The sequence below is a fragment of the Myodes glareolus genome, chromosome 2 (assembly GCF_982192425.1).
Source record: "Myodes glareolus chromosome 2, mMyoGla1.1, whole genome shotgun sequence".
Classification (NCBI taxonomy): Eukaryota; Metazoa; Chordata; class Mammalia; order Rodentia; family Cricetidae; genus Myodes; species Myodes glareolus.
In genome coordinates, this window is record NC_142027.1 from 134358686 (window position 1) to 134501195 (window position 142510).

Here is a 142510-nt window from a genome sequence, read left to right on the forward strand (position 1 = left end):
ACGCTTGCTTTGCCGGCTTGTCCTGTGAAGGTGACCACCCTGCAGGATGCTACCTGCCGAGTGGTGAGCAGAGCAGCCTCTCACACGCTCACACCTCTCACACCGTGTGTCCCCGAGGAGCCTGGTCCATCGCCACCTTGCCCGTTAGGCTAACCAGGCCGGGCAGGAGGAAACAGGAGCCCACAGCAAGGTTACAGATCAGATCTGGGAGGCCGGAGGATCACCACACATCCCTCGCTGCTCTGTGCATCCTCGGGGTGAGCCCCCCTGCCCATCTAGAAGTTGGTGAGACTTAAAGAAAAATAAGTGAAGCCAGGAGGGTAGGAGGAGAGAGGGGAGGAGTGAGGAACCCATCTGGGCCAGGCTGCACGTTGAAATTGCCCCGTATTAAAAATTCAGCGGCCGGAGAAGTTTCCAGGGATTTGTAGTAATTAGATGACAGAATGCTGGCGAACCTCAGGCTTGCCAAAGATGTTACACAGGGGTCAAAGACTCCACACTTTCGGCGGGGTAATTTGTAAGTGTCAATCACTCGCAGCCATCAGAGAGAAGCTGATCTGAGGGCTGCATTCTAACGAAGCTGCTGCAGCCGGACCCAGGCCCAGAACACTAACTCAGTGCCACAGTGGCTGCTGCCCTACCGGCATCAGCCCCAGGCCTCCAACTTCTGTCTTGAGTTTCCCTTCTTTTCCTGCCCAGCTGGTACCACCCGAGAGGTCTCGGCGTCTGTGTCAGGGTGGCCACTTGGTGTCAAGGATGTATTAGCTCTGCACCTGTGAGCTGTGTGAGTCTGCAGGCCTCGGCGTTCCCATCTTTGAAGTGGGGACAAGAGAGACGCGATGAAGAAATATCCTCTACACACACATCCGTTCGCTCCTCCTTTGTGCACCTGGGTTGGGCACCATGGTGTCAGCAGTGACTATGAGAGCAGACCCTGTCTTTATGGAACACGAGAGATAAGGGAGAATGGGTAGGGAATTATGTGCGTGAGGTTGTAGGTGTGAGGTTGGTGCTAGGAGACAGTGACCCAGTAGAAGTGATGGGGCGTGGGGACCATGCTCCTATTCAGTGTATGCACACTGGAACGGAGGGTCTTTGACAAGGGACAGCGAGGCTAAGTGCAAACTGTGTGTGTGTGTGGGGGGGCATTGAGATGACCCAGAGGCTAGTACAGAGTGGAGAATCAGGCTGAGGTGGGACTCAGCGGCAGAGCATGCACGGGTCCATCAGCAGCGAAGCTCTGGAGAGAGAACTACCCTCAACAGGGTAGTTCTCAGGAGGCTGGAGGATGAGGGACAGGGTTGGCAGGGACAATGTGAGACTCCAGGAGACAGGATCTGGTGAAGCCTAGCTTGGATGCCCGGGCCAAAGCTATGAGCCCTGAGTGGAGCGGGGTGGGAGGGCGTGAGGAGGAGTGGCAGTACCGGGAATTACCCCCAATGCGAGTTGTGATCTGACTGGTCCAGTGGGTGTGAGCCAGCAGAGGCAGGAATGGTCTCTGCCAATACCAGTCCTCAGTGAAGCTACAGAGGGACCTGGAGAGTCTGCAGGAGAAGTCGGTGCCATCACAGCCCAGCCTCTCCCTCCCTCACCACAGCTGACACAGTATCTTCGAGAAAGAGCCTGATTGGGCCATTCCTAAGCTGGATGACCCCAGGCAAAGCTATCCACCTCTCTGAACCTATGAACCCCACTAATGAATAAAGGAGGGGCAGGTGTGAGACAGGCTGTGGGCATCAAGTCCTCTGGTCTCACAGCATAGGACAGAGGAGTCAGTCTCAGCGGGTTACCTGAATGTCCCAAACAGTGCGAGAATTAGGAGACCCCAAGTTTAGGAAAACGAACCAAAATGCTTTGAAGGATAAGGGACCAGAGCCCATGGTCTCAGCCTGTGAGACACAGGCTTTCTGTCATGGCTGTTCTCCAGCAGGTTCCATGTACTGCTGTACTGAGGGGTTTAGTGGCTTCATCCTGTCTCTGGGGATGTTCCTGTAAATTCCTCTCCCAGAACCCTCTCTGACTATTCAACCATTTGTCCTGGGGGAGGGGAGGGGCAGGGCAGGGGAGAGAGAGAGGGCTTGATTACCCCCTCCCAGGCCTGGGTCTCCATTCCAGCCTCCGCTGTGGGTCCAGCCAGGCCGAGAAACCACTCAAGGGGAAAATGAGAAACCGCGGGCTTTCACGGGTGGCAGCGGCTAGGCCTGCCGAGCAAGGCCTCTCCAGCTGCTAGCCTTAGTGGACGGACGGACAGACGTGGTGGTGGAGGGGACCAGAGGTTTTGGACTAGGGGCAGATGCTTGCCGTCCCCACCGTATTCCCAAGGCGCCAAGGCCACGGGCTCATTGCGGGTGCAGATAAAAGCAAGCCGTGGTGGCAAGCTGAGTCCTGGCTGCTGTCTTTATTGAGTGCCTACTGTATTCCTGGGGGTCCCTGAGAAACCTCGTCTTTGTCTGTACTCACAGAACCCAATGAGGTCAGTGTCGCCACTATCCTATATCAGCAGGGTCTTCGCGCATGACCTCGTGGGAAGAAGCCCTGTCACACAGTGCCCGCTCCTTGCACTGACCCAAGGCAACGCAAAGGCCACCTCCCCACACCCAATGGGACATGGTGGCGACTTTGCATTCTGTCTCCTTTATGTTGCGTCTCAGAGCTGGGTGGCTTTCAGTACATGTGGGTCACGTCAATTGATCTCCCCTGCTTTTGTTGAGCCTGCTTTGGTTCCCACCATCCTCTGGGAGGACTCACAGGTGGGACATATGTGCTACCGCTGGATACAGCACTCATCCCAGCAAAGAGGGGCCAGAGCCACTGACACAGACCGTGCCCGACAGAAGAAAGATTCGTTCAGTCATTTCAGACCAGCGTCGCCGCACCCTTCCCTGTGTGCACCGGGAAGGAAGGTTCCAGCTCTCAGAGCCTCGCTCCTGCTTTCTCAAATGGGCAGGGTGGCATTCCTAGTTCTGTAAGATGCCAGACAGAGGCTGTCTGGGGGCAGGGTGCGGGGCAGACACAGTGGAAAAACGCAGCCACCCTGTCTGCTTTCAACCCTGGCTCCCTTGCAAGCTGTGTGGTGTTGGGCGAGTCTCCGAGCCTCTCTGATTTCTGAATTTGTCACTGGAGCGGAGGATGAAGCAGTGTAGGGTGACTGCCTTATAGGGGGGTTGCTTAGGAAATGGGTGGGCGTAGATGCACCCCGTGATGACGTCACTCGAGGATGTGGAAGAGCCTTGCCTACAGTGGGAGAGGTGGAGGGGGTGGCGCCATCCGGTGCCAATGATTTTTGTGTCTGGAGCCGGCCCGACACACGGGGACTTGGCTCGAGAGGCTTGGTGACACACATAACTTGGTGGCTGACGTCATTCAGGCTCACTCTGTAGGTCTGCAGGGAGGTGTTTCTGACCCCATTTACAGCCTAAGAAACCGAGGCATGAGGTAATCCAGTAACTCCTGGGGTCAGAGCTTTGTAAGCAACAAGGTAAACCTATAGCAAATCAATCCTGGAGTCTCCCAGAGTCCAGGTTACACTGAGAACCTGGGTTTCCGGGGTCACAAGAAGTGCTCAGAGCAGTTTGAAGGTGGGTAACCTTCGGGGACCTGGATTCCGAAAGCACCATCCCAGGGCCTTGCCCTCCTCCCTTGGTGAAGGCCCTGCCTGCTGGGACGGCCTGCCCAGATAACCCATCTCTTTCTCAGGGACACAAGTGGGTGCCATAACTGTGGTCAGGGTCCTTGGAGACACTGGCCTTGGCTTTCAGTTAGGACAGAGGTGACCTGAGGGGTATCTCCCATGACTGATGTTATCTGGATGCTGGGAACATGGCCCTGGTTCAGTCTCCAACACAGATACACAGACACACAGACACACAGACACACACACACACACACACAGACACACAGACACACAGACACACACACACAGACACACACACACACAGACACACACACACACAGACACACACACACACACACAGAGACCTGGAAGCTGGAAGACCAGCCACACCCACCCCACGCTGCACAAATAAGTTCTTCGCATGTCTAGCTACGAATGCTCTTGGCTGGGGCTCCAAGCCTGCCGCCTGCGAGGGACACCCACTCCTCCAGGCTGCTTGGCGTGCCCCCTGCCTCATTGCCTGCAGCTCTGCTGTCTGGCTTTCCAATTCTGGTCACATCATGCCCACACCTGCCCACTGCTGTAGCTCTGCTTCCCCAGGCCCAGTTTGGGGTGAAAGCATTGCTTATTAGCCAATCTGGACTCCTCTTTCTGTGAATTACCCAGCCTGATTGATATTCATGAGCCCACACATCTGAGGCCTCAGCCAGCTGCCACGTGACTGCTCCCGGCCTCCGGGATGACAGGGAGGATGTGTGCAGCCCTGAAACACCGCCATGGTCCTCAGATGGGGATAGCGGTGTCTGGGGAGCAGTCCCTGGCTGACAGCATACTACCTCTGCAGAGACAAGGATCTGGGCGCAGCGGCGGGGCTTCCCGCCAGAATGACCAAGAGGGCTGGGCAGCCGTGGCCTCTCATCAGCGGACCCTCTCCCTGCGTCAGAGGCACTCATTCCTCCCACCCCATACAGGTCTTCCATTATTCTTCTCCTTTTTCTGGGGACTGGGGCTGGAATTCAGAATCACCATCTACCACTGCGCTGGCCTCTCCGATTATTCAAGCTTGCTACACTGTCCTGGCACATGCCACAAGTGTATCATTTGTCACTTAGTCCCCCAGTCTCTGGGGAGGAGGACGTGGGGACCTGGACTTCTTCCCCTGGCTTACTGTCCACTGCCTAGTACTGGGAAGTTATCAGCAAAACTCTGCAGAACGGATGGCTGCCATGTTTCCCTTGGACTCGGTACTTGGTTCTGGCTTGATAACGTCCTCTGGGTCCTTGGAACCATCTGGAAGGAGTAGTTTTCTCCCTGTCTTCAAGTGAGGGAGCGGGAGCACATGTGGGAACCTTCTGATCAGAATCTAGGCTGGGTGGGGTTTTCCAGACCGTGCTTCTGGGTCAAAAGGTGACCCTTAACCCCACCACCTGAGAATGGGGATTCTTGGGCGTGGTCTCATCTTGGGAGAGAGGATGGCTTTTGCTCCAGAAACTGACGCTCTCTGGCCAGAATAAAAGAAAACACTGGATAGAAGAACAAAAACAAACAAACCTGCAAAAACTTGCAAAAACCAACACCAACTGCCTCTGCCCCAGCATCTGCTGCCACCCTGTGATCTTTGGGGGCCGGCAGGTACAGGGCAGAGAGCAGCAGGTGGCTCACCTAGGACAGGAGATGACAGAGTGGAGACTGATTCTGAGACCCAGCCTGCTGGGGGCACAAGGGAGGTGCTGGCCCCTCCAAGAGTCCCCCGGAAACGAGGCCACAGCATTGGGGAGGCAGGCGAAGTGGGCTCCAGATTCGGGCTCCAGAGTGAGGACAGCCAGGCCTGGGGAATTGCAGAGAAAGCAGAACGCAGCGAAATGAGGCCACATCCCAAACGAGGTTTTCTAAAGTCACGGCTTTCCCTGGGGCATCTGGGTCGCAAAGGACGAGTCTGGGGGAATAAGATGAACTGGATCTGGCTGGAGGGGTCCCTGAGAACCTTCTCAACCAGGGATGGGCACCATTTGTGACCATCAACTGCTCTGGGGAGGCAAGAGCAAGGGTTTGGGTCACTGGTCACCCTGGCAGGGGTGATGGTTCCCCTTCCCATGATTCCAAGGGAAGACAGAACCCAAGACTTCTCAGAGGAGAGAATTAGCTGCAAAGTCCACCATACCCCAGGTAGGGCCACTGTGTCCCTACCAATGTTCCTGCTCCTAAAGTTGAGAGACGAGCCACTTGCCTTGCCAACACCTTCCTGGGCTGGGCAGGGCAAGCCTCAGATTTGGTAAGAAAGGAATCTGCCCCAGTGCCAGAGGAAGACAGTGCTCCCCGCCCTCCGTCCTCCCCACCCCGCCCCTCCTGCCCTCTTGTAAGAACAGGTTAAGTCTGTTATTCACACAGAGGTGGAAGGTGGAAGGCGCCCTAAAAATATGTGGGAGACTGAATGCATTCACGACCCCAATTTTCATGTCTTTCCTCCCCCATATCCACGCCCGTGTACACGGCCCCTCTCACTGACTATAAAATCTTTTCTTTTCTTTTTAAAGGAATGCTGGAGATTGACCTAGGCCTTACGTGTCTGAGGCAAGCACTTTGCCACTGAGATCTATCCTGGCCCCGTCCTGCTGTCTCCCGGTCTTCCCGTGGGACTTACGGGCAACAGCAAACTTGACCCAAGAGGCTTTAAGGCAAGCTCTCCCGCCCTTGCCCTTCCCCATGAGGAGATGCCCTGACTGGCCTGCTGGAGGGACGAGGTTACATGGAGTCACCCTGACATGGGGAGGAGGCCAGCCAAGATCTGCAGAGCCAGCTAACAAAGTCGCAGCTTAAGGCAGAGGAGCGGAAGATGAATCTGAGGTAAGAACAGGTCACCCACAGCCCTCGACTAATGCTGTGTCCTGAGCCGCTGAGCTTGGTGATCTCTATGCATTTTTGTGGCAGAGGCCAAGTGGTTTAGGAAGGGGTGCAGAGCAGATGTCACGGACTCAGATGGGACCAGACTTCTCTAGACAAAGCATTCGCGACGCATCTTCAACATCAACTTGGTAGCATTTGGACTCTCATAGGAGACACACGTTTGGGAGTATCTGGCACCGTTTCCCTCAATGTGTAACTGAGGTGGGAAGGCCCACTCTGAAGGTGGAAGGGGGACTATCCCACGGGCTGGGAGCCCAGACTGAATAAGAGGGAAAGGAGAAAGTGGGCTGAGCACCAGCATCCATCTTTCCCTGTTTCCTGATTGTGGATGTCACGTGACTGCCACCTCACACTCCTGTCACCATGCCTTTCCACCTCAACGAACTATTCCCTCAAGCCGTAAGGAAAACAAATAAACAACCCCCAAACCTTCCTTCCTTAAGCTGCTTCTGAGTCAGGCATTTTGTTACAGCAAGGAGAAAACTGAGCAATGGGCTGGACTCCTCCTCTCCTCCTTAACATCCATCCATCTGGTCCGGTCAGCATTATAATCGGAACTCGGAATGTCTTCCCCTCTCCAGATTCCTACAGGGCACTGGCAGCTCGTTGGATGAGAACTCTCTAACTTCTGTGTCTTCCCGAATGTGGGCAGAGACAGGGAAAGAGCAGTTCTCTGGCCCTTCTGCTAACAGCCTCTGACCCTGGCCAAGGCTCGTCACCTGTCTGAGCCTCAGTTTCCTCATCCATCAAGTGGGGCTACAGCCTCGTCTCTTAGGTTGTTGTGAAGGCCATTTATTGAATACCCGACACCAATGGGAACACCCACCTTCCTTCCTCCGAGGAACTATTCTGGGAAGTTGGGAAATAATGGGGCTGTGAGGGCTAGCTAGAGGAAGCGGGCCTTGGTCACCATGACAAGACTAGCAGCCTCCGACTGCTATGCTGGTCTAAAACCCCTTAAGTTGTCATAATAATGGGGACAGTCACTAATACACAGCCGCAGGGGGCCTTCCCAGTCACCAGGGAGACATCAGAGGGTGGCTTTCTGGGCAGATGGTGGCCACATTCTTTCTGAGCGGTGGCTGAACTCCACACAGGGCATGGAGAGGGAAGCAGAGAGGTGCCATGGTAGTTCCTTCCTCGGGAGCGTGTGGTCCCTGGGGAGGCACGGCACTGGGTGTCTGGGTGTTATGGCTGGGTTGAGATTGGCTCTGCCGGCAGACAGGCTACTTGTGGGCCTTCAGGGCATCCACTGATCTCATGGGCTCATGTGCTACTTGGTCCCCAGAATGTGGCACTGTTTGGGGAGGTAGTAAACCCTTTTAGAAGTGGAGCCTTGTGGGAGGAAGTGGACCATTGTGGGTGGGAGGAACTTTTGGCCCATAGCCTGGCCCTGGTTCTTGGTCTGTCAAGATGGAAGCAAGCAGTGTTTCTTTATTGACCGCCACACTTGTCAGCCACACTTGTCAGCCATTCCCTAAAATGATGGACTGCACCTTCAAGCCATGAACCAGAATAAAGCCTTCCTTCCCTAGGTCATGGTAATGAGAAAGGTAACGACGACAGACTGCTTCCCAGAATTCCTTGCAGCTAGGCTACCAAGTCCTTGCCCAAGAAATATAGCAGGAGCCATATGAGGACTCCAGGCTGTGTGCCTGAGGGGCAGGGCAGTTCTTCCTCCTCCACACTGGTGAACTGGGTATCTTCTGGGCTGAGGATGCATGCCCTCCAAACCAGGCATGCTCACCTTCCCATGGTCACTCTGGAGACTCACCTTCTTTGTATTAAAAGCCCCTGAGGCCATGGCTGGACACAGTAGCCAGAGCACACCCTCACCCGTGTTCTTTCTCAGAAACCCGGGCAGCTGGAACCTCCAAGTCTGCAATTCTTTCATGGAGCACTGAGGTACAAGATGGCCTTGCATTTTAGATACTGCGAGGTATCTCATGTTGAACCATTACCAAGAAATGCTCATATTGGGAGCAGAAGGACTTGGGGGTCTGGATCCCATCTCATCTCTGGGGAGCAGAGTCTGAGACCACATGGCAGGACAGGTATTTTCTGTCTGCTTTCTCTTGGATGGTCACGCATGTCCTCACTAAGACTTTTTCCTCCCATACCGCAAAGGGCAGAGAGAGGCCCAGTTTTTAGTCAATCATGAGATGCGACCTGAGAGGAGGGAACACCTGCCTTCCCCTTGCACCTTCCTGGAATATTCATGAGTACCTTGGCTTATCTCTCCAGCCTCAGTTTCCCCTTGTGTGATAGCCCCCCCCCATCCCAGTGAGTCACTCTGTGAACTGCAGGGGTCCAGGGTCGTCGTGGTGATGCCACCTGGAGTCCTGGGACGGGAGGACTCTCAAGTGCTCCCAGGAGGAGGCAGGAGCTCCCGCTGTGCGGGTCTGCACAGATGGATGTGTTTGTTGCTGACTCGAGCCCAGGGCAGGGACGCCACGGCCCCAGCGAACCACTGGCAGCAAAGCCGCAATTAAGGGGAAGTGGGGTCTATTAAGGAAGCCGGAGGGGAAGGCATCCTGGGTTTCTGGCAATCCTATAATGAACCTGTAGATCCCTTTTATTTTGTCACTCATGGGGATGACCTCAGCCCAGGGCTGCTGGAAAGTGGGGAGCTTGCTAGGTGTGCAGGACGAGAACACTGTTTTTGCTCTGGGGGATGGGATAGTGACAGAAGAGGTTTTAGAGTGTGTGTGTTGGGGATCTACCCTAGCTCTTGGCATGTCCGTGCTGGCTAATTTTATGTGAATGCGACACAAGCTGGAGTCACCCGAGAGGAGGGAACTCCATTTGAGAAGATGCTTCCATTAGACAGGGCTGTAGGTAAGACTGTAGGGCGTTTTCTTAATTAGTGGTCGATGGGAGAGGACCCTGCCCCTTGTGGGTGGCTCCATCCCTGGGCTGGCAGTCCTGGGTTCTGTAAGAAAGCAGGCTGAGCAAGCTATGAGGAGCAAGCCAGGGAGCAGCCCTGTCTCCAGGCTCCTGCCCTGTGACTTCCTTCGATGACGAACAATGACATGGAAGTGTAAATCCAGCAGACCCTTTCCTCCCAAGATGACTCATGGGGTCTCATCGCAGCAATAGAAACCATTGAGATGGCATCCCACCAGCCTGTGTGTCTGTCCTGCTATTGCCTGGAAGGACACCAAGGCACCAGGAGACCAAACAGCCAGTGTCGAAGCATACAATCCGTATGTGGCCGACCTGAAACCCAGCTCGGGTTGTCTATGCCGGTGATGGGGCAAGAGCGATCATAAACTCTAATGTGGTAACTCAGCTCTACCACCACAGAGCCGTGCAGATGATATGTAATCTCAGCTGGCACAGTGATGTTTGGATAAAACTTTATGTGAACACATAGTGTCTGGATCTGGCCCTTAGACTGTCACTATTTTTATTTAAAATATCATATTTAAGATTTTTTCATGTGCTGTGGGGTGGGCAGCGTCATGTGTAAATGCCACGGGACGTGTGTGAAGATCAGAGGGCAACTTGTAGGGGGTTTGTGCCTGCCTTCTACCATGTGGGTCTCAGGAACTGAACTCAGGTCGTCGGGCTTCGAGGCAAGCACCTTTACCTAACGAGCTGTCTCACTGGCCTCTGTTAGTATCCTGGAGAGCGTGGGGAAACCCGTGGGTCTGCTGTGGAAAAGTGCCCGAGAAAGAATTCATGAACTGAAAAATGATGTCTTCTCCTTGCCTCGAGCCCACACTTCCTGTTTCTGGACCTGGTTTCAGTTTGCTGTTTTTCCACCATGGAGATACTAGGGGTGAGGGCGATGGCCCTGCTTCCCAGCTTTGGCCTCAGCAACTCTCACTTTATTTGGTTTCTGTACAAGACTCATTTGAGCCGGGCAGTGGTGGCGCACACCTTTAATCCCAGCACTTGGAAGGCAGAGGTAGGCAGAATTCCGAGTTCGAGGCCAGCCTGGTCTACAGAGTGAGTACCAGGACAGCCAGGGCTACACAGAGAAACCCTGTCTCAAAAACCAAAGCAATTGAAGGAGGAGTTGGTTGACCAAGAGAGAGGGGGACTACCTTCCTGTGGCCCTGACATGAACTTGAGGAACTGGGGTGTAGCTCAGTGGTAGAGTACCTGCCAAGCAAGTATCAGATCTCAGGTTTGATATCCAGCACCCCCAAACACACTACTATAAATAGAATGACAACAAACTAAATACCACCCCATGAAGAACCCCAAGACAAAAGGCATCTGATACTTGTGAGCCACGGGTCAGGACTTTGGGCTGCGCCTCCCACGGGGGCTTATGGCTTGTCTCCTATTTGCTGACACGCGTTCCAAGGCCTCTGCCTCTTCATGGTGCCCATGCTGGGACTCACAGTCAGGATGGGGCTGACCCCAAACCCCAAATAACATGCTGCAACAGGAACAAGGAGTGGGGACAGGGGCCCTGAACTTAGAGGCTGAGGTGGGTGGGTGGGGTCACAAGAGTCCAGGAGCGGATGAGAAGTCCTGATGGGGATGATGTGTCCCAGAGGGGATGGGAATGTGGGGAGCAGCTGATGGGCCCTCGGCAGCAGGGGTGAATACATTACCAGGAAGCAAGCACCCCTCTAAGCTTTAAATGGCGATTCTGCAGGAAAAAATGCCTAGCTACTCCTGGTGAGGCAGAGAGGGAGGGAACAGGCAGATGGAGCCCCAGAGGCTTCATTCTCAGGACCCGAGTGCCGGCTCTGCTTCCTCCAGGCCTTACCCGAAGGGTTAAAGCCATTTTCATTAAAATTTAAATTCCAGCAGGCGCCTCTCTCCCCCCTTCCCCGTACTTTGAACGTTTTGACTGGCAACCATTTCATATTTCAATCTCGGCAGAACAAATTGAATTAGATGTTGAGCCCGAGCTCGGCTCTGTTGGGCAAAAGCCTGAGTGCACAGCCCCAGCTGATCCTGCCCCAGCCACCCCAGCGGCAGTGGAAGCTGCCCTAGGACGGTAGGGTGGCGGGGGTGGGGGGGGGCACGTGGGGGAAGGGCTGTCTCGCGCCTGATGTGAGCATCTCTTAAATACTTTTTACTGATGCTTATCTTTGTGTCCTGAGTACAAGCGCATGTAGAATCCGGGAGAGGGCACCGGATCCTTTGGAGCTGGAGTTGTAGGCAGTTTTGAGTGTGGCTCACTGCAGGTGGCTGCTGGGAACCGAACCTGGGTCTTCCGGAAAAAATGCACACTCTCTTAACTGCTGAAACGTCTCTCTAGCACCCCGTGTGTGCATCTCAAGACCGGGGACAGCCTCTGGAGTCCATCCAGCAAGGACTGCCATGTCTCAAGAAAGACACAGAGGCACCTGGGTTTGTCCTCAGGTCCAGGTCCAGCATGGGTTTGAGGAATGAATGTAAAAATGAAGGTCGGGTATTGCTGACTCTTACCTCCAACCTCTGGCATTTCCCCATCTGCTATAGCATGGCTGTTCTGGTATGTCTGTCTGTCCCTTATGGAGTGTGACAGCATGCTGGCACCTTCCAGAGGCAGGGTGCTTGTGTTAGAACTGCACAGGGGGCAGTGGCGTTCTCTATCTCAGGACTCCATGCTGGCTCAGACTCTACTCTGCTTCCTTCCCGATTTCCCTTCCTAGCAGAGTTCTTGGAAGGGTATTCATGTCCCAACCACCAAAGCCTTCCTGGGTGATGAGTCTAGAATCCTGCCCCAACCTGCTGGCTGGAAACCACGTCCTCCAGGCCCGTGTCTGGTGAGGCTCAGTGAGGTCCCAGGCTTGCTCTACCCTCTTCTAGGCTCCCCAGCTGTGCTGGGCACTGGCCTCCCATAGGCTCCTATTTATGTGTGTGTGTGGATGGGGGTGGGGAGGGGCACATGTGGAGGTCAGAGGGTCGCCGTGTCTTCCTCAGCTGCTTTCCACTATTTTATTATTATTATTTTTTGTAAACTTCTGACTCAGATTCTTACTCAACCTGGAGTTCACTGATTGGCTAGGCTGGCTGCCCACTGAGCCCTGAGGACCTGTTTGTCTCTCTACCCCATAAAAACCGGGATTACAGGCACACACCACCTTGTCTGGCTGTTGCATAGGTGCTGGGGACCTGAACTCAGGAGGCCAGAGGACTCAAAAGTTGCCTCTGAACTCTAGAGCTTAGAGGGTCACTGTCGCAGGGGCCAGGCTGGACAAGCATAGGTGCCCTGTGGACCCTGCTTTGGGGGAGAGTCTAGCTGCTCCTGTGTCATCCTGGGGAGTTTATGCTGGTGACAGACCGTGGCTTTCTGCCCCAGGCTCTCTGTGACATGTGGGCACACCTTGGTAGGGCAGAGAAGCGTCCCATCCTGTCCGGGCCATGGTTCCTGATGGTCCAGCCTTGGTGTGGCAGGCAGCGAGTGACCTGACCCCTCTGTGCAGGGCCACCGGTGGAGGCTGGTGTAGGGTGATATCTGAAATGAGGTAGAGGGAGCTGAGCCGCTCTTAGGTTCTGACTTTTACTGCCTAACTCTCAGCGCCCTTGGACTGTAACAAAGTGCCAATCCCACGCACAGGGTGTGGTCCCAGCTTTGGTATGGGCCACTATGAAAAGCAGGGCCTCATCCTCCCCCTCAAAAAAAAACCCACAAAGGCTAAGATTCTCCCAAAAAAGTCCGAAGGCTTGGCACCCCTGCTGAGTCCTGTCCAGCACCCACAGTCCCGGTGATGACGACTCAGAAGTGGGAGGAGTCTTCTCAGATCTTCCTGGGTTGGATGGTTGAACATGGTATGGCTAGCTGAGGCCACCATGGCCAGCCTGTTGCCTGCACTGAGCAGACATCACCGGAGCTCAAAAGCTGTACTATAGGTCTGAAGCTGTACGCTAGGGGTGGTGGAGCTGAGGCTGGACAGTGGGTGAAGGGCGGTGGCCCCGCTCCCTGCCTGATGCCATGTCCTCTTCTGCAGTTGGTCAATTGGCCCAGGGCGAGGCTTGGACAGGGCTCCTAGGGCCTCCACCTTCAGAGGCAATGGTGATAGAACGCTCAGTCTGGCCTGCGAACCTGGCATCAGGGCTTGGAACGTGACGCTCCAGGTCTGGGAAGGGCTCTGCGTCTGAGGTGGCGTCCGCAGCTCCGTCCTCTGGCCGGCAGCGCTGCAGAGGGTGAGATGGCTGCAGGAGCCTGGCTGGGTGCGGCCGGCCTGCGTGGCTGGTGAGCAGGGTTGAGGTGCGAGTCCCCGCTAGACAGCGGCTTGCTCCTCCCATGGGCTCGACCCTGGCTGTGCACTGTACCCACCAGAGTCTCTGCCCCTCACGTGGCTGCCCAGGGCAGGTGCTCACAGCTGAAGAGCTTGCTCGCTGTCATCGCCGTTGTCCCCATCTTCCAGCTGCTCCAGGATCCCGTCCAACACTGCAGATCGCTTCTTCTTCGGGGGCTCTGCGGCAGATGGCAGAGAGGAGAAAAGACCCAGAGAGGGTTAAACAGTGAGGGGGAGGCAGAGGTGTGGGGCGGGCATAAGGAGAGCGAATGGGGAATCAGAGAAGGAGGAGAGGACACACAGGCCCTGGTTAGTCCAGTTTCAGCCAGGCGCCTCTCTCTGGCCTCCCCCTGCTGCTGGTCACCTCTGTACCCTCTCCCATCCTTGCCACAGAGCAAAGGACCCACTTTAGGGAGCCAGTGGCCACCTGAGAGTTGCTTCCTTCCTGCCAACCAGAGGCCTAGCCAACTCCGGCAACAGCTGGGCGGAGAAGCAGGAGCCAGCTCTGTTTCTGTGGCAGCCAAGGACCCCCAGGGTGTGGCTGAGTGGCTGGAAGCAGATCAGTCAATGTTGGGTACGTGGCTGCAGTGCCCAAGGAATCTAGAGAGGCATGGGGATCATAGCAATGAGGGTGGCTTTGCAGGAGAGGGGTCATCTGATTTGGGCTTTGATGAGTGCAGCAGAGTTTTCTATGAGGAAGGGGTACAGGGGGATTTAGACACACAGCTGCTCTGTGTACTGATTGAGCACCCACTGTATGCTATGACACCTGTGTCTTCAACAACCCCACAGACGAGGAAACGGGGAGGCTGTCCCTCTGCCAGCCTGACCACCCATTCACTAGTGAAGGCCAAATTTATAAAAAGGCTGCCCACCCAAATCCCTGCCTTCAGGAGACTCTAACTCCTTATGTAAAGCTCCTCCACACCCAACCCTTGACCTCAGCAAATGGGGGCATCATGTCTGGCTCCTCCTGGGGTGTGGGAATGGTCCTGGAGTACCCTCCCCTCATCTCATTCTTCCAATGCTTATGAGGATATGGACCCTGCCAACCTCCTGATGGTGGTTCTCTGACCCAGCCACCTCCAACCCTCCCTGTCAACTCTGCCTTGCCCTAGGGGATCCTGCAGAGCCTACGCCCTGATCGCCCTTGCCCTGGCTCCCCACTTCCCTGGCCACAGTCTGTGCCCCCCTTTCCCACTGTGCAGCAGGCGCACTTCTGTTTGGGACACTGTCCCCAGCTGGGGCTCCCGTGAGGCATCCAAGTGGGAGAGGCATGAACGGAGGAGCCCAGGGCTGGGCTGGAGGCTGTGCTGTGGGGACAGGACTTGGCAGGGTGGAGGGGCGGGGACACTGGCTGGGAGCCAAGGTCTGGCAGCTATGCCCATCATGGCCAACTGCAGCAAGGGAGGAAGCGGGTGGGCTCCCTGCCGCGTCCACTCTTCACTCTGCGCCTCATCCTGGCTGCACAATGGCCTCAGGAAATTGAATCGTGGGCAGGTAATAGGGCTGGAAATAGACAACAACAAAGCAGGTCCCCGGCCTGTGTCTGACGCCCCTCCCGCTGCGACCTTCGAGGCCGCCAGAGAGATGGTCAAGCCAATGGGTAAACCAAAGCCAGAGCCCACCTACCACTCTGCAGCACCTCCGCTGTGCCCTGTTCCTGGGGGAGGCCGAAGCTGTCATACTGCTGGTGAATAGTTCACAGGAACTGATCATTTCCTGATCCTGGTACCCACTCCTCTTACCCCGGGGCCTTTGCACTGCCATGACCTGTCTGGAATGCTCTCTCTTGCTGGGACTGCCCTGGGACCTGGCACCCTCAGGAAATGTCTGATGAGTGACTGAATGACTCAAGATGGCCAGGGAACAGTAGGGGTCAAAGTGGTCAGGCTATGGCAGGAGGGCCAGACATTGTGAAGGATTTATGAGGCCAAGAACGTTTTCCATGAAGTTTCCCCCCGACTTCTCTCACACCAGAGACCTGGTCAACACTTGCTGTTGGCGCCACAAACAGAATCCAACTGACTCCTGAGTGGGGCCTGTGAACACTGCCCTGCTAACTGTCCTCGGACAGGAGGCCTTGGGGACATGGCATGGCACCAGACAGAGATCTCTACCTCGTCCAGGCCTTTGTCCCCTTTCTAAAGAGCTGTTCTCTCGAGCACCCAGATGCAGGGACCATCTTCTTGCCTGGGGTCATTCCCTTAGTCACCAGGTCTCCTGCCAGGGAGTGGATGCTCCACACTCTGCCTCTAGGGTGCACTAGAGGCAGTGCACATGCGACCTCTCACCTCCATAGCCCCTGGAGCCCATGGGTGCTCCTTTTGCTCGCTGGCACTCAGCACACTTAGTCACTCTGCTCACATTCAGACTTCTAGGGAGGTAGAGGAGGCAGGGAACCAGCCTCCACAGAGGCCTGGCCTCCCTGAGGAAGTGACTTGACTTCTGCTCGGCCCAGTGTGAGTGACCATCTGCCACCTGCAGAGTCAGTAAGAGGAGCCCAGGGCTTGGGGAACAACCAGCCATTCCTTTAGCTGCAGGTTAGAAAACAAGTTGTTGGGCTGGAGAGGTGACTCAGTGGTTAAGAGCACTGGCTATTCTTACAGAGGTCTTGAGTTCAACTCCCAGCACCCACATGGCGGCTCACAGCCATCTGTAATGACATCTGGTGCCCTCTTCTGGCCTGCAGGCAAACATGCAGACAGAACACTATACATAATAAATCAATCTTAAAACAAACAAACAAACAAACGAATTGTCCAGGAAAGTGCTGGAGGCCTGGGACAAAGGGGCCAGGCAGTGACCACAACTCCAGGACTCCAGACTCCTCCATCAGCAGCCAAGTCATGCTGAGCCTGCCACTGTTCTCTGCCACCTCCTGGGGCAGCTGTGAGGACGAAGGAGTCTGTGCACCTTGAGTTCACAGCCAGGGATTGGGGTTAGAACCCCCATCCCGCCACCCCCCCCCCCCAGTAGGACACACTGGGCCCTGCGTCTTCGCTGCCACCCAGCCCCCCATTGGCCTGACTCCACACGGAGTGCCGGCTTGCCTGGCAGAACAGCTGTGGAAACCCCACTTCCCCACATCGGAAGCCTCAGTGGGTCCTCACCAAACAAACACAAAGCAGAACCCAGGGAAGGTGTGAAATAAATAAACGAAACAAGCCGTGCATTTTCCCTCCACGACGCAGCTGCTCCTGAAGATAAACAAGAAGTGACTGTCACCAAACATCAATGCCGAGGAACGAACCTGACAAAAAGCTCGGCCGGCCCCCAGCAGCCCCCCAGTCCTGCCCCCTCCCCCCAACCTCCAAACACCACTTCTGCATTTCTCCAGTTCCCACCTAATGGTTTTATTTTTCAATTAATTCCTTGACAGAATGCCAGCCCGCATCTCTCCCTTCCCTGGCTGGCAATGTCGCCTGTGTGGAAGGCGCGGGTGGAGGGCCTGCGGGAGGACAAGAGAAAGCGCTTCCTGGGAGGAGAGGCGGGCAGGCTGACAGGGAGAAAGGATGCTGCAAGGGCCTGCGAAGAAGAGACAAGACCGAGACAGCCCAGGATGGGAAGTTAGCAGGCCAGGAGCAGACCTCCGTTCTGGCTGGAGGCAGCAGGCCAGGCGCTTCCCCTGTCTGGGCTCAGTTACTGAATGGAGACAGAGCTGATTAGGAACATAGTTCCCAACTTGCTGGCCATGCCTGGAACCCCAGCACCAGAGAGGCTGGCACAGGAAGATGGCCCGAGCCTGGTGGTGTGAAGCCAGCCTGCGCAATGGAGAGATCCCATTTCAAAATGCAAAATATGACTAGTCACAAGGCCTTCAAGACTGTGGCTAACACAAGGATGAACACTCAGGTGCCCGAAGGCATAAGCCAAGGAGGACAAGAAGTGTTAAATGTACTATCAGGTGTTTATGATGGCTAGCACCTGGCAACCAGGGGGTCTGGGGGGCCATGGGAAAGCTGGGACACAGGCAGGAATGGGGTTCTAGGCAGCTGGGGGCTTGCTTAACTGCGGCAGGCTGAGTGTGGATTTTTCTAGGAATCCCCCAAGTTGGATGTATGCTCCCTGGGCTCGGGGGAAGTCCTCTGGGTAGAAGCTCTGCACTCTGGGACCTTTACCTCACACCACAGCCAAGCCCAAGGTCCCATAAACACTCACCCTGCCGAGGGTCCACCCCGAGTGAGAGCAGAGCCAGCCACAGGGCAGCATTCATGCAGATGCTGACCCGAAGCCTAAAAGACCCACCTCAAGGAGAAGGGGTACACAATGGCCTGGGGTCCTCTGGGCTTGGTTTGTGTGAGTGGGAATCCTGTGCCGCCCGGGAGAGCAGCAGGTATCGAGGCAGGGAGACTTGCTGCAGAGACAGCGAGGACAGAAGGAAGGAGGCCGGCGGGAGGCTCCTGCAGCCCTGCTTGGTGACAGGAAGGAATGTGCCAGTGTCACACTGGACGTCAGAATCAACAGGGAGTGCACGGGTCACATAAACGCACAGTAGCTCTGCAGGTCTCGCTGTGGGACGTGGGACCAGGGTGGCCAGACCTGATTTCCTCAGAGTGGTTTGAAACTGATTTCCAGGTCAGATCTTCCAGTGGTCAAACAATGATGAATCCAATACTGTTTTGTGTTCACATGTCACGGGCCAGGCACCAGTGGCTCAGCTGGTGGCCTCTGGTCTTCGGGCTCCTCGCTGTCTATCACCGGCACTCGAGGCTGCCTTAGAAGCGGTTTTCCCTGACTTCCTCTGGTCGGGCCAGGCTGCATGTCAGGTACGCTGGGCGGCCTGTACTCTCTGGTTCCTGGGCCTCGGCCGGGCCTCTCCCACACCGCCCCGCAGCGCTCCCGTCAGTTTAATTCTGTGATCGATGAGAAGGAGCGGGCGAGATGGCCCGGCACAGCTGGCTTCCCCGTTAGCCCTAGCAGGGATTCGTGGGCTTGCTGGCGACGGCTGAGTGAAATGTTTGCAGAACGCACAGAACACAAGTCAATAACAATTTAGTGGGATTGGGAGCAGGTCCCTTCCTCGCACGGACAGCCGCTCCCAGGGGAGGGTGGCAGAGTGTGCAGGATATTGTCAAAGCGCTTGCAGTGGGAGGCTCGGGTGTGTGTGGGTTGAGAGGGAGGCAGGGGGTGTGGTTGGGTAACACCTGCCCCAGCTGGTCCAAAGGACCTGCAGTATCCAAGTGCATCTTCACTGGGAGATGAGGTTGCTGTCTGGAGGCTCCCTATCCATCTGCATCCTGGCCAGGGGCTGCCTGGACCACATGGTTCCACTTCATGAGTCTCGGTCTCCATTCACTTCACCAGCTGTGGCGATGGAGGTGAGCGAGAGCGCGTCTTTGTGGCACCTGACCTCTCCTGACACGAGCCATCCATGCAACCAGGTGCCAGGATGAAAGCCCTCCTCCTGGGACCCTCACTGACAGTCTGGGGTGTCCAGAGGAAGGGCTGGCACAGCCAGGTCTTATGAGGAGAGGGGCCCAGATGAGGGGTTGAGATGTGGAGCTTACACAAAACCCCCATCTCCAGGGAGCTGAAGGAAGCGCGACCAGGGGATATTTTGAATAATAAATTCTGTGACTTCACATACTTGCTTGAACTTTCCATCTGTGATTTGAAAGCCTGATGATTATGTCTTCACGGCTAAGATCAAGGAGGCCCATTTGCAGGGCCCGATGGGGGATAACGGGCTCTCGTGGTCCCTGGTCTTCTGAAGACGTGCCATTCTGCTGATGATGGAGGTGTGGAGTGGGGGTTTGTGGGAACAGCGGCAGGCTTTAAATATCATCTGTATGCTGATAACTTCAAATTTATATCACAACTCAGTCTGAGCCCCTGAGCCCTGAACCCGTCCATCTATGTGCTGGATGTGCAGGTGGCTGACGTCAGACAAACGGCCTCCTGACTCTGCACCTGCTCTTGGCCTCTCAGGTCTGCTCAAGGTGGAGGTGCCACCCTTGACTTCTAGCCAGCTCTCCCTTCTCCAGGCCACTTTCCTCCCTGCAGCCTTTGGCTGTGGCCTTCACCACCATCTCTGGATGATCACGCTATGCTCCTCAGCCCAGGTTTCAGCACTGCAATCCCACACAGCAGCAGCGAAGGAGTCTGATGAGCTCGGTCTGACATTCGCCTTCCCCTCCAGTCTTCCAGGGCTTCCCAGGCAACAAGAGGGGAAGCCACGCTTCCTGCCATGGCTGGCCAGACTCCTGCCTCTCCTGTCTGTTTTCCACACTCTACCCTGGAGCTCCAACCCTGAACACACTTCTGCCTCGGGACCTTTGCACCTGTGGCTCCCTGGGCTTGGGATGTTTCTCCCCTAAGTCTTTGGCTGGCTGGTCCCTGGCAATCACACAGGAATGCTGACTCCGTGGGAAGGCTTTCTCCAGCCGCCACATTAGACGCACCCCCTCCCTTGAGGTATACTGTACCATCCATACTAATTTTCCTCAGAGAACTGCCAGCATTTCGATCCTTCCAGTTTCTGGTAATCGCTTGTCCCTCCCACTCAAACACCACCTCTGCGAGGGAACGAAGCGAGAGACGAAGCCACATGCCTTCTCCCAGGAAAGCTTACGCTGAGGTTGCTAGCTAGGATGTGTGTGCATCGGGAGTTCGGGAACTGTGGGGAATAGAGGGTGGAAGGAAATGGTGCTCACTCTATAAGGGTCCAGAGCTGAGTGCTTTTAGCATAGCGACCAGATGGCTCTGGGCCCGTCTGCACCTCTAGCATGGGAACTGACTTTCTGAGTGTGTCAGGCTAAAGTGCCACTGGGCTTTTAAACTGTGTGTAAAACTGCTCAGTGCTGCTGCTGCACAAAGGCCTTCGACAAAGCTCTCTCTGGTTTCCCTGAGGCCGAACTCATCTTTAGAAAGAATTCACAGGGCACAGGGCCCGAGGAACAAAATGAGAATATCACGCTCCAAACAGGGTCCTTGTCTTCATGTTTCAAGTCTAAGAACTCGGGGCGGGGGTCACTGGTTGGTTGTGCTGAGTCCAGGTGCCTATGCCTAATGTGGAGGCGACTGCAATTAGGACCACCCGGGGCCCAGAACATGCTAGGTGTTCAGGTAACATCAGCCACACCCATAACTGATTTATTGGGGTTCAATCATCTACTCTGTGAACAGTTAACACAGCCAGCTTTATGCCTGATGCGAGGTAAGTTAGCGCACAGGCAGAGAGGTGTCGCTCCTGGAGGATCAAGCTTGTGGGGAAAAGGACTCAGCTGCATGTGAGGACACATGTGGGTGCGGGGAGGGTTAAGGCACCGAGAGAAAAAGTAGCACAGTGAGGAATGCCGCGTGTCTGGACGGAGGCCTGGCGGTGGACTGCTGAGACAGGGTCTGGGGCTGCCCCTGTGAGGCTAGGAGGCTGGCTCAGAGAGTCAAGCCAGCGGCTGCCTGACCAGGACTATCCCCATCTGTGCGTCGCCAGGCCCAGTGGGCAGGGTATAAGGCAGGGGTGGGGTGGGTGGAGGGAATGCATCACCAGCCATTTGCCATGCTGCTCACGCCTGTGCTCCTGCTCTGGAGGTGAAAGTTGCAGCCGCTAACCACACTAACCACAACCCATCAGGCCTCCCCAGCTGGACTAAGACAACAGAAGGAAGCCGAGCCACGCTCCCAGCCAAATAAAAGCCCACGTGCCAGGCTCCCTGGCTGTGAGTACTTAAGACAGGGCTGGGCAGCAGACTAGTTCCAGGCCATTTTATTCTGTCGCCTGTGCTCGTGGTGACCGTGGCCTGCCAAACCCTGAAAGCTTTGAGATGCCGCAACCCTGCTGGTTTGTAACATGCTCAGGAAGAAAGGGACACAGCCAGAGGCAGACTTTCTTCTTCGTCCCCCACTTGCACGCTCTTTCCACATCCCATGCGGCAGGCAGAGAAGAACAACACTTCACCTACCACAGGGCCAGGGGCTGGAGACCAGAAATTGATTCCTGACCAGGGAGGGAGGGGCTGGGAGGCTGAGAGCAAGGGAGAGACAGGAGTTGGAGGGATGGGAGTGGGGAGAGGACCAGATTGGGATAGTCCAGGAGCGTGCATGTGTGTGTGTGTGTGAAAGAGAGAGAGGGGTGTGTGTGTGTGTGTGAGAGAGAGAGAGTTGTGTGTGTGTGTGTGAGAGAGTTGTGTGTGTGTGTGTGAGAGAGAGAGGTGTGTGTATGTGTGTGTGAAAGTAGAACCCAACCCCCCCCCCCCCCCCCGCCAAGGTACCTGCTTGACTTTTTCCCCCAGTCAGGTCCAGTGACTTGCCAGGTGCCTCCCAAGCACCAGCGAGCAAGGGTCCTTGCAGTGGTCCTGCCATTACTCAGGGTCAGATGACGGCATGAAGAATGTCCCATAGGACAGACAGGGGAGTAGGGTTTAAAACAAAGCTCCTTTGAACACCAGTAAGTAAAAAGCCCGTGGGAGGCTGAGCCCTTCCTCCCATGTGCCAGGCTGTGCCCAGACTCCCACTCAACTCAATCACATCTCCCTCAGTGCACTAGCCTGGGTCTGGGAGAGTGGTAAGAAGGAGCCATTGCTATCTCCTTGGAGCCACAGGCCCTGAGGTGCTGGCACCCTGTGCCTACTGTACAGATGGCAAAGCTGAGGCCGAGACTCACCAGAGACCACAGAGTGGATAGTAGAACATGTGCACACACACTGAGTCTAAGGTGAGGGTGCTGACCCGACCAGTCACTGCAAAGGGTTGGTCTGAAGAATGGCCGAAAACCTAGGTTTGTGTTCCAGCTGCGCTACGGGTAGCTGGGTGACCATTAATTGCTGTCTGAGCCTCAGTTTTCTGATCTGTTAAATGAGTCAATGACAGCATCTACCGCCCTGAGTCCTGTACGATTAAGCACACAAAAGACTGTAGCTATGTCTGGGTCCTGGCAAGGCCTATCAGAAGAGAAGCACAGGGATGACAATGGGAGCTACGTCAGGTAGCCTGAGCTACAGTGCAACTGTCTGCTTTAACCCAGGACTGCGTGTCTTCACCATCCCTTCCATGTCAGCAGCGGGGCTGTGGGCAAGGCATAACCCAGGGCCGGAGCTGTACTAGAAACTCCAGTGTAGCGGCTCTGGGTACCCATCTCTAGCCCTAAGAATGGCTCAGGCCGTGGCGTCATGAGCAGGCTTGTTCCTGAGCTTTGCCTTTGAAGGCATGGCCTGCAGCCTCAGGGAGCCTTTGTGGTGGCCAGTACTTCAAGGCTTCCACCTGAGGTCTGAGTGCCTTCCTGGCAGAGCCCAAGGGCAGTGGGACTTGTGCCCAGCTCTGTCCTGGACCCTGGATGCTCAGAACAATGCAGAGTCTGACACAAATGAGTCTGTGCTTTTCGCGGCAGGGAAAAGGGCAGGTACTGAGGCCTTCAGCCCTGTTCTGGGGCCTGTGGCTGCTGTGCACACGTGCAGGACAAGGTGGAGGGTGGACGGCATACTGTTTCCAGGGCACCTGCACACCTGGCAGTCTTGCACCTGCCCCAGGGCCTGCAGGGCAATACCTGATGTAAGTCACAGCCATGCTTGGAGGCCTCAGTGCTTGTGGCCACCTCAGATCTGCCGGAGAGGTATACAGGTATCTCTGTCAGTTTCATCGCTAGACCTGCCTATTGGGGCTCCACGGTTCTGCACAGAACCAAAGGCCTGGCTTCTGCCGCATCCTCTCACCTGGGAGGAGAGGATGCTGTCTTCAGAGCTCAATTTATTGAAGGGGCTTCTGTCCAGGCAGAGCAGAAGTGCTGAGCCTGCACTCTTGCAGGCCTGGGCTGGGTGGTGGGGTGACCACAGGGGAGGCAGGCCCCTGCCTTGGTCCCGGGAGAGTGCCTTTCATAAACATTTGCCGACGGGTGCATTTGGGCCTGTCGATGCCTGTCGATGCAGACAGGTTCTGTCTGCCCATCAGGACTTGGGATCTTATTGAGTTGTGAGCCTGCCACTGAGTGTGCAACCTCCCGCTTCTCCAGCTTTGCATTGGCTTGGGTTGGAATGCTCCTGGCCCTGGATGGAAAGCCTGGTGCTTCTCAGAGCCTGAACTAAACAGGGGTACCAGACAGAAACCAACCAGTCCAGATACAAGCACACGACACACCACAGTTGTCGTGGGGGGAGGGGGTAGGCGGCTGGGCCTGGCCAAAACATAAGAAGGCAAACAGCAAGAATGTACAGGGCAGGGGCACAGAGGGACAGAAGACAGGCAATGACTGACACCTGACAGCCAGAGGGAGGGAAGGGCTGCACGAAGCAGCAGCAGTCCTCTGAGCGGGTCTCCACACCACTAACAACACAAGCAGCAGCAGAGAGAATTGTACTAGATTAATGGTGGAACGGCATGGGTGAGAGCCCGAGCTGGGGGAACAATGAACCCTGTAGGACCAAGGTTCTCAACCTATGGGCTGCAACCCCTTTAGAAGGTTGAACGACCCTTTTCCGGGGGTCACATATCAGATATCCTAGATATAAGATATCTGCATTACAATTTGTAACAGCAGCAAAATTACAGTTATGAAATCGCAATAAAAATAATTTTATGGTTGGGGTTTCGTACATGAGGAGCTGTATCAAAGGGGCGCAGTGTTAGGAAGGCTGAGAACCACTGCTCTAGCAAGTGTGGTGGGTAGGTGGCATGGCTCTGGATAGAAGACCAATGGAAGGCCAGGGTCTATGTTTCAGGGCTTTGGTCTGCTGCAGTCAGTGGCCCCAGGCTGACTCTGTGGTTTTTAGCACTGGCCAGAAACAATCATGCTGGACCGCTTATAAGCCCCCAGGACAACGTCCCTTTATGGTCCTCCGACTATCCTTGGCAAGGAACAGGGACAGATGGCTCCTGATCCCAGCTCTACAGACACAGAGCTCACAGCAAACACTTTCAGGGGACAGCAGTGGTCTCTGAGTCTACTAGTTAGGAGAATACCCGAGGGTCCTGATGCTGGGACAACCAGGTAGGAAGAAACTGCCTGCCTCTTGATCACAGCATCATCAATGTCACTGCAGAAAGGGATGTTCCAGCCTAACCCAGAACCCTGCTTTGACAGTAAGTGGGAGGAGAAACGTGTTCCCGGTTGGGAGACTCATGAAACCAACAGACTTCAGGCCAGCAGACAATGGTAACTGCTCTGCTCTGCTTCCCGGGACCTCGTGAGAATGCTGTTAAGGAAGTGGGCTTCAAGTTCAAGCCTTGACATCCTAGTGAAGGGTGCACACCCTATTAGAGACGAGGCCCACTGACTCCAGCTCCCCGCGATTCCCTCTGTCCCTTAGCACTGAGTACAATGGACCCCCTGTTTCTCAACTTTGGGGACCTTTGGCATGGGCTACCCACGAAGGGAAGTGGCCAGGCCCTTTACCTGTGCCCATGGCTCTGCTTAGTCACCATGGTGTCCCAAGAATGAGAACAGCAGGGCTTAGGAGTTCCTGGTCATCAGCTCAATAGTCTCCAAGGCCCAAAGTGTCACCTAGATGAAGTCAGCTCGGGAGCACAGAGCTCAGGCAGGAAGTGGGCAGCCCTGGGCTCGAGGGAACAATTGTGGAACCTGAGTTGGGGGACCGTAATGTGGACAGAGGCGGCGACTGGCTTGCCCTTCCTGCTTGCCTGGCCCCACTGCCCTACCTGCATGCAAGACGAGGTGGCTCTGCATATGGCTGTCTTGAGACAAGAGGGCCTAGTCACAGAGGCCTGGGGGCTGTGCACAAGCGAGGGCAGCTCTCCAGACTGTCCCTGTCCCAGCTCCCAACCCCAGAGCCCCAAATCACTCAGGCAAGAGCCAGGCCACTCCTACCTTGGAAGTGTCTGGCCGTCTTCCTCCGCAGAGCCTGCACAGTCACCTCCGAGTCTGCCCACTCCAGAACCAGCCTCCGGCCATACAAGTGGGTGCTGTGGCAGAGCGCGTTGAAGGCTTTCTGGAGGGGGCAAGAGAGAGCAGTTTGTGAGCTGTGGGTCCCACGGTCTTCCTCCAGCCCTGGGACTCTGGGGGTCTGGCAAGGTACTGGGGTTGGCACAACTACCTAATTAGTAAGTTGTGTTGCAAGCGAAAGAGTTACAAGCAGTGAGCAGTCAACATATCCACCCCCAGGACAGGTGGGTCACCCGCTGCCCATGCGCCATCTTCTCTGTGGAAGGTGACTCCAATGACTGTCAGGGTCATCAGAGGACACAGTCCCTCAGGGCTACTCGATGCCACTTTCTTTTGCTGGCCCTGTGCCTATCCCCTATTTCTTCCTTGAATCTGTCCTGTCTGTTTCTGCTGTCTCCTTATTGGTCCCCTGTCCCCTCCACCACGGGCTCCCATGCCCAGTTCAGCAGCACGGGCCTCAAACAGCCTCTTCCTCCTTGCTCTGCCTAGCTCCCTGCCCTTCAAACACTAAATTGCGATATAACCAATACACGGTCTGTGTGTTTATATGCAAGCATCAGCATGTAGATTCTAGAACATTCTATCACCATCTCAAATGAAACAAGCACCTTGGTTATCACTCCTCAAGTCCCCCAATTCTTCTCCCAGCTCACGGAGACCACAAAACCACTTTCTGTTTTTTCACACGATCACCAGACAGCACTGACTGAAGCCCTCTGTACACATGGCTGCCTGTGAGGCTGAGCAGTCCTGTGCAGAAGTGGCCCCCAATTCTTCCGGAAACACCCATGTCACTAACACAGGACTTCAGAGGCCAAGAGTCTCTGAACTCCAGAGTCACCACGTCTGGAGTAAGGCAGGCCCTGTGCTTCCTTTTCTTCAAGCACTTAGGCAATTTAAGGGAACCTTCTGGGCTCAGCGTCATCAAGCAGAAGGGTGAATACACCTGGGTGTGGGGTCCTGGCGGATACGTGGGGACACAGCGTGGGGACACAGCACGGATACTCATCTCCTGTGCTCAAATTCCCTTTGCAGCTTCTAAGGTGTAGAGGCTGCTCTCGGGGCTCCTGGGAGGGACTGCAGAGCACCTGGGCTCCTCTCACCACACTGACACGTGGAAGAACTGGTTAGCCAGCACAGTGAGGCCTGGAACCAGCCACTGTCCCTTGCCTGTCATGTGACTGCTGTGGTTGGAGCCTCCCCTAGAAGATGTGTTGGGGCCTGACCTTGCACTTTGGGAGGTGACTGTGCTGGAAAACTGTGGTCGAAGGAACCAGATCACACAGGAGCGAGGTGGCCCCAGCTCAAAAGGACTACTGTCAGACACAGGCATAATATCACGTGGAGAGGTGAGTCTACAACCACCAGATACCCAGTATCACCAGCTGTGGTCAGCGAATGGGAAGGAGGCACCGGTTACACTGCACCCCACACTGCTTGGTTACACTGCAGAAGTGCCAGGCAGTGCACTTCTGTTGTGTACGCTTCAGGGTGTGGGAAATAAGGCCACGGCCCTGGGCTAGTCACTGCCCCAGTTGGGTTATGCCCCATCTTGGAAAGGCTGCAGGACTTAGACTAAGTTATAAAGGTGGCACCCAGTGTCCATTTAAGACAGAATCTGGAAGGACAGGAGGACCTGGGGATGGGTGGGGTGGGAAAAGAGGCGTTAAACAGTTGTGTGGCCACGTGCAGAGAGGGAAGGCCTCTACACTCTGTTTTCTGCACTCTTGAGAAGGGCCAGGTGCAGCACCCCACACTTCTCACACTTTTTTTTTTTTAAGTTTAATTTAGAAGCCTCTCCTGACTGCCAGCAGAACCCCTGCCATTCTTTTCCAGGCAGATATAAAAATGCATCTGGCCCCCGAGCTGAAATGGCTCATTCTGAGCTCCGAAGCGCGAGTGCTCAGCTGGCAGACAGGGAGACGGCGGGACTGGGGGAGTCAGCCCCTCAAGACCGAGAGAGGAACTGGTAGGGAGTCTGGTGCGTGTCCCTGAGGAGCGGCATCCTGGGGGCACGGCAGTCTGGGACAGCCAAGGCTGCATCTGGCGACTACTCCAACCACACTTACAAAGTAGAAAAAGATCCTGGCAGGGAGGCCCATGAGAGCTGCCCCAACCCAGTCTTCATTTTCTTTCTCAATTTTTTTTGCAATCTATTTCTTCTTTCTCGTACCCCAGAAGGCCTGGTGGTGTTTCTGCTCACGGGAGGAGCTGCTAACAGCTCTTCTTGGTTCTCCCTCTTTCTCCCCCTCTGGCACTTTATCAGCTCCTCACAGTAGAAGGGCTTTCCATACTCGGAGCCGTGGGGGCTGTGTCTCTGCAGCTGGGCTACCTCAGTTCAAATCCCTGTTGTACCACTTCCAAGCTGTGTGATGTTACTCAAGCTGCCTGAGGTCTCAGAACCTAGGCTTCATCACATCTGGATCAAGCAGCAGCAAAGATGGGGGTGGGAAGATTCAGGGAGCCGTCCAGTCGCAGCTTCGAGCACCGCCCCGCGGCAATGCTGTGCTGCAACTAGAGTGGAACAGCGGTGCCTGCATGTGAAAGCTCTTGTTTTTTCTGGAACACAATATGGGGTTCTCCAAAACAGCAGAGCCTTCCAGCTCCGATTGTCGAGGGCTGATAGAGACCAGGTCCTGAGCTGGAGTGTGGCGTGCAGAGCACATGCTGCCTGAGGAGGTGATGGACACTTGTCTGCTGGAGGTTTCTTAGCAGTGGAGTGAGGAGAGAGGAACAGGCCACTTCTGAGGGGCTTTTGGGCCGGGGCAAGGACACACCTGAGATGCATGGAAGATTCTAGACACTTGAGTGGGAAGAATGCGGACCGCTGGCAGCTTCTCCCCTATATCTGGCCCCAGAGAAACCACCTCGCTACCACCTCGCTACCTCCCCAGAGAGGCTAGGCCCAGGGAACTCACTTTCGCCAACACAGCCTGAGGGCTTGTCCCTTGTGGAACGTGCAGTCCTGTGGCTGCTTTTTGTCACCCTTGTGACCAACATTCTTCTTGGTCCCACAGGTCTCCAACCGAAATGACTCGAGTTTATCTCACTGACAGTCACTGGTCTCCCACTTCAACAAGGGACACCTGGGCCTGCTATCTGTTCCATCTCCTTTGCATTGAAGCAGTGGCCTAGTCTGGGGGGGGGGCTCTGTCACCCTGTGCCCAGCACACCCTGAACCCCAGGGGAAAGGTGCCCTGTCTCTTCCTCAGTTGGGACACTGCTCTCAGAAAACCAGAGTCCCCTTCACCGAGTGTCTTGAGAACATGTCTCCACACGGGGTGGGGAGGGGATGGTGAGCGTGGCTCTGCCTCACACTCCGTCACAGCATTTCACCCCACATTCCAGAACACAGACACAGTGAGAGCACAGCTGGGGTCACTGCACCCCTGATAATGACCTGGACTTGGTCTGGCTCTGCACCTCGCACCCATGGCTTTGGGTCCCTGCTGAATGGAAACAGCACCCACCTTTGATAGGAGACATATCAACCTTTCACCGTGGCCTGCTGGGAAGCCTATGGTCCAGAGTATAACTCAAGGGGCTCAGGGTTGACACAGGGAACGCCAGAGAAGAGCCAAAGCCTGCCATCTCCTGGTGGCCATCACCGGCTACCTCAGCTCCATCCTCTACACTTTGGGAGCCTCTTCCCGGGGCCACAGTCAGTGCTGTCTCCCTATCTCTACAGAGGAGATGCAGATGGGAAGCTGCTGGAGATGAGAGGAGGGAGATGGGAATTCCTTCCCACCCCAACCTCCAGACAACAGCACAGGCCTCACCCCTCTTCCTGAGAGTGTCTATCCTGAGTGTGCTGTGTTACCCACACCATCCGATCCCACAGAGACCACTGCTCACGGCTAGTCCCTCAGTTCCTGGGGTGTCAATCGCTTTACTTGAACCTCTGTGGGGTGGACCTGTCCTAGCTGGACTAACTCCCATTGGCGGGGCTCTGTCTCAGGCAGCTACTATCCCAAGTTGTGAGCATCTACCCCAGCCCAAGTGACCACACTCCATATCGGACGCCCTGTGATTGAGGTCTCAGTCCTCAGGTCCAAGGCCTCCTGCCTCCTCATCCTGATCTCACCTGGAAGACAGTCTGCTCAGGCAAAGTAGGGGAACCAATACAGGTTGCAATGAGGCTGGACCTGGTGGCCATCTTTTAAGACCATGGAAGGTTCTAGAACACTGCCAGTACAGTGTTGTGTTTGACCTCTATCCAGTTTCCCTGAAAACAAATATCTTCCAGCAACCAAAACCATTTAGTGCCCTTGACAGGACTCCAGTCCCATGTGGTTACAGAGAACTGGCTGATCCCCAGCTGTGGGCAGAGGCAAGGATGAACCGAATATTAGATGTCAGTAGTCTTCTGGCCCTGTCCCCCCTGCTCCTTGGGTGCCAACCCTGGCAAAGCCAGAGGGCTGTAGACACTAACACCACCAACCTGCCCTAAATACCTGTGTCCAAAACCTGAAGGGGAAGGGGAAGAGATGGCCTCGTGCAGGCAGGTGTCCAGACACTGAGCACAGGGGGAGAGGGGCCACGTCCTACCAGGCTTGCAAGAAACACTGGGCAGTGACATCCAGGAGAGAGTCTGCCTGGACGGTGCTTTGCATTGCCTCCTCGTGGCCTGTACAATGACGACAGGTCAGCAAACCTTGCCAGCAGCTTCTGGCCTGCCCAGAAGTTGCCTCTTAGATAGGAATGTGTCCTAGCTCTTCGGGAAACACGGGGTGACTTGGGTGACTTCCGCGTCCACTCTGAGAAGTGACACTGTCTTAGTCACTGCTTTGTTGCTGTAAAGGGATACCATGACCACGGCAACTCTTACAAAGGGAAACATTCACGGGGGGGGGGGGGGGCGGCTGGCTTACAGTTTCAGAGGCTTAGACCATTATCATCATGGTGGGAATCATAGTGCTGGAGCAGTGGCTGAGAGCTACATTCTGACACACTTCCTCCAACAAGACCACACCTTTTAATCCTTCCAAACAGCTCCATTCCGGGGAACCTATGGGAACTAGCCTTATTCACACCAGACACTGAGGAGCGGAGGGCGATCATTCAAGACGAACAGCCACAGGCTCACTTATAGACTGTACCCGCCTCTAAGAGACAAAGAGATGAATTTCCAGTCATTCCATCAGTTCAATCCAGTCCTCCGAGGACACTGCCCTGACTCAAATGACAAACACTACCGCAGGGCAGGGGTGAAGCAGGGAGGGCAGGTCTCAGGTGGTCAGGGTAAGAGGTGACAGGCAGGGCTGGCCAGGCTGCTCCTGACTAGCCAGTAACCCGCTACAAGTAGCACAATGCTGCACTTTTCTCAACTCAGTGTGCGGACCCATGACCCTTAGCTGGTGACCTAAGCAAGGCAGTGGCTGCTCCTTGGTCCTGTGCACACCTCATGGCCGGGTTTCTATCTTCCTGACCTACTGTACCTGACAGGTCTGAAAGGCAAGTCTTTGCTTGGGTCTACAAGGCACCTGGCAGGCCTCGGTCCCCAGAGGTCTGCAGGGTTGGAATTGGCACAGTGTGATCCTGCTTATGCCTCGGCAGTGAACTGGGCAGCACCTGATCCCAGGTTGTCAGCCCACAAGAGCTGGCGGAGCCCGAGTCCCTGCCCTGAAAGGCAAGCGTGGCTAGAATTTGCACCCATTCTAACTGTGTGGTGACAGACGCCTGGCAAAGCAGCACCGTTCACATGCCAGCGTGATCTTGCATACAACATGAATACCCACGCAAACAGAAACATGGGGTTGAGACCCGGACGCCTGGGTCAGCTCTGGCAGCATCCTGGCAGCCACAGAACCCATCAGTGGAGGCTGCCATCCTGCAGGGAACCTCAGGGCCCAGAGGACTCAGCTGCCTCCCCATCCCCAGCATGCGCACCACACCATCTGTTCTCTCATGCTCTGCCACTCCCAAAGGGCGATGTCACCAGTTCCTGCTGTGGGGCAGGGTCACCTGCGCTAAGGGGCCCACATGTGGAACAGGAAGGCAGTTGACGTCATGGGCCACCCTGATCCTACTTAGTTGGAAGAGCTGTTTCCTTGGGGGCCATCCCCACAGGCCCCTCATTCTTGCCCTGCCCACCTCATTCTTGCCCTGCCCACCTCATTCTTGCCCTGCACACCCATGCAGTTGTGTGCTACACACACGCTGCCGCGGCTGTCCCGCTGCTCATCACCAATCTCTCCGCAGGGCCCGCTGTACCACATGGCGTCACCAGCCAGCATGAGCCAGGCCATGCATCCTGTCGCTGGCTCCCTGGGCGTCCACCAACCATGGAGGAGAAGTGGAAAGGAGAAAAGAGAAGCATGAGACCCTACAATTAAAGCGGCGGTTGTTTATCACAGCAGAGCTCTGCTGCCAACGCCAGCCGCCATCGCATCTCCGGCTGCCGGCTCCCCCCGAGTGTTTATTTAAGCCAACACATTGCTCTGCTAATTGGATAACATTCTATGTGAAAATAGGCCTTTTAAAACAACAGTGTCGGTGGCTAAAACAGCTGCAACCACAAAAGTACAAAGGAGCGTGGCTCAGGAGGGAGAATTAAAGGCACCTCGTGTGGGGAACAATTAATATTCTGGGTTCTGGGCATCTGTCTGCTCCTCCCCTCCTTCCCTTTCCTTCCTCCAGGGCCAGCCTGGGCTATGCAAGAAAAGGACAGTGGGGCCTGAATGGAAACTCGGTGCCTATTGGTGGATATATCTAGCCAATGGGGGCCAAATCCACCTGCCTGGGACTCCCTACTGCCTGTCCAGGTGAGAGGGCCACACTAGGAACTGGGATGGGCTGGAGGGAGCTCAGCAGCACAGAGGTTCAAGGGCTCCTAAAAGCTGTCTGCATGGGACTTCTTCGCCTCTGCGTGTCTCCACCCAGAGAGCCCTTTCCTAGGGTGAGGTGCTAAAGCTGGGTGGCAGGGATGGCTGTGTGTGGCGGGGTAAACCAATGCTTGACAGGAGGGAGGAGCCTGGCTGTATAACACTGAGCTATTTTATTTCCCCACCTGTCAAGAAATCCACCACCAATGTCCTGGGGGCACTCCAAAGATAGGGTATCAGAAGGGCTTTACCATCAGAGGTACCTAAGAGACCCAGAGAAGGTGTGGCAGTGGTGACAGGACAGGGGGACAACACGCAGGCAGGTCAGCCCAGAGACCCCCCCATAGGTAGGAACGCTGTATGCCAGCCTGACTTCCTGCCCCATGCTACAGTCTCCTAGTTGACACTGGCGTCCCTCTTTCCTGCAGGGCTAAGCTCCCTGAGAAACATGGAGGCTGAGATAATGTGGACACTTTCAGTAGGACTGACATTCACTGCCTAGAACAAGGGGCTGATCTAACTAACGTCCTAGACAGGGAGATCACCTGCATGCCAAGTCATTTCCTGTGAGTAGGTAAGGAAGGCTCAGGTCACCAGTGCCTGTGACTAGGCAGGTAGTCCAGTCCCTCCTCCCATTTGCCTGAGCAAGTCAGTATCAACCAGGGACCGGCCCTGCAGTTGTGCAGCTGTGCAAGGTCAGGAGAGGGAGGTTCTGTGCTAATCGCCACCTTGCCTATTATTGTCGGGTGCCTGGTTCCTCTTGGTTCTGCCATGTGGCCTTTATGGAGCCTCCTGCTAGGTTTGCTCTCCAGCGTTGTTGTGTGGTCTGATGGGTCAGAGAACCCGAGCGTGTGAGGTGTGAGAACCAAACTCCCCATTCCACGATAAGGAGGGGCCCTCGTGCAGGCTCAGTGGAGCTCTGTGGGAGGGCATACCATGACTCTCAAGACAGTGGGGCCAGGACCAGAACCTGATACCAGGAGCTGAGATGGGCTGGGGTGAAGTGGGGGCTGGCTGCCCACCCCTCCAGGCAGGCACGAGCTCCTCTGGGACTTCCGGCCTCATGATCCTCCATTTAGCAATGAATGCAGCCTCCTGCCTCAGCCCTATTGGCTGCCATACTTCTCTCCCATCCCTCTTCCCTTCTTCTGGTTTTCCTTCTGTGTCTGAGGATGGCTTGAGGAGGCCTCCTAGTGTACAAGGTTGCAGGTGCCAGGGACAAGCTGCCGCTCTGCATGGAGGAGGCATTCAAGAGGGTCAGGGACCATTGGGAGACCCAGGTGCTTCTAAAGGGGCCTCCCTTCTCTCAAACATCACATGATAAAGAAGGCTCAGAAAAGCATGCTCCAAGAGGCAAGGGCCTGAGAGCCCCTTTCCAGCCTGATTGGGTTCCACTCTTTCTCCACTGAGAGTAGCCCCCACCCCCAGGCCATATATGGTGAAAGACTCCATGCTCCGATTGTGGCCACACTGTGTGCAGGGCACAGGCATCCATGGCAAGTGAAAAGTACCCATAGCGCCACTCAGCAGACAACCCAGTTTGGCCGACAGAACGAGGGGATTAGGGAGAGAGGCGCAGCTGCCCCAATAAACAAGAGCAAGGGACCACTGTGGGAGAGGTACTGTGGCTCAGCCCCACGTCCATTAAGATGATCTTACAGGCACAACGGGAAGAACGGGCATGAGTCCTGGCACAGAGGGCAGGACAGGGGGACAGCTGCAAGGATGGAGAGGCCCGAAATAGCACCTGGTGGGGGGCGGGCACAGACAGTCTCCAGGGCCGTGGGCGAGTCCTCGCTGTCCTCAGCTGCCCTTTGTATTTCAGGAACCGAGAATGGAGAGGGACGGAGGGGAGAAGCTGCCGCCTCAGGGCTGAGGGGGTCTGTGCAGGCCAACCGGGTGCCCCAGGGACTCAGGACTGCTCTGTAGTACAGAAGTGGGTGTATGGACATCCACACCGAGCCTGTCCCTCGAGCCTATGTGCCAGGCCAGCTGTGACACTGACCTTGGGCAGGGCAGTCACTGTGTAGAAAGAGGGCTTCTAATTAAGGGGCCGGCACTGAACCCCCACAAGGCAACACAAGGAGCTGGCAGGGCCAGGCCCTGGTCTAAGCGTCAGAACTGAGAGGTGTAGGAAGGGCGAGTCACTCTTCCAAGGTCACACAGAGGGGAAGAAGCCACGCTGGCCTCACAGACGGTGAGCATGCAAGTTTGGGGTCGACACTGGTCAAAGAGCTCTTTCGGGGACAGAGAGCTCTTTCTGCTTCTCCCCAGGGCTCCCCGGTCTAGGAGCCTGGACAGGAAACTGACAGTGGCGCTTCCGCCACCCCCACCCTCCTGTCCCATGCCCGGGAATCCCAGAGGTCTCGGATTGCTGCTCTGCTGACAGGTGCTCACAGGTGTGCACAGGCCAGACAGCCTGGGTTGTCATAACTCAGGGCCCCTGGGTTATGGCAATGAGAACCAAGCTGTGCTGAGTATTTGCCATGAGCCCGTGACCCGGCCTCATAGGTTCATCTGCCACAAACTTGGGCGCGGGTCACTACTGCCAATCTGTTTCAAGGTAAGGAAACCAAGGTACAGGGCAAGGCTAGGGAAAGCCACGTTGCCTTCAGTGACAGTGTTTTTCTGGTTGCCAAGGCCTAGTGCGTGCACTGTGCTGTCCCTTCTGTCACCGACGGAGGTGACAAGGGAAGGGCTGCCAGCTGAGGAGGACAAATGTCTAGGCAGTGTGGCAGGCACCTGAAGTGGGGTACCCTGTGCCCGTGGGATGCCCAGGCTGACCTGCCCGGCAGTGCTGATATCCTGAGCTGTCCCTTCTGTTCCTTGTTGCCCGTGGGGCCCCTTGCAACCCCACAGCTGGCTCTCAGAGTCACTCTGCTCCTCAGCAGGCTGCCCCTTGGGAATTGTCCTGGATGCTCTGGTTTTCAAGAAGGAAAAGCTGAGGCAATGGTGGATCAAGGCTGTACAGGCAGGGCTCAGCGTGGGGTACAGGATGGCCCAGCGGCCCTGACCTGTACAACTTAGCCTTCTGGATCTCGAGGCCATAAGAACAGTCCCTAGACGCTGGCGGGGTGCCTGAAGGAGGAGCAGCTGCTGCGCTCCCAGGTCCTGGGTGGGGGTGGTCACAGGGGTATGGCAAGACGGCTCAGTGGGGAAGTTCAATCTTCAGGACCGACGGGTGGGAGAGAGCCAGTTCCTGCAAGCTGCCCTCTCATCTCCACATCCGCACGTGCATGCACACACTGACGCACATGTGCCAAACACATATATAAACAAATCAGCGAAAGTATCCACAGTCCCCGAGGCTGCTCTGCCCTCTGAATAGAGAAAAATCTGCACAGGTGCAATATGTGCTGCAGGGGTGGCCCTTGGTGTCACCAGCACAGAATGGAACTGGCCACAAGTGGAGGGAAGAGGAGGAAGCTGGGTCCCAGCCCAGGCACTGTTTAACTGCTGTCTACAACGCTCAGCCCCAGGGTCTTTACCCTGCCATAGAGCAGCCTGAGAAATAGGTCAACCCAGGCTCCTGCACATGTATGATGGGCACATATGCAGGCCAACACATACTGCCTGGCCTTCCAGTTCTCTTCCTCCAAAGACAGTGGTAGATCAGCAGCGTCAGAGAAGAGCCAACGGCACGAGGGAGCGGCACTCACCTTCGCATCCTGCTTGGTGACGAAGTCCACGAAGCAGAAGCCCCTGTGCGCGCCTGTCCCCGTCATCTTCTTTGGTAGGCGCACGGTCTTCAGTTCCCCAAAGGTGCTAGAGACAAAAGGCCGACATCGCAGATTAGGGGCTGAGGCCTGCGAGGGAGGCAGAGGTTCTGGACTGAGACTCAGGAGTCAACCCCTGCAGGTTACGGGAGATCGCTGGTTTCAGGGACACCCACCACCCAGGCACATTCACGTGGCTTCCCACTCCCCCACTGCCAGCCCTCACTCTGCAGGCGTGGCTTCCTTCTTCCTGCTGGCCACCAAGTGGGGGAGGGAGGGCACCATCAGGCTGGAGGTACTGATGGAAAAATTTTGGTGCCTCTCCTGCCACCTGGGGGACACCTGGACACCTGTCCTTTCCCCGTGGGATGAGTCTTGTACACACTGTGCCAGGCTGGGAAGGGACTGCTTGTGTTTGCGAATCAAGGCTCGGGATGTCGGTGTGCTCCCCCCGCCCTGTCTTTCCCAGGTGGTCTCCACATAAGCTGGCTGACCCCAAGCTGTGGAATCCTTTCTGCCAACTTGACAGTTCAGCATTCTGAAGACACAAGGTTCCTTCTAACCCTGTGCCCTCCACAAGCTTCCCTTCTGATACCGCTAAAGCAGCATTCTGCAGCAGAATGATCAGGGAACTGTGGCCTGGATGACCCTTGGGGTTGCCCCTCCTCTCCACCAAACTAACCTTTCAAAGACTCTAGGACAAAAGGAATGGGCCTCTTCAGGGTCTCCTGACCACATACCCCAATCCCCATCCCTTTGTAATGTCCATTTATCTAATATATACAAGCACATTGCCAGTGAAGAGAGGTGTTATTTTTATTTGAAAAATCTACACTCTCTGGTGGCTGTTGGGTCCACACATCCACACACCATGGTCTGGGATGCTCCAGGCCAAGGACCGATTGGGTAAAGCACACAGCGCAGGCCATAAGCACTCACAAAATGATATAAGTTAAATCTGAGGCGTTAACCCGCAGCCCTGACAGCATGAGCAGGCATCTGCTGGCCCCATTTCTGAAGGCAGGACGGTGTGTAAAAGCAGCATTATGAAGCCTCAAAATGAATCAGCACGTCCAGCTCTCCCTGGCAGCCACCCCCCCCCCCCCGCCTCCTGCGCAGGCCCCTGGGAATGAAGCTGGTGACAAGGCCAGCCTCCCCGAGATGGGAAGGAGGCAGAGGGGAGCCTGGCCAGATTCTTTGCTGAGAGGGAGCTCTCAGCTGATTTGGAGGGGGTCCGGAGTCTGAGCAAGTCAGAGGAGAAGACTGGAGAGCTGACAGAGGCACGGAGCCTGCAAACCCTGCTTTATTCTGCCACCTAAAGGCCTGCACATCCCATGACATGGCCTTTGGTCCCGCTTCGCAGTTCCAATGAGCCTGTGGCGCTGCCTGGGACAGGGACAGCCGGGATGCACACAGGCTTGCTCCCAGGCTGGTCCGCAGAAATAGCTCATTGGTCACTGTTGCAGGTAATGACACCTGTGGGGACATTGAGGGCCCAGGTCCAAGGGCTTTACACCCAAGGTAAGAAGGCTAGAAGGTGTGGGGCAACTAGGCCAGCTGTCTCTGACAGAGTGGAGAATGCCAACATCTGGCTCTCCAGATGTACCACATCACCAGCACACCTATTAGCCACCTTCACAATGCCACCACTCACTGTGTCCCAACGTGGGAAAGGGAGGTTATGTTACTTCAACAGAGAAAGAAGTCACACTGATCTTGCTTATGGCAATGCCTGCAGCCTGGTGCCCAACGCTGCTCTGCATGGGGGTTGCTAGAATCACTTCCAGAATGAACAAACAGGAGACGGCCCAAGAGGTGGGGGTAACTGAGAAAGGAGCTATGAAGTTCATCACTTCAAGTTTTTCTGCCCTATTTTACAAACCAGCGGAGTCCTGGGGAAGCAGCCTGGTTCTGGGTAGGAAACAGCAGGGGTGAGCACCCTTGCTCTGCCACTGGACAGTTCAAGCCTGTTCTGTCCCCCACAGGTACCAGCCACTTCCAGAAATGGGGTTCTTTTTTTCCAAAACAGGACCAAGTCTAGGGTGAAGCAGGAAGTGTGTGTGTGTGTGTGTGTGTGTGTGTGTGTGTGTGCGCGCGCGCACGCGTGTCTTGTGTGGTGGTGGCTGGCCTGCAGAGAATCCAGGGTCCTAGCGAGCTACCCAGGATCATGGGGGAAGGGAGGGAGAACCATGCGTACCTCCTTTCTGTCTGGCTGGCTCTATGTCAGGGGGATGGGGAAGGGAGACAGAGGAGGGGTGCTGCTGAGGTTAATTCCTCCCCTCTGCAACGTGCTGTGAGCCGTGGATGCTTGGTGCATGGTAAGCAGCTGAGGGGCCGGAGGAAGCGAGGAAAATAATTAAAAGGTGGAGAAAGAAGCTGGTGAGGAGGCGGAAGGGGCTGAGCTGCTGTGGGCTGAGGACGTGCATCTGAGAGTGTGCTGAGGGAGCCGCGACAGTTCAGAGTCACTGTGGAGCTGGGCTGTGGAGGACGGGAGCTGGTGGCTTGCCTTTGGGGGAGTCCAGAACCCTGGCGTGGGGCTTCTAGACTGCCAACCTAATGGCCAAGGAAACAGGTGCCTAGAGACCAACCCCAGGAGCGCCAGGGGAACGGCTCCCATGAAAAGTGGCTTCTAAGAACAGGGCAAGAGAACCAGGCCAAGGAGGCGCTGGAGAGTGAGGGTTAGATCGTCTGAAGAACTCCCAATTATCTGCAGACATTCCCAGAAATGTACAGTGCAGGCTTCAGGGCACTGTCATTGCTGCTATAAAGGAGGGCCTCCTGGCTACCTGCCAGGTCTCTGAGGCCTGCCACTCCCAGATGTAACAATGCTGGGGTTCAAACTGTCACAGAGAAGCAAGAGGCAGAGGGCAGAAGGGAGCTCCTGTCCTTGGTGCTCAGGGACAGGGCTGGCAAGAGACTGGCTCTGGGTGCTTGTGTGATGTGGGATCGCAGGAGGCCCAGCACCAAGGACTGCTGAGAGAATTAAAGAGAAAAGAGAAGGTTGGGGGAGAAAAAAAAAAAATCAATGAAGTACCTTTCGTTCCAAGGAGATAAGCGACATATAAATGCCGGCCATTATGAAGGTTCTTATCTGCTGGCCAGGTCTGTGAGGCCAGTTTTTAAAAGAGGCCTTTGAAGGGATTTCCACGTGAACTCTGTCTCCTGGGAGCCAAGGCCATGGTGAGTGGGGAGAGGCTGGGCAGGGCCACCAGGGGCCAGGGAGGGAACGAGGGAAACTGCAGCACCCAGGGATTCATCCCCAGCCCAGCACGCTGGGGGACCGAGCTGCGCACGCTCCCCACTGTGTAGATAATAGAAACCACAAAATAGCAATTACTGTATCAGAAGCTGTGAATAAAGAGGCCAGAGCGGGCTTTTAAACACAGCCCTCCTTCCCTCCCCCACACGCTCACACTTCCCCAACAAACTCACACCTCACTTTTCCAATTATTTCAATCACCCTGGGTTCACCAATTACTCCTGCACTGCGGCCCCACCCCCTCCGCCATGCCGCCACCACCATGATTGGTGGCGAGTCTGTAGGTTTTCAATGACAACTTGAGTTTGCTGTGGGTGGGTGGTTCTGGTTTCTTCAGGTATATGGGGCGGAAGGAGACACCTACGGGCCACTTATATCTGGCTAGGTATGCAAGGCATGTTTGCATACACAGGTCAAGGCATGTGTCCCCTCCCGGCGGGTCTCCTCCATACAGGCCACATTCCCTTCCCCCAGACTCAACTCACATAGTCCTGGCCAAGAAGATGGGCTGAGGGGAAGGAACAGTGAGGGAAGGGAAGGAGAAGACCCTGAACTGATGCCGGGTTGAACGACACAGCTGCTCTAGAGCCTGCCCCTGGGCAAGGAGGGCAGGCTAGGAAGTGGGCCTCACTGTGTGCACGCTGCCTGCCCACAACGGGGTGGGTGGAGCACATCCTAATCCCAACTGTCCCTGGGGTCCACATCCTCATGCTGCTTGGAGCTCTGATTCTCCAGCTGAGTGTGGAGTCACATGGGAAATTCGCTGGCAGGTCCTCCCCCCCCCACCCGAGCTCAAGGCATTGTTGAGGAAGAGTCTGCTGCCACCCAAGGGACCCAGAGAGCAGTACTGCGGTATGAGCAAGAAGGGCAGCTTTGTGATGGGGTAAACTGCAGGCGTCCTCTTGCCACGAAGTCGTTCAGTATGTCCCCAGCACTTACGACCACGTTACACACGTGCGGCACAGCAAGTGGTGACCAGCACGTTCAGTCACGTGTGTTTTGCAGTGTGTGCGGCAGCCTGGGCTATGGACTCACAGGGCCCTAGAGAGCAAAGCAGTGTCATTTCTGCTTTACAGATGGAGGAGACCCAGGCTGGTCACCTGGAGGTGACCAGGAACAGAGCTGGGGCATGATGGGCATCTGGTCCCCAGGCCTGCGGCTTGGCTAACAGTGTCCACGGCTGAACCCAGGGTGAGCATCCAGACAGCCCACTTCTCCTGGGACGCACAAAACCTAAGACCGCGGGATGGTTTGTCCAGGCTCCCTTGTCTGATCTCTAGCCTTGCAAATAAGCTTAAGGCCATGCACAGCCCACAGCAGGATCTGGGGGCCCCACTGCCCTGGAAGTCATGTCTGTGTGCCAGACCCATGGCCTCAATGCTGCAGGACCTTCGCCTTCACCTCCCTTGTGGTCCAATCAGCTCATTCCCTGCCCCTTCTCGCCTGTTAAAGACCTACAGGGGTTTTCCCTGGAGTCGGCACCAACTGGTCCCATCACTTAAAACCCCTGACCTGGATGTTTCCTCATCCTACCCTAGCCTCTCTACTATCTTCTCAGTTCAAATTTCGCTCCTGCCACTAATGCCCCCTCTACCCTTCTGGCCACTATGAAGACTGTCACCATCTGAACAGCCGATCTCCCTCCCTCTCCTTAGCTAGAAGAAGGCACACTCCGACACGGCAGGGTCGTGCCACTCAGCTGAGTCCATGAAGTGATGCCCAACACGGAGGAACACCCCCGCCTCTCTCTAGTTGCTGAGTCAACACTGCAAGTTCTAAGTATCAAGTACAGCCCCACCCACTCCCACTTAAGCAGTCACCCGTGCAGGCAGAGCATTCAGTGTTAGGATGATGCCCCCATGTAAGGTGACCCAAGAGTTACTACAAAGGACTCACCTCTCCTCTCTGAATCTAGCAAAGTCACAGCAGGAGAGAGGGGTCTGTTCCACACTTGCTCTGGAGCTGTCCCCAGACAATCACCTTCTCAGTTATTCCCCGGTTAGCAGGAAAGAGAAGAGGCGGTCCCTCCAAAGATGACGTGGGCTGGGCGCGACACCTCAGTGGGATCTGTCCCCTCCCACAGAACCACGAACACGCAAGCGTGGACAAGCAAGTGTGCGCATGCGAATGCAGTGGTGGGCCTGCTCTGCAGAAGCGATGGCGCAGGGTTGGTTAATGGAATCTCTCCCTCTTTGTCCTCGCCTGCTCTTTAAAGAGTGCCTTTTACCCTGAGCCCTTCCAATTACCCGGCGCTTCGGCCTGGTGAGAGCCGATGTAAAAGGTTACCCAGTCGCCATCAGCCAACACTCCCTTTCATTTTTGTCTCTTGAAGGCTGAAAAATGGCCTGGTTTCTAAGCAAGCGAGAGGAGCGGAGGGCAGCATTTAGCGTCTCTCAATAGCCTTTCACAGGGCCCTTGCCAGGCAGGTGCGGCCTCTGTATTTTCTAGATGAGAGATCCAGGGCTGAGTGGTTAAACGGAGTCTCTGAATCTAAGATGAGGCTGAGTTCTAGGTGGAGCTCAGGGTCTCCCCTGAGCAGCTCCACGGAGGGGGACCCTGGGAGGTGGCCCTTGGCCCGACTGCACCTCCAGGGGTGGCTGTGGGTAAGCCACTGCCTGGCTGTGTTGATGGACAGAAGGGCTGTGAGGTTGGCCATGCCTAAATTCATGACTCCCAGGTCAGGCAGATGGCAGGTGGGACAAGTTCACCAAGAGGCCGGAGTGAGGTGCAGCCGACGGCCGAAGGTCCATCCCCACCAGGTCACTGAGCGAGCAGCCCCCAAATTCTGAGACTGTCGGAGGCATGAGCCCCTCACCATCTTTCTGAACTAGCCATGTGGGTTGCCACCAAGCTGCCGAATGAATGGGGGCTTGCACATGTCCAAGACTACCGTTCCTCCAGGGCAGGCAGGATCTACTTAGTCCAGCCCTGGCCTCCAGGTGGACACTTGGACTACAGACTGGTCATGCTTCCCTTCTAGAAAAGGAAGCTGGTGACAGAGTCCAAGAGATTTAAATGATGTCAGCAAAGCCAAAATGCCATTAACAGAGCACTGCACTGTCTCCAAGTCTGAGATCTGATCTGATTCAGTTCAAAGAATCCTGAAGAGCTGGCCCACTTCCTGAAGACTGGCTCCCACCCTTCCCTTTCACCCGAGTCTGGGTCTTCACTGCCTTACAGGAGCCCATGTTTATACAAGAGATTCACGGGGACTCCATGTTCCATGAGAATCACGGACACACAGGGTCTACCCTCAGCTGCAGATCCACGCAGTGCGTTGCCCTCACCATGCTTCAGGTTTCAGAGCTGTGTCATTCTGAGCCCTTAGGGTTGGGTCCCGTGGGCCTCAGATGCACCTGGCCTCACCTCTGTGCCCTCTAAGCAGGCTGAGCTCTGCTCTGACCCCTGCCACGTGCCGTCAATAAGTTTGTGGTTTGCGGTCTTTGCTCTCCTGGGTGAAGAGAACCTGAGTTTGGATCCCAGAACCCAAAGAAAAGCTGGCACAGAGGCATCCTCCCCAGCAGGTCCTTCGACTTGCTGACCAGCCCCTCGGTGAGCCTCATGGGAAAGTGAGAGGCCGAATCTCAAAAAATAAGGTGCAGAGCAACTGGGGGAAACTCTGGAGGTTAACCTCTGCCTGCCACGCATGCTCAGAGGTGTGCACGCGTGCAAACTAGAGACACATAAAGGGCACTGTAACTCCAAACAGAGATGAAATCTCCTCCTCTGACTATACCACCAGGTATGTTTTGTGCCACAGAGGACAAAGAGCGTACCCTGGGTACTGCCACACGAGGCCCTTGGAGGCACCGAGAGGCAGGGCGCGGGGCCTTCTAAGCCATTTAATGGATCAGACCAAACACACAAGGCTATCAGGTGATGAGGCAGGACTCAGTGGAGGCCCTGCATGACTCACTTGCTGTGCACACGCCAGAGAAAGAGGGGTTAAAAACGTGGCAGTGCCCTTTGAAACCATTGTGGTTCAAAGCTATCCCGAGGGTCTGAGTCAGTATTAGAGAGTAGTGTGGTCATTGTCTCTGCTGCAGGCCTTGCCAGTGCCTGTAACACAGGGACATGAAGAGTCTGGAGGGTAAACGGATGCGATGCTTCCCAAACTCAGCTGGCCACCAAGTCAAGGTTTTTTTCCTTTTGCGCAAATGAATAAACGCATGGGATGTGGTAGCACATCCCTGCAATCCCAGATACTCAGGAAGCTAAGCAGGAGGAGAACTCCAAGTTCCAGGCTAGCCTGGGCTACTGAGTGAGTTTAAGGCCAGCTAGCATGACATGGTGAGACTATGCGTGAGAAGCGGTAAGAAGGCTGGGCACACAGCATCTGAGCACCTAAGTAGCACGTGTGCAGCCTTGGGTTCCAATCCCTGGTACCTCTGGGCAAAATACCACTAGCATCTCTCGGGACACAGGAGCCGCAGACACGGGGTGCTGTGGTGGATGAGAGAGGGCCTCTCTCCAGCAGCTTAGGCGCGGATGGTCCTGAGATCCAGGTGACGGCTCTGAACATCCAACATCCAGGGACTACATAGTGGGTCACTCTGCAGAGGGTCCAGGTCTGATGTAAGAAGCACCTACACCTCAGGGGGAGAGCTGGAATCAAGTCCCAGCCCCGTACCAGCCGTCACACCCACCGTCCCATGAGGAGCTGAGAGCCGTGGTTACGGCCACCCACATCTGTGCTGGCACCAAGCAAGCGAGGCCTCCCTGGGGACCACGTGTGTCCTCACACCCTGACACAGGCAGAGCTCCATCTTGGCACGTACCTCACCAATGTTAAAGATACAGTGCACAAGTGTCACCGTGAAGGTGGCCCTGCACCTCGGCTTGCCCTGGGCCAGATGAGCCCATGGAGAGCAGGGATAGAGAGAAGAGTCCCCTCTGGCCCAGGGTGCACACTCAGTCAGGCCTGCCCTCCACCCGGCGCGGCCATGGAGCACACCGGCCCTCTCCCCTCTGGTCTTCAACTGCCTGGAGAACAGCTAATCCCATTACGAGAAAATAAAGTGGATAATTTAGGTTAATGAAATCGTTACAAGCACACAGCAGCCAGAGGTGGATGCCTAGAGCCAGTTCAACACCCTCTGTTGTCATTATCCTCAAGACAGGAAGGGACAGAAGGGGAGGACAGAAGCTTAAAGAGACAGCGAGAGAGAGAGAAAACAAAATCCTGCTCTTTCTTATTGGCTGAAACCAGCAAAGCCTTGTTTTTGGTCTTTTTTTGCTGTTATTTCTACCCCAACTTGCGGACACCCCAGAGGCTCGGGCGTGCTGGATGTGCTTATGGCTGTGTAGGACCCGCTCTATGCTGCTCTGCCACCTCCCATCGGCCTCTTTACAACGACCAATGACGAATGCCCCGGGCCACACCACTGTGTAGCTCTCACTGAACTGGCCCAGGGTCTTCATTAGGAGCAGGGTCTCCAGGCTTCCCTGAAAGCCATGATGGGAAGTGGAGAGGGGAAGATGGGGTGAGCAGGGGCTGGGACCCACTAGGCGAACCCAGAGCACTGTGCAGGAAGACTATCCTGCCACTGGCCCACAGCTGCTCAGATGGGCTCCCCACAGCTGCTCAGATGGGCTCCCCACAGCTTGGGTGTAGCCACCACACCTGCTGGCACCTAGCCATACCCAGTTAAGACATGGCTCGACCTATTCGCATTTGCTTGGACCAGGTCACAGTGGTCTTTGGTTGGCCATTCCACCTGAGTGCCCGAGCTTCCATCGGTGCTCTGCTTTCTGCCTCGTCCCTTTCACACACAAACCGCTCTGCCAGGCCCTGTCAGTCAGTCATTTTGAGGATCCACTCTGACACTCAAAACATAATGATGGTTGCATGCCACCAACCACACCACGTGAAGCTGCTTCTCACAGGTCCTACACTATTCTCCGGAACTAGTCACTGCCTATGCGAATGTCTTAAGGGCAAAGAGTCTTCCGGCCATCTGGATCCTGACCAGGGATGGTGGCCAGGAGGATGGGAGGGGAAAAGAAGGGAGGCAGGTCTTCCTGGGCAGGCAGAAGATGCCCCCACTGAGGGTGACAGCCAGGTCACCTCCATCAGCCAACATTTGGCAGTGAGGAAGGAGATGAGGCATGGAAGAGGTGTGTGGCTACCTGGTGCTGCCTTCTCTGCAGGGGTACAAAGTGATGTACCCCAAAGATTCAGAAAGGTCTCTATGGCCTCCTGCCTCTGTCTCTAGGAAACAGACTCTTGTGGTGGTAGGAGCCCCTGTGTGTGCAGGGAAGCAGAACCTCTGGGGAATACTCACCATGATTGCTGATGAGGTCAAGAGGGAAGGGCAGTCACCGGCTGTCACTGTGGTCTGACTGGCAGCCTTCCTTCATGGAGTACCCAGGGACTCCAGAAGAAGGGACGGATGCCCAGTCAGACCCTTCCTCCCTTCCTTCCTTCTCCCAGAGTGGCAGACAAGGGCGCAGATTCCAAACAGCTCTAGGAAGTGACAGGTGGCAGCCACTGTTACAGCGGGGCGCTCACACATTTTCTATAAAGGTCAGATCGTAACTGGCTTTGGTGTTGTGACTACTCAGCTCTCCCTGTACCTGGAAAGCAGCCAGGACTGTAAGTGTACAGACATGGGTGACTGCCGATAAAACTTTATTAAAATACTAGAAAACAGGGTAGCAAGAGGCTCTGAGGCACAGGAGCGGTGGTTCCCCTGCTCTGGACAACCTGTAGGTTCCAGGGACGTGCAGGAAAGGGCAGAGGGTGGAGTTCAGGACAGTCTCTTCCAAAGGCTGAGATTTTCAGAATCTCTGAGGGTATCAGACACGTCAGAGGAAACCTCTCCTCCCCCAGAGCCTTGAGGACAAGCTGGGCTGGGCGTGCCTGCTCTCCACGCTGGCCCCTGGAACCCTGAGCCAGACAGCTTCCCATCCACCTGAGGACTTTCTGAGCAAACACAGGACCTTTAACTCTGGCTGACAGGCTAGCCCAGGTGGCTTCCAGGAGCATATGCAGGGGCTGGCATCTGTTGGTCACCCAGACCAGCTCTCTTCCTCCATGCTCTCGCACCAGAGGAAGCCTCCCTTCTTCGTCTATGCTGGGCCTCCCTGCTGATGCCCGGATGGTGCCAACGGCACACAGCACCTTCTGGAGAAAGCATGTGCTGACAGCCGAGTAAGTCACCCATTCATATATGTTTGGCTTCCCTAACTTCTCTGTTTTGCCACCATCTTCCCCCTCCCCCAATCATGACCAGGTCCATAACAGGGGAGTTAGCCCCTCCCTTTAGGACCAGAGGATCCTCTGGGGCAGCCATGGTGATGCTGCCTGGGTCTGCTGTGAAGCCTCTGCTGACTTCCTACTTTGCCTCATCAAGCCCCGCCTTCCCAACTCTAGATATAGTTGCAACATTCTGTTCTTGAACAGCTCCTGAGTGTCTCGCTGGGGCCACTAGACCCTGGGAAGCCAGCAGGCAAACAAAGGAGGCAGTGGAAGAGGCAGTGGCTCTGGCGGACAGTCTAAAGAGCTCTGGCCGTCTGGCTGTTCCTTCTGTCTGACAACTGACCTTGGGGAAAAGCTCCAAGACCTCACCCCCACAGCACCAGAAGGCCTCAGAGCCCCCCCGCAAATACTAGAAGGCTTCCAAAACCCCACCCAACCCAGCTTAGGGTGGTAAGGAAGTCTTGATAGGAAGTCCTGGGGATGCCAGGTTGACAGCTGGGAGATGGTCACCTTTCCAGACCAATAGGGTACATACAGCCTAAGTGTGCTGCTTCAGCATTTGAGACAGCTAAGCCCAAGGTCGGGGAGGAGATGCCTTGCAAAGTCTGGAGAGCAAGCTGGGAAGAAGGCCTTGGAGGCTTCTCAGGGGCGAGGGAGCTGGCGGGCGGGGGAGCAGCAGTGATTCATGCCACCGTGCCTGCCAGCACACTGGGGAGGACAACGCGCCCAACCTGGGACAACTGTTATTTTTAAAAGTCTGGGAAAGAAAACAATAATAAACAACTGTGAGCAAGATGGCTAGTGAGTCCTGAGAGAAAGGGAGCCTGGGAGATGAATCTGTGAGCTGCACCATTTGTTTGGGGCCAAGCAAACCAACCCAGGACTCCACTCAATCCCACAGGGGAGGAGGTGGGGGCAACGGCATGGTCCATCAGTCCTGGAGAACCGAGGGACTGCGACAAAACAGGACCAGAGGGCTGTCTTCCAGCAGGCGGATCCAAGGAACGAGAGGCAAAGATTAAAAAAAAAAAAATTCAACTAGGGCCAGATAGGATTTAAGTGTGGGAAAACTCAGGGGGATCAGTGGAGAAAGGGGAGAATCCTGTGGCCATCAGTGCTAGCGGGACTCTTCAGAGAGGTGGCACAGCTGGGGACCAGGTCCTGCTGGCAGGTATTGGTGACATGGGCCTTGGGGTGGCAGTGGGGGTGTTGCCGGGGGACATAATCAATGCTTTCCCACCCTCAGGGGACAGGATGAAGATACTTAAAACAGACTTGGTTTCCCCGGCTGGACTGCAGCCCCCGTGAGACAGAAGTTCTGTCTGGACCAGATGTGGCGTTGGGGGCTCCCGTGGAGAGTGGCTAATTCAAGAGCAGTTTTCATTCCAGGCTCTGGGTCTGGGAAACTAGGAGGAGTTGGGGTGGGGGCCCAGGAGGAGGGTGGGCTGCCTCTACACAGAGCTTCCCCACCCGACTCTGCCCTAGTCCCCCGTCTATGTTAACTATGAAATGCACTAATCTATCTGATGTGTGTTGGCCCACAGTAAACAGATGGTGCTGAAGAAGAAGAGGATGAAGAAATGAACGAATGGTTGAACAAGAGCTCTCCCTGGTTGGGAATGGAGGCCCACACCTACAATGCTAGCATGTGGGAGGCTGAGGCAGGGTTGCTGAGTTTGAGGCAAACTGGGGATACTTCGCGAGTCCATCTCAAACAAAACAACACAACACAACACAATCTCAAAGCCTATGTTCTCGGAACCAGTGACAGGTACTGAGGTAACGAGTAGAGATCAGAAACCCACTTTTTGCAGAAGGAAGGAGGGGGCACTTGCCCTACCCACCTACACAGTGAAACTGGGCCCTCAACCACAGAGACCCTTCCCCCGCCTGCTTCACCTCTCCAACTCGGGACAAGGAGGCTGGGGCTGGTGTCGCGCAAGCCTGACAAGTCCAGTCACATAGTGGAACCCACGGTGGAAGAAGAGAATCGACTCCTGAGGGTGGTCCTCTGACCCCCCCCCCCCCCCCACGAACACACACTCTCTCAGTGGTACACTAAAGAGCAGATTTGCTCTTCCAGGGCCTCAAGTTCTCCTATCCCCGAGGGTGACCAGATGAACCATGTGACCAAATATGACATGCAAGCATGAGCCCGACAGGAGCCCCAAGGTTCTCCCCTCATGTTTGGAGTGAAACTGAGGACCAGTGTCTGTGTGGAGCCCACCAGTGACCCGTGGCTGGACCACAGAGGTTGGCTGGGACAGGGGCATTGTCTTAGAGCACCCGCCGGGTGGAAGCCTCTGGAGGCACAGGAAGGCAGGGCAGAAGCAGCTCTGCTTTACTGTCTCTCGGTGCCTAGACAGCGACTCGTTTTAAATGACCAGCAAAGAAGGTAAGCTGGTTGGCTCTTTCATACAGGGCCGGCAAGCTGTGATCCACAGGCCAAATCTGACCTTCTAGGGACACTGCAATCTGTGCCATCTACGGCTGCCGCGAGCCCCAGAGACCTGCGCATGGGACAGGGATTACATGACCCACACAACACTAAGACTTTACTCTGGATCCCCTCGTGGGGATCCTGGCACCCCTGGCACCCCTGCTTTACCCGGAGGCATGGTGCAGACAAGTCTCCCAGAGGCCCTGGTGTCTCTGTCTCCTCCTTCCTGCTGTCATTTGTTTTCCTTAATCAGGTACTTAGGAGGCCTGATGAGAGGCCAGGGAAGACCCAGTCAACCTGTAATTAGGGAGGTTTGCAGCAAGCCTCATTAGGCCTCCCAACCTTGCCTCCCAGATTCACCTGAGGGGCCTTAATGAGAATGTTTCCGGGTACACTGCTAAGAGGGCTGAACCAGCATCGTCCCCAGTGGACCCCAACCCAGCTCTGCTCTACGGTGACCAGAAGCAAGGGGAGGGGGTCCCCTACTCCTCAACAGACACAGAGATGGAAGGCAAGCACAGTGGTACACTCTCCACGTGGACCGTCAGGTCACAGTGCTACGTGAAAAGGAAAGAACCAGGTGCTGGAGAGCTTAAAACAGGACAAAAAAAAACACACAACCAACCAACAACAACAAAAAGAAAAAAAACCAAAAAACAAAACAAAAACAAAAACGAAGTTGAGGGTAGAGTCCTTGTCTAGAATCCCCCAGTGAGGGGCTGGGGGTGTGACTCAGAGGCAGAGTGCTTGCCTAGCATTCTGAGCTCTAAGGCCATCCCCGGCACCACCAAAACTGAGAAGAGTTCTTTGTATTTGAAAACCAGAATGAATGTACTCACAGCAGAGATTTCAACAGTCAGAAGGACAGATGTCTTTGCAAGTGTAAGGCAAGGCCACTCACTCTCAGGGAGGCTTCACCTGTCCACCAAACCACACACTGAGGTACCACCTTGTCAGGAGCCTGCGTACCCTGGCTGCTTTTGATGCCAACTGATTTACTGTCTAGCTCCCCACCTGCATGCCAGCTCTGAGACCGTAGGGTTTCACTGTCCACCTGAGGTCCCCACAGCCCCACCACATGCCAGCTCTGAGACTGTAGGGTCTCACTGTCCCCTTGAAGTCCCCACAGTCCCACCACATGCCAGCTCTGAGATTGTAGGGTCTCACTGTCCCTCTGAGGTCCCCACAGCCCCACCACGTGTCAGCTCTGTGACCGTAGGATCTCACTGTCCCCTGAGGTCCCCACAGCCCCACCACATGCTCAGTTGCTCAAGAAACAGACAAAGGTAAAGATCAAGAAAGACTGGGCCTCTCCTTCCACCTTGCTCATAAAACCACGACAGCCGCGAACATCACAAATGTCACTCAGTCTGTAGGTACCAGTGAGCATTTGGTGATCTGTATGAGCATCCCATAGACTGTAAAGGCCCCACCCATCTGGCCAACTTGTTACACGTACACACGGAGCTCTTGTTCTGCCCTCTCCCCCCCGCCCCACAGATAATGGCTTCTCTTCAGCAGGTTTCTTGCAGCTGTGGCTGCAGAGACAAGTGGCAGAAGCTGAGATGGGGACAGTTGCCATGATACGCACCGTGGTAATTTAGCCTCGGCGCTTTGGCTCCTGTGGAATAATTTAATGATCTGCTGGGGAGGGAGGGAGGAGGACAGGGGTCATGTGGCTTCATGTGCCCACCTCCAAAAACTCATCTAAGTTCCCAGAGCCCATGGAGGTGCACGGCTGGGGAAAGAAGAATGAGGTTTTCTGCCAGGACGCCGAGAGGTGTGTGTGTGTGGGGTGCCCTCCTCATCATTTTTGTGGGAGGAAAACAACAGGTGAATTAGAAAAACTGTGGAGCCTGCATCTTTCTCGTCCTGGGTCTGTTCCTTACTATCCAGCCTGGAATGTCTTCTCCTAAAGGGACAGTTTGTGGGAGCCTTTGGCTGTGCCCTGCCTTTCCCTGTGATGGTCACCTTTGTTGTTAAATGAACAGAATTTGGGATCTCCTGGGAGACACTCCTTTGCATATGTCTGCAGGGCTGTCTCCAGAGAGGCTTGACTGAGGTGGGAACATCCATCCTGTGTGTGGGCAGCATCATCCCGCAGGCTGGGTTCCTGAACACAGGCTGCCTTCCATCACCAGACTCTATCTACAGAGCCTGCCACATGCTCAGAGCTGCCCAGAGCCATGCTAGTTCCAGTTCATCATGATGGTCATTTCTGAGGGAGGAAGCTTAGGTTGGGGCACACACCCACCCAAGGTTAAAACTGGCCAGAGACAGAGCTGGTATCCAAGCAGTCTAATCCTGTTTCCAGTCTTCAACCACACACCCACCCACCCACCCCCCTCCCCCCTCCCACCCCTCCCCCTCACACACACCCACACACACTCTGTACAAAACAGGGACACTGCATTGACCCAGCCCTTTGACCACACACAGTGAATCTTTACAAAGCAGGGACGCTGCATTGGCTCAGGCTGCCAGAGGCAGGATTTGAACCTAGATTCACCCTGTCCGAGGTCTCCATCAAGGGGACATCCACAGAGCAAGTGTCGGGGTGCCTGTCACAACTGCCTGAGCTGTGAGGAACAAGTGAGGAGGAGGAGGCTGTCCTCCTGGTCTAAAGCCAACCCAGGCTGAGGACGAGAGGGGACGTGCGTGCCGCTGGGCAGGCCTGATTTCGGTAACTGTACAAACTATGGTCATTAAAAGCATCTTGTTTTGACAAGAAAGATCTCTTAAATAACTTAAGGGGGAGAATCAGCAACAAAATTCACCCCCAGTAGCCCCAGTGGGTCAGAAAAACCAGTATACATATGTAAGAACAGAGAATAGACCAAACATAGACTTTTACGGTATTCTTGTAACTTTTCTATTTCTGAACAACAACAAAAAAGCATGCCACCCTGTCCCCACAGCACTCAAACCCATCTTCAGTTTTATCATTTGACCCAGTGACAGACCCAGGCACCTATAATCAAGTCTCCTTAAAGATTAAAAAAAAGAAAAAAAAAAGTAATACTTGAGGCTGTAACTGGGTCTTTCTCCTGTGCCAGGCAGACTCTGGCGGGCTCTGTAAGGTGCTCCATCCAGCACTGGGGGCTGGGATGGAATGCATGCTTTTCTTGAGCTTTCTCTCGTCAATGATCGCCTCAGCCCTCGATGAAGGGCAGACACGTCTTTCCATGGTGGGCACCTGACAGGGCACTTCCAAGGGGCTTCAGGAGATCTGACTTTCACACCGGTGACTCAAATGGTTAATTCCAGAAAGACGAGGCAGCAGGACCCCAGGACACCCATCTTCTCTCTGCTGTCTCTTTATTCTAAAGCAAGTATCTCTGGAACTGGGGACATGGGGGCCCATCTATGAGAGGAAGCAGACACCTTCGGGGTGAGTGCCCTGAGGTGACGGCCCAGCACTGCAGAGAGAGGCTGAGTTCAGATAGAAAAGCACAGGACTAGAGAAGCTGCCCGTGTCCCCACTGTCACCTATAGTGAGGGTGGACAGTGACAGCCGCAGTAGGCCTGCTGCCCATCTCTGCCCAGCCTCAGAAAGAGCAGTGTTTGCACTGGGGAATGGTTGAAAAGAGAAACCTCACAAGAACATTGTGTGCCACAGGAGAAAGGTACGGCTTCCCGTCCCTTCACCACAACCAAAACTCCTGGCTACAGCCACACTCCCTTCCCTCCCAGTCCCCAGTGCTCTGAGCTGTGACTATTGTCACCACCTGCCCTTCACAGAAAATGCCAGACAGTCTCTGCTCTGGATGAACCCTGTTAGCCTTGGCTGTGCCTGGGAGTTACTGAGAATCAGCACCCTGAGGCTTATGTATGCTGTGACTCTATGTGTCCGATGCAGAGGGACTGAGAGTCAGCACCCTGGTGTTCACGATGAGGGCTATGGTAAGACTCGATCTGTATGGTGTACAGAGGTGGACAGAGCTGGAGACAGAAGAAGGGAGGAAGGAAGAAAGCCGGAAGGAAGGGAAGAAGGGAGGGAGGGAGCCAACACATGGCAGAAAGTGACCTTACTAGACTGAACTTAATTTTAAAGACCCAATAGTTTTAAAAGATCCTGAAATGACACTGGTGGCTCACCTGTTTATGACAGAACACAATCCCTAAGATGCAACAGCTCATCAAAGAGTATTTGATTCTGCTTAGCCACACTTTGTATTTTTTTGGCCCAAATCTAATCTGGCTTTTCAATCCTGACTTTTTAGGGGTGCCAGGGTAGACCTGGAACTATGCCACAGTGCCTTACATTCTGAGGCAGTGTCTTAGGCTTTGCAAGCAGGCCTCGAGCTTGGGATCCCCCTGCCTTGGCCTTTCAAGTGGCTGGGATAATGGGCCTGTGCTCTTAGGATGGCTTCTTGGTTTTATGTATTTATTTATTTTGAGATAAGAGCTCATGGTTATAGCCTGGTTTTAGGTCACATCTCCACGGCTGCTGACTGACTAACATTCAGGGCCTCCAACAGGCCCTCTCACTATCCTCCCAGGCACAATGGCTTCCTTCTCCATATCACAACTTTGCCAAGTTCCTTTCCAGTGCCCTCCCTCCCACTCCCCACCCCCGCTACATTGTGCTCTTGTCTTCCCATCTGCAAAGCAGAGGCAAACTCAGACTAGCAGTAGAGAGAAAATAACTGAAAGACAGCGGTTTCAATGGTGGTGTTTCCTCCAGAGGGCCTAGGAGCACCTGTGGGGCTGGTCTGTCACACTGACTATCAACACTCCCGGCAAGTCTTGGGTGGGCACCCACTCGTGCAGAACACTCCCTAGACACAGGACACGCTGTTGTCCCTCCGCGTCAGTCCCTCCTCTTGTCATCCATGACCGCTCCCCAGCAAATCCCGCCATCAACCTCAACCTCGTGTGCCCCACACCCTGGAGGATGCACACAGTACTCTGGCACGGGTACAAGTACCTCCTTCCCAGGCATGACAACACCTATGGCTCTGGACACCGCTAAACGTCACATTCTGAGACCATAGCGCTCAACTCTGCGGTACTGACAGTCAAGGGAAGGCCTGCACCAGGAGCAGGTGAAACCCGGAGGAAGTCTGAGAGAAGATGGGGTTTTGGGGAAGGGAAAAGGCGACACAGGGTCCTAGCGTCTGGCTCACCGAGATTTCGTTCTTTCACAGCACTCTATCTAGAGCACGGCCCCCGCGGGTCCTCAATGCAAGGCGGAGCGGCCTGCGTCCCATCACATCTGTCTTCTGGTGCTGCTGCTGAACAAAACAAACCCAACGGCCAAACAAACAGGGAATTTTCAACTGCTCGGGCAAAAGGCAGCGGATGCGAAGTGTTATTTATTCCCCTGCCTGGGCGCACAGCGCTCGGAGAGAAACACGCAGGATGCAGTTCCTACCATGGAGGAAGAAGGCCTGTGAGAGGCGAACAGGAAAGTGCTTGCATTCTCTCGAGCGTCACTTAAGCAGACAGAGAAGATCAACAGGAAAGTACATGCATTCTCTCGAGCTTCACTTAAGCAGACAGAGAAGATGAACAGGCTGTTTGGGGGACCGGCGGGACTCCCTCGCCATGATCACCTCCTTCCCAGGCTCCCTGATGCAGGGCTTCTGGTCGTCCTGGGTTTGACCGGCTTACAGCCCTGGCAGCTGGAAGCTAGGAGTGGAAACTTTGCTAATTCAATCAATGAGCTCTGACAAGCCTAAATGGTTGTTTGGAAGGGGCCTCTCTCATCTATCTCCCTCATTGCCCGAAACCTCAAATACAATAAATTAAATAAAACATGAGATACAATCGGGGCCTTTTTGGCCGCTGTTTCTACTGGGAGTCAGAAACATGTAAATGAAGCCTGTGTTTTCCCTCCTCCTCTGCGATGTTTGCTCTTCCTCCTCCCTGCCTCTCCTGGTGGGGTGGGGGCAGGGGGCTGGGGTATTTTTCAGTGCACTGCCATAGGTGTCTTCAGCCAATCGCAGGCGATGGCAGCCGCTTGCACCTTGCTGACAGCTGCTGTCAAAATACTCTCTCAACCAGCGGCTCGATAATAACTCGAAAATGAGATACAAATGAGTGATTCCTTGCGTGTGACTGCGCCGACGGTTCTGCAGTCCACGGGCCCTTGCTGTGGCCGGGAAAGACTACAGGGCAGCTCTGGCCTCTGAAGGGAGGGTAGCTCAAACAAACAAACACACACACAAAAAAACAAAAAACCAGAAGCCAAACGGCTAGCCCTGGATGACTGTTGGAGGAAGATGCTCTGACCCCTGAAAGGGTCTTGAGAATTGGTCCACGATTTCCCCACCCCCTTGACATGTGGCTGGAATCTTTCAGTGCAGGCAACATGTGAGGTACTTTCTGTCCACTATGAGGAGGGGTGTGTGTCTGGAACCCCAGGAAGAAAGAGGACCCCATAGCTGCTTCTCAGTACGAGTATCACCCACCTGCTTCCCCTGTCACCCACAGCCAGGCTGGCCTGCTTCTCCCTCAATAGACGTCGGCCTCTCACAGTTTGGTAAGAAAGGCAGACAAGCCCCTGGGAGGATCAAGTGTGTAGTCAGTCAGTCCTTCCCCATGGTCCCTGGGATGGTGGAGCTCAGAGCTACAGGCAGCAGGTCCTTGGGGGCAGAATTGACACCTCTTCCCCATGAGCAGGCTGCTATTGCCGGAGTCCCTCTGCTTGTCATGGGAAAGATGCATCGACGGTGCCTCTTTCCTGTTTAATAAACTGCTCTGGACTGACACGGCTGTCTGGCCACGTTAAAAGGAGCTATGGTGATGGGAGGCAAGGATGGGGAAGCCGTCAGAGAGAACCTTACTTAAAGCAGTACTGCGCCAAGGCTTCTGGAAGGGGCACCCTCGAGGTCGGCACTAAAACCTCTTCCCTCGGCCCGCTTTCTCCCCCCTCAACAAGCTTTTATTCCTGGCCTGTGCGGGGAAAACATTTTGCTTCTTCCCCACATGTGTGACTGTGTGTGTTCCCCATCAGCTGCCTGTGCCACCCATCTACTCTAAACAGTAAACGCCGGCGAAGGCGGGATCAGCCTGTGGAGCTTGTCGTGCGAGCCGAGCCACCGTACGAGGCTTTTAAGCATACACTCGGAAGGACAAGAGGCTCTCAGCAGACACGAGCAGGGGAGGTGCCGGTTTGGGGTTACGTCCATCAAACTCGCCCATGGAGTTAGGGGAGGAGTACAGACTGGAACCCGGGCCCCAGGGCCTCCATTCTGGCACTTGACAGCTATGAGACCTCAGGCGAATCACCTGACCCCTCCGCCTTGCCGGCTCCTCATCTGTGGAGCGAGGACATTAATGCCGACCCCCGCCGCAGAGGCAAGTGGGAAGAGAATGGGGAGGAGCCATGACACAAGCAGACAGTTGCATGCGGCTGTTTTTGTGGCTTTTGCTCATTTTCCCACGCTCTTTGGAACGAGATTCACTTTAGAATGGGGAGAAAGCCTTTTAAGAGCTAAGCTTTGACTTGTTGGCAGGTAATGATCCTTAAGGTGTCTAAGTTTCAACAGTGTGTGAAGGGCCAGGCAGAAACCGCAGTGGCCAGGACCATCCTGGCGACATTTATGACGAGGAAATTCAAACAAGGGGTTGGCCCAGGAGTTCAAAGGCAAAGCTATGAGAAGACGAGGTCACGGGAGAGAGAATGGGGCGGGTCTGACAGAGTCATCCATGCAATGCTCAGTCCCTCACCAGCAGCACCTCCACCAGGACGCCAACTGAGAGGAAGTGCTCTTCCCTGACTCCAAGTGGCATAGCGGCCCACAGGGAGGGCATCCAGGCCACCTGTAAGTGGACCACGCTTCTCCTGCTCGCCACTCTGCATGGGAGTGAGCACCTTCCACAGACTTCCTTTCCCTTCACCGCTGGGAGGGCTCTCCCCGCCCAGCACGGCTGAGGTCTCCCTGATGTCTTCAGCCCCTCTGCATGGAGACAGTCATAGGGAAAGGCAGGAAGGCGATGGAGAGAGGAACCCATGTGCACCGTGCCACTCCTGGCACCGGAGCACTCTCCAGGAACGCCCTGCTCCACCTCTGCCCCAGACAGACATCAAGCTTTGGGTCCAAGGCCAGTTCCCCGGAGAAGCCACACTGCACGGACGTCTGGGGCTGCCCTCGCTGGGAACAGACAGGGTGCGGGTGAGGGGCGAGAGGCATGAAAGAAAGGCGTTTCTGGAGGACGTCCTCTGGCTGCAGCCTAGCACTACTGGGCACTGTCGTGTATTTGATCTCAATTCCCAAATCCTCTGCTCCACAGCACCCCACAACGCCCTCAAAACCTCAGTGAGTTCTCATGGGATCCCTCAGCTGCCCCCTAGTCGGCAATAGCCCCCATCATAGCTGAGCCAGGCTCTCAGTGGTACGCAGGGGTCCTGGGTACACACACAGTTTTAGAACCTCGGCGTTAGTGCCAGCAACTATGCAAGTGGAGCTGTCTTACTGTGTGCTGACGAGGACTACTGCGTCCCCACAGGTCCACAGGCGTGGTCTGTGAGAGGCTGAAGGAGACGGTGGCAGGCCCAAGACTCAGAAACTCTGCTCTGGTGCGCTCCAGGGACGCCCTAGGAGGCTGTGCAGGCTGGACACTGCACAGTTCTTGAGGCGGCCCCTCCCACAACACTGTGCTCACGGCCCTGCCCTGCTCTGTGACTGCTGTGGTGACCTCCCGGCCACTTCCCACTGTCACGCACAAAGACCGATGACAAGCCACAGAGCACCAGAGGTGCCATCAGCAACTGACCAATGTTAATCGGAAAACTGCACCAAAATTAGAGGTAGCACAACCAACCACCACTGATTTGCACAGCAAAAAAGATTTGCAGGCTTAAGTGGACCCAACATGTATGTTGTACAGAACATTTGGACTAAGGTGAAGGGCCAGTGTTCTGTCATGATTCTTTGATCAAAGTCTGCTGCCTGGAGAGACCCTGTCCAACCAGGACCAGCCAGGACAGTCCTTGCCCCTCTAAGAGCTGACTACCCTGTGATGAACCCGGTGAGGGCCTGCCCTTTACAGAGGCCCATACAGCATTGCTCACTCGAAAGCTTTGTGACGTGGGAGGGGCCTGAAGATGCTCTGGGGACATCTCCCAAGTTGTTTGGCTCCCTCTGCCTTTTGCACCCAGCATGCCAGGTGACAGACAAGCAGAGCCCTGTGCTGGCTTCAACAGTTATCTGCAAGCAAGACCAAGACCAAATAGAGCGAGGGCTGGAACAGCCACTGTGTGCAAAGCAAAGGCAAGCCAACTGTCTCCTGTGGAGGGAGGAACCATCACCCAGGGTGCCCCACCGCAGTCTGAGCTCTGCATCTCCCCTGGAGAGAGTGAAAGGCTGCCTCCAGCAGCCGGCTTCCCCACGTCAGGGTGGCAGGTGAAAACACCCTTGTAGGTGAACAACATCATCACTAGTGCCAACCGTGGCTGCTCACATGTCAATGCTGCGCTCCTGCAGCCACAGCAGACATGGCTAATCAATTGCAACGCTTTCTGAGGAGCCCAGGCAGTCTCCACAATCCCAGCACAGGGTCCTAGGCAGCCATGGCCAATGACTTTTGCTGCCTTGGTTGCCATAGCTGAGGCAACCACAATGAGTTATTCGACCAACACAGGCCAAGATAGGTCAAGCAGTGGCCTGAGTTTCGCCTTCTTGGTGCCCTGCTGACTCGAAAAATCAAACTGGCTCCTTCCCAAGCTCACGGCCAACTTCTGATACCTGAGGAAGGAGATGCCAGATAAGCACCAAACTCTCCTCTTAGCAAGCGGCTGGGCCTGGTGGGGCAGCAGAGGAACCATCATTTGGTGTTGTCCTGAGTTCTGGGGTGGTCGGGGGCTCACCAGGAGAGGCGGGCTTAGAACTACGGCTACATGCACACCACAGACCCTATCCTACCTCCAGGGAGGGTACAGAGACACTCCCTGCCCCCATGGTGTTTGCTCCTTCACACCACAGACAATAAGGGTTGGTACTTCCAACTCCCCAGAATGCCAGGTTCACATCAGTTAGCATAGATTTGAGTACTAAAGTTTATGCGGCATATGGCAGTTGGGATAACTTCTCTCTCCCTGAGTCTTTCCCACTGGCTGTTGACCATGGAGGCAGATTTACTCCTGAGCAAAGACCAGACTGGCTGTGACTGACCTGGGCTTGATCCTTCTTGGGTCATAGCTGCTGCAAGACTCAGTAGTTTCTCAAGTCTTTCCAACAGAGAACCGCCATAGATGCTACTTGTTTACTCCTGTGACAGGCAGCTCACTACTGCCATCTGTCACAGCGTGGGGTATTGACTTCCTAGTTGAAATCTGAGGTTATTTCAGATTTACATGCAGCTGGCCTTGAACATATATAAAGATGTGGGGGACAGTGGCCCTGTACCCTGCTCTGCTGTGGGGCCAGCAGATTGGAAACTTCAGTTTCCCAGGGAGGCAGAGGAATCAAGGGGATCCCAGGCACAAAGTGGTTCAGGCCTGGCAGGGGCTGTGGTCAAGAGACACTGTCCAGTGTGCCCTGTCCCCTGGCAGTAAGGATCAGAAATATAACAAATGTTTACGTCACAGCCAATGCTCGCGGATTCACCAGGAATACTCACCAGGAGCCGAAACCGATGCCAATACTGGACAGAAGAACCAAAGAGCTCAACTCTGGATTGTGGCCCTGGCTAAGGTTCTCTTTGATGCACATGGAGGCCAGGGAGTGTGGAGGGACTGAGGGGCAATGCCAACCTCACTGGCTCCACCCCAGGTATAACCCACTACCCTGCTGGCCACATGGTGCTTCAGTCATTGTCCTAGTTCCCTTCTGTCCTGGCCCTCACCGTGTGTACACCCCAGAGTGGCCAGCATCTCACATTAGAACTGCTAGCTTGATACCAAGCCACAGGAACCTGAGCTACAGGGTACACAAAAGTCCCTCATGGCCACTGTGTGTGAGAGGCTATATTCTCCCCCAAAGGGCCTTAAATGGCCTTAGCCAATAAGATCCAGAGACCTGATAGAAGTACTGAGAACCGTAACACCCAGTGGGTGGGGAAAAACATTCCAGAATGTTCTGGGAGCATGTAGTAAGGTCTGCATGGACAAGCCAGGTTGCATCACCATCAGCCAGGTGGGCTAACTCAATGACGATGGGGACAAAGTCTTGACCTCAGCCAGGCATAATGGATTCCAGAGAACTGTGCCCAATGCAGGAAGCCTCACAAGAACATGGGGAGGAGCTGGAGACTGAGTGACAGCTACACATGCGTGGACACTGAACTGCCATGGGACAACAGAGACACTGTGATCATGTAACCTGGGACGCAGTTCCAGAATACACAGAATGACAGGGCCAATTAGGAAATTAATAAGAGAACTTAGTTTAAAGACCAGACAACCGGGGCTAGGGTGGCGAAGAGAGCTTGCTGCTCTTCCAGAGGATATTGTTCAGTTCCCAGTACCCATATGGCAGTTCACAATCATCGGCAACTCCCCTCCAGGAGAGCCAATGGCCTTTTCTGCCCCCCAAGGGCAAATGCTCTCCCACAAGGACATATGTGGATACATGGATACATACACACACACACACACACACACACACACACACACAGACACTTACAATAGAAAAATCAGAGAAACTAAGCCAGAGTCTCACAAATGAGATCAGTAGGCGAGCGTGGGTGCATTGGCCAGATGTGGGGTATGTGTGTGTGTGGGGGGGGTGCAAGTACTCCTACACTGGTGTTGAGTGCACCTAGACCAGAGCTACTCAGAAGCCTGCTCAGTTGTGGCACTTAAGAGCCAGTAAGCATGTGCCCCATACTCAATATACACAACAGCCAAGACCTGCAAAAGGCTGCACTGCCCCACAGTGAGATGCACTACAGCACTGCCCCATGCACCACAAAGTTAGCTGCCCTATACACTGTAGCACTGTCCTGCAGAGATGCACTCAGCGCTATTCTATGCACCACAGCACTACAGTGAGATGCACCACAGCACTGCCCCACGCGCTGCAACACTACCACACACTGCAGCACTACAGTGAGACGCACCACAGCACTGCCCCATGCACTGCCTCCTGGCAGAGTAGGACACAGCAATAAATAAGCAAGCAATGGTTCACCTGCCCAGCATGAATGCACCTTACAGCAGTATGGACACCTCCCACAGACAAACACGGAAGCCCAGGAGTGGGAAGTGGTACCTCACACAACATGTGGGCAGAGGCACAAAAGTCAGTGGAGGGGCCACTCTCGCTGGGTAGTAGCAGGACCAGGAACCATGTGGAATCACACTGGCTAGGGCATGGATATGTGGGCACCCAAGCTTGTGATCCACATGCACCTCTGCATCTGATTAGCTCTGTCAACCTCCAGCACGTCACTGGACCCAACGTCTGTCTTCAGAACCTGCAATATTATTCTGACATTCTTAGATCTCTGCAGGCGTCATCCAAGACAGAGAAGGAGCCGGCGTGAGGCCCGTGTCAAGAGGACCGTACACTATGAAGTGCAGATGGGCACAAGTGGGTCTGGCAGTGAGGCAGGGACACCACTGCCCCAGGGTGTGGCATCTTTCCAGAGAGTCAGGGGAACCCGAAGCCCCTCCCCTCATCCTACCCACTGTGTGCAGAGCAGCTCAAAGAGCTTGAAGCTTCTAGAAAACACTGGCAGGAATGGATGTGCAGCAGAGCCCCCAGCCCCGGGCAGGGGAGGGAGGCCACTGTCTGTCCTCAGCCTCCCTGCCACTGTCACGGTGACTGTGAGAAGAAATGAGCCCACAGGGACAGACTGAGCTGTCCACAAAGTCAGCACAACAGGTGTGCGGGGCTGAGGAGACCCAGGCGTGTAATTAAGGGCTCCGGACACCTGTTGTGAATTGCCCATTCACACCCTAGCAGGTGGCTCACACCTCTGAGGAGGAAATAGCAGGGGGAAAAAAAGTTGTGTTCTATCTGGAGCCAGAGCCTAGCCAATGTAGCGGACATCCCTACCCTTTAGGGACAGTTCCAGGAGGATGTGGGCTCTACAGTGGGAGCTGACTGTACCACCACAGAGCTGTGTGACCTAGGCACACCGTTAACCCTCTCTGTGCCTCCTACGCTTCAATTTTATCAGCATTCTAGGGTAAGGTTCTGTGCAGTAGGTCTACATACCCTGAGCATCTTCTGAGTACCCGCTGGGAACCAGGCTCCCATGCACACTCCCATGCACACTGTGTGATTCCAATGGCATCTGATCTTACAGTCTGGAGGGTTTTTGTTCAAGAAGCAGGTAACTGCATGGGCCGAGGTCAAAGGGGAGCTGGCAGGCAGGCTGGGAGAAAGTGGGAGAAACGAACAGACCGAGTGGGAGGGAGCCAGCCAAGGGCAAGCGGAAGGGCTCGGCCTACACAGCTGTAACTACAGAGGCACTGTCGGATGATCTGTGCCTGGTATGGGGCTATGTGGAGGCCAGCAGAGGCTGTGCCACCCACGCCTTCTCGTCCAGCTTGGACCCATGACACTGGTCTTCCCAACCTCAGGCTGTGGAATCCAGTGAGGCGAGGGGAGCCTCTGGCTCCTCTGTGTGGTTCTGCTGGGCATGCTCTCTATCTCCACCCTGAAGGGAGGGAAGCTGAGGCCTCAAGGGCACCGCAGCCACACAGGTCTTGACCCCTGGGGTGTGTGTGTCAAACAACCCTTTCACAGAGGTCGCATATCAGATGCTTATATTACGATTCATTAACAGCAGCAGAATTACAGTCATGAAGTAGCAATGAAATAACTGTACGGTTAGAGGAACTGTATTTGAGGGTCGCAGCATGAGGAAGGTTGAGAACCACTGCTCTACAGGGTGGAGGGAACTGAGCACATGGGTCCCTCAGGCATCCTTGCGGGCTGACGGCAGAGAAAATGGCAGTGTGGGAGGCAAGAACCCGGGGAAAGGAGAGACAGTGAAAAAAGCTACAGAAAACCTCCGAAGATCCTGCACTGTGGGTAGAGACACAGGCTCTCCCTGAAGCCAGGCCCTGGGTTTAAATCACACTCCTGCTGTTCTGGTGATGCTGAACCACAGTCAGTACTGGACACTTCACTACGACTGCGGCCTCTGGGTAACCTCAGAGCCTCTAGCAGCCCCTGGGGGGCAGCCACCTAGTCAGGAGGGAACTGAGGCAGCTGGAGGCACTGGACACGTGAGGGAGTGGCTGGGATCTGGGCTTGGGAGCAGCTTCTCCCTGGAAAATGGAGGCTGTTATGACTGCAGACTGTAGCAACAGGGGATCCTGACAACTGTGTTCAGCCCAGCGCCTGGTGTCTGACTATAGTAACAGTCATTACATGTTATGACAGCACAGTTATTATACGCACACCACCGGCATCAGCACAGTTATTATATGACAGGAACTGAGGCCCAGAACATGGACACCTGAGAGAGGCACCACTGTCCTCACCCACTGATGGCTCAGTCTGAAGGTGACTCCTCCTCAATCACTCCTAATGAGGTTCCCACGGGCACAGGGCCCCACAGTGCCTCCTTCCTGCTCAGGTACTGTGGGAACTGATGGATCTCCAGAAAGGGTCCAGTGAATGCTGTCCTGTCCTGGCAGGTGGTGATAAGACCTGCCCCACAGGCCCCGTGTTCTCGCATGTCTCTTCCCTGTCCCTCTGCAGACAGCAGCGGCAAAAAGGAGACTCAAACCCTCCTGATACAGCTGTGTTCCCTGGCATCTAGCACACTGCCTCATACAAACCACACAGTATATCCCCACCAACAACGTGAAGGTGACAAATCCTCCTAAACCCAGGAGGACAACAGATTCCAAAGACCAAGTTCTGGGTCAGGGCCCTGAAAGCCATATGCTGGCCCAGATATGCGGCCTTGAGTTTCCTTTGGGCACAGCAGAAGTCCTCACGCGCCCAAGGCTGCAAGCACCAAGCAGATCCAGCGTGGCAGGTATCAGGCATAGAGCCCAGCACACAGGCATGTGCCTGGAATGTGGGTTGTGATTTTGATCATATCCACCAGGAAAAGTCCCCCCAAATCCTGCCTGACATAGTAAGTCAACCAGTTCTTCCAAATCCTGACGCCTCCCCTTAGTTAGTGACCTTTTGCTGGCCAGTGGCTTTGTCTATAATCAGGCCTGAGGTGCAAGCCTTGCATCCCTGGGAAGGCTCACAGTGACCCCTGCTGTCCACCACTGCAACTGGTCTGCTGGGAGGCTAACAAAAGCAAGGCAGGGCCCGTCCTGGAGGAGCATTCCAGCTTCAGGGTTTATGACCACTCAGAGAGAACAATGGCCGACAGAAGAGACGCCACATGTAAGTACATTCGGCAGACACTAATTCCCTGCCAACTAAATAGACGTATAATATGCAGATCAAACAAAGCTCCTTCCCTTGCCTTGCCATCTTTTGTTCCCCTGGATAAATGTCATCCCCAGTACACTGTCGAACCAAGTTGACACTGTCACCTCCGAGGAATGTGGCTCCCGATTAACACGCACTGGTCTTAGCATTCCTTCTGATGCGGCAGCGGTGAGCCAGGACTCTTTGTAGAAGCAGAGTCACGGCAGACAAGCACCGAGCCAATGCTCTCACTCCCCTTTGGGCTGATGCGCTGGATGTGGGCACGTGAAAAATGCCCCCTTGCCCCCGACTGTGACCTGTCTCACCAGGCTCCACGGCTCAGACTCAGAGGGGAAGGTCTGTGGCGTCAATCCAGCTGACCGCGGCTGCGCACGCCCCCACCCCAGGGGACGGGGAAGAATACAGAGAGAAGGGAAGGGTTTTGAAGCTGATTCCCCAAACAGCATCCCACTCTCTTAACCTCACAGCAAGAGTAAAGACGCAAGTCTCACAAAGATAAATCCTTCTCCAACTCCGCACTCATTCTGCAGCCACTGTGCCTCGCAGGATGCTGACAGGTCATCCTACCAGACACACCACCTGAGAAAGTGACAAGCAGGGGCCGAGAGCTCCTCCCTGGGCTTCTGCAGCAGCGGCAGAGGAGAGGGACTCAAGGCCCCTAAGTACTCTAGGGCCCCAGCTGAGCCTCAGCAACCCGCATGGAGGGGTGAACTCACCCAACCGGTGTTCTGAGGGCACACGGCACTCCCTTCTCATGGGATCACAGGAATGTCTCCTTCAACTGCGGCTCAGCACGGAGCTATCTAAGCAACAACTTTCCAATCAAAATGCTCTACTGTGCATGGTGGAGTGGCCAGCCCGAGGCCTGTGTGTGTTGTTTTTAAAGAGTCCATAAGTCCTTCTGGGTTCCCCTGTAAGAGTTCTGACTGAAGGGGGGCCAGACAGATGGCTTGGTGTTTAAGAGCACTGTTTATTCTTCCAGAGGACCTGGGTTCTTTTCTAGTGCCCACATGGCGGCTCACACCCACCTGTAACTCCAGTTCCGGGAATCTGACGCCCTCCCCTGGTCTTTCGAGCACTATACATACAGGGGACCTGATGCCCCCCTCTGGCCTTTAGGACACTATACGTACAGGGGATCTGACGCCCTCCCCTGGCCTTTAGGGCACTATACGTACACGGTGCACAAAGGAAAACAAAATACTCCCACACGTGAAATAAAAAGGTTGTGGGGGGAGAGGATTTAAGCTTGAAAAACAACTCAAATTTGAGGGTTTGAGCAAAAACCCTCAAATCTTTGAAGCCATGAGCAGAATGGGTCTGACAAAATCTAGTTAGGTTCCTGCCTGGTGTCACTGCCAGGTGAGAGGAGCCCTGCAGCTTCCACTTCCGGCCCAGTCAGTCTGTCTCCGAGTCTCAGCACCTGCCTAGCTAGCCCCCAAGTCAGCCTCCTGTGCTAACAGAGACCATGGCCTGTGTGCTGTATGAGGGACATTCACTGTCTTCCCTAAATGGCTTTTCCCAGGGACGAACTGAGATCAATAGTCTTATTCCCATCAATTATTCCCCTACCCAGGGATGGGAGTGGGAAGCTGAGGTGACGGTCCCACTGTCTGGGGCCTTGAAGGCACTGACTCTCTGGAAAAAGAGCCCACACAAAGAAATGCCAGTAAATCCTACAGGGGAACCACAGGCTGCAGCCACTAGAACAGCTGTCCCTCAAGTTTAGTGACAGCCCTGGGGTGCAGACAGACACCTGGCCATCCTCTTGCCTCAGAGAGGCCAGGGTACTCCTGCACCACGATGAGATCAACGGCAGAGTTTGGAAAGCCCCACTGCGCTGCACAGAAACAGTCAGGACCCAGGCGGCCTCCCAGCCTCCAGGGGGCGCTGTGCCTACAGCCCAGGGCGGGACCCACCTGAAAAGCTCCCGGATTTCCCTCTGGTTGGCCTGGAAGGGGATATTCCGCACCAGAATCTTGGAGGTCGTCTGCTTCTTGGAGACCTGCTTCTTCCGAGAGGTTGTCAAGGCAGGCCTGGGGTGAGACGGCAGAAACAACGGGTTATTTGAGGTGTCAACTGTTTCCACCTAGACAAACCCTGCTACCTTCCCCGACAAAACATACCTCCCTGTCATTTCAAGTCGCCTACTGAAGGAGGCCATAATGAAAACAGAGTAAGTCAGCCTGTCCTCCACTTCGAGGTAACAGGGACTGAAGTTACTTTCTCTCCCAAACTGCTTGACTTCCTAGTCAATGCAGTTCATTGCTGCTGTCCCATAAGGAGGGCCATGAGAAGGAGCCCCACGAGAGAGGACATTGTGCACTCCGGGCTAGCACTCTGCTCCTGAGCTACACTCTAGCCCCACTTGCTCCTTTATTTTAAAAACATGTCTGCCTGTCTCAGCTCTCTACCCAGGAGATGGACGCTTATTGGTCTGGCCGGGCGGGGAAGTCGGTATCAAAGCTGGCAAGTGAAAGCTTAATTGGGAAGAACCCCAAAGGGGAGGAATTGGGTGTGAGAAGGCATTTTAATAATCAGCACCAAGGTCAGATGTAGAGCTGCCACCCAGCAAGGGAAGGGGAGACGCCCGAGGACTCACTTGGTGGCCCGTTCAGAGATTCGCACTTCCAGCTTATGGCCGTCCACGACGTGACCCTGGAACACAAAACGACCATGACTGGTCACTTACCCATGGCTGCCCTTCCCCAGCATCCGGTCCCTGGTTTGAGGACAGGGATGGACTGAACAGAAAGGCTGTTCCACAGACAAGCAGCAGGTGGCCAGAGACCCAGCCTCCTGACGTACTCCTGATCTCCTGGCTGCCCATCTCAGAGAGAGGAGCCTGCAGGTCTAGCACGCAGACAGCTCGCTCGAATTTGCAGGCTCTTTATGGAACATTCTAACCCGAGGCATGTGTATGCTGGGCTCTGACTGCAGGCCCCAGCTGCAAAGCTGGTGCATTAGCAGAGTGACCCTGGGAAATCCCTTAGCTATCCCAGGAAACACACTGTGTGGGGCTTTGGACGCACGATCCCTGACAGAGATGTGCACACACGTTCATGCACAGAACAGTACACGACATGCATGCAAATGCCCGGCTACCAACTCTTGAGAAACATGAAAGAAAAGATATGGACCGCCATTTGCTGAGCTGAATGTGAGTTAAATGAAGACATAGGTTGCAGGAACAAAGAAAGATTTCTAGTTTAAACAAACAAAAAGCCCCACAAAACTTCACACGGCATGTGCGGAGCTATGGCCTCTGCCCTACATGGCCTGAGATGATTGCCAATGCAGAGAGCTGTCTTTATTTAATTATTTATTTTTTGAGACAGGGTCTATTACGTAGCTCAGAGATTCTCTTGTGTGTCAGCTGCTGCAGGCCCCATCTCTTTGTCTAGACACCAGGGTGATATCTTGTGAGGGGTGCAAGGGTTCCCCACTCACCTCCAGACTATCCATGCTCCTCACTGCGACTCAGAAAACTGTGCTAAAACTCAGCTCAGAGCCTCAGTCTCCCACTGCCTTTGGGTCAGATGCTAGCCCTTCAAAGGACCTATAAGAAGGTCTACCACCTTCCCAGAGCCCTGGCCCCATTCTGCCCCCATACACCGAGCTCCTCCTCTGCCTCTCCAACATACAAAGCTCACTCCTGCCTGTTCCTGCCACAGGTCTCTGCACTTGCCGTCCCCACCTCCTAGCTGCTCCCTCCCAGAGCTCCGAACAGATGATTTCTCTGCCGTGACAGACAGGTATAAAAAGCTGTCTTCTTAAGGAGCGCTCTTTGTGTTTTCTGAAGTTTTCCCCAGGGGAGGCGTTATTATCACGGAGCACCTGTGACGCTGCCTTTGCACGTTTGTTCAGGTCAGAGCCCACCTTTCCCAGCAGAGGAAGGAGTGAGTCTAGTTCACAGTCATGGTCTGAGAGAAAATGATAGACAGATGGCCTGCATGTGAACACAGTCCCACTAGCTGTATTTCCTGGATAGCTGAGGGATTTCCAGGGTCATTTTGCTAATGCACTGGCTTTGTGTCTAGGGACTGCAGTCAGAGCCCAGCTTACGTGTGGCTCTGGTGGGTCAGATGTTCTGTAAAGAGCCCGAGAACTAGAGCGAGTATGTTTGGAACCACGGTAGAAGATAAATGAGTGAGAGTGACCGGGGGTGGGGGTGGGGTGGGGTCTTAGTCTTTCTTGGGCCATGGTCTCACCGTGATGGCCCAGAGCCCCTGGCTTACCTGGAGCTGCTTGAGGGCTTTCTGGGCTTGCTCTGGCTTCTTGTATTCCACAAACCCAAATCCCATTGACAGCAACACTCCTGAGGGAAAGAGGGACAGAGAGGGGGTGTGGGTGGAGCTGGCACAGGATCACTTGTAAAGACTCCATGGAGGGTCCTAAACTTAGTGCCTCTCCCTTCCTCACACCCTCGTCCTTCAAAAGAAGACCTCAGCTCCGGCTGAGACGGCAGTGGGGCTGCGGGGCTGCTGCCTGGGGCCGCCTTGGCTAGGAGGACCTGGCAGATAACTGGCATGACATTAACTTCCTCCTAACAGAAATAACCAGAAATAGCTGCGACAAGCAATGAAGCCTCAAGCTGGCCAGGGTCCGCCATGCACGAGGCAGGGGCGAATGTGGGTGTGTGCAGCGGGTTATCTCTCCTACGGACATCTGCCACCCGATCACACCTGGGTCCTGGGTGACAGGTCCGGACAGGGAGGCTGACCATGCTACTGATCACACCTGGGTCCTGGGTGACAGGTCTGGACAGGGAGGCTGGCCATGCTACTGATCACACCTGGGTCCTGGGTGACAGGTCCGGACAGGGAGGCTGGCCATGCTACTGATCACACTTGGGTCCTGGAAACAAAGTCCGGACAGGGAGGCTGACCATGGCTCTTTCCTGTTCTAGGGAGTAAGGAATAGTTCAAGTAGCAGGAGTTCTTGAGGACATTCTACCGGACTCATGCCTTAAGAACAGCCATGTCTGGATGTGTACACTGTCGTAAATATTGGTGTGTATATACTTGGTGTGAGGTTCCTGAAGACCAGGGACAGCAGACAGTACTGTGTGCACCAGGAGCTTGTGTGGAAGCCAGTGTTCCTTAGACTGGGACCCTGCTTGAGACATGTTCTTGACTAAGGTAAAGTGAGGTCATCAGAGTCCCTAATCCATAATCCAGCACAGCCAAGGTCCTTTACAAACTGGGGGAGGCCAGACAGTGACGCATGCCTATTATCCCAACACAGGAGGCTATGATATTCAAGACCAGCCTGGGCTAGAGAGAGACCCTGCCTCCAAAATAGGCTAAAATTTGAACCCAGGACAGGCATATACAACCAGAATGCTATATGGGCCTGGAGGTGGCTACCCACAGGCTAGGGGATGGGGGAGCAGGGGAAGCAGGAGACTGGACAGTTCCTTCCCCACAGGAACCACACTGGATTTCCAGTCTCAACCACAGTGAGATGATTCACTCATGACTTTAACCCCCAGGTTAGGACTCTGTCACAGCCACCTGAGTGGAAGGGTGCAATGGACCTCTGACTCTCCAGTACGTCCGTTTACAACTCAGTGGCTCCCCGCTAACTAATGTGTAGGGCATATGAGTCACCTCATCCCTGGACTCTGCCCATTCTCCCAGACCTCCCCGTACTGCGTCCTCTGCCATCTGAGGGCTCTGTCTCTCTTCAGGTGATAAGCACTTACTGCCATGCAGGGCTTCCGCCCACCACAGCCCTTAGTCCCGTGCTATACTCACTGGCCCCCCAGTCCTCCAGAGTCTGGACACTCTTGGGGACAGGCACCTTTAAGTTAATCGGCTGCTTGCCATCTACGGGGAGGATCCAAGGCTGGGCCAGCCCATAGGATAATTCCACCAATCCTGGCTAACCAAAGAAACTCTGGATGGGGATGCCTGGCCCTGCCCATCCCTTGCAGGAAGCCAGGAGGAGGACCGCTAGGAGACTCAGCATAATCCCTGGGCCAAAGAAAGATATGAGGCCTATGTGTCCACTGACCAGGGAGGATCAGGATTAATGAATCGGTAGAATGCTCTAGAACTTGTCTCTGGGTATTTCCCTTGGAAAAGCAGGAGGAAGAGTCCAAGGCCAGCCATTCCTTGGCATGCCCAGGAAAGTTCCAGAACACAGAGGTAAAAGAGGAGGCAGAGGTTTCTGCTCCACACTGCTGCCTCTGTGGAACTATTCCAAAGCCACACACTCTTGGGGAAAGTTCTAGAAAGAAAAGGACCCAGTGCATTCAGCAGGAGGCCTGAAGCAGGGCAGTGACCAATTTAGAGAGGGTGGTAACATTTGGAAAGCAAAGAGGAGAGGCCTCGGTGGCGTCCCATTCTCCCTCCCTCATGGGCTCCTGCAGGAAGCGCTCCTGTGGAGTCAGGGGATAAATACCTGCTTTACTCTTCTTCTTGGACACGGTGCAGCTCTTCACGGCTCCCACTTTGGAAAACACCTGCAAAGATACACACCCGTCACCGGCTGCCTTCCAAACAGACTACAGCTGCCACCACTCCCTTCTGTGAGGACCTGCCTCTGAGGAGAACGAGGGGGCCCAAGAGTTATAGGCAGGGCAGACAGTGTGCTGTCATCAGGCCACAGACTGGGGTTCACATCCCTCTGCCTCCCCACCCCCAATCTCACTCACTTCCTTCAGCGTCTCCTCTGTGGTGCTGAAGTTGAGGTTCTTAATAAATAAAGTGCATCCTGGGACACTTTCTTCCTCTTCCTCTTCCTCCTCCTCTGCCATCTCGCCTGTGGGGGCCTCTGCTCCTTCCCCTGACGGCTTTTCACCTTGGGGGTCGAGTGCTGGCCCCATCAACAGACAAACCAGTGCATTACATGGAGTCATTGCAAAGGCACAGAAGTCTCTGAGACTAAATGGAGCGTAGAACCTGCCAGATTAAAGGGGTTCTGCGGGCACTGTAGGGTTTCAGCAGGGGGAAGAGAGGGAAGGAGGGAGAGGGGAGAAGGAGAGGAAGAGAGCTATAAGACAGGCAGGCAGACACACAGATGCCCTGCAGTCGGCTCCATTTGAGAGAGAAAAGATACTGAACACAAAACTCTGAATGCTGAACAGGCCCAGGCTGCTCTAACTTAACTTTACATGACTACACGAACTACTTTAACCAGGAACACAAGCAAAATGTTACTTTTCCTCAAAAACAACCAAACAAAAACCCAGGGTGCTTAGTGAACTTTCAGATTAAAATTCAATTTTGAATTTCTCAAAACTGCAGAACGGGGATGGAACAGACCCTTCTCACTAACTCTGAACTCAAAGCCCCCAGAAGAACGGCTGTCAGAGAGTCGTCTGCGAGTGGGGCTTCTGTCCCGGCACCCATCCTTTCTGAAAGCCTCACTCTGGTAAGCCCAATGGCAACGTTGCAGTGACCCTGCCACCTCTCTGAAACAGTGGGGGACACAGCTGCACCTTCAACTATGAGCCTGGCCCAGAACTCCGACTCAAGCCTTAGCCATCAGGTGTGTCTCCCAGCAATGCCACCGCAGTGCAGCTGCCTGTACACGCAAAGCCAAGTGGAGGAAAAGTGTGACTCATGATGGGGTGGGGACATCCGGTCCTGGGGAAGACTCAGGAGGAGCACAGCCTCGGACAGAGACGGTCCCCTGCACCAGCCTGCCTCAGACTCAAAGGAGGAGGCTTGTGACATCTCTAACATGTGTGCCAAGACCTTGAGCTGCTGCTTCAGGAAACATGAGAGCCTAAAGAATATTTTGGAGACTTCTGCGTCTGAACCCTGACCATCAAGCAGTCTCAGGTTGGTGCAAGGGTTCATCAGAATCAGGAAAGCCATTTTCACAGGGAAGATGGTAAGGAAGATGACGGCTCGGGTGGTGCGGCGCCCACTAGAGTGGGTATCCCTTCTTGGAACTGTCAGTGTCTGACACTTGGGGATATCATCTCAGTATGATAAGAAAGGCCGAGTTCTGAGGAATAAAAAGCTGTTTTTAAAAAGCCAGTTTATCAATTCTTGCAACTTAAGTTGATAGCACTTAGCCTTCATCCTCAGTTGGGGCCAGCAAAGGAACTAGTTCGCTGGCCTCATGCTCTGCGCCCTGGCCTGGGCCCCACTGCTGACCCTACCCTCCTCTCATCCCTGACCTGTGCCTCAGAGCGCGATCAGATGGTCACAGGGAGACGACATTCAGCTTTAGTAACAAATTAAGCTAGGAAAAGTTGTGGTCTGTATCAAAGTAGCAGGCTAGCTACTCCTAGTCCCAGCCTCAGAAGATAGGGGACGTTTTAGCACGGCTGGCATCTACTCCTAAGTGTCTGGCCAGGACAGTTCCAGTGGCCTCGGGCTGGAGGTGGCTGAAACACCAGGAAGGTGAAAACAAGGTCTTTAAAAGAATTGCTCCTGCTTCAGCCCCAAGTGACAAAAGAAAGGAAAAAAAGGTGTCATGAAATTCAAATGGATGATAAGAGAAGCAAGAAGAACCAGAGAGAGGGAGTAAGAAAGGTGGAGGGCTGGGCAAGGGCTGGGGCTGTGGTGAGAAGCTAGATACAAGGTGCGCTGCAGGGTCTGGGAGGAGCAGGGAAAATGCCGCCTCCACCTCAGTCAGTACAATGACAGGCAGTCATGGGTGGCCACAGGGGGCGCCATTATAACCAGGCTGCAGGATTCCCCTGCCCCTCCCCACTCCAGGCTCCTGTGAGGCCCACAGCGACAGCCTGTTATCAGCAGCCAGCAGCTTTGTGGGACCTCCCCTGACTCACAGCCCTTTATCTGGAGGTGAGGGTCTTGGTTGTGGGAAGATAAAACACGTTGTTCCTCTCCCTCGGGATCCATGCAGGGAACAGAAGCTCACGGCAGAAAAGCCTGCCCATCCCCCTCCTCCTAGCCTGTGAAATCCTAGTCTGGGTCCCCGGCACTCTGCGTCCTCACCCCACAGGGATGGGAGAGCTGGTGGCGCCTCAGAAACAATGTGCAATGGGCAGAGGGTGAGGGGGCACAGGATGGAACTCGGAGGACTTGGGACAGAAAGAGGACTGTGTAGTAAAACAAGGATAAAAAGAGCCACAGGACACAGTGGGCCTGGGCAGGGCTACAGCCAGGGACAGCTTCCCAGTCCAAGTAAGGGTGAGTAACTCGGCCTTCTCCTAGATCTGAGGACCTTGGTGCAGGTCACAGGCTGTGGCCCTGGAAACCAGCCCCTCCCAGGGTCAGAGCCTGAGGGGACAAGGCCACAGGAAACCAATCCAGACCCCGGACACTGGTGTCAGGAAACCTCTAGTTCCAGAGAAAGGTCTGCACCCAAGGCCATCGACACTACTCAGCCCTACCAGGCCAGATAAAAGCTCTGGCGAGCAGGCTCTGTGTCTCAAGAGCACCTGCAGAAATGCCACTTGGCTCCCAGCCTGTGGGTGACAACAGTGACCTTGGTCATCCTGGTGGCAATCATCCATGTTACAGACGCAAAGACAGAACTCAGAAAAAGGAGACGCTCCCCAGCCAATTCAAGGAACACTGGACGGCACGTGCATCTCCCCAGAACAATGCCACTGCTGTAACTGTACCTCAGGATCCCACTGACCACTCAGGGGTTCAGGCCACATCGCCTAAAGTCACCTTCACACCGCAGTGTCCTGACCACTCAGGGGCTCAGGCCACATCACCTAAAGTCAGCTTCACACCGCAGTGTCCTGATCACTCAGGGGCTCAGGCCACATCACCTAAAGTCACCTTCACACCTCAGTGTCCTGACCACTCACTGGTTGGGACCACCAAACACCTGAAGCCTGTTTCAAACCTCATGTGTGCCAGAGGCTCAGGCACAAGCACCACCATAAGTCAGCCCTCCCTGCAGAGGGATGGAGCACAGCCTTCCCACAGCCCTCTACCTTTGACGCCGTCCTGCCGACCCTGCCCTATGCCTAGGGCTGCATGTGAGCACCCGGGGTGCAGTGATAGGCTGGCTAAGGAACAAACAGGGAGAAACAGTGTGCAGATTCCGGTGTTGACTAGTATCACCTGACGGGGGGGGGGGGGGGGTGGTTACTGCATCAGGAGAAATATATCAGGACAGGTGGGCAAAGCCACACACCATCTTCATAGGTGGCTCAGTGCCTCACAGGCTGACACTGCCGCCCAGTCAGGAGATGGGCCTCCTAGGGTGTGTCTCTAGGAACCCTGGCCCTGGCTAATTTTCATGCTTGACAACAGTATTTGCTTTATGCCAAAACGTATCGCCCAGGTTCAAGTGTAGTTCAGAGCCAAGAAGGAAGGCAGTTGGAGGCCAGGGGTGATATGGGGTAAGAACTAACGCAGAGAGAGGTGGGCAGATCAGAGCTAAACACTTGCAGAACATCCACCGCCTGAGGTTCCAGCCCTCAACTCTAACGTAAAAACAAACACAGGGCTGTGAGAAGGGATGTCTCTCGACTTATCACAAGCAGGCTTGAGGGAACCTCTGGTCTGACAGACAACCATGCTGCCTCCTAACAGAAACTAGGACAGGGTGTGTAAAAGGTCTCACTAGCTACACCAACCTGACAACCAGAGAGTGTCAGAGTCAAACGGCAGAGACAGAAATGCCTTCCCAAAATTGGAACCATGGCCTTTGGCAGACACTCAGTGGAGCGAGCAGAGATGTCACTCGACCCGGGCAAGAATCTGAGCCTCCATCTGCCAGCCTCAATACTGGCCTTTGCTTTTCTTGGAGCAATATAGTCCTATGCCCATACACATTAATATACAAAGACCATAGGAAATGGGTGTAGTTCCAGCACTGAAGAGTGGAGGCAGGAGGATCTGATGCTCATGATAACCCTCACATCTGCTGGTCCACTGGCCAGGGTGACCCTGGTACGACACCTGGATGCTTCAGGTTCTCGGAGTGACAGCACTGCTGAGCCATCAGTCTGGACGGGGTAGAGTGATCCTGACCCTGACATCATCGATGCACCTGTCCCCACCACAGTGAGGCACCAGCTAAAGGGAACCACTGCCTTTTCCTTTTCTGATCATGCAGCCACTGGACACCAGGGGCACTGTGACACCCAAGTTGCTGCAGAGGGACCATGTCTTCCAGCAGCCATCTTAGTGATGGAGACAAGGTTCACACAGCCTCTTTCATCCCTGTCAATTACTCAAAGATTCTGTTCCTACAGCCCTCCACCAAGAGGCTGAAAGTTGGCCACCTCATGTGGCTCACTTTTTAAAGAGCATCTGATATTCCTAGGCAATCTCTCTGCAGGAAGAATGCAGGGCATCGATGTGGCCGGTGGCCCGATGACAGTCTCGGCTGCCCTCACCCTCTTCCCACGACTGCCCACAGCATGGTGACCCCAGACTCTGCTCTTACCGGTCTCTGGCTCTGCCTTGTCCTTCTCCGCAGTCTGCGCAGGTTGGGAATCTTTCTTCTGCGGGGCTGCGCCAAAGACACCAATTGGAGCCCACTCCAGGTACAGGGGGACATGATGGAACTGCAGGGACAGGGGTGCCAAGGCTGTAGGTCCCCATCAGAGAGCTGGTTGGAGACTTAGCCACCTGACAGACGGGCCTAAGGGCCAGAGGGGACAGGCACGGAGCCCGTCCTGCATAGGCCAGTCCTAGAACCCTTGTACAGCGAGATGCCAGAGTACAGCCTGTGGAGACTCAGGTCACACTGAGGTCTATGAAGCATAAAAAGTCTCAGAGAGATAGAAATTCCTTGTCCTGGGCTGAATGGTAGCTTCCCAAGACAAGGTCACATCTTGACCTTGAGCCCTAGAGCCTGTGACTATGATCTTTGCAATATGAACCAGATTCTGGAGGGAGACTATCCTGTGCTAAGTGTGCTCTAAAACCAAACCAAACAAACAAACAAACAAACAAACCTCCCTGCTGGTGTGTGTGTGTGTGTGTGTGTGTGTGTGTGTGTGTGTGAGAGAGAGAGAGAGAGAGAGAGAGAGACACACACCCATAATCCCAGCACCAGGGAGGCAGAGAGGCAGATCTCTGTGAGTTCAAGGCCATCCTGGTCTACAGAGTGAGTTCCAGCGCAGCCAGGGCTACACAGAGAAACCCTGTCTTGAAAAACAAAACAAAACAAAAAGTCCAGAGGGAGGAATGGTTTGAGCAAAGATGAGACTGGAGTGACGGTCACTGGGGTCATCAGAAGCAAGAATGTAGGGGACACACTCTGTCCTGCAGCTGGTAGAGGGGAAAAAGAACCTGCTGCTTGGTGTCTTGGGCTCCTGGTCGCCAGTTTTAGAGAGCCCAGACTCAGTTGTCTGATGCCACCAAGTTGGTGGCCACTTGCTACAGTAGCCCAAGAAGCTCACACCTACTAATTTTTCTTTAATCAGAAGTCAGGAGGCAGCCTCAGGTACAGCTCATGGCCAGCACAGGGAGGGCAGCAAGCTCCTAGACAGAATGTGGACTCGGACAGAGCCTATGTGTGCCAGGCCCATGCCAGCCTGAGGGCCCCACCAAGATCAGCGGCCATACCTTGGAATAGGCCAGGTGCCTGAAGGCCTTGCGGGCCTCCAGGGGCTCCAGGAACTCTACAATGGCTGAGATGCCACCTTCAGGCAGCAGCACACGGCTCAAGCTGCCAAAGCGGCCGAAGATCTCTTGGAGTTCTGCTGCCAGCGTGCCTGCTGGGAGGTTCTTCACCAGGATCACAGTCTTACTTCGCTCTGCTGCAGCCTGAGGGGAAGAGATGAACATGTGTGACAACAGCTAGGTGACCTCAGCATGGTTTCAGCACTGACCATTGGTGGTGGTCCCATCAGGGCCCCTGGTGGACAAGCCTGAAAAGCAGAGCTGAGGGGCTTGGTGGGGGTCGGGGGTACACGGGACTCACGCGTTTATTTCTTGTGCACTTCACGCCCCATAGACGGAACCACACCTCCCCCAGTTCACCCCAAGCCACACAGATTCCAACAGTTCCTGATCTCAACCCGGACTGGAACATCCAGAGTGGGTTTCCAAAGGACAGAGCCACATCTCAGTGCTCAGGTTCCTTGCTGGCACTGCGGACCTGCTGCCCAGGTGTGGAAGGCAGGAATAGCTGGACGCTTTCATCACTGGGTACACCCGACCTTCTGCAGGGGATATTCTGAGGGGCCACTCCTGCAGGCCTCCTCTTGGTTCAGGCTCCCCTCACCCACAGGATCCGTGCACATCTCCACAGCCTCCCTCCCGGGAAACCCTTCCCCGGCTCTGTAGTGGCCACTACGTGCAGTGAGGGACTCACCTGGCTGAAAGAGTCCAGGCAAACGCCATTGTCGATAAGGAAGCTGCGAACCTCCTGGACCAGCTGGGTCTCCCCCAGAGCCACACGCACAGCCACACTGCCCTTGGTCTCCTGTGGGAGGAAGAAGCCTGGAGCTGTCAGTAGGTGGCTCAGAGGGAAATACGTGTGGTCCATGCGCATCATTCTCTATGCTGAGGCTCCTAGGACTAAGACTCCTCTGGACTTGTGCAGTAAAGTCTGGACTGCTTGGTCCCTCCCCTGGCTTTCCTCAGGTAGCTGGCCCTGGTGTTCTTACAGCTCACTGCCTGCAGGGGCTTCAGACTCATCCACCTCAGCCTCAGCCAGGCTCCTATCTTAGCCTCTTGTCACCTGTCATTTGTGTCTCTCTCCACTAGAGGGCACCAGAAGAGCAGGTGCCCTTCAGTCCTGAGTAGGCTGGGTTCCTGAGATCTGAACCAAAGCAACTGTCCCTCTTAACTTAGGCCAGGCTGTGGCCGCTCAAAACAGCGGCCCTGTCACCATTCAGTCCCACGCCAACTGGAAAATATGCACACCCGCACCAAAGGAAGACGGGAAAATGGCTTGGGTTGTTTTATACTGGGCACATGTCCTAACAGGAGTACTTTAGATAGCCTGACTTTAAACGTCATGAAAATGAACCCTGCTTGCTTCTCTAAAAACATGATTACTAACTACCACATCTGTGGTGGTGTTCGGTGTCCAGGGACAGTGCTGACCCTGTGACAGGGAGGAGGAGCTATGAGCAGTATCAACAGGCACCCTTGCTGACCGGGCCACAAGCCTAAGATAACCAACTCAGCGGCTGTCCGGTCCAGACGCCTGCCCCACGGAAGAACTGATCTGAAATAAACCACACGCAGAGCCCCTTCACTCACGTGATCAAACACTTGGCTCTTGGTGGCGTTGTACTTCTGTGCAATGGCGTCGGCTACGGCGTTTGGTCCCATGAACAGCGTGTTCCAGTTGTGAGAGCTGAGGAGCGGGGGCAGAACAGAGGTCACAGAGTGGTCCCCTCCCTCCAACTCCAGGCCACGAACCAAGCCCACGAGGTCTGAAGACCAGGAGACTGAGGGGGTCACTAACAGTCTCTCAAGCCAAGTCTCAGTCCTAGCTCTGGGCAGGGACTCCGTGCACCCCTCCTCCGAGGCACGCTATGCTGCAGGTCATGGGAGACGCTGTTTCTGCTCTCCATGTCTCACAAGTGGGAAAGCTGAGGCCCTGAGAAGGGCTGAACTAGGACTCTAGCACCACGAAGAGTGAAAGACGGGGCCAAGGGCAGTGGAACCTGGGACCGGGGCTCAGCGGCCACTGAGGGCTGACTAGGACCTGGAGCTGTTGGCTTTGTCCATGGCTTCCTTCTTCTTCTTGTAAGAGGATCCCGGGGCATCTGCCTCCTGGCTGGCTTCCTTCTTGATAGTGGAAGGAAGGACATGGAGCATCCTGCCCTGGAGGGAATGGAAGGAGGATGTAAACAGGTTCTTCCCTAAAGGATGTCACTTGTGGTGCTTTAAAGGAAAATGGCTCCCAAAGGAAGGTGTGATTTTAGGAAGTATGATTTTTGTTGGAATAGGTGTGGCCTTGTTGGAGGAAGTGTCACTGTGGGGGTGAGCTTTGAGGTCTCCTATGCTCAAACTTCCCTCAGTGCGACATTCAGTCTATTTCCTGCTGCCTGCATGTCAACACGTAGCAGCTCCTTCTCCAGCACCATGTCTGCATGCACACTGCTATGATCCCCACCATGATAATAATGGACTAAACATCTGAAACTGTAAGCCGCCACCTCAATTAAATGTTTTCCTTACACGAGTTGCTATGGTCATGGTGTCTCTTCACAGCAATAGAAGCCCTAAAACACCTCTTCTGGTCACAAGTGCACTAGATCCACGTATGATTGGAGGGAGACAGCAGAAAGACCTTGTGGTTTGTGGCAGTGTGAATGAGAATGATCCTCAGAGGCTCATAGATTTGAAAGTTTGGCCCCCAGTTTGTGGAACTATTTGAGAAGGATTAGGAGGTGTGGCCTTGTTAGATGGGAGCATTGAGGTTTCAAAAGCCCACACCATCTTCAGTTAGCTTTCTCTCTGCCTCATGCTTGTGGCTGGAGAGGTAAGCACTCAGCTACTGCGCTGGCACCATGCCTGCCTGTGGTCACGCTCCCACCATGACGGTCAGACTCACACCCTGAAACTGTAAGTGCCCAGTAAACTCTTTAGAGTTTAAGACATTCATGTGACACAAGGCCGATCACTGTAGTAAGGCCAGCTGACACCACCACGTGTAGTAAACACTGTTCACATTCAAAAAAATTTAATTTATGTACACGTGGTGTGTGCCTGAGCCTGACTGTATATATATGCACATGTGTGTAGGGTGTCTCTGGAGGTCAGAAGAGGGTGTCAGATCTTCTGAAGCTGGAGTTACAGGTGGTTGGTGTGTGATCCAACACAGCTTTAGGGACTGAACTTTGATCCTCTGGAGGAAATGTTCATTTTTCTTCTTTTTTTTTCCCCCATCTTTTAAGACGGGGTCTCACTATATACCCCTGGCTGGCCTGGAAACTATATATAGACCAGGTTGGCCTTGAACTCACAGAGATCTACCTGCTTTTGCCTCCTGAGTTCTCCAGCTCTGGAAACTGTTCACTTATCAAGGACAGCTGCAGCCCCACAAACCTGCATCCTGTCCTGTCTGTCCCTACCCAGTGAGAGAACATGAGGCGTCCACAGGTGGATACAGGTCTAGCCCGATGACAGTGACATCTATAAACCAGGCAGCCAGGGACTCAGGCAGGTGTGCCGGACGCACTTCCTGTCACCATGGCAGACAGCCTGAGGTGCTTGGGCACGCCTTGGCTACCTGCTTCCCACTTCACTGTCTGCCAACAAGTATTTCAGGAGGCAAAGGGCACACTCTTCACTCAACAAATACTCTGTAAGTACCCAGTGTGTGCCGGGCTACCACAGACAGACCCCTGCTTTTAGAAACTCCACCCTCTAAAAGCTCACACAACATACACACACACACACACACACACATGTATACATACACATATATATACATACACACATACACACACAACACACACACACACCCCTGCTTCCTTGAGCCCAGCAGTCTGACTAGCCCTGAACAAACTTACCTGGAAGACCTGCCCATCTACCTCAGCATAGGCCTTCACTGCGTGCTCAGGGAACATGAAGGTGACGAACGCAAAACCCTTGGGCTTCTTGGTCAGGCTGTCAATGGGATAGTGGAGCTCTGACAGGGGACCTGGAGATGAGAGGAGTGTCAGTCAGCTGTGGGCCAGAGCACTAGCACTGGGCACTGGCCAGGGGAAGGTCTGGACTGGTGAGATCAACAAATGGCTGCTGTGGACCAGCCCAGGCTGCTGGGTCCCACAGGAGAGCATGGCGAAGGCCAGCTGGCTTACCGGCCCGGGGTGTGGGCTATCTCCCCACTCTGCTGCCTGCTCTATATGCTGCCTTCCCTTGTCCCTGTCACTTAACACGCATGGTGAGCTGTACCAACACACGAGTGCAGCCAAGAGCGCCTCCTACAGGTGGCAGCATGTAAGTGCCATGACATTACCACACCAGACAAGCGAGCTTTCCACTCTGAACACGGCATGATCGCGTCCTTACCATGAACCTGTCTTCCTGAATGGACACCCACAGTCTAGACAATTCCTCTCCTGTCTGGTCTGGCCGTACCAGGCAGGAGGCAGGAGAGTCTGGCAGGACAGCTGTGGGCACACTGGGAGGTTTCACCACCACCATGCCTACTCTCGAGACCCCGTCCTTGGATGAGCTACTTCAGGCATGTTGCAAGTGTCACAGTCTCAGCCCCATTTAGAGCCCTGCTGCCCTCTGTGTGATAATCCCGACCCCATGGGCAAACACAGCCCCGTGGCCAGACAACTTACTGGCTGGTGAGTTTTCAGTGGGAGAAACTACAACAGCAGCAACAGTAAGAACAGTTCCTCTGAACTGGGGTGACCAAATGCTTGTCCGGTGTATGCAAGGCCCCGGGCCCAGCCCTAGCATTGTTAGGAAGAAAGTTAGCTCTGGGAGAGACTGACCAACTGGTCCCCAAAACAGGGCAAAAAGGACATAGTGCTGGTCTCTCCAGCCAAGCCAGTTCAGGGTCCTGAATGTGGGGAGGGGAGTCGAAGAAGAGAGGATGGAAAAGGCGGGGGTGGTCAATTAGCTGAGACAGCTCAAACCGGTGTCAGTGGTGTCCTTGCAGGGGGCACATGTGCAGAGAAGGCCGTTATCTTTCCCCTAGTGAAGTCTTCAGGTTTAGGGGTACTTTAACTCCCTGGCATAGTCTTGTATCTTTTTTTTCCCCTTGAGATAGGGCTTCACTGTGTAGTGAAACTCATAGAGAGCCATCTGCCTCCGCCTCCTGAGTACTGCCATTAAAGGCTGAAGGGTGTGTGCCTCTGGGCCCAGCCATAGTTTATGCATCCACTTATAACAGCCGAGATCCAGGCTTTTAAGGAGAAGGTGTTCTTTACCTGGGAGTGACCACCCGGGGGGCGGGGCACAGAGGAGAGAACAGCACAGGAGGAGGGACCTAGGACCCACTACAACCAGAACCACTGCTGCTGGGCTTGGCTCCTTCATTTGCTAAGGGGTATTCCTGCTTCCTGCTTATTTTATTTAAACTCCTGACTCCTTGATTCTCTTTTAAAAGCTAAAACCAGGGTTGAGACTGGAGGAGACCAAAGGATCCCTTTAATAACAGCATTATACACCCAACAAAAAGAACCAGCCTCATGCTGGGCATCTTTAATACCACACTCCAGAGGCAGAGGTAGGTAGATCTCGAGGCCAGCCTGGTCGACAGAGTGAGTTCCAGGCCAGCCAGGACTACACAGAGAAACCGTGTCTTAGAAGAAAAAAGGCACTGTAGTACATGCTGGTAACACCTGCACCCAGGAGGCTGAGGCAGGAGGATTGCTGCAAATTCAAGGCCAGCCTGGGCTATATAGCACGATTTTTGTTTCTAAAACAAAAAAGACTTCTGACAGCCAGGTGCCTGGGTGTCTATTAAGGGTGGGACGCAGTGTCGCCAGCCTGAGACACCACTCTCCCTCCACTCCACTCTGGGAGAGGACAGAGGCCCATCCACACAGCAGAGGAGCCTCTAGACAATGGAAACAAATCCCACCCAAGACCAAGTGGACGCAGCACCCACCATAGGCAGAGAACAGCTTCTCCAAGTCTTCCTCGGAGCTGGTGTAGGACAGGTTCCGCACGAAGAGCCTCCCGGAGTCGGCCAGGTCCTCCTCCTCCTCATGTTCCCCGAGCGTGCGGCTCTTCCAGGGTGTGGTGCTGCTGCTCTTTGGGGGACTGTGGGCCTTGGGGGCCTTCTCCCTGAAGACCTCAATATAGCGTCCACCTACATGAAGACAGGGGTCATGCCTGTATGTGCCGCAAGTTGGCTGAGCTTCCGAGGGTGTCATTAGCCTCTGCTCTGCTGCTGTCCAGAGCCTGTGTCTCTGTGGATGTTTTTATCTGCAGCGGACTGTTCCCCAGGCTGCATCTGGACCCACTGGGATCTCGCTCGCCTGGGCAGTGCTGCCACAGCCCCGAAGAGCTTACAGTGCCATTCCAGACTACAGGAGCCAGCAGCTGCGTTCTGGGGCCTCCCCAGTTCCCCCGCTGGCTGATCTGCCTTGGGAAAGTTTCACGCGACAACCCGACCTGGGACGCTGGGTGACCCATAGAACGCACCACGCATGCCACGTGCCCGTCCTCCCAATCCACTCAGTGCTCCATCAGAAACCACCACCTGACCTGCTCACGGGAACCCCGTCCTCCCTCAGTGCGACTCTCCTGGCAATGGCCCACATCTGCCTCTGGACCACTTGACCATGCTGGGATGGGTAAGGACATGTCCTCCCAAGTTAGCCAGTGCCACAGGCTGTTCCAAGGAGCTGAGCTCAGGTTAGCACGGCCTGCCCCCTGCAAGTCACTCAGGTGAATGGCATTATGTGCCATTTCTCCCTTCCCTTTCCCGTGCTTACTCTGGCTGTGGACTCTCTGCTCCCTGTTGGGTCCCCAGAGCCCATAGGTGTTTCAGCACCACGTGTACAGGCAACACAGGGACGACCCTCACTGACGTCCCACACACTCTTACCCATGTATTCCCGGTTGCACTTCAGAGCTTTCTTCACGTCTTCTTCGCTGCTGAGGTCCACGAAGACACACCCTGAGAGAGGACAGTGACAAGGAGAGTCACGGGCAGAGCTGGAAAACCTGTCTGTATGGAGATGTGGGTCCCGGGAGTGAACGCCATGGTTGTGGAATGCTAGCTTCAGACGGTTCCATCGTTTACACTGTGAAACATGTGTTTAACGACGCAAAGGTGCGCTGCATCCTTTTATGTTTTGTTGGTTTAACTCTGCGAAGCTGTGTTACTTTGCCTGCCTAAAACACCCAATTGTTCTAATAAAGAGCTAAATGGCCAATAGCAAGGCAGGAGAGGGATAGACAGGGCTGGGCAGAGAGAATAAACAGGAGGAGAAATCTAGGGAAGAAAGCAAAGACTTCTGGGAGGAGTGAGGAAAGAAGGAGAGGAGGAAGCAAGGGGCCATGGAGTAGAAGGAAAGGGTGATATACAGAATAAAGAAAATCCAGCAGCAAAGCACAGTTAATGAGAAACAGGGTGATTTAGGTTAGAAAAGCTGGCTGGAAACAAGCCAAGCTAAGGCCGGGCATTCATAAGTAGAGAATAAGAGAATAAGTCTCCCTGTGATGTAGGTGGGTTTTCTATCTATCTGTTGCTTTCAGTGGTTAATTAATAAAGAAAACTGCCTGGCCTGATAGGTCAGAACATAGGTAGGCGGGGAAGACAGAACTGAATTCTGGGAGGAAAAAAGGAGAGGCAGAGAGCTGCCCGCCATGAAGCTGCCAGGTCAGACATGCTGAATCTTTCCCGGTAAGTCACGACCTCGTAGTGACATACAGATTATTAGAAATGGGTTGAATCAGTATGTGAAAGTTAGCCAACAAGGGGCTGGAGGTAATGGGTCAGGTAGTGTTTTAAATGAATACAGTTTCCATGTAATTATTTCGGGTAAAGCTCACTGCAGCCCGCCATTCCTTTTACATCCCTGTATTTTTTTGAGAGCTGGATGTGGAAAAAAAAAAACAAACAAAAAAACCCGACTACACAGCATGGCCTTCCTGCCCACCAGCCCCACTCTGTTCCTGAACATTCCCTAGAGAAGTGTCAGTGGAGGCAGTGCTGTGACTCAGTTCAGCATAGTCAGGGGCACTTTCATGGCCACTGTCCCTGGAGCTCAGATCTGGAATCTTTCCTGACCCTGTGAGGCAGCAGAGCAGGGCCACCCTCTCTCAGAATAGTTAAGTCACACACCCAATGTCACATGGCTATCTGATGGGGATTGCTACAACCTGGCCCAAAGGCCAAGGGTTTTCCACATGAAATCTGAGGAAGTCCTTTCTGTTCTGTTCTCTGCAGGGACATCACCTACCAACAAATAGCCTTCATCCCTTTCATCCTCCACGCATCTCCCAGGGACAGTGGCCCACGCCCTGCCAGCCCAGCTAAGGGACCCCTCCATGCATGGTTGAGTCCTGCTTGCTGCCCTGGAGGGACCGTGCTCCAGGCTGGTCCTGGCTGTGACAGCTCGGACACACTGCCTCCGGCTCCCTGTCCAGTCTATAAAACAGGGGCATCGCCCTCAGCCACAGACTAACGCTGCCACAGTTTTCATGGAGCGGGCAAAGCAGCTCTTGGTGTTAGCTCCTGGGCTCCTCACTTCTGGGTGACAGGCCCACCCCACAGTTCACAGGGATTGAGGTGACAGGGCTTCTATGCTGCTTAGCTGGGATGGAGCCCCTTTAACCCCCACTGCCCTCTTCAGGATTAAACATGAGAGCTGGCTTGGTACAAGATGTGATGAAGTCAAGAGGGGTGTTGGGGCAAGACATGGGACAGTGACCTAACTGTCCCTAATGCATGAGCGCTTTATCCCTCAGTGGGATAAAAGTGCCCAGGTGGCCTTTTCCTGCCAAGGACCCTCACAGCCTGCAGGCTGTGGATTCCCACACCACAGGACCTTGGTGTGACTCTGTGAGATTCAGCTACATTCCTGCTGCTGCATCTCCCATAGCCTCCTGGCCTGGCCAGTAGGTAGGCCCCACAGGTGCCAGACTACCCCAGCTCCAAGTCTGGTCAATCACCAAACTCTCTGCCTTATGACTGTCCAATACAGTGCTCTGAGACGAGGAGACCCTGGCTGACCAGAGTGGAATCCTGGGAAGACATGGCCCAAGGCCATGCCACATACACTCAGCAAGGTAGAACTGTCCTCTGTCAGACATGCCTATGGGCAGTGCAGCCAACCCTGGGCCCATTCGCATCTACCAACGGGGCATATGAGCCTGCCAGGGTAGTGGAGTGGAGAGGGAGGGAGAGGGAAAGGAGTCAGTGCACCGGGCCACCAGACGCAGGGCTAGGAGACCCTGTCTATGCAGATGAACTATGCGGAACTGAGGGCAACAGATGGCAAAAAAGAAATGGGTGTCCCCAGGGCAGCCCGTGGCCAGCAGTCTCAGGGCTGTGGGGCAGGGCAGCCTCTGCCTCACCTGTTTTGTTCCCGTGGGCATTTCTCATTATTCGAATGGCCATTGGCTTCAGGGGCGCCAGGAACTCCATAACGTTTTTCTGGGAGGAAAAGAAATGTGTTTTCCCTTCTGTCTTCACTTTTTATCAGTGAAATACTTCACTGAACAATTAATAATTAGCAACTGGACAGTGACAGTTCTCTAACACTTTCTCTTAGGGTTCCAAGCACGTGACAACCTGATCAGGGACATAGCTTAGTGGCCGTGCGCTTGCCCCCAGGTTCTCAAAACAAGAGAAGTAAACACCTGATAACTGATCTCACCGTGCCTGCTAAGTTAGCAGTAACATCATGGATCTGATTTACTTTTCTCTATCCTGGGGCTTGAACGGAGATCCTCATACTTGCAAAGCAAGCACTCTGACCCCTGAGCTGCCTCTCCATCCCCGTGCCCCTCGCTTTTAGACAGTGAGCCTGTCCACCCCGGCCTCCCCTCTGGAATGTGACTCCGCAGCTCCACACCCACTGCTAGCTCACGGCTTCGCCTCATCCTGGCACCCCCACTGTCCTCTGCATCCTGTCTTCCGTGAACACACACCTCCGTGACATTGAAGGGGGCTCCCCGGAGCTTCACGGTGTAAGGCGTGGTGGGTTCCTTCTTGCCAACTGGTTTCTCTACCTGAGTGATGACAGATGTGGTGAGTACCTGAACCCACATGGCAGGTGGTGGCTGGGGCACACCGGAGCTAGAAGGGGCACCTGCTGCTGGGGAAGCTGGACGACTCCACGAGAATCTGTGCCTGTTGTGAGCTGAACCCAGAAGGAGGTGGACAGGCAGCTGTGGAGCCTTCCCTACACCCGAGAGGAGGGCTGCAGGCAGAGCCTGGCGAGCCGTGGCGCACAGACAGAGGCCTTGGCCCCAGGGAAAATGAGGCATACCCCAGTGGCTGAGCTTGGCCTGTGCCACACACTGCCCAGCACGTTCCAGTGCTAGGCTGGGCAGTACAACTCCACGGGGGTGCTGAGATCACGCCCAGAGTTCTGGAGTTCCAACAACTCCAAAGAACCTCTGCTCTTGGTCTCTCTGAAGCTCAAAAGCCTGTCCTGGGCTGCTGTGTACCCCCGAATTCCTTCATCACATGAACCCCAAGGGCCTCCCTGGCTTCAGCTGAAGGATGCATGCATGGTGACTATACCACAGTCATCCTCTTGAAACTGAACGGCCCAATCCTGGCCCTGCAGGGAAACATGCCATGAGGCAAGGTGGAGATTAGAGGGCAGAGAGGTGGATGCATCTCACCCAGGGGGACAGGGCCTGTTGGTTTGAACTGGCAGCAAATTAAGAGCAGGGCAGGAGATGGGACGGTCCTGGGGAGGACATGTGGTCCTGCCCAAGCGTCCACATGTCCTGTCTCTGCAGCACAGAGGACCTTCTAGTGGAGATTAGGGGAGGGAGCATCCTCAAGGTCTCAGTCATCTTTGAAATCTCAGCTCCAGAGTCCCGGCCCCACCATCTGCCAGTCATGACCAAGGGTGAGTCACTGCCCCTCCCGAGCCCCGCTTCCTCACCTGCACAGAGGACTGTAAGAAGAACCAGTGACTTGCTGAGGACATTACCCAGCATGCAGTGAGCCCTCCCTGACTTCATCTGAGTGACAGGCTTCCTTACATCTCTCCATCTTGTTGCTAAATACGTGGCAAGACCCACCCAGCTCATGGACACCCCCATCTCCAGCAACAGGCGGCCTCCCCTCTCCAGCTCAGGGACCTAGGCTGTAAAGACATCCTGTGGCTAAGTGGCCTTCCCTCCCAGGCAGGTCCCTAGGAAAGGGGCTGCAGTGACCCTGGGTGACCCAGGCCCAGTCTGTCCCTCAGTCCTCACAGTTGAACACGCACCTTGTCAGTGGCGGCTGCCCCGCTTGTACTCTTCTGTGGGACTGGGGAGGCAGGGGAGCCCCCCTCCTCCTCCTCAGCCTCGCTACCCGCCTCACAGTTCACCGCCTCGTCCTCGCTGTCCTCGCCCTCGGAGGACACCTCAGCCCGCCGCACCATCTTGGACTTCAGGTAGTCCATGTCGGACAGTTCCTTCTGCGTGGCTGCCTTTGTCTGCAGGCCTTGCTCCTCTGGGGACACAGAGGGTCAGCGGTCTTAGTGAGCAGAGACAACACGCCCACCATGGCCCATGGCCTTCACACAAATCCACTCTGATCAACACCTGGCGCTGACTCAGGCCACACGTGACTTTGCATGTCTTTCCATCCTGCCCATGACACACGGAGATGTGTCGCTCCCTTCCAGTCCCTCCTCCCTGATAAGATTTAGTCACACATGTGTCTGTGTGTGAACATGAGAATATGAGTGCAGTGCCCACAGGTGCCAGCTGGGGGCAGCAGAGCCCCTTGGGCTGGAGTTACAGGCCAATGTGAGCCATGGGTGGACGCTGGGAACTGAACTCAGATCTGGATGAGGAGTCAAGTGCTGAGACAATCACCCCAGCTGCCCAAGATCCTCCCTTTACGTTACTCTTTAAACAATATTAAAGTAATACACACAACACAGCTCATAGTAGAGACTACTATCATCTCCTGGTTCAGCAAATTCCACAACAGTGCGGATTACAATCCTTGTCAGACACTAGGCTTCTGCATGTGTCTGTGCTGCACGCCTGCCACTTTGTCCTTGGTGTCCCTGGTGAACAGTACAGTTTGCACTAAAGTACAGAGGGCACCTGGTGCGACAGACTCGGATGGCAAGAGCTGGGGGAGAAGAAGCAGGAAAGGGACACGTGCCTGAGCAGAGGAGGGACGGCCACCCCTTATGCTGCAGCCTGTGTGAGCCCTGAGCACACCATGGGGCTACACCTCTGCTCAGCACCTTCCAGTGGAGTTCCAACTCCTTCCTTTGGCTCCCTCTGCCTTAACCCGTAACCAGGCTCCTCTCCAGCTCCTGGGCCGTCCCTTCCTTTGAGCCTCTCCAAGGCTGTTCCCCACTTCCCCTGCCTCCCCGCCCTCAGTCTCACATTCCTCAGCCCAGCAGACTTAACCAGGCTGAGCTGAGTTAGTCCCACATCCTCACCAATAAACCAGAACAGCTTACAGTGGACCGCAGGACTTAGGGCCTATGCTCTGTGCTCTGATTGGCTACTCAGCAGCCACAGCAGGGCCCATGAGGACAGGACACCCTACCACTATCCCCTAGAGCAGCAGGCGCCCTTCTGGGAAGCTTTCCCACACGCTGTCACCACACCTGCTCAACTGGGAACCACCTGTCTCTGCCCCTCTGCTCTTACTGCACAGGTTCAGGGATCCTTGGGGTCTTGTCTCACTGCTGTGTCCACAGTCCCCAAAGATGTGCCGGTATACTGTACATGCTCCGTGAATACTGGCTGAGTCAGGTGACCAGATCGGCCTGGGGGAGACACACCTGTGGGCGAGCTGCTCATCCCACAGCTGTCTGGAGGGAAGCACCTGGCTATTCCTTTCTGGAGCCCTTGTCACCAGAGAGTTATCACTCAAAGTGTGCCAAAGACATTGTCCTTGTGCCCATCCGGTCAGGGCAAGGCAAGGCCCATGTGTACCTGGAGTGTACGCTCACCTTCAGGTTCCTCTCCAGTTGGCTCCTCCTCACTCTCCTGCCCCGAGTCGGAGTCGGAGTCAAAGTTCAGATAGTCACTCGCTGGCTTGGTCTTTGCTCTCGGGAGCTCAGTGTTCAGAGCATCGTTTGCCCACGTGGCCACTTGGGCCCTCTTCTGGTGAATCGACAGGAACTCCTGGAACTCGGCATCTTCCTTCAGCTGTGGCAGTCAGCGGGGCGGGGGGCGGGGGGGGGGGGGAGGCAGGAAAGAGAGGTGAGGCAGAGGCTCTCTGGCCCTCCACCCTCTCAGGGTTCACAGCACCACCCCTCCCCTCCACCCACACAGAACACTTACCTTCTCTAGGTCACTGGGCACCTTTTTCTTTTTGTCATTCTGAAAGCGGAAGGCAGACAGGGTCACGGCAAAGAGGGAGGCAGGAAGACAAAGTGCACTGTCCCAGGCATGCCCACCTTCCAAAACCACCCGAAAGATACTTCCCACTCCCTCCCAGCCAGAGACCACCCTGCCAACACTGGGCAGAGGGCTGGGGATACCGCCTACATACTTTTTTAGTGTCTGAGGGAACGGAGTCTTGTGATGACTGCTTGGGCTGGCTAGGCTTCTGGGCATGTTTGCTCCAGGCTCGGGGTTTTGTTGGGTCTCCAAAGGACTTGCAGAATTCCACCTGTATGGGGAAAAGAGCTGGCTTCCACAGCTGCTGTGACACCCAGGCATGCGTATGACCCCTTCAGCTCCAGGGGGGTGGGTTTCCCAGAATGCAGTGGTCACTGACTTGTTGAGTGGATTAAAACGATCTATCCAATCTAGACATCGTCCTCCAAAAAGTCCTTCTGGCCACTGCCATTCAGAGAACTAGTTCTGCCTATCATGCTCTCCAGTAGGTGACAGGAAATGATGCTGCCCACTCTGCTCACACCAAAAGGTTAAGACAGAGACTGGGGGGCCCAGGAAGCAGGTGACGACAGAGCAGAGATGGAACTTGGGGCACATGGGGATTGGGAACCCACATTCACCCCCTAGGCTAACAAAGGATGTTGGGGGGGGGCAGCACCTGCCTGGCACAGGGCAACAACAAATGGTGGCTGTCAGGGTGACAACAGGAGTGCAGAAGAACACCAGGGACCACGCGTGAACCAATGTGGCACTCAGCCCTGTCACCTCAGGTACACTCTCAGAGGCAGCTTTGTGGGGGGGGACACCCATGAGCCACCCCCAGACATTCCAGGCTGTTACCAGTTAGCAAACCACTTTATCCCAGTGACATCCCTTTAGAAGTGACTGTTTCTATCGATTCTACCGTACTTATAACGTGTTCAGGGCACAAAGGTCGAACAACAGAGAAGAGTACAGTGAAAGCCAAAAGCTTTAACTCATCAGACACTCTGGAGAGGGAACAGTTAGCAGATTCTCAGGAAATGATGCTTGGGCTCTTGAGAGCTTGGGAAGTCCTGAGGCAAGGCAAACTCTCTACGGCAGGCAGGATGAGACACTCTCAGACTCACCGTGATCCGGGATGTGTCGATAAAACTCCGGTTGAAATGGCGCAGTGCTGCCTGCGCCTCCTCCTCCGACTTGAAGCCTATAAAGCCGAACTTGCGGAACTTGCCGTCTTTGGTGAACTTAAGGCTGCAGTCAGTCAGTGCGCCAAAGGCGGCAAACAACTGCCGGAATCGCTCCTCTTTCATCTAGGGGAGAAGGGGCACGATGAAGAGCTGGGCATCCCCGGAGCAAAGGGACAGACAAGTTGGACGCCTAGAGGACCTGGAGGTCACCTGGAGGGCGACCTGAGATGGAAAGATGGGAACATGAAACCTGATGCCAGCTGAGTGCCACGAGCAGGTTACCACTTTAGTGAAGGAATGAGACCCCAGGGCACCTCAAGTGTTCTGTCTTATCTCGGGCCCTGTGAGGTCCACATCAATCACAGCATCTATCTGTGGCTGAGGCTTTTCCAAGTAAACAGACAAGGGAAGCTATGTAAATGTTTACTAACCATGAGAGGGAAGAATGGAGCCCATTAAAGACAACCACACCCTGATCCCCAGCACCTGGGGCTGCACCGAGGCTCACTGCAAAGGGGAGTATGTAGCCCTGGCTGGCCTCTAACTAGAGATCCATCTGCCTTCCTTCCCAGTCCCAACAGGCATGCTCCACCACGCCCAGGTATTTCAAAAGGGATAGTTCAGGCATGTTTAAACCCTGGTGATGAAGCCAGTGATGGTGATGTGCACTTTTAATTTTAGGATTCTGGGGGCCTAAGAGTTAGATTTCTTAAATTTCACGCCAGCCTGGTCTACATGTCAAGTTCCAGGACAGCTAGGGCTACTAACCAGACCCTTTCTCTGAAAAGAAAAGAATCCTGAGATGAAGTTGTGTATGGCGAGGCAGAGGCAGGAGGATGGCAAATTCAAGATCAGTCTGGGCTACAAACTAAGGTTCTGTTTGTCTGTCTCTTTCTGGTTTTGTTTTTCAAGACAGGGTTTCTCTGCATAGCCTTGGCTGTCCTGGAACCCACTCTGTAGTCCAGGCTGACCTTGAACTCACACAGCCTCCGGTCTCTGCCTCCCAAATGCTGGGATTAAAGGCATGGCTACCACTGCCTGACTAAGACTGGGGTTCAAAACCAAAATTCCAATGCGGTAGAGCACCCTGGATCTATCTTCTGGTACTTCACCGCCATCAGTGAGGTCGGAGGCTCAGAGTGAGGAAGACTAGATGGTGGGAGAGAATCAGACCAGGTGATCTAGACTTGAAGGATGGGGTGACAGAAGTGAATGTGAGTCACAGAGGGCAATGGCCAGCACATGCTGAAGAACCCTAAGAAGACCCACCGGCAGCCATGGTGCTGTCATGTCGAAAGGCTAGACACCCCCACAAGCTGTCAGTGCCTGACAATACCTTGACATTAGGCTTCCTGACCTCTGAGATTATAAAAATAAAAATACAAAATACCGCCGGGCGGTGGTGGCGCACGCCTTTAATCCCAGCACTCGGGAGGCAGAGGCAGGAGGATCTCTGTGAGTTTGAAGTCAGCTTGGTCTACAAGAGCTAGTTTCAGGACAGGCTCCAAAGCTACAGAGAAACCCTGTCTCGAAAAACCAAGAAAACCCAAAATACCAATGTTGTTTCAACCACTTTATCAGGGAAGTAATGGGAAATTAACATGTTACTACTATAATGTGGCTAAAATATCCCACAGTGTAGATAGCTGGCTGCTATTATTCTCAACAAGCCAGACTTCCGTGTGTGGCTTGAGGGCAGTGGTTCTCAACATGCCTGTTGCAACCCGCGTTGTGGGATGCGTATCACATATCCTGAACATCAGATATTTACATTACAATTTATAACAGTATCAAGATGATAGTTATGAACGAGCAACAAAATAATTTTATGGTGGGAGGGGGGTTTCGCCAGAACATGAGGAACTGTATTTAAGGGGTTGCAGCTTTAGGAAGGCTCAGAACCACTGCTCTAGGGGCATGCGGCCCAAACAAATTCATTTATTTATTTGTTTGCTTATTTGTTTTTGCCATATCTTGCTATGTAACCCAGGTTGGCCTCTTACTTGCCATCCTATTGAAAGCTGACAGTGGGCGTGTGCCACCACACTTGGCTTGGAAACAAGTATGGAGCTGAGCTTGCTCCGTGATAGTGGAACAGTAGTGTTCTGGTCTGCTTCCTGCTGTTGCCATCCACAGCAAGACAGAAAGCAACTTAGGGAGAACAATGGCTTAGTTGGCTTACAGGTCCCAATCACACATCCAGGGAAGCCAAGGCAGGGACTGAAGCAGAGACCACTGAGGCACTCTGCAGACTTACTTGCTCAGCTAGCATTTTTATGCTGTCGAGAGGTGACACCACCCACAGCGAGCTAGGCCCTCCCACGTCAATCACCCATCAATGTCTCACAGACTTGTCCACAGGGCAATCATATAGAAGCAATTCATCAACTGCAATTCCCTCTTTCTAAGTGACTCCGATTTGTGTTAAGTTAACCAAAATTAACCGCCACAAGGAGGGGTCCTCTGAGTGTCCATCTGGTCGCCTGTCACCACATACGCGCGCTGGTTTCCTCCTTGACCCCGCACGGCACGCAGTTACCGAATGCCTGCCTACCGGGTGCCAGTCCTGCCTCAGACTTAAGAATCCCTCCATCCTCCCGCCTCATTCACTTCCGGAACCCTCCCACGGCTCCTGCTCACCCCATTAGGGAGGTTCTTCACGATCAGTCGCGACATGGTTCCCAGGTCCTCCACGCTTCTGATTCACGAACCCCGCCACGCCGACTTCCCACAACTTTCACGCCACCTCACTGGGCGCCGCCATCTTTGGCGCGTCACGTGGCCCCCGCCAGGTTCCGCCCGGAAGTGGGCGTGGCCTCATTAGAGCGTCTCCCGCGAAGTCACGCCCGCGGGGGGGTGGGACGGGAGGGGAGGGAGAGAGCTGAGCGCATTTTGCGCAGGCGTAGTTTCTTCTGCGAATCCTGGAGATGACAATGCTCGGTAAAGCCGGCAGGGGGCGCCAGTGCCCAAAACCCGCAGGGTGACGCTGAGAAAGAGTGGGGACTTTTGCTTAAGAAAAACTTTTTTTTTCCCGACTGGTGGTGCTCACACTACACTCCGGAGGCAGAGGTTGGCGGAGCTCAAAACAAGTGTGGTCTACAGATAGAATTCTCTGGCTGTTACACAGAAGAACCCCTTTTTACATTTGTTTATTGTGCATATATGTGCATATATGTGTACATATGTATGTGCACATGTTCCAGGGTTCACATGTGATCGCCGGAGGACTGCTAGCAGTGGGTCTCGGGGATCAAAGTCAGATCGTCAAATTTGGCGGCAAAGCCCCTTAACGGGCTGAGCCATCTCAGCAGCCCCCTTTTTATATAGAGAAACTGCCAGGCACTGACTCAATGACTGAGCACGTCCTGTGAATATTGTTATAGTGTGAGCGTTGGCGACAACAGCCCTGTTTTGCAGGCAGGTGAACGAGGACCCGTTGAATGGTGTTTCTCGATTCAAGCCTTGTAGGTGCTAAGTAGAAAGACAGAGATTAGGAGATTAGAACGCCAAGCCTCACAAAGATTACCAACAGCCTATAACTTTACAGGCATCCCACTGCTCTCTGGGGAACCTTTTTAACCCCTCATCTGCCAGCCTCGGGGCTGAGTTCTTGGCCAGACTTGCCTCTGTGGGCTTTGTGCCTGCTGCAGTTAGATGGGTTTTATCCTAGGGCCCAAGGGCATAAGACTGTTCAGTTCTTAACACGTTCCATTGCATTTCAAAGCCTTCTCTGGACCTGTTCTTAGGCAAGGGAGGTTTTAGATGGACACCCCTGATGGAGAGGCCATCTACTCTCGTTACCCACTATGCCTAAACTGAACCCTGCGTCTTGCCATAAAGCCTTTGCAATTTTCTTCTAAAAGACATTCATTCACCAGTGGGTGATGGTGGTGAATTTAATCCCAGCACTCAGGAGGCAGAGACAGGCAGCAGTCAGATCTCTGTGAGTTTGAGGCCAGTCTGGTCTACAGAGCGAGTTCCAGGACAGCCAGGGCTGTTGCACAGGGAAACCCTGTCTTGAGGAAGAAAAACGAAAAGATATTTCACCCCACCTCCACATGTCCTTTGTTCCTGTTGGCAGCTTTATTAAGATACAGTGCACATGCCACACAATCTACTCAAAGTGTAGACTTCCGATTGACAACGTGGCTTGTGGGGTAAAGGAGCTTGCTGTCAAAACTGAAAACCTGGATTTTTACCCCTTTTATGCCCTGGTACCTCATAGTGGAAGGAAGGAGCCAACGCCAGCGAGCTGTTCTCAGACCTCCACATACATGTGATAGCACACACACCCCACCATACACAAAATAAAACAATAGTGCCCGACTTGATGGTCTTTAGTATATGGGCAATCTTTCACTCATCACAACCTTAGAACATTTTTATTGAACACTGCTTTTCAAGCAGTGTATTTTGATCATGGTCGCCCACCCCCACTCCTCCCAGATCCTTCCCAACTCCCCACCAACTCCCAGCCCTTTCTCTTTCTCTGTAGAAAGCAAACAGACAGAACAAACAAAAACCCCAAACAAATTAGAATTTTTAAAAAATCAAAGGAAAAAAAACACAAGAAACACACACACACATAAACACCAAATCTGAAACCATCACACACAAACAAAGAACCAGCACATTCTCAGGCTTTCTTCCAGAAGCCCGGCACCAGCCATCATTCCTCCCCGCTCAGAACCTAGAACGTCTGCAGAGTCTCTATGGCCGTGTTCCTCTCCTGGCGGGTTTCCCTTGGCACCTTGTTTCTCAGCTTCTTCCACGTCCCTGGGTGAATTGTTCTTCGTTCTATTTCTTTCCACTGACTAGTGTTAAATGTCTGACCCGGCTACATTTGTATATTCATCCATCAGCCTAAGGCATCCGGGATGGGTCCGGTCTGTGTGAATTATGTTACTGAGATCATCTGTGTGCACGTCTTTATGTGGACACATGTTTTCGTTTCTCACGGGCACGGTACTGGGGTGGGATTCCTCGGACATACGTAACTCTCTTTAGGAACTCGTGAACAATAGTTTTTCAAACTGTGTTATATTTCTGAGGGTAGCGTGTAAAAATTCTCATTTCCTGTTCTACCACTTTTTTTTTATTATTATTACACCTGTCCTGCTGGCTGTTCTTGCTGCTTTGATTTGGATCTCCCTGTTGGCTGGTGAAGGTGGCCATCTTTGTCTCTGAACCCACGCCACCCCTGCTCTCCAAGACCAACTTCAGCACAATGCCTGGACCAGCAACATCTTCCTTGCTGAGTGCCGGGTGCAGAGAGCTTGTGTGTCCAGTGGAACTTAAGGCTGCAGAAGTCACTGCTGGGGCTGGGGAGAAGGCTCAGGTTAGAGAGGACCCAGGTTAGACCCAGGACCCACGTACAGATGCCAGCTGTGGTAGTTCCTGCTAGAACTCAGTGCTGGGGAGGTAGGTGGATTCTTGGGGTTCCAGGGCCAGCCAATCTAGACTAATTAGTGAGTTCCAGGACAGAAAAGACCCTGCAAAGGCAGTGGACCATATTTCTGAGAATGACAATGGGGTTGTCTTCTGGCTCTCTCTCTCTTTCTCTCTCTCTCTCTCTCTCTCTCTGTCTCTCTCTCACACACACACACACACACATGCACACACAAGTATACATGCACACGTCCCACATATGCACACATGTTCATACACGCACATGCGCCACACACACATACACACACACACACACACACACACACACACGCATATATGCACACATATATACCCATTCGGGAATCTTTTAAAACATTGCTTCCAGGGAACATATTCAGCTAATTTCCAAGCTATAACCAGGCAGCCTGCTCATTCCATGGTTTGCTTCTAAAGAGGCCACATCAAACCCACCTTCGCAAAGCTCCCCACCAAGAGCCAGGTGAGCCATCAACAGCTGTTTATGGAAAGCTGATCGTCGGCTAGAGTTCGGCATCGTTTGAGCATCTGGAAGGTCTGTGAGCAGAGCCAGGCGGCTATGTCTCGTCTCTGAGGGAGTGAAGCTAGCAGGAGGCAGATATAGGGTGGATGTCACCTAAGAAAAGCATGGTAGCTCCAGAAACCGGACCGGGTGTGCAGAGAGCTTTGAGAGGGGGTGTGACACGAAGGACAACTTAATCTCAGGCTTCTCACTAGAGAGCCGAGAGAGACAGCGCCCCCTTCAGGCCGCCATGGACACTGTACTCACATGTGCAAAATTACAGGCAGACACACATATGTACATGTCATCTAAAGTAAAAGTAGAATGTTTTAGAAAGAAGAAACAGCACGCCCCAGAGCCCAGAGGCCAGCAGCCCCTCCCCCACAAACTGGGCTCTGAAGCGCACTGGTCAGGGCAGGGGCCATGGAACCTGGGGTGGTTTCCCGGGAGCTGTGGGAAGAGAGGTGGGGCTGACACAGAACTACATGGTGTGTGGCTGCTTTAAAGGCTATGTCCAGTCTGCCTGCTCCTCTCATTTCCCACTGTAGCCTCACACTGGGCAACTCAACCAGAATCTAGGGCTTGGCGATTGTCTTAGTCACTGTTCTATTGCTGTGGAGACACCACGGCCAAGGCAACTCTGATAAAGAGAAAGCATTTAATTAGAGACTGGCTTACGGTTTCAGAGGCTTAGTCTGTAATCATCATGGTGGGGAGCGTGGTGGCACATGAGCCTGCATGGTGATTGAACGGTAGTTGAGAGCTACATCTTGATCCACAGGCAGAGGGGTAGGGAGAGAGAGGGAGAGAGACAGAGAGAGACACACACACAGTGAGGCACACACACAGTGAGGCACACACACAGAGACACACAGAGACACAGAGACAGACACAGAGAAAGAGAGACACACACACACAGAGACACGTTGAGCCTGCTGTGGGCTTTCGAATCCTCAAGTCTGTTCCCAGTGACATACCTCAACAAGGACACACCTAATCTATCCACACAGTTTACTAACTGGCGACAAAGCGTGCACATGTATGAACCTGTGGGGACCATCTTCCTTCAACCTGCCACAATGACAGGGACGGGGCAATACGTAGACGGGGTACAAGGCGGGGTGAAGGAGCAGGGATGGTCGACTAGGGACCAGCTACTGGAGAATGGTCACGAGGAAACCTCGAAGATACGCCGGAATGGAAGCAAACCAAATACAATCTGTCATGTGCATTGTCCTCCAAGTGTAGGGGGGGCAATGGCATGGAGAAAGGGCACGCACTGTCTCCGTTGCCGCGGCAACCTCACACTTAGCTCTCCTCCCAGGGCACTGCCTAGCTCTCCTCTTTGTCTCCACCTCCCCACATCTCACTGCATTCTCCTCTGCCCGGTGTGAGACCACACCTTGCCCTCTCCCCAGGGGAAGCAATGATTCCATTTTAACTCATTCACCTCTCAGACCCGGTTTCCAAATAAGGTTCCCCATGTGGCTCTCAATGTTAGAGTTAGTAGGATCTCGATTTCTAAGTGTTTCCCAACCCTTTTTCCTGTTTTTTGTTTGTTTGTTTGTTTGTATTGAGACAGGGTCTTTCTACTTAGTGCTAGCTGCCCTAGAGATTACTCTGTAGACCAGGCTGGCCTGAAACTCAGAGATCTGCCTGCCTTTGCCTCCTGAGTGCTGAGATTAGAGTTGTGTGCCACCACTGCCAGGTTTATAGTCAACCTTTAACAATCATTAGTCATGGGGGGTGGGGGTGGCACACGCCTTTAATCCCAATACTCAGGAGGCAGAGGCAGGCAGATCTCTGAGTTTGAGCCCAGCCTGGTCTACAGAGTGAGTTCCAGGACAGTCAGGGCTACACAGAGAAATCTTGTCTCAAAAACCAACCAAACAGGGCTGGAGAGATGGCTCAGTGGTTAAGAGCATTGCCTGCTCTTCCAAAGGTCCTGAGTTCAATTCCCAGCAACCACATGGTGGCTCACAAACATCTGTAATGAGGTCTGGTGCCCTCTTCTGGCCTTCAGGCATACACCCAGAAAGAATATTGTATACATAGTAAGATAAATAAACAAATTTTTTTTAAAAAAAAACAAAACAACCAAACAACAACAAAAATCCCAAAACGAAACAAAAGAGCCAAAAGCCCCAAATCCTCAATTACATTAGCCAAGATGACTCACAGACCCATGAGTGAGTGGTGCTTCTGGAAAGGGGACAGAGTAAGTGGTGTGGAGGAGGAAGGCATCTTTTTAAAAAGTGTTTATTTTTATTTCTTATTTGTGCATGTGCAAAAGAATGGGAGTGAAGTACCCCCAGTGGCCAGAAGAGGGCGCTGGATATCCTGGCGTTACCAACAGTTGTGAGTCACCAGATGTGGGTGCTGGGAACTAAACTTGGTCCTCCAGCGGACACTCTGAACCACTGAGTCATTCCTACAGCCCCAAGAAACGTTGTTTACATTAAGTAGTGATTTGTCAGAAAACTGACTTTTTAAAATTAATGAGAGTGTTAAGGACATGACATGCGGATAGAGCTATACTGAAATTAGCACAGGATCAAAGTCAGCAGTGATGATTGATCAAGGAAAGCATCACCAAGGCATGGGGGGGGCACATAAAAGGCAAAGAATATCAACTGGGCTGGATGTAGGAGACACTCGTGGGGTGTAGCTATGATTTAATTGCCAGAAAGGCGTAATTGAGGATGAGAGACCCACACATCATTCCAGGGTCTGGGACCCCAGCATTCATCTCTCTCTGCTTCCTGACCTCAGATGCAATGATGCTGCCCGCCTCACACTCCTGCCGCCTTGCTTCCCCACCACGGTGGATTGTACCCTCAAAACTGTCAAACAAACCCTTGCGGCTTTCCTGCTGCCTTAAGGCCTTTTGTCACACAACAAGAAAACAAACTAACACATGAATTGATGACTTTCCCCCTAAAAGGCAGAGGAACCACTTCAGGTCTGGTGAGCTGCAGAGTCTCTGAGAAGGGAGCTCACTTCTGCTCAAAGGCAAGTCCAAGCAGTGGGCGTAGACATGCGGATTTACTTGAGAGCACGCGGCACGTACAGCGTGATCAAGTGTGGACTCAACCACTAGACCACCAGGGAGTGTTGCTTCTAAGTACATCTAGCAAAGGTTACACCGCATCCTACATATGAACACCACTATCAGGCTTGGGAGATGGCTCCGGGGCAGAGTGTTCGCCGCCGTGGTAGCTTGAGAACCGGACATGCCCACGCTCTCAGGGAGGAGGACAGGAGAGAATTTCTGGAAGGGAAGCAGTAAATGACAAAGGGACTTTGTCTCACGCAAGGTGGATGACAAACACCGAGATTGTCCTCTGAACTCCATACACGCCATGGCACTGCCCACACACATGCACAAGAGCAAGAAAATGCAATTATCACATGTGAACTATTATTATTTATTTTAATTTAAAGCAGACCTTCAATTCTGGGGACAACTCAGGGTCACCGGGCTTCAAAGTCATTTGTTGACTCTGCCCCATTTTTTAATGTACTAAAATGTCCTTAACAATGAGGGATGTGACCACACCCCAAGACCCTGTCAGGATAGGCTGGCTCTGTCTTCATGGGGGGAACTCTGGGGGCTTCGCCTTTAACTAAGGGAGAGACACAGGCAACTCCCCAGGTCCCAGAGACTTTGATTTTTATTATTTTTCATGAACTGCCGTTATTAAAACACACAACTAAATATAGCCTCCCCCCAGAGACGATTCAACTCAGAAAGGTGTTTTAAAGGCATTAAAAAAAAAAATGGAATGCTCTTTATGAATCCCATGTCCCCATGCTGGTCCGGGAAATATGGTTGCCACATGTCCGGAAGGCTGCTCTGTTCGTGGCCTTCTGTCCCCGTGCGTTAATAAGCTTGCTCACCTTAACTTTATTGTGTCCTTCTTGCCCTCCTGACTTCCTGTCTTGCCCCCTACCCCTTGCCCCCTCTTTTCCTCTCCTCCTACCATTTTAAATTGGGGGGGGGTCGCCTGGAACCTCCAGGTTGGCCTCAGGAATTAAAAACAAAATCAACCCAGGGTGGTCTCAGCAGCTCCAGCCACAGTGGTTCGTGCATAAATTCGGGACCCTGAGGCACCAGAACCAGCCCCAAGGGGGCTGGTTTCCCATCTAGGGAAAAGCAAGCACTGAAGGGGCCAGAGAAGTGGTTCTCAACCCGTGGGTCATGAACTCGTCAGGGCTGAATGACCCTTTCACAGGTGGCACCTAAGACTATCAGAAAACATGGGTGTTTATCTACATCACGATTCATAACAGTAGCAAAATCAGAGTTAGGAAGTAACAACGACTATAATTTTATGGTTGGGGCACCACAACACGAGGAACTGTATTAAAGGGTCGCCGCGTTAGGAAGGCTGAGGACCTCTGGCTCTGGAGGATGGAGAAAGGGATCACACAGGAGCTTGGAGTTTCCCGGGATGCAGCGTGTCCTATTGGATGGGACCCCCAGGAACCCCAGAGGGGCTGCCGAGACCCCTTGGGATGGTTAATATTACTTGAAACTTATTTAGCCCTGTCTCTCTGTGTGTGTATGTGTGAGCATGCACAAGGGCACACACATGTAGACATGGATGTCCATGTGTTCCTGAATCTCTCTCTCTCCCTTGTTTCTGAGATAGATTCAGCAAGGCTGGCTAGTCTGCCAACTCCAGGGATTCCCCGCTCCCCTACATTCAAGCAAGGCTGCCTAGCTGCTCAGCACTCAGGTCCAGGGATCCGCCCTCCTCCCAGGTGCTGGGGTTAGGGACTCATCCAGTTTTCCCCATGACTCCTGGGGACTGCATTCCTTCCATTTGCCAGGTCAGCAGCTTCCCCTCTCTGTGAAGGTCCCAGCTCCTACTTTAAAGACATGGGTGTCAGGGGTGGAGAGATGGCTCAGTGGTTAAGAGCACTGGCTGCTCTTCAGAAGACCTGAGTTCAATTCCCAGTATCCCTACTTGGTGTCTTCTTCTGGCCTGCAGGCACAAATGCGGAGAACACTGTATGCATATGTACATTTTTATAAATAAATATTTATGTACATAAATATATAATATATATTATAAATTATATATAAATATAATTACATATATTAAGTAAAATCTTTTCTAAAAAAGATACAACAGCAATAATAACAAAGGCCAAGTAACATTAAAAAAGAAAGAAAGAAAAAGATACAGGTGTTATTTAAAACTTTTGTGACAGCCACATTCCACATTCCCTCCAGCTCAACACTCTCCAGGAGAGGAGCAGAGAGGAACCCAACCCGGCTTCAAATTCCCCTGCTGTGTGACCTTGGACAGGTCAGCCACCCACTCTGAAAACTTCATCCCTTCTTTGGAAAACAAGACTGCTCAGCACCTATTTTCAGGGGAGTGTGTGTGTCCGTGAGAACCAGAGGGAATGTATTCACACACACCGGTTATCGCAAAGCCAACAGTAGTAACAACTTGTGTTTTGAAGCGTTGGCTTTAGAGACTAGCTCTCCCCAACTTCACAAAAGCCCAGGGATAGCCGTGCGATTATGGAGGGCAAAATGGAAGCCCATAGAGGTGAAGCTACTTGCCTGAGCTTGCCCAGCCTGGAGCTTTGGTCAGGGTTGTAGCACCGACCTACCCGCCACTGGCTTGGTCTGGATTTCTGTCTTGTTAAGTGCCTCCCAGTAACAAGCAAGGCTCCTCCTCTCTGGGAGGGAGGCTGTTAGGAAAGCTGCCTGCAATTCCAAACTGACGCCAGCAGGGAGAGCAAGAGGACCGCGGAGTAGCGCAAACCTCGGCCTCTTTCCCCCTGGAAGGACCCAGACCAATACAGGACTCGCTTGGTTCCAGCTGGCTGGTCAATATTTCTGCAAACACAAATAGATTTGAATACCGAGTGACTGGAAGAAGCCAGGGAGCCAGCAGGGTGGGGATGTCAGGATTTGTCAGGGAAGGGCCGCCAACGGCTTGAAGGGACTCTGATGGGGGGGGGGGCATGATTCCCCAGAGGTGTGGGCGTGATAAAGGACACCAGAAGAGGCCAGGGAACCATAGCAGGTTGAGAAGCACTTCTCCAGCTCCCCTAGGGGCAAGCGCCCTCGCAGATGTGAAGTTATGGGGCTTAGGATGGGAAAATTTGGGGGAATTGCCCAGTGTGCCCTTGGGCCATCCCTTGTATTGTATCCTAAGACAGAAGAGCGAGGTGGAACCGACATAAAGTCATGCAAGGACAGGGTCAGACTTCAGGTAGTAAGGGGTGGGCCCATCAGTCAGGGAGGTTAGGAAGGGCTGACAAATGGAAATTCCGGGAGCTGCGTCTTCCCCTCGAATGTCTAGGGCAGTGGTTCTCATACGTCGGTGGAGACCCCTTTTCATGGGAGTCGCCTAAGACCGTCGGGAAACACAGATATTTTTACATGAAGTAGTGCATCACTGTGGGCTTAACTTCGGGGCTTTAAGGACATGCTCCTAAAGGCGCCTTGGCTGATGTGTGCGTGTGCATGTGTGCATGCGTGTGTGCGTGTGAGTGTGTGTGAGCCCGTGCGTGCATGCATGTGTGTGCACATGTGTGTGCACGTGTGTGTGTGTGTGTGTGTGTGTGTGTGTGTGTGGTTTTACATATCTGATCACCGGCTTCAGCTCTGAGTGTGGGAAAGCTGGGTCACTGTGTCCCTATGAGTTGGGGATCCCATCCTCAAGGGACCTCCCAGCCATCTTCATCCTGTTCGTATATCTCACAGGCAAGAGAGACCTTCCGACGACAGATTGTTTGACTCCTCTGTCGTGGGCATCAGGCTGCCATCTTAAACAGCATCAGCAGCAGGCGGTGGGTCATAAAGTCAGAAGGGTAGAGACCGTGGAACTGGTTTTCACCTATGCTGGCAACCCCACCTCTGATCTCCAAGCTGTGTTACCTAGGGAAGGATGATTAACCTCTCTGTGCAGGTTAAACTTCTCCCTGGGCCAGGACAGCACCCAAAGAGGTCTTTGGCTCCCATAGGAGGCTGCCTTCATCCTTATATTCAGGTGTATTCTGGGTTCCCGGGAAGGAGGCAGCTTGAGGCACCGAGGACTAAGTGACTGAGACTCATTGTGGTTTCTGGGCCTCCAAGGTTCCTCCTGGCACTAACGACCTGGACATTCCTAGTGGAGCCTGCAGGTAAAGAGCAGGCCATGAGTACAAGACCTGGATACTCTGGGTGGATTCCTAGTAGGACAGGAAAGACTCTAAACAGTGAGAATGTAATTAGAGACATGGCTTCATCCCAGCATGAGGTGGTGGTCCGTTCCCACTGAGGGATGGAGGAGGGGGACACACAGGGGGTGGCTGACCACGCAAGACCAGGAGAAGCCTGACCGGAGCAGCAAGGGGGACGCTGGGAACAGGACGCTGTATCCAGAGGAATGGATAGACAGTGTGAGGTCCCGTCGGGCAGGAGCTGTGATGACGTCCGATTCATCACGTCTCCCTTCCTGAACTCATCTGTCAGGGCCCTTTGGCCAGATCCACGGGGAGGCAGACTCAGGGGATGGCCCAAGTGTGTCCACCCAGCGCTCATGGGATAACAGAAGCAGAGAGAAGCTTGTAGGTGGTGACATCGGGCTCCACATTGTCACCTGCTCTCTGGGGGCTCAGATGAGCCCTGGGGGCTCTTAGGCCAAAGAGGGACAAAATATTGCCTTGCTGTCGTGTCTTTGGGCCTGAAACTCTGGCCTCCGAGCTCCCGAGAGAGGGGAATGAGGGAAGTGTCGGGCTGGGGAGGTGACCTGACTTCTCAGCTGTCTCCCAGGGAGCCCAGGTCTGCAGGAAAGCCCAACTCCTCCTTTCTGAGCCTGATTGGTCCAGGGGATTTGGGAAGGTTCAGAAGAGAATGTTGGCTTTGAGGGGTTCAAAATCCAGGCGGTAAATTTAGAAGCTGTGTGAGCATGGGAGAATCACTCAACCGCTCTGCTCTGAAGAGCTAGCCCAGAACTCCCCTGTGATATCACAATGTCATCAACAGAGGCAAATCTCCACTCTCTCGGTCCTAGGCTTCAATACTGTCTCAGCCACCCATCAGCTGTGTGTAGCCGGAGACCCACATCAGGAAGGCCCCTTCCTCCCGGCAGCCGTCAGTTCCTCCATGTGGCCGCCAGAGGGCGTACGACCTAGTGCCCGTCCGTTTCTCCCTGTAACCGCCAAAAGGCACGCAGCTCTGGGCTTGTTTGTCTTTATCTTGGGCTTTCAGGTCATTTAAAGCCACACTGACTTTGGTTGCGTGCGACAGAAGCCAAAGCAAGACATTCAACCACAAACCAGAGCTCATTGCTCCTGTGTGTGCATGGGTGACAATTCGTACAACATGGGGTGCCTGGTCCTATTCCCTGTTTAGCCAGATATCCCTCTTTGTACCGATTGGTGGACTCCTCCAGTCCGTGGCTGGGCTCCTAGGGGAGGCCTGCCAAAACCAGAAACGGATCCACCTGAGGCTGGGAGACTTGTCTGAGATCACATGGCTGGTCAGGACTTGAACCCAGGACTCTGATGTCCAAACTTGGCCTTTAGAGCTCCATTGTGCGTCCAAGAGCAGCATGCTGGGGTGAGCCTGAGGCCTGGACCGGGGTGAAGTACCAAGCCCAGGGGGCATGAGAGAGACCGGTCCGGTTTTCCTCCTTCCCATGCTGTCTCTGCCCCGGAGACGCTGGCTCCTCACACGTACACAGCTGCCAGGGATCAAAGTCCTCTCCAAGATGTATTTGCTGTGACTTCCAAACAGACGGGTGTTAGCATGTAGCTAAGAGAAACATTGGGAGGACACAGCGTACAAAAGCCGAAGGCCCTTTAAAGTCCCGGTGATTGATGGGCCCGTTTTGCTCTCGGGCTCTCTGGGGGCCTGAGTGGAAGGGTGAGGAGCCTGGAGCTTGCGGAGTGCAGGGCAGAGCCACTGGCCACAGAGGGGACGCCTCCCATGGCCTGCTCCATCTCTCCTGCTTGCGTCCTGAGAGGAAACTGCCCGGGCTATGAGACAGACCAATATCTGCACAGGAAAATATAAATCCCCCTAGTCTGCGCCAGACTGTGTCAATCAAGGAGCGGGGGGGGGGGGGGGGGGGGAGCACTTGTAGGTGCTGTCTCTGGAAACCATACCCCTGGTGACACTGAGGACCCAGAACTGGCTGCCAGGGAGGGCTAGGTTCTGCTCTGTGCTCCTGGAATACTGACAGTGGAAAAGCCCATTGTGGAGGGACACACTTTTCATCATAGCTTTGGGGAGGCTGAGGCAGGAGGATTGCCAGTTTGGGCAAGCCTGGGCTACACAGTGAGACCCTGTACTCAGACTGGGGACTCTGACCTTGGCCATCCCCCCAAAAAGCTTTGCAGTTCCAAAGCGGGACTTGTGGGAGGAGAGGAGCGCAGATCTGACTTGGAACATCTGCTCGGCCCTGATTCTCCAGCTTCTACATTGTGTAGTCAAGGATAACTTCAAACTCATTGTGGAGCCAAGGGTGTCCTTGAACTTCTTGATACTTCTTCATCCACCACTTGAATGCTGGGATTGATTTCAGGTGTGTTCACAGAGTAGTGCTGGGAACCAAATTTGGCTTTCTGGGTTCTAGACAGGACCCCTAGCAACCAAGCTACACCCCCAGCCTTCTTTCCTTCCCTCCCCCCCGACCCGTGCATGTGTGTACCTCAACATTCACATGGAACCCCCAAGACAAATATGAGAGTCAGCTTTCTCCTTAAAAAGCAAAAGATTTATTTTAAATTGTGTGTGTGTGTGTGTGTGTGTACGCACGCGCGCACATGTGTGGGTACCCACAGTGGCCAGTAGAGGGCATCAGATCTTGTGGAGCTGCAGTTACAGGTGGTTGTGAGCTGCCATGTGGATCTTAGCAATGAATCAAGTCTTTTGCAAAGAGCAGCCCGTGCCCTTCACCACTGAGCCGTCTCTCTCCAGCCCTGGGTTCCCTCCTTCTACCATGTGGGTCCTAGGATCAAACATCATCAGTGCTTTTACTCACCAAACCACCTTGGTTTTACAAAACCTCTTTCCTTTTGTAAAAGTGGACTGGCCTCAAATCTCAATCCTCCTGCCTAAGCTTCCCAAGTGCTAGGAATATTAAGGGCCATTAGGCGCAGAAAGCTTCAACTATCAATCAGATTTTTTTTTTTTCTAGCAGTGCTCATGTGTCTTGGGGAATAGAATATGTGGAGAATACATGGAGGCTGCTTTTGCGAGAGGCCAGCTGGGCCACCTATGGGTTGTGGGTCTCTTGGCTTTTCCATTCCCAAAGCTCCTGGGTTCCAGTGACATTGGGGCCTTGGCTGGGGAAATAAGAACAAAGTCAGCAGGTATTCCAAAGCTCCAGTGACCATCCCAGCATCTGCTGGAGGAAGAGGAATTACCTCCAAGTCTGCACGCAGCTTGGTTTACAAGAATAGAGCCATGAGCTGGACATGCAACACAGACCTGTGACCCCAGCACACGTGTCGGGGAGATCGTGAGCTCTAACCCAGCCTGGATTATATAGCAAGCGCATATCTAACAACAGGAGGGAGTGGGAATTCTGGGCTGAAGTTTAGACAGCAGGGCGTTTGCTTTATCATACACAAAGCCCTGGGTTCCATGTCTAGCTCCAGCCTGGAGTGCATGAGACACTTCTCAAAGAAACGCCCCAAATCCAAAGCTTCATGTTATATACTGAACACATGCTCCCCCCCACTCCCATTCCCAACCCTCATTTGCTTTTTTTTCCTTTTTTTTTTGAGACAGGGTTTCACAGTGTACCTTTGACTGTTTTGGAACTTGCTCTGTAGACCAGGCTGGCCTTCTTGAACTCAGAGATCCGCCTGCCTCTGCCTCCCAAGTGTGGACCACCATGCCTGCTTCATCGTTTGATTTTTAAAAAACACACGGTGGCCTTGGGTGTCCTCTGTGGTTGTCTATTCCTTTGAGGCAGTCTCTGAACCCAGAAGTTGCATTTTCTCAGCAAGCCTCAGCGATCCCCCCCCCCCCGTCTCTGTCCCTCTTGGTGCCAGGGTAATAGGCATGTGTAGGACAGCTGCCTGGTTATGTGGGTGCTGGGATCTGAACGCTGGTCTTCACGAGTGGCGAGCAAGCGTTCCTAACCTCTATGCCAGATCTGCAGATGTCAGGTACCTCTGTCCACAGTGTGGGTTCCAGGGGCTGAGGTCCAGTCCTCAGGCTTGGCCGAAGTGCTTTATCGGTTGAGCTATCTCGCTTCCTCCTCCTTTGTCTGAAGGACTTGGTACTTTGTGGCCGAGACAAGGCTTGGATGACAGTGGGGAACCCTTGCTGTCGTCCAGGGAGTGGTGAGAAAGGATTCATGTCCTGATACTCAGCCACAGCAGGTCCGAGGGACACAACTCCTGATATGTGTGGCTGGAGAAACGTTAGCTGCCCAACAGTTAAGAGCACCTGCTGCTCTTACAGAGGACCTCTTTCAAACCCTAGCACCCAAGTAGGTAGGATTCACACCTATCTGTTAACTCCAGCTCTGTGTGGGACTCTGACACCCTCTTCTGGTCTCTGTGGGATCCCCCATAAGTAAAAATAAATATATTTTTAAAAGTTCCCAGTGTGTAACAATACTATTGTGGTCGGTCTTTGTAAGCCCCTGGCCCTGAATACTGAGCCAGGTTTCCGTTACGTAATTTTCCTGCTAACCAGCAGTAAATAAACTGTAGAGAGACATTAGGAAGTAAGGCATTTTGGGTAATTCCCTTATTTGAATGTAACTTAACTGTACTTTTGGGGTGGGGGGAGTACTTTGCGAGTGACCCCACTGAGCGATGCCTCTAGTTTCTTATTTTTAATTTTCTGGTGATTTTGGCGGGGGGAGTCTTGTGTACTCCTGACTGACCTTGAACCCACCGGAGAGTCGAGGATGACCTTCAACTCCCGATTCTCCTGCCTCCACCTGCCAAATGCCAGGATGACAAGCCTGTGCCACCATGGCCAGGTTTTCGTTTAATTCTCAATAATGTCCACGTTCGAGAAAGAGCTGTTGGACTTCCTGGTCACTTGCCACTACGCTCGTGAGAGGAGAGCATCAGGGCAGTAAGAGTGTGCGGAGGAGGGACTTTATGCTTGACAGGAAGTGGAGGTGGGTGAGGGGGTGGAGGGAGGAGGCTGAATGGGTGAGAGGGGTCTGTGTGTGTGTGCATGCGTGTGTGTGCACACGTGTATGTCTATCTATCTGTGTCTGTGTTATAGAGAAGCAGGGGTGGCTGGGTGGTGGAGGGAGGAGACTGAGTCGGGGAGAGGTGTGTGTGTGTGTGTGTGTGTGTGTGTGTGTGTGTGTATCCATCTGTGTCGGTGTGTTATACATGCTTGTCCTGTGTGGTGCATTTATGTGTGTGTGTTGTGTGGTATGTGTATATTATGTGTGGGTGTATATATGTTGGGATGTGTGCTGTGTATGTGTGAGTGTGACAAGACTTCTCTAAGGACCCATCCCCAGCGACCTACAAACTCACCTCCTAAAGTCACCCCAAACCTTCCAAAATAACGCCATCATCCAGGGCCAATCCCCTAACACATGGGCTTCTGGGGGTGGGGCACTTCATAACCAGTTTGCAACACCAGCGCCCTTTTCTCTTCTTACATAGCATGCCTTTGAGAAAGCCATAGCTGAGTCTTCACACTGATATTTGGTTCAAACATTAAGACTCCTTTGTACTAAAGCAACATGTTAGGGCTGGGGATGACTTGGTGGTCAGGGGCTCTGGCTATTCTTGCAGGGGACCCGAGTTCAGTTCCCAGCACCCACAGGGTAGTCCACAACTATCTGTAACTCCAGTTCTGGGGATCTAACACCCTCTTCTGGCCTCCTCAGCCACTAGGCACGCACATGGTGCACATATATGTCTGTGTACATACATGTGTGGGCATATGTGTGTGTGTATATAAGCTCATACATTTACATAAAAATTTACAAAACAATATATTAATTGTCCAGGATAGAGAAAAACCTCTTTAAAATTTTACTATTTATCATTTTTGTGTATGTGTGATCATTGTGCACAGTCATTATAGAAGTCAGAACAGCTGATGTCCCTTCTCTCCCACCATGTGGGCTCTGGAATTGTCCCTACCTCTGCCGTTAGCCCCTTTACCTGCTAACCCATTTTGCTGTCAGAAGGTAACCCTGTTTCTAGTAGAGAAGTGTCCACAAATGTCTGAATCAGCAAAGGGGACGGAGATGTGTCTTCTCCCTGCTCAGGCCCAACCACCCCTCCTCCCTGCACTGAGGATCAACCCCAGGCCTGGCCAGTGTTCTGCCTCTGTGCTATGCACCCCTATTGAAGGTATGGTCTCAAGGCCGGCCTTGAACTCACGATTCTCCTGCCTCAGCTTCCCCAATGTGCAATCGCAGTTCTTGAAGGCCTACAGGGAGACAGTTGGAGCCAAGGTCCAGAGGCCGCCCTGCCTGGGAACCGGCTTCCACTCTGAGTGCTTGCTTCAGGATTCCTTTTGAGCCAGGCGGGCCCCTGCAACTGGCACCAGCTACCCCTAAGTTCCTCTGACCAGTGGCCTTCCTATTAGGTAACTGGTGATGGATGGAGAAGGCCCCGCCCAGCCAGGTTCCACGTCTGTCACGTGTCTGTCCCACACGCTCTGGGGAGGGTCTAGGCAGCAGCTGCCTTTGATCAACCCAACATCTGGGCTGACTAGTGATCAAAGATGGGAACGCTGTGACAGCTGAGACTTCGCAAGGACCCAGCTTGACTGAATGCGTGGCGGGGGGAGGGGAAGGATAGGGCAGGGCTGGAAGGTGGGGACAAAGCGGGGGCTGGTGGAGCCAACCACCCAACTGCTACCTGATGGAAAAGCAATGGGGGTGCAGTAGACTGCCTCTGTAACTGCGAAGATCCATGCCTCAGCTTGCTTTTCTGTAAAATGGGGGTAGACAATATGGTCAAATGGGCTAAGACATGTGTAAGGCACTCAGAGCAGCGCCCCCTGCTGGTGATATCTGGGATTACGGAGTCTCTTTCCTTCAGTCCCTGGAAACCATGGCAGAGCCTGGGATGAACCCTCATTTGGAGTCTCAGTTTCCCCAGATGTAGAGTGAAGACCCAGCACAGGACTTTGTAAACAGGAACCAATCATTTCTTTTCTCTAGACAGGTTGGGAGACCGAGGTCTGCAGTTGGAGGTCCCACGAGGAGGAAGCTGCATTTGACCAGTTGGGGATGAGCCCAAACGGAGGGCGTGGGCAGGAGACGGGGACTCGAAATAAAGCCCCTGGTGTTTTGGAGTCAGTCAAAAATTCTGTCCTGGTCATCTCCACCTGGGTGTCTGTCGTGTTACCAGTAGCAGCAGGGAGTTTCCTTTATGTATGTGTGTGCGTGTGTGTGTGCGTGCGTGTGTGTGTGTGCGCGCGCGCGTGTGCATGCGCGCCCTAAGGGAATGAGGTTGGGGCAAGGAATCTTGGCCCACACTTCTCATGAACTGCTCAACTGTTTTCCTTCCCTCTTCTAGATGAAAAGAAGAATGTGTATACATGCATGTAAGTATGTGTATGTGTGTGTGTTTGTGTATGTGTCTAAGTACATCATGAGTGTGGGCGCCCTTGGAGGCCAGAAGAGGGAGTCCAGTCTCCTAATGTGTGAGCAACAACTGAGCCACCTGAGGCGCTAGGAGCCTAATGCCGCTCCTCTGCAAGAAGGGCGAGCACTCTTAGTGACTGAGCCATCTTTCCAGTCCCACCTTGTTTTCTGTGCAACAGGGTTTCTGGATATTCTAAGGCTTACAAATTAGAGGAGACTGTCCCGTGAACCCGGGGTGTGGGGACCCGTCTGTTTCTCTCCAGTGCTGGGATTACTGGCATGTCCCGCCAGACCCAGCTTTCTTTATGCACGTGCTGGGGATCAAATGCATGTCCTCATGCTTGTGAGGCACATAGTCAACGGAGCCATCCCCCAGCCTCAGGCTTATTAATAAGACCATGCCAGCATGCTGCACTCACAGTTTAGACTCACCTGTGGAACCAGCACCCAGATGAAGAATATTCTGGTCGCTAGGACTCTTCCCATTTTCTCTAGAGTCAGAGAAACACGCCCTCCCTGGGGATCCTGTGAGGCAGGTGCTAGCCTTCCAGGCTCTGTCACTATAGCAACCCTGCAACAGCTCTGAGGTGGCCAGCACTCTCCGGGTGCCCACTGTGCAAAGGCCAAGCTCCCCAGGGCTCTGGAAATGGAGCTGCTTGGTAACCCAGGGAAGGTCCACTCACGTCCTTGGCCCCTGATGTGAAGTTAGGGCCCTGCTCTTGGGAACCCCTCACAACCCTGCACCCTTTCCTTGTGTCTGTGGCAAAAATGTGAGAGGAGCAGCAAGGGAAGAAGGACCTTTGGACACAGGTTCCAGGATATTGGTCCAGCAAGGCGGGGAAGGCTTGGAAGCTCAAGCGTGGTGGCTAGGGTGGATCTGTCCCTGGTGGCAAGAGTTTGCAATGTCTATTGTTCCCATCTTGGTGAATTGGGAAGCAGGGCTCTGCCTGGAAGAGGGACAAGGCTAGAATCCTCAAAGGTGAACCCCAGGGACCACGTCTGCCAGGTCTGTCAACCTCCGAAGCAGCTCCACCTGCTGGGACCAAGTGTTCAAAGACGCGAGCCTGTTCAGGACCCTTCACTGTCAAACCCTAACCTCAGGCTTGGACTCCTACATATCAGACATGGGACCGTAATCTATATTATTTAAGCCTTCTAATCTGGTGTATTTTTTAAGAGTGGTTCCTAAAAGCTGACAACCCATTCAGCAAATGTAGCAACTGAGCAGAGGGGGAATTCTAGCCTTTAATTTTTTCTTTTAATTTAAAACATGATTTTTATGTGTGGGGTGTTTTGTCTGCATGTATATCTATGTACCACGTGTGTGCCTGGTACCCTTGGAGGCCAGAAGAGGTCAGATCCCTGATTCTCTTGAAGAGCAGCTGGCACTATTAACCCCTGAGCCACCTCTCCAGCTCTGGAATGCTAACCTTTGGGTGTGCGTTTGGTCTCATGTAGCCTAGGCTGGCCCTTGAACTCACTACAGAGCTAACGGCAGCCTTGAATGTCTGATCCTTCTGTGCTGCCACACCTGGTCTATGCGGTGCTGGAGATGGGACTCAAGGTTTCATGCACGCTAGGCAAACAACACTCTACCCACTGGGCCTCCACCCCATGCACTCTCAGTAATATTTGGAAAGGTCCTATACAGCCTCAAACTCATCCATGGCTTAAGGACGCCCTAGAGCTGGTGAACTTCCTGAAGGGACAGAGGGCAGGGTGTGGGGAACCAAGGTGAGTCTCCAAGCTCACACAGTTTGGGAGCATTGCTGTAACTTCACAGATGCACGAATCATGAGTAGAGGTACACGTTAGGACAATTCATGAAGGAAGAGACGGGGGGCGGGGGAGCGTGGATTGTTGGCCAGATCTGCTGTGAATGGCCTCCAGTCTCACCGTAACTCCCAACTCAGCCTCCCCTTCTGCTGCTTCCAGGGAAGGACAGGCGTAGGTCTGGACAGGCAACAGCATTTTGCAGATTAGGAAATAGCCTTAGGGGCTATCCATTTAAACCCAATCATCAGGATTTTTGGCAGATTCTCTAGGTGTGGGGCCCTACCCGTGTTCTCCTCCCTTCTCCATTCATGTGCAGAGCCTCCCTACTGAGCGCTTGCTCCTCTTGGGGCTTCACCATCTTCAGGGGTCTGCTTCTAGAGGCAGTGCTGATGGTGTCAGAGTCAACACACATGTCAGCACTGCTCCAGGTGACCCTTGGCCACCAGCTGATGGGGTTGCTATAGAGCCAGGCCCAGCTTGTAGCTGCCACGATCTTGCAGGACACTGCAGCACCAGGTTAAACAGGGGATGTGCTTAAACTCACCTGGGAGAATCATTCTAGCACTTATCCTCGATGGCCACTCTCTAAGTCTCCTTGCGATGCGTTCTAATTCTGCAATCTTACCTAAGGCGGTAGTTTCGTTTTTTCTGGGGCACCCCAAGTGTCCTCTTGGATATCCTGGGCTTGGGCTGTTTTCTGAAGCCCTGGCTCTAGATGTTTCCATGGTCCATGGTGAACAAGTATTAGGAGATAGAATTAGTCACTTCCATCGGCCGCAGTGATCGAGACTGGGGAAGGCTATGCCCTTGAGCTAGGATAAACCTCTGTGGCTCCACTGGCCTTTGATTTTCCTGGCTTCGTGGAACATCAGATCTTTGGCCTCTTCTCACTAGAGGTCAGTGCTGCCCCTTCAGTGTGTAGACAAAAGCATCTCTGGAGACTTCCTGACGTCCTCATCCTCCATCAAGGAGCTGCTGTGGCAAATCAAGGGCCGAGAGCCCTCAGAGGGGGTGGGTGGCTTGGTGCAGCCAGTGACAGCTCTGCAGGGAAGGACATGGGGTATGTGTGGCCACAACTCTCAGGTAAGGGGTGGTTGGGACTAGGCTACAGAGATGCAGGGACAGAGATGTTAGCCACCAGTGTATGTGGAACACGTGCGTGGGGCTATGGAAGTTAGTGTGTTACATGTCTGTGTGATATACCTGTCCCAGTCCATGCAGTCCTGAGGACAGGCTGAAGCAGGCTCTAGACAGCAATTTTCTTCCTAAGGTCATCAGACAAGATGGTGGTGACTGGCTTCCTCTGAGTCTCAAAGAAGGGGAGACACTGGCTGAGCGCTGGGCTTTCTGGGCCCATGAGTTACTGCACACCGGCATCTGCCAGTTCCCTTATGAAAACACGGGGTCTTGGCTTTCATCCCTGCCCCATTTCCCCCTTCCTATCTCTCTTAATCTCTTTCAAAACAGAGGCTTCCATCCCAAAGAAGCCTTCACACATCCATTTCACCATGGCCATCACGCCCTCGGAACGGACGTTGGCTTTCTTCTCTATCGGGACAGGAGCTCAAACACACCCTTCACAGCAACGGCATCCCCAGACCCTCCTGGCTGGCTCTGCCAGGGCAAACAATCTCCACCTTTCCCCACAAGCCCAGGGCCCAGCTGTCTGGGGACAATGAGTCATTTGTGAGACTTGGAGGGCAGTCTTGCCCAGGGTGGTCCCTTGGCGTCTCTGCAAGATGGCCTCCCCTGCCCTGACTAGGCTAGCCCCATCCAGAGCTGACCAGCCTGCCTGGGCTTCCTCTGGCTCCCACTTGGGAAAGGCAAACCCAATGCCCTCTCTGCTCAGGGTTTTGCATCTTCTTGGAAGCATTCGATGACGGTTTGTCAAAAACCCTATTCTGCTCCTTTCCCAAATAAACACTCTATAAAACGATCGGCAGTCAAAGGACGCATGTCCAGGTTGAGGTCTGCTCAAACATGGACAAGCTGGTGAAGGCCGGATTTTCTTTTGGCTCCAGGCTTAAAGATACTCAGCCACAATGTAGTGTTCTGTTCTTTTAAAAAAAGATTAAAAAATTAAAATTCTCTCTCTCTCCCTCCCTCCCTCCATACATGTGTGTGCAGGTGCCCTCTGAGGCCAGAAGAGGGCGTCAGATCCCCTGGCGCAGGGGCCACAGGACGCTGTCAACCTGGTGTGAGTGCTGGAAGCTGAACCCCAGTTGTCTGCAGAGCAGCAAGTGCTGTGAACCCGGGAGCCAGCTACCGTGCGTGCCTTCTGTTCTTAAGTTTTAGAGATGACTTTTGGGCTCGCTCCCCCCGAAATGGGCCACTTAGTCTTCTCAGGAGTGGGAAGCAATGCAGTGTAAGCCCCTTCCGTCCCGGGTCCACGTCTGTTACATTTGCACCCTTGCAGATTGGAGCAGCACACAAGCTGCAGGGTCAGTGAAGACACACAAGGAGTCCCCACGCTCTAGACCGTCACCCCAGGGGACCCAGGCAGCCTGCAATGTGTGGAATGACAAGCTCTTTGCTTATGTACAAAGGAACAAGAGCCAAGGAGGCCACATCTCTAGCTGAAACTTTCTAGGCAGTTCAGACACAACCTGACCTCTCCTCCCCTCATCACCATTGCTGACAGAGTAGGAAACAGCATCTGCGCTAGTCAGGTGTGAGCAAAGATTCACACCCAGCTGGGCCCAATGGTGCACACCTGTGATCCCAGCCTTGGGAGGCTGAGGCTGCAGAATCGAGCTTAAGTCTAGCCCGGGCTGCATAGTGAGACTCTGTTTTGAAGAGTAATGACATCTGAGGTTTGGAAGCATCTTGAGCTGCTCTCCCTAGCAGCTTGAGCTGAAGTCCTTTGCTTGGGAGGCAGTACCAGGTCCTATAGTGTGTCTATAAGGGTGGTTTCCTGGCTTGGGTCTCTACACCATCCTTACAGTGCAGATCAGCAGGGTGGAGCACCCACAAGAATTTAGCTTGGAGCAGGATGTCTACACAGAACACACGACAGACGAGTGTGTAACAAGGCTGTGGCATCTCCTGAAGATACAACATCCAAGTCTTCAGTGGTCCCCAGCCCGCTCTGGGCCAGGATTCCAGCAATCAGTTAAGCGGGTCCCATCTCATGTGCCAATCAAGGTACAAAATTAAAGGCATTTTCCTGAAGGTCCCAGAGGCTTGTGGAGAAGGGACTGTGTATTCACCTATGGCAGAGAAGAGAGAACCTGGGGGCTCCGTCCTTTCTACAGATAGTGGTGAGGAAAGAACAGGGGTGCAGTGATGAGCCCCGAGACAGGTTGGACGCACCTTCAGGCATTTTGGGTCACAGTGCCCGGGTCAGGGTTCTGAGTGTCACGTGTGATGTCATATTGTAGAATGAGGGTCTGAACCTAAAAGAGACAGCTGCAAAGGGGCCGGGGTGTAAATGGGAGCAATTCCCAGGTGTTAGGGGGTCGGAGAACATACTAGTCAGGGTTCTCTAGAGTCAGAGTGCTTATGGAATGAACCTCTCTAAGAATCTAGTAGCTGCTCAGTCCCACACGGCTGGGTGTCTCAGCTGGTCTCCTGTACATGCTGGGACCCTGAGGTAGAGTCCAGTGCCAGTGCCAGAGGGGAAAGGCTTCTGGCAGAAGGTGTGTCTTCCTGCCTCGGGATCCGGGTCACAGGTGTGTCTTCCCACTCAGGTCCAGACTAGGAGATTCACCCCCTTCAAACCAAGCAGAAAACCTCACAGGTGTGGGCCCTCCATTTCTGGATCGCAGTTCGTTCCAGAGACAGTCAGGTTGACAACCTGGAGTAGCCATCACAGAGGGCTTCTCGTCGGTGGCAGCGCTGAAGCTGGCAGGGCAGGGGGAGGATGAGGGTGGGGTGGGTGGGGATAGAAAAGACCCTGTGCAGGCCAAGGGGACAGAGCACAAGAGATTCTTAGACAACCAGGAGGGCAAGAGTCCTTTTCTCTCTGAGGAACGGATGCAGTCACACAAGTGCCCTCAGATTAAGTGTGAAAACCGCTGGCAAGGATTCATCTTTTTGTGCCGACTTTTTCCATGAGGTGCGGTGACATTTTGCCACAAGAGGGCGCCCGAGCTCTTCACGGGGGGAGCAGAGGGCTCGATTAGGAGGAAGCAAAAAGACAGGTTTGGCATCCCCTTGCGGTCTCCTTGGTCTCTGACATCCTTAATAAGGGACTTGGCCTCCTACGCCTCAGTTTTCCTATCTGAGAACTGGGATGGCATGGTGGCTTATCCTCCTATCTGATCTCCATGGCAACCCCACTGGAAGATGCTGAACATGGTGCCTGGCAGGCTCTGCCTGTCTGACCACTGGGTCCTCTTCATGCCTCTGAGTCCTCCTTTCTGAAGAGTGGAGTTTATGATGGTGCCACTTGCTCGTGGAATGGTAGGGGATGGTTAAATGAGTGTCTCCGTGTGAAGGATCCAGGGATAATGCCAGTGGATTGGATTTTACCCTCTTAAACCTTTAACAATCCACAGTTATTGGTGGTGTTATGATACCCTGCAAACGCCCCCATTTTACAGAAATGGGCAGGAGATAAATTAGGCTAAGCGTTAGCTGGAGGTGAGAAGAGACATAACTTTTCTCTCAATCCAGTGGACCCCTAAAGTACCTGCAACAGCAATAGGCAACACAGCCCTGTTCCTTGTCTATGCGCCCCAAGGCCAAGCACCAAGCCCAACTCCTCTCGGTCCACCTGGCCCAGCTCTGGCCCCTTCTGCCTTCTCAGTGGGAAAGCATCTTAGGGACACCATTTCCACGGGGTCAGGTCTCACCGTGTCCATCAGTCTGTCACGTGGCCATCTTGGGAAGCTTCCTTGTTATTTTCGGAGAAGATTAAGCCAGGTTCTCTGCAAGTTCATCAGCCGGGCTCTTTCCTATCAGTCTAAAGATGGATTACTAACAAGGGCAAGCGCTTCATAAACACTGGCCATGTTCCCAGCTTGGATACAAGAATATAGAACATGTACAGTTACATAAGACACTACAGGCGTTCCCCACCCCCACCCCACCCCCGACCGAGTTCTCTGACTCCAGGTAGAAAGGACTGTGATCACTTTCATTTGGCAGATGGCTTTAGCCCTCCCTCTCCCTCCTGAGCTCCTCTGGCAGGCAGGGGGCACAGACAGGGCTGAACACAGAGCCTGGCACGCATGAAACATCCAACACACGACAACCGTTATCACGGGAGGCTCCAAAGACCCTAACGAGGCAGCCCAGGGGGTCCCTCCTCTCTGATTTCCTGTGGGAGAGCTGGGGCTGGGTTATCTCACTATGCCCTTTCAACCTCTGAGAGGGCCGGGGTCAGGGCTGGGGCAGCAGGCCTGCTGGGAGCATGGTGTGTGTCAGTGTGAGATATACCAGGGAGATGGCTGGAGATGGCCAGGGAGCAGGGCAGGGGGAGAGGGACAATGAACAATGCCCAGCCGGGGCAGGGGACGGTGTAGAGAAGAAAGGAAAAGGGTACTGGGGGCCAATGGCACCTTTTTACCATTCTGGCTCTGTTTTGGCAACTCATAAAAGTCTTTATTTAAAAACCAAAACAGTGTGTGTGTGTGTGTGTGTGTGTGTGTGTGTGTACGTGTATACATACATGTGCATGTGGTGGCTAGTAGTGAATCTTGGGGGTTGTTTGTCAGGAGTCACATATGTAAAGTTGTGTGTTTGCGACAGGGTCTCACTATATAGACCTGGCCATCAGGAATGTCTTAGATCTGCTAAATTTAGCCAATAAATTTTTAGATTGCTAAAGTACAGCCAATAACATACTCGAGATTCCCCCTCCTCTTTCTTCTAATTTAAAGTGAGAATTTGAACCATTTTTTTTTCCTCTTAGAAAACCATCTTCCACTCAGCTTTAAGTAGACCAGGCTGACCTTGAACTCAGAGATCCTCCTGCTACTGCCTCCCGAGTGCTGTATTAAAGGCATGCACCACCACACCTGTCTCCGTGGGAATGTTTGAAGCTGGATCCCTCCCTCTGGAGTCTGGGGCTTGCTGATTCAGTTAGGCAGTGGCCAGTGAACCCTGGGGATCAACCTCCACTCTGCCCAGGGATCAAACTCAATCAGGCTTGGTGGCAAGCTCCGTTTAGCCCTCTTGCCAGCCCCTAAATACTTAATTGATCGCATTGAATACCAGCAGGTGAATCTCTTTAGGAAACTTCAGAAGTTGTAACATCTCAAGAGAGCCGGTCCGTCAGTCATAGCGGCACACGCGCCTCCTGAGCTGGTCCGTCAGTCATAGCGGCACACGAGCCTCCTTGCCCTCTTCTGTGCTCAAACTTGCACAGCCTTGACAACCTTTTGCAAAAGGCAGTTTGTATTATTGTTATTTCTCCGATGCACACTGCTCATTTATGTCTGAAAAGGGCATGCCTTCAAGTTAAGATTCTGTGGGCCAACCTTATCCTTATTAATAAGCTGCATGCTATTCCCCTCTCTCTGGTCGTGGGCTTGTCATTTCCCTACCCTCGGTCACGTCCGATTGTTTGATTAAGCAGAGTGCTGTCACCAACATCCCTCTTTCATGAGCTTTGGGTTCCGACGGTTACATTTCTAGGGGTGAACTCCAGAAGCAGGCCAAAGGCCACTCACCTTGAGAATTTTAAATTTACCGCATGGTTGTCCAAAGAGATTCTAGGCCACTCAGCCATTTCCTCCCATTTTCTCCCTAAGGCATCTGTGAGGCCCGAGACAAGAAAAGGTTTATTGCTCTTTTGGGAACATGACTATGGTTTTCCAGTCATTTTCTTACCTAATCTCGCAAAGGGGGAGGCTGGGGTCACATGGGGACACAGGAAGCAGTACAGTGTGGGGTCGGGCACATTTGCTGAGGGCTCAGGGTAGACAAGTGTCTAAGAACCAGGATGAGGTTCACCATCCTGAGATTCTTGCTACCTCGTCAGCATCCTGACAACTGCCTCCTCTGCTCCTGGGCTCCCAGAGGCTGCACCCAGCTCTCCAGAAGATTGTGTGTGTGTAGCAGGGGTGTCTGGAGTGTCTCTGGCCTCAGTTACAGATGGAGGGGAGTATTTGGACTCGGCACTATCCTAGAGGCGGTGTCCAAGGGGTGGGGACTGCAGGAACTTGAGTTCAGGCTTCAGAGTGTCTCTACAGGATGGGTCTTTTCTCAGGCATACCCCCGCTGACTGGGCTTGACCCTTGCATGGCACTTGGCCCTCTCCCTCACCTGTACCTTGGGCACAGTCTACTAACACCTGCCCACACTCTGGGCTCATCCCAAGCTTTGTGCTTCTAGGGCAGACTCTAAAGAGGTGACAAAGTCAGGAAGGGTTAGTCTAGAGATGCCTTTCCTTTGCCATAGTTGAGGGAGTTTGCATACACACTGCAGAAAAGGAAGTCTGCAACTTGAGGGTAGGGTTGAGGGCTTCCCAGAATACAACAGAACCCTGACGGTCCAGGTGTTCCTTGCTCTGGCCCTGAAGTTATCAGCCACACCACCATTGACAGGTCCCCTCCCATGGCTTCTTCCATCTCTTCTGCCTTCGCTTTCCCCATCTGGATGGCGCCCACATGCCCAGATCACAAGCTTTGAGGAACGAGAATGACAGTGAACTTCATGCTCCCCTCCATGCTGTCTGCTCTGGTAGATGCATACTCAGCCACTCCTGCCTGCCCAGTAGTAGACCTTGGATTACTGTGCCTCAGTTTCCCCCTGTTGCCACTGGTGACAACTGTACCTGTCTTTAGAATGCCGGAAGGATCACATGGCAGAGCAGGTGCACAGCCACCCAGAGAGAAGGGATCTAATACGGCACGGTCACTCTCGTGTCCCAGTGGAGATGGAAGGAGAGGTTAGAGGCTTCCTCACTGGCAGACGGAGGGAGAAAAAAAATAACTCTGTGTGTTTGCGAGTGAGTATAAAATCATAAGCATTTTTATTATACATTTATATGATTAAGACATCCAAAACTAATAAAGTCACAGCCTCTCTTTGTGCTCCTTATAGGAAATCACTGTGATTGGTTTATCCACCCATTTTCCATGCCTTCCCTACCTATTGCATATTAATACATGAGTCTGGCCTGGACCTCACTCTGTAGACCAGGCTGGCCTCAAACTCACTGAGATCCCCCCGCCTCTGCTTCCCAAGTGCTAGGATTAAAGGTATGCGCCAATACATCTGATCTTTAAAGATATTTTTGAAAGCTAATTATTTTCTATGTGTAGTTTAAAACTGTTAGTGATCCCAGGAAGGCTGGCTTGGTGTGTAGGCAGGGCCAGTCTGTAGTCACCCATTTAATCGTTCCCTCATGTAATCCCTTTGGGGACCCCTCATCTGGACATTTTCTTTCATTGATCTTGGCGCATGTGCTGTGGCAGTCTGTTTCTTTGGGGATCAGTCCCCGGACCGCCTGTGTGTAAAGTGACACACAGCATTTGCATGTAACACAAGCACCTATCTAGGGATTGAACCCAGGAATTGTACATTTTACCCTACCACAGAGTTACATCCCCAGACCTCTTTTGGTTTTTTTGACTCTGAGGCTGGAACTCATCATAGGTCCAGGCTGACTTCTAACTCCACCTTCCAGCCCAGAGCCCTCGGAAGCAAAGGGTAGAGTGTTCACAACACACGGGCAAGTCTGTGAGCCAGGAAAGCAAAGTGACTTTGGCAAGGAGGAACTCGGCTCTGTCACACACCTTAAAGAGGTCTGAAGCAGGAAGCAGGAAGCAGGGCAGCCTATTTATGGGTGCAAGTCTTGGGCTTGATAAGCATGCTCCCCGGGTTCCTCGTCTTCTAGGGACAATTTTACCATGTGCATTACGGATAATTTCACTTGACTTCAGTACTTAATGTGGGCACAGAGATTAATGGTAGTTTCAAATTTCAATATCTAAGAGTTCAAATTTTAGCCAGTAGTAGTTTGTGTGTGTGTGTGAAGTGTGTGAGTGTGATGTGCACATATATGTGTGATATGTGTGTGTATGTGTTTGTGTGGTGTGCATATGTGGCACATGTGTGTGGTGCATGTGTGTGACGTGTCTGTCATGTCTGATTGTGTATGTATGTATCAAAAATAGATTATATGTTATTGTTTCAAGATCTTTTGGAGAATGTACCCTTTCATTACTTGCATCTGGGTAGGTCAGTTTCCCCACAGCCTCCTCCAAGCATGTGACCAACATCTCATTTCCAAAGCAGTTCTGTACTTCACAGCAGAGTGCTTTAAAACATCAGAGAGTGAGCATGCTGGTTTGTGCTATCATGAAGTTGAGGCAGGAGAAACACTGAGTGCAAGGTCAACTTCGGCTACATAATGGGTGCGAGGTGAACTGGGCTCTGGAGTGAGGACCTGTCTCAAAAAACAAACAGCAATGTGACAGTGATTTTTATATTTGCCCACTTATTTTTCTTGTGTGCGTGCGTGCACACGTGCACATGTGTACACACACACACACACACACACACACACACACACACACACACGCGCGCGCGCGCACTAACCTCAGGGCCCCACGCAGAGGCCAGAGGACATCTTCAGGAGTCAGTTCTGTTCTTTCACTGTGTGGGTCCTTTGGATTGAACTCAGGTCAGGCTTGGTGCTAAGTAGTACCTTTACCTGCTGAGACATTTTGCTGGTCCCCAGTAAAGAAACTCTTGTGTAGGAGCCCCTTGTTACACTACTGTTTTCCAAGTTGTCTTCCTATCCAAGTGCAAAAGCTGAAGAGCTAGGTTATATAAATACTTCTATTTGGAACTAACTTCATGAACTAATTTTATGGCGACCCCTGTGTTGGCATTCACAGCCCTTCACCAACACCACGCCCCAGCCTTGACACACGTTCCTGTAAGGACAACTTTGTGCCGTCACTGGATCGGCATAAAACTGCTGAGAAGTCCCCACTTCCTGTTCCCAGGTCTTGTCCAGGACCCCAACTGCATGAGGTCCGTGAGTCCTTGTCCCCCTCCAGTCCTTAGGGGCCCCTAACTGCATATGTGCTCAGCATCTCTTGCCCTTCAGTCCCTCAGGATGTTCACTGCATCCGAGATGGGGGATGGAGAACATGGGGGTTAGGGGAGACTGGGGGATAGTGGGGTGAGTGGATGGGAATGAGAGGCCGGGAGATGGGGAGAGGGGCAGGGGATGAGGTGATTGGGTTATGTGGGGGGTGGGAACATGCAAGGAGGGGGATGAGGAGATGGGGAACAAAGGGATGGTGGTTAGTGGGTGAAGGAAAGGGGGATGGAGAGATGAAGGGATTGGAAGGAGTAATGGAGAGGCTGGATGTTAGCAGGTAAGCAGGGAGGCCACCATTCCCACTCCCGATGGGGACCATTTCATCAAAGGGGCATTAGCCATTACTACAGCAGCGTCTCCCCTTTGCCGTTTCTAGAAACACAGGCTCAAGGGGAGAGGGAGTCGAGCATCCTTCAACAGATTGTTCGCTTATACAGTAGGGGTCCCCCTCTCTTCTTCCTCCTGAGACAAGGTCTCCTGTAGCCCAGGCTGACCCTGAACTTGCTAGGTAGCAAAAGATGACCTTGAACTTCTTGATCCTCTTGCCTTCAACCCCCCAGGGCAGTGATTTGAAGTGAGCATTACCCCGTATGTGCTCTGCTCACTGAGTTCCGTCCCAGACCTGTGGCTTCCCCCCCACCCGCAATGACCCTCCCTTACCAGTGACTTCAAAAAAGAATTTCTCAGCATTCACTAAGATTTCCTATCTTTCTCCAAGATGAACAGTGCTGAGCGAAGGACAGCAGCCCACACTCCAGAGTCACTCAGGTTGTTTTGGGACACCTCTACAAGTTCTCCTACGAGGTCCCCAGTGGTGGCAAAACCCTTTTCAGAGGTCTCTGGAGTCCTTGGGGTTGGGGATCAGAGCAATAGCTGACAATCTCAAAGGTGACTTCTCAAACCATGGCCCATGGAGCAGCAGCTGAAGCTGCTTGGAAATGCAGAATCCCAGGCCCCACTCAGACCCCCGGAATCTCGCTCCACACTTGGGCAAGACTTGTAATCACAGCCACGCTGTGCTGTTTTAGGACCACCACGACCCTGGGCGAAGACAGGGGGACAGTCGCTCCAACATCTCTCCAGATTTGGAGGATGGTCTCGGAAGGCACGGAGGGGACAGAGGTGGCAGCAGGTGGCTGAAGATGGGTGGGTGGGCCGGGCGAGGCGGGCGAGTGGTGGCCCGTGTCGCCATGGCTGACGGATGAGCAGGCAGACCTGGGAAGACGGATGAGTGTGGGGACGGAGTGATGGATGGGCTGGGGGCAGCAAGGGTTGCTGGACAGCTGCAAGGAGCAAAGGGCTTAGCGCACAAGACGCTGCACTGTGGGTGGCGGGGAAACCGGGCATGTGCAGGGAGCGGGCTGGGCTTATCCCTGCTTCTCCTTCCCTCTCCTAGGAAGACAAGTTCAGGGGCCTCAAGTGCATTGACATGGTCACACAGCCATTGCCACCCGCCTCCAGAACTGTCACCTGCTCATTCCTGTTCCTCCCTCTGCCCACTGGTCCATTTCCTCTCTTTGAGTTTGCGTACTCAAGGTACCTCCACCATGTGGGGACTTGTGTGGTTTGGCCTCCTGTGACCTCTTTCCGGATCCATAGCTACATCCTGGAGTAGAGGTAGAATCACCCCTCTGATGCAGATGAGGAGGGGGTTACTGGAGATGGGGAGACGACTCGTCTGGTGCCTCCCACCCAGGGCAGCAATAATCGAGAAATCAGGAGGCCCTTTTGGTGTTCTGTGGAACATTCTGGTATAACTACCTTCAACCTTTCTCCTGTCTACTGGTGGATTAAAAAGGAGAGTCTGGATTTGGAGAAGAAAGGAAGGGGGCTTATGGAGACACTCAGGGGTCCATGGGGCCCCCCTCAGAGCCTGAGACGCAAGGTGCAGAAGGAATTGAATGGTTCTGGCTCCTAGATCTCCCCGCTCTGCCCCACTGCCTGCAGTAAAAGGGGACCAAACGTCTCAATGAATAAACCCCACTTTTTTCTTTTCTTTGGTTCTTAAAACAGCATCTCAGGTAGCCCAAGCTGACCCTGAACTGGCTACGTAGTTTCAGGGTGACCTTGAACTCCCTGCCCTCGCCTCCCAAGTATTGGGCTTACAGGAGTGAGTGTCCACGCTTGACTTAGGTGGTGCTGAGAACGGAACTCAGCTTCATGCACCCTAGGAAGGCACTCAAATAACCGAGCCATGCTCCTTGCTTGACTGAAGTCTAACTTCAGGTATTGAGGAAAAGGGGGAGTCCTTACAAGGATGCCTTGAAACTGGAATCGAGTGGCTTTTGTTAAAACAAAACTGAGAAGAACCTGGCAGCAAATCCAGCGGGGGTGCCAGGCCCCTCTGCAACTGTTCTTGGTGTTCTGTTGGGCCGTGCACACAGTAGGTGGGAGATGGTCCACATGCCCTGACTGGGAGTGTCACATGGAGGGGGGGCTTTTCATAGTGTCCCTTGGTTGACCAAACAGATATGCTCCATTTTCTGATGGATTCTGAGCTCCAGGAGGATTAAATGGTGCATGCACAGGCTCCACATGGAGTACTTCCCCTGCTAAGTACTTGCTACCCCCCCAAAGTACCTCTCATGTATCAGGGTTCTTCATTGTAGCAGGACTTGAATAAATGTGGACAGTCTCTAGGATGGTCCCTAGGGGCCCTTGACCCGCACTTCTTAGGCCCTCGTGAATCGACCCCTATCCTCCCTGACCAAGAAGAGCCCCTGGGATTTGCTTCCGGCCTATGGCGTGTGATTGTCCATCCATTTGCCAACATGCTCTCCAACATGCTGGCCTTGATGGGCTCAGTTGCCAGAGAATGGGGCCTCTGTGTTCGAGTCTGCAAGAGATTGAGTCCTGCTGGTCACTTCAGAAGCACGGGAGCAGACCGCCTGCTCTTGGTCAGGTGAGACCTCAAGCACAGGCTCACATGACCCTGCTCCAGGGGATCCCCGAAACCGGCATGCTGATCTGACCCACAGGGCACAGTGCTCAGCTCGAATGGTAACTGCAGAGCGGGGTAACAGCAAGAGAAAGCTGGGGTTCAGAGAGGCTGTCTGCCTGGCCTGAGGGGCACAGCCAGGGACTGGCATCACAGTCAGACTCTGCGGCCCACCGTTCTCTCCCGTGGGCACGTGTCACCCGGTGATGTCCTTGGGAAAGGACTTGTCTCTGAGCGCCCTCCTCCTCTGTCCATCATCCTCCACCCCCTGCTGGGGAGCAGTGGAGGGCCAGGGTTTGTAAAACAGTGTCCAGCTGTCAGCACTGGCATTTGTCAAAGGAACTGACTGCTCTTGGGTCCCGCCACCCTTTCCAAAGTGGACAATGCTCTGGAAGAGTGTGTGAGTGACCGGGCTTGTCAGGCCCAGCCAGGGGGAGGGGTGGGAGCTGCGTTCTGACCCCGAGGGGCAGATAAGGGAGTCAGAGCTCAGGGCAGAAGTGGCTTCTTTCTCCAAAGCAGTTCGTGGGAGGGGTGGAGAGTGGGTGTGGGGGTGGGCAAGACAGAGACCACTTCCTCCAAGTCTTTGTGGTCTGGAGACAGAGCTGGAGGGCATCTCTATGGGAACCAGTGGTGCGGCGACCGGTGGAAAGTCCTTTTGCAAATCTCAGTGAATCCAAAGGATTCTTCTCCACTGCAGGATGGGAAAATGGGGTACAGTCCCCCAACTGAGGTTGCTAAGATGGTTGCCTCTGGACTGTAAGCAGTTGGTAGGTTGGCTGGTGAAAGGGGAAGTCTCAGAAGCAAGGACTATGTAACGAGGTGACCTGTCACCGCCATCTGAGTCATCCCATAGTCCGTGGGGATGGGTAACTGGATAAAGGGATGCTTGAGTGTATATCATCTCCAGGTGACAAGAAACTGTGACCTGGAAACACCAGCTTGGCATGGTGGCCCAGGCCCACAATCCCCAACACTGAGGAGGTTGAGTTTAGCCTGGGGTAAATTATTTCAGACCCGTGAAATTATGAAATCTTCAGGAAAATCCAGGCTCAAAAAAGACAAACTCTGCACGTCCTCTTCTCCTGTGTGGAGCCAGGCATCTACTTCCACATATGCGTGTGTTTCTGCGGAGGCCAGGACACAGAAAGGGGCCCGTGAGCCGTCGTGGGGGTAGGGGCTGGTGAGAGTAATGAAATACATGTGGTTTGGAAGTGGAGGGGGAAATACTGGGCTGGGTTTAAGAGGGGTGGAGAAAAAGGAGACGGGAAGGGGAGTAGGGAGAGGCAGCCAACTAAGTATTTATGAAGATGCTAAACTAAAATACTAAAAAGGAAAGGAGAAACCAGAACTGCAGTGGTAACCAGAGCCCCACACTTGCTCAAATGGATGGTTTTAACAATCTCTTAAGATTCTGAAGCATTTCTAAGTGTCAGGTTCCTGGCTAGGTTTGGGGACACAGTGGAACAAACCACAGGTTTGGGGACACATTTTTGTCAAATGGACAAAATCCTTGCATGACCCTCTTAGTGAGGGGACTCTAAGGGTTGCTGTGTAACAAGAAGTCCCAGCTTTAGACACCCAGGGCAGCACATCTGCCGTCTCTCCACGGGTCTGGCGTTCAGGCTGGGCTTAGCTGGTTCTTCTACCCAGTGCGGTACAAGTGAAGGTCCTTCTTGTGCCTGTGTTTCGCTGTTGCCTTAGATGGAACACCAGGATAGCCTCTCCTTTTCAGGGGTCTTTAGACATGTGCCTTTTGTCCCTGTGATCTAGCCTGGGCTTCAAGTAGAGGAAGTAATTACAGTTCATGGCCAAGGCAGATTCAAGTGGGTGCAAGGTGGGGAAGGGATGGTTGGAGACAGCTTTTGAGGTGAGGTGTGGGTGTGGTTTCACACTTGGATAAGAACTGATGTTGTGAAATCATTCACGCTTAAGCCTCTGTGATTTCTCCCCAAGCATTAAATGAGGAAGCGCCACTCCCATTTTACATGTGATGAAATCAAGAAAGGGTGGTAACGTGACTTCTGATATCCTGGTTGGTTGTGAGGATGTGAACCAGAGCCAGTCTGTGACCTTCCAGCTCTTTCTACTGCAATATCTGATATGATAAGCTGGGGGCTTGGTCAAGAACGTTGTCTTGTTAGACTCTTAACGCTGATTCCCGGACAGACATGTCTTCATTTTTATATATCATCTCTTAGCCACTATTTTCTCTTTAGTTGTGCACTTATTTTTTGTGCATCTGTGTGTGTGTGTGTGCACCACGGCATTAGTGTGGAGTTCAGAGGACAACCTGTGGGAGTCAGTTTTCTCCTCCTACCGTGTGCATCCAGGAGACCAAACTCAAGCTATCAGGCTTGGCCTCAAGAACCTCTTTACCCTCTGAGTCATTTCACTGGCCTTTATTTCTCATCAACAGTGTGATCCTTTGAGGCAGCAGGGATAAGCGATATCATCTAGGTTCAGACTAGCTTTAGTTGTTAGAGGGGAAAAAAAAAACTATGAACCATCCATCAAACTTTACTTGTCCACATCTCAAGCGCAAAATCATCCCGTATTGGCTTTATCTGTGACGCCGGCAATGGACAGTAACTGTTGCTCCAAAATAGGCCACACGTTTTTAACTTGTGCTTAGTCAGAAGGCTGAGACGTGACAGCCAGCGTGCTTTGACCTGCGAGTCTCACGAGCCGGAGCACCTCTTGACAACAGCCAGAGACCGAAGGCCTGTTCTCACTCAAGCAAGCAGCATGATCGTGGGGTGAAGATTTTCCTCTCGAAAAGTTCCTCAAGGATGACCTGGGGGAGCCCAGACGGCCATCACACACTTGTATCCCAGCTGGAGGCTCTGGGCACCAACCACTGGCAGCCCCAAGGCCACCTATATCCAACCTTTGCTGGAAACACAAGTTGGTCTTTATTACATTGGACCCCAAACAAATCCGCCTGGTGTCCTCCCCTCCCCCTCCTTCCCCTCCCCCCTCCCCCGGCCAGAGAGACACCAGCTCTGCCTTCCAAGTTGGTTTGCTCTCCAGACCTCCGAGAAGACGCAGTCCCGAATACATGAAGCACACACACAAGCAGGAGACGTGCAAGAATTGTCTGGAGACTCAGTGTGTGCCAAGCACAGAGCTCTGGACTCAAATGCTTAGCTCATTGTAGCCCTTGAAGAGGATTCTCTGGGGTAGACTTGGGCATCCCCCCCCATCTTTGAGTTACACAAACTGACCCTGGGTAGATCATTTGAGATTTGTCCTACAGGGCCAGCAACTGGTACAAGCAGTCTGATTCTTGGTCCATCTGGTTTCTCATAGCAACACTGTTCATCCTGGAACTGTGTGGTGGATGATGGTAAATAGTTCTATAGTTAGCTTTTCTTTTTAAAAAGGTGTGTGTGTGTGTGTGTGTGTGTGTGTGTGTGTGTGTGTATGTATGTATGTGTGAGTGTTGTGTACACCTAGAGGCCAGAATTGTATGTGGAATCCTCTGGGGCTAGCGTTATAGGCAGTAATAACATGAGTTCTGGCATCTGAATTCCTGTTCTTTGGAAGAGCAAGCAACTGCTCTTAACTTCTGTACCATTGTTCCAGCCCTGGAGCCTGATCTTAAATGTCTTCCAGAGGCATGTGTGTGGGAGGCTTTATCTCTAAGGGGATGATTTTGGGAGGTAGGGGAACCTTTAGGAGGCATTTTTAACATTGGGGCTGTGCTCTTGATGGGACATGGGTCCATGGCCCTCTGCTCCATCTTCTTGTCTCGCTATAGGTGTCCAGCAAGGGTGGATGGTAACCCTGGTTTTAAGTTCTCAAATGCCTATTAGCTGAGTGGGTCATCTCCAAACTTCACAGCAACCTGCCAGAGGGCCATGGTCACCAGGCCTCCTTACAGTCAGGTGCCTTGCCTGATATCACACACGGCTAACTTGGGATCCCAGCAGAAGGTTGACTCAGGCTCTTGCCCCTCCCACCGAAAGATGCTCTGCTCTCCTTAGTCCCGTGAGTCCACTTGACCAAGACCTGCAGCAGTTACACATCTGTCCCATTAAGTTCAGGTGGCCAGGCTTGGTGGCAGGTGCTGAGCTGTCTGGGAAGGAGGTGCTGGGAACTCTAACTGTGGTGGGGCGAGACAGCATCGGACCTTGAGGTTTCTCCCAGTGTCTAGTCTGTGGAAGGAAGTCACAGGGGTGGAGATGGAGAAGCTAGGATCCTTCACCTGGAGCCCAATGGGAAGGGCTGAGTGATGGGGGAAGGAGGACACGTGGTACAATTAAGAACACAATTAAGAGGTGGCAGAGTGCCAGGGCCCACAGGTGGGGAGTTGCTGCACTTGGTTTCTCATATGCCAACTGAAGATGGACGCAGTGAAACAAGTCCCGTGTCTCGCTTGGTAGCTCTGGTCACATAACCAACCATGTGGCATCTTCAATAGGGCTTTCTTCTCTTGACTTTGTCCTCCACTTGATTCTCCGAGGTACAACAGGGTCCATGGAATGCCCCTCCCCCAGTGATGGTAGGTAACATCGCAAGACTCCACTGTCCTGTTCGTGGTGGACGACCATGGACCCTTCTAGAAGTGGCTGATGTGGCCTGCAGATCTCCCCCACACCCCCATGTGAGCACAGCAGAATCCAAGAGTAACCCCCTTCTTCCTTTCTGTTGCCCTCAGAGGTGAGCAACTGCCTCCAGGGACCAAACTCTTGTCTGCTGCTGGGCAGGCAGGAAGTACTTGCCCTCCACAAGAAGTGGCATCTTCCTTGAGGGCTGGAATCCTTCCAGTTTGGTGCTTGGAGGTTGAGTGTTCCAATAGTGTGAACTTCAAGCTTCATGAGATGCTTCTTCATAGACTCATACAAGGTGTCCTTCTCAGTCGAGGTGACATCTGAGTCCTTCCTGTTCTTGGCCACTGTCTTTGTTCTCAGGTGCTCCCGACATCCCCTCCTCCTGACTCACCCTGTTGCCTGTCACTGACGGCACGGTCAACCTCAGAGCTGGGTGACCTTTCAAAGACACCGGGTTTTGTTTAATTTTTAGAATTCACCTCTCTCTAGGGCCTGCTTATCAGAAGCCGCGAGGCCCCAGCTGGGGATGGATGTCGTTTGGCACTTCTCCCTGAGTCTCTGAAACAGATGGACTGGTGCTTTTTCAAGTAGAGACTTCCCCCCCTTCAACCATGAGACCTGGAGAGAGACAAAAGCTGGTAGGAAGCGGTAGGGGAGCGGACGAGAGTTACTCCTAAGGAGGGATGGAAAACTCGTTCCTCTTGGGGCTCAGGCTCATTTCCTGGAAACTATGGTTTGCTTTTGAGTTCCTTCTGCTGGGTTCTTCATGTATATAACTGCACCTTGTGTTTACAGAGTCCAGACATGCTACATGCATAGACTCAGCAACGCAGCAAGACATGGGCATCTTGTTGTCTTCTCCATTTTACATATGGGGAAACCGAGGCATGCAGAGACAAGTCACTGCCCAAAGCCATACACTATCTGGAGTCATTAAACCCAGCCCTGTGAACTTAGGCCTGCTGATGGAGAGCAATAGGAGAAGTGTATGAATCCCATCTATTCATCATGGTGACTATGTGTGCACGCACACGTGTGTGTGTGTGTGTGTGTGTGTGTGTGTCTTCCCTTCAAGTTGATGCAGGGAAAGAAAGGACACTAAGTAGAGAAGCCTAGTGGTGGACACTAACCAAGGCCTGACATGTGAGGCCCATTTTTTTCCTGTGTGAAGTTATTCAATATCACCAACCTATGAAATAGACTGCAATTGGACAGGAGAGAAGAGGCTGGACTCAGAACATGAGACATGTCTAGGATTCAGGTGTGAGAGGAACCAGTCTTCAACCCTGTGGCTCAAATGCACTGTCTTTGGTTACTGTTATTATAGAAGTATATAGTATCATTATGGAGTTATTATGTATAGTTGCTATTTTTAAAGATATTTAGCCATAGCTTGCCCCAAACTCATTGCATAACTGAGGTTGGTTTTGAACACCTGATACTTTTCCATCCAACTCCCAAGTGCTGGGATTGCAGGTATGTGTCATCATACCAGGCTATTTTCCTTCCTTTCCCTTTTCTTTTCCTGACAGTGTATCACTATGTAGCCCTGACTTTCCTGGAACGCTTCTATGTAGACTAGGCTGGCTTTGAACTCAGATCCACCTGCCCCGTCTCCCTAGTGCTGGGATTAAAGGTGCGTAGCATTATGGTCAGCCTTGTTTGCTCTTTCAGTGAAGATCACTGCATGAACTTTTTCTGGGAATATGTGAATAACAGCTACATACTTCACGTATGAGACAAACATGCCCGATGACAGCAAAATAGGGAGCATGGGGAACCCCTAAATAGCTACGCCATATAAAATCCTCACCCTGGCGTGGATGAAAACTTTGCCGTAGCTGCCTAGAGGGAGTCCCCGCTCAGCTAACCTTTGTTCCCACACTCCGGCACTTCCTGAGCCCTGGAGACCGCTTGCAGTTTGAGCAGAGCCGCACACAGCTGGAAAGCAGGTCTAGGCAGATGCGGTTGGAATCTCAGGCAAGGGACCCTCCCTCCTCATTCCCTTCCTTTATGAGGAAAGGTCTGATCTGCAGGGCCGTCTGAGTTGTCACAGCTGCCCTGCGGACGGCGGTGACTTGTGTGCTCAGAGGACAGCGTTCTACGGCAGGCAGACGAGACTTGTGGAGGTACCCGAGGGCACGGCACAGAGGCTCAGTCCCAAGCCGTGAGTAGAGGGTGATACAGACCCTACCCTATTGGAGGAGGAGGGCTGTTGAAGGGCCTCTCCCCAAGAACTCCCATCTTGGCTGGGCAGAGGGGCAGAGTCCCTTCTTCCTGGAGTCTGACCACCTGTGTCACCTGTTCCTTAAGCTCTTCCAATACGGAGGACGAGACCCAGATGGGTGGAAGTTCAGCTGGCTAAATTCTGTTACTATCCTGTCTGCTTTTCCAAGTATATACACTCCCCTTCATCTTTGCAAGATGCTGTATTTTCAGGGTCCCATAGAATCTGACAGCAAGGGCAGAAATGGCTCCATAGGCATGAGCTGTGTTACCAATCAGTGTTCCTGAGGGCAGCTGGTGCGGGTTGGACAGACACGGTCTTTGCCTCTTACTCCCACACAGCCTGGAAGCATGACCACGCTGGTGCCATCTGCATTGAGAGAGAGGGCAGGGAGAGGCAGGCACTTTGCCTCGCCGAGGGATTTGCTTCACACAGATGCTGCTATCTCACCCTTTTCTACTTCCTGTATCTCTCTGACTGGGCTTATTTTTTCTCCACTGGGCATGCTGTCCATTTACAATTTTATTCTGGCTAGACAGGCTAGCGGACAGGAAGTGTGGATACCAAGGAGGCTGTTGTGGAGACGGTTCATGTTTTGTCTCCAGTAGCTTGGGACTGCTCCTTCCCACAGCCCTTGGCTACAGCCACTCTGAGCATGCATGCATGGATGGATGGATAAATGTGAGCATACACTCGAACGGCCTCATATGCACACATGTGAACACACAGAAATGCTCTCATATAAACACATGGAAATACACTTCAACACACACATGAATGCCCTCACAAGCACACATGTTTTCCTGTCGAAACTCTGGCTTCCGAGTGGGTGGATTTCCGAGTCATACAAAATGCGAATGCCTCCACCCTTACATCTTATCTACTGGAAGTAGATTTCCTTCAGACTTTCCTTTCTCATGAATGACGGCACGTGTTGGTCCACTATGTAGCCTAAAAACCCCAATGGGTGTGATACTTTGGGTCCACTAAGAGTCATGGGCTAATTATATACAGAGGAGGGAAGACTAGGGCCCTCAAGCCTGATAACATTGTCAAAGCACACATTCAACTCACCCTTTAGAAGGCAAAGCTTGAACCAGCATCTCATTCCTAAATGTAAGCTCTTTCTAGTGCCTTCCTGTGCATTTTATGCTGGAGATCAGCTTCAGAATGGTCCAGCAGAGTGTTTCTCAAGCTGTGGGTCACGACCCCTTTTGGGAGGGGGGTTGAATGATCCTTTCAGGGGTTACCTAAGACCGCCTGTGTATCAGATATTTACATTATGATTCATAACAGTAGCAGAATTAGTTATGAGGTAACAAAAATAATTTTATGGTTGGGGAGTCACCTACACGAGGAACTGTATTTATTAAAGGGTCAAAGCATTAGGAAGACTGAGAACCTCTTGTCTAGAATAATAGAAGATAGCAAACCATGTCACTAGAAGTATTTAGAAATGAGGGGCTGGGGAAATGGTTCAGCAGGTGACGTACTTGTAAATACAGAGAGTTCAGAGTTCCCAGAATCCATAGAAAAAGTTGGGTGGGAGCAGTGGCCCTTCTATAGTCCTGGCAGGCAGGGGGACACCCCAGAGCAGCTGGCTAGCCAGATTAGCTGAGGGAGGAACAGGCCACAGCTACACAGACAAGTTGTCAAGGCATGGATCTTGAGGAATCCTCACACACTGTCATTGAGAGCACGCAGGTCACAACTGAAAGCAAGATTGTCATCATTCACAGAGATCCACATTAAATCTTCCTGATCTATGGTACCTCGTTTTTGCTCCCTGTACAGAGAGAGGAATCCAAGGATGTCCCCAGCAATCTTTGCTCGCCAAGAAGCCAGCAGGTTCGAGGGAAAGGATACATTGTGGCCTAAGAATACAACATTGTAAAAATCCCAGTAAGAATTAAACCAAGGAAACACAAAGTAATCAGTTGGATCCTAGCCCAGCGAGTTGGGTAGAGACGAGGCCTCAGGAGCCCCCATCGACCGGAGCTCAGAATCTAGGCAGGAGAGATCAAGACATCGTTTAGGCAAAACATACACAATTGCTTATTGAGTGCCTGGACAACCACTTATCATGTGATTCTGGCCACCAATGTGGGATTCCGGGAGAGACTAGGAATAGCTTAGCACTACATTGTGGCAGAGGGCTTCTCTGGGAACCTGTCCCCTCTACCCACCCTTGGCTCTTCATTCCTGGGGAAACATGGGTTTTACAAGATGGCGGCTTTGAGTCTGTGCTGAGCTTTGCCCTGCCCCCTGCCCCCGTTAGCCCAGAAGAGGGGACAACACAGCAGTGGCTGAGTCTGGGGTCAAACGGCTCTGCCTCACACATGGAAATACACGGTGATGATCTGCTGCTTCTGGGACAGGTCATTTAACCCGCTACTCCCCGCCTTATTAGGGCGAGAGACATTCCAGGAGGTCGTGATGGAGGTGGGGTTGGGATAGACGGTCTGTGTGACGAGAGTCCCAGCACACTCGTGCATTTTAGTCACACTTATTCCCACATTTTGTGGTACATTAACAACCACGCAGGGAGCTCTGAAGAGTGAAACAAACCCCAAACAAGTTCATACTCCATAAGAACCAAATGTCTTGCTGTGGAAGGCAAGCGTGCACGCTTGGAAAGTTACCTGTGTGTGTCGGGAAATGGCTCAGGTGCTGGCAACATGAGTCATTTAATGTTTTTGGTGAGTGATGTATGTGTATCGTTGCATTCATGGAGGCCCAAGGAGGACATCAGGTGTCCTACCCATAACTCTCTATCTTAGCCCCTTGAGATGGGATCTCTTGTTGACCTGAGCAGCCAGCAACCTCCTTACAATCTTTCCTGCAGCAATGGGCCATGTCTAACTTTTTATGTGGGTGCCGGAGATTTGAACTCAGGTCTTAATGCTTGTACATCACTCTTATTTCAGCCCTTCTTTGTTTTTAGAGGGGGACCTATGTAACCCAGCTAGCTTTGAACTCCCTGTGTATCTGAAGATGGTCTGGGACTTTCGATCCTCCTCCTTTTACCCTCCAAGTGCCGAGATTACAGTCCTGAATCGCCATGCCTGATTTGCAGTGTTGGAAATGGAACCTGGGCTCTCACATATGCCAAGCAGGCACTAACCAACCGAGCTATATCCCAGGCCCCATGTCAGTGTTCAAACACCGTATTCACTCTGGCCTTAAGTCCTCAGCAGCCTCCCTGGCCATCAACACAAAGACCAAACCTCAAGCCCTGTCCTCCAAGGTGTTGCCAGTTCTTTCTCATTGTCCTGATCCCTGGAATCAAACTCTCTGGCAACGACTTTAGTTTCTTGAACATCTCAACCCCAGGACCTTGGCATGTGCTGTTCAGCCCATTTTACCCAGTTTTATCGAGAATCTCTAGCTAGTTTGCACAGGTCTGTTAGCTCCTTCTGTGTTTTGTTGATTTTTTTCTGTCTTGGCGCCTCACAGTGGCTGTTATCTGCTTTCAACGCCACGTCATTTGATTGTCTGATCCAGACTTTATTGCCTTGGTTTATATAGGAGGAAACTGAGGCGCAAGAGAGCTAGGTTGCTTCAGCTGAGGTCAGAGGGCTGGTGAGTCCTGGAACTGAACTTGAACTCAGAGGTCTGACCGTGACTGAGTGAGAACAGACTACAGCCCTCTGCCTCTCAATTAAGACTGTGGTTTGAGCATGGTGAGCATGTGGTGGTTATTCACCAACGAGGGGGAAACAACAGAAGTCGCTTCCCCCCTTTATTCCTGAGCTGGCTAAAAAAAAAAAAAAAAAAAAAAAAGCCGAGCAGCCAGGACCAGAGGCGACCCTAGCACCCTAGCTGCAGGTGACGCAGGTGTGTATACAAGTACGTTTGTGGGAGTGGGAGTCTATCCCGAGAACCCCTACCCGGGCTAGGCATCCCTTCTGTGGAGGGAATTACTGTCCCTGAGTCCCCCTGCCCATTCCCAGCCGCCTGGCTCAGGGTCTCTGAACAGAACCACTCCACCAATTCATCAGGGGCTGTCAGCCTCTCGGAGCTGTTTAGGGCATAAATCAAATGGCGGCGAGGAGGAGAGGCTTAGAGAAAGGTAGTGGGGAGAGAAAAATCGGGGAAGGGGGTGAGGGGAGAAAGAGCGATGGAAGAGAGGGTGGGGAGGAGTGAGATCAAAGGCAAAAATTCATCAGAGATAACGGAATTATTTATTTTTCCTGCTCTCAGCCTCTGGGCCTTTGAGGAGGTCACACTGATGTATTTGTGCGTCTTGGGGCCGTCTGTTGCTAGAGGCCCCCAGCCCCCCAAGGCACACTGCTTCTATCAGCAGCAGCTGCCCCCTCTATGTTGCCCTTGGAGCCTTTTGAAGTGGGACCTGCTGGTGTTTATTCGCCCGCGTGTAAGAAACGTGTGCAGGGTGCTGGCAGTGCAGCTGGGGAAGGAGAGACGGGGTTCCCCTCATCCGTCACCGGCTTGTTTATTTGGGTACCACAGCGAGCCTTTCTCCACTTATTACTCAACGTCCCCCCGCAGATGATGGCACCCCCATTCTGGGGCACGGGGCAGGAATAACAAACACAGGGCCACCTCTACCCGAAGCTCCCACAGTGCTCCAGCTTCTTCACGCTGCACTTGGCGTTCTGAACAGTGGGGGATGCGGGGCTTAGAGCAGGGCATCGAGGGAGATGGGCCATGATCATCAATGCCAGAGTCCAGGTGCTAGATTGGATTCTAGACTCAAAGCCCTCAATTGCTCTAACCCATGTAGCAGATGGGGAAACTGAGTCTCAGAGGTTAACATATGCAATGGAGTTAAGGATGACATGCAGTGCACAGCAAATCTGATAGAGCATCATCGAAAGTTGGGCAATCGGCTCAGGGTCACATGGTCCCTCAGCCTGAAGCACCAGCTAGGACACGTGGGGGAAACACGGCCCCTTGTCCTGAAATAGCAGCTCTTTCCTGCTCTTATTTTTAGTTGCCTGGCTAAAAGCTCATGTCATTATCTTAGAATTATCCCCACACTACTGGGGATAGAACCCAGGGTTTTGACTACGCTGGGTAAGTGCAGTGTGGCCGAGTTAGCCTCCAACTCCTGTATATTATCTGTTTTAATAGGTTAGCCAGGTTATGGCTCCAACAAACTGTAGGTCACAAACCCCGTCACAAACACAAGGCACATGAAGAAGTTTGCAACGATGAAAGGTATTTGAACATACAGTGGCTGAAAGTTCAAAACCCAAGGTTTCTCAGGAAGAAAAATGCGTGTGGGCAGCATCATGTGAGTTCACGCAGTGTCGTGGCAGAACACGTCACATGTGTGCACCACCTAAGCTTCCTCAGGGCAAATTCTAGACTCATGTGTCATGAGCTGCAGGGACTTCACCAAAATTCCTTCATGTGCAGAAACAGTGGTTTAAACAAAGCCGTGCTGGGTGCACGTGAAGGTCAGGAGAAATCGTCAGGCGCTTTTTGAGAGAGGGTCTCTCACTTGACTTGGAGATCACTGATTAGGCTAAGCTGACTGACCGTCAAGTCAAAGGGATCCTCCTGTCTCAGCTTTCCCAGCACTGGGATTACAAGCACATGCCACTGTGATACCTGGTTTTTATATACGGGCGTTGTTACAAAACACAAGTTTCATTAGAAACTGAAAAATCTGACTGGAGCCTCATTAAAAATTGTGAAATCCAATTTTGTCTTCAGATTAAGGACAGGATTTCCAGCAATGCTGAAAATGGCCCTACACAGACTTCTGCCGTTTTGTGTTCCGTATTTTACACGGAGAGGCGCTCTCAGTGTGGAGGGCTGTAAAATTAAATCTATCAGCTCTACTTCCTGTGCTAGCAAATGACTTGACCATGACTTGATTTGCACGACAAATGCATTCATCTCATAAGTATGCAAATTTGCTATATTAATACATGGAAAAGTTGCACATATACCCAAGAATAGTTTAAAATGATTTATGACCATTATCATTTGCATACCCGTGTCTGTGCATGTGTGTGTGCGCTTGTGGTGTCTGTGTATGTGGGCGTGTAGCCACAGGGTCAGAGGTGGATGCTAGGTATTTCCCTCAGTCTCTGTCAACCTTATTCTTGAGGGTCTTACTGAACCCAAAGCACATCCAGCAAGACTGGATGTCCAGGAAGTCCGAGGGATCCTCTTTCTTGGCTTCTCCAGGGATGACGGACATGTGTGGCTTCATCTGGCTTGACTGGGTACTGGAGCATGGCAAGATCTTTACTCCCCAGAGCCAACTCCTCAGGACAACCCTCGGGCACTAGCCCTCCCACTCTTAAGGTGGGGAAACGGAGGCTTGGGCTTTGTGCACATTCTTAGAGGCATACCTTCAAGGGTTGGCTTTTGGCAAACCTTCTGCTTTTGGTCTGCAAGAGCAGTCCCCCCCCCCCACTGCCAGAGTCTAGGCTGCTCTGGTTTGTAATGCTTGGGTCAGGACATTTAGAGATGTGAGTGGGTGGGAATAGCATTTGGAGGGGTTCAGGCTGTGGGTCCACTATGTCCGGCTACTTACCTGACTCCCCAAAGTCAATGTCTATGGAGCTGAATGGATGATTCAACAATTAGAGCACGGCTCTTGCAGAGGAGCATCTCAACCACCTGCAATTCCAGCCTCAGGTTATATGATGCCCTCTTCTGGCCTCTGTGGGCACTGCACTCATATGTGGACATACTTAACTATAGAGTTTAAACAAACCTGTGCAGAAGGGGCTGGTGAGAGTTCTCTGGGTGTGAGGGGTACAGCCTGCTTCTGATTTAACAACCATTATTTACTGTCAGGAACAGCTCAGGAAGGCAGATGCTGCCACATGACCCTCGGGGCTGGTGTGGGAGCTTTCTCGGGGACACAGGCGAACATACAGTCACATAGCGCTCTGAAGGAGACACAGACATCCATCAAGGTCTTCATTTTTATTCCCAGGAAGACACTGATGACTTCTGGCTCCCAGACCAGGCAGTCTATTGAGTTTTGTATTTGATAGAAGGTTCAAGGAACATCCCGAGACCAAGAGCTGAGACTTCAGATCTCTCTCTCTTCCTGGGGTTTCTATTGTCCTTCTATTCTTTTAAAACTCCAGCTAGAAAGACCACCAAGACTTAGAGCTTCTCCTTTTCCTTACTTAATGGGAGAACTTTCAAGAGGATGTGGCTCAGACATGGTCTGCTCTAGGCGTCTTCCTGCGTTTTTCTATCCATAAACACACACCTCAGTTTTTAAACATAACTTTTGCACAGTATGTATGATTACCCCGTGATCACACATGCTGATCTGCCTCATTTGTTTTGCCTGCTGGGAGAATTCTGATGTACCTGCCTCATGGGCATTTGGTTATCTTCAGGGTTGTCCCCTCTTGATGATCAGACAGGTGATTTCCAGCATCTACAGGAACAGCTAACACAGCACACCCATCTCCATTCTGAGTGTCTGGGGGCTGATTTCACTCAAGGCAGAATAACGTAGGCTGGTGGGAGAAATTGTGCCGTCCAAGTGCTCTTTCTGAGCCCTTAGAACTGGGCTCTAGGTCAATGAGCATGCCCAGAGGGACAGGACACAGGTAGGGTTGTAGAGACAGCTCGGTGAGCTTGGGGACATTTGAGAGGTTGTGGGCCACCCATGGATCAACAGCATGATAATCAGGCTGGAGGAATGGCACTGAGCTGGTACAAGACGACTTGGGGTTGGATTGGCAGTTACTGGTCACACAACAGGAGTCAGTAGTTGGAAGGGAAACCAGCTCCTGGCGGCATTGTGCAGTAGAGGGGATGCTGCTCAATCCTCAACACCCACACTGGACCTTTAACCTGGACACGTCACGACTCAAACGCTAGGCTTCATTTGATTTCCTGCTCATGTCCCCTTGCCCATGATACAAGACTTGACGAATTTCTGTAGGAGTGAGGACTGGGTGTAACTATTCTCTAGCAAGGTCCTATTCAAAATCAGGCAGTGTAATCCCAGGCAGGTGTCACATGGCCTCAACTCTCAGCCAATCAAATGGACTATATTATCAGCCCTTTTTTGTGTGGATAGCCTCAACTCTCCTGTCCCAACACGGTCCAGTTCCGGGCACAGGGACTTATGGGGTGACTGAAAAGCCCTGGGCTGGAACCTTAGGGCCCTCAGCTCATCTATGGTCTACAACCATACTGAGGCAGGTTTGCTGTTGTTGTGTGGTGAACATCAAGGATCCTTTCATCCCTACCACACAGGGACCAAACCAAGACAGAGCTTCCTCCAGCACCAAAGACCCACAGGGGTCTCCTAGTCCTAAGCATGTGTGCCTCGCGCCTCAAATGTTTCCTTACAGGGCAGCGGCTCATGGGAGCATCGTCCCACTCTGTCAGAGGACCTAACTATGTGCCCTCACAGAAAACAGCCTAGAGAAGGTGACAGCGACCCAGAAGAGGCTCTGGGAGGAGTGAAGCGTTCAGGGGTCTGCGCCTCCTCACTCCAAAGCCCCTGGGATTGGTCCCTGGAGAAGGGACTCAGGCTGCTGGCTAAAAGCCTGATCAAGGAGCTCTGATCCCGAGTCGAGTTTCCACTGTATGGGGCCTCTCTCCATGAAGCAGACCCTGAGAACATCGGGAAAGCTAGGAGACAGTTGTGTTTCTCATACCTGGGTACCGACATTGGTAGGTGGAGGTCAGAGCCACTACCCCCCACCTTACAATGCACAGATCAGCATTGGTCCCTCATCCTCACAAGCTCTGGAAGGTGCTATGATCTTAACGCTTCCTGTGTACATGCATTCATATTGTAACCACGGCTTGGCATTTGTGTCCTGGGCTTCAGGCTTTGCCTGAATCTTGTCTTGTTGAGTGAGGGCACAATCGAAATGTAAATCTTGGAGCAAGGAGCAAAGGCCACCCAAAGCTTATTGCAAAAAAAGAAAGAAAAAAAAAAGAAAAAAAAAACCTGTCTCTGCCTACATCTTTACATGTTCTCATGATGAATTCGCACTTCCAAGTCCTGAGCAATTGCAGATGTGTCTTCTCGGTTGTTAGAGCACGCACACACACACCAGAGTCCCCCGAGTCCGTTAGGACCGTGGAGGGACCCTGCCCGCACCAGATGATTGGACGCCTGTAGACTCTTGCTCTCTCTGGGTTGTCGGCCTGGAAGCTCACGTGAATCGGGGCTTTGAAATCTGCCTCAGATGCCAGCCGAAGGCAGGCTTTGCATAATCAAGTTGACAGATGAATCCAGACCTGCCCTGCTCGGGACAGGCACATCTATATCCTGCTTTA

The 142510-nt window shown here is 53.3% G+C and overlaps 1 protein-coding gene and 1 long non-coding RNA gene across 2 annotated transcripts; one reads left to right on the top strand and one right to left on the bottom strand.

Annotated features, from left to right (window-relative positions):
* Window positions 1–12957: 12957 nt before the first annotated feature.
* On the bottom strand, window positions 12958–94082 carry Rbm19 (RNA binding motif protein 19). Its single transcript, XM_048422564.3, has 24 exons — window positions 93924–94082; window positions 91224–91406; window positions 90266–90385; window positions 90055–90093; window positions 89721–89919; window positions 88023–88249; window positions 86725–86805; window positions 86149–86227; window positions 83672–83743; window positions 82727–82930; window positions 80667–80797; window positions 78854–78972; window positions 78403–78499; window positions 77507–77617; window positions 76756–76956; window positions 75629–75749; window positions 70950–71110; window positions 70697–70757; window positions 68527–68606; window positions 66891–66946; window positions 66208–66324; window positions 36027–36132; window positions 25469–25589; window positions 12958–13889 (listed from the first exon to the last, which is right to left on the bottom strand). Exons 1-24 carry the CDS (start codon window positions 93957–93959, stop codon window positions 13789–13791), a joined length of 2823 nt encoding a protein of 940 aa, XP_048278521.3. The 5' UTR covers window positions 93960–94082; the 3' UTR covers window positions 12958–13788.
* Window positions 26714–32125, top strand: LOC125392667 (uncharacterized). The gene is made up of 2 exons (XR_007229595.3): window positions 26714–26892; window positions 31745–32125. It is a non-coding gene; the product is annotated as an uncharacterized LOC125392667 (long non-coding RNA).
* Window positions 94083–142510: the final 48428 nt, after the last annotated feature.

Bases quoted from the DNA above. Each gene is read 5' to 3' on its own strand.
- Rbm19 (XM_048422564.3), bottom strand. From the start codon at position 93,959: ATGTCGCGACTGATCGTGAAGAACCTCCCTAATGGG. The intron at 66,947-68,526 runs GTAAGCCAGGGG...TTTGTGTTCCAG, and splicing joins AAGCCCTCAAGCAGCTCCAG to GGTCACGTCGTGGACGGCCA. The intron at 36,133-66,207 runs GTGGGTCCCGCC...TTTTGTCTCTAG, and splicing joins GAAATCCGGGAGCTTTTCAG to CACCTTTGGGGAACTGAAGA.